The sequence below is a fragment of the Chamaea fasciata genome, unplaced genomic scaffold (assembly GCF_029207755.1).
Source record: "Chamaea fasciata isolate MVZ Bird 193981 ecotype frontalis unplaced genomic scaffold, bChaFas1.0.hap1 SCAF_2, whole genome shotgun sequence".
NCBI classification, from domain to species: Eukaryota; Metazoa; Chordata; class Aves; order Passeriformes; family Sylviidae; genus Chamaea; species Chamaea fasciata.
This window is the reverse complement of record NW_027094087.1, coordinates 86,831,770-86,975,948: the sequence shown is the minus strand read 5'-3', so window position 1 is coordinate 86,975,948 and position 144,179 is coordinate 86,831,770.

The following is a 144,179-nucleotide window of genomic DNA, read 5'->3' as shown; positions in this document are numbered from 1 at the left end:
AGATTCTGAGAAGGGTTTGTGCCCAGACCTTTCACCTTCATTAAAAAATGTTGTTGTTAAATTGACGAAGATTGAAAAAATAAATTATATGAGGTCTGGAAAACCTACCTTATTGTAAATAGGTAAATCTGTTTCCTTTACATAAAAAGGTTAAGAAGTAACATGACAACAGTTTGAAATTACCTGCATTACTTCTTGTAATGAAGTCTTTAATCTAGTAGATAAAGGCATAATAAGAAGGAACTGAAGCTACATAAATACAAACTGAAAATAATCTCTGATTTTTAAGAGTAAATGAAAATTACCTATTGAAACAGACGTGGTGGTTTCTCCAAAACCTTTTTAAATCAAATAAATATTGTGATTTTTATCTTAAATCTAGACAGATGTATAAATTAATAGGGTACATAAATAGTAGAATAATTAACTTTTATATATATATGTAAGTAAAGATATTGTATATTAGAAACATATGTTGATAAATGCAAAAAATCACTGAGAATTGCCACTTTTTCATTTGGGAGATACAAAATTCTACATTAATATCAGTGTTAGTGCTATCTGTTCAAATTGGAGCTCATTTTTATAGCAATTCAGAGTTGAACAAAGAGACTGTCTTCTGTGGTAAAGACAGAGTTGTTTCAATAACTGGGGGTTATGTGTTAAGCAAGACTCCTGTGTTTTGGCATGATGCAGCTCTATTGATCATTTATTTGCATGGATGTGTATGCTAGCACTTCATCAGTCCAGATTTTCCTTCTCTCAGCAGTTACACTTGATCAATGACCAAGTAGCTGGGAGGAAATTAAAATGCTCCATACATTTTTATCCATATGCGAAGGTGTGGTGTCTGACCCTTGCAGGTGCCTGAGATGCTACAGGGCTGTTCAGTGTATGGACTAGTTGTGTTCCTTTAGGTGCACTAAAATGCTCCTTCCTTAGCTTGGACTGGAAGCACATGTGAGGCCACCCAGTCAGAGCCTGACAGCTGAGCTTTCAGACTGCCGTCCTTGCTGATTTAACCTGTCAGTTTGTCTCCTCACAGCCACCTTCAACACAGACATTACTCAATTTTCAGTTGACCAAGCTACAATCTGAGCTCAACCAAACACCCTGGAAATCAAACAGATTTGATCAAACCTGGATGTTTGGCAAGTCTGAAATAAACAGACTGTTATATTGGTAGTAGAGAAGAAGAAAATATAGACTAAAAAAGATGAGACAGAACAATTCTCAGGAGTTGTAGTACTGGATTTTAAGCATTTGCTACATTTAAAAGAATGTGAAATGTCAGACAGCCCAAATCCCATTAAAAATACTGCTTCATCTGACCCATTTGGAGTGCTGAGACAGTGAATAGATCTCACTGCTTATTTAGAAGTATTACAGGCGTTGTATTGGAACAACTGATATAAAAACACGCTATCCCACGCTCCCACTTTTCCCGCTATTTGCCAATTCGTAATTACAGTATGTAAATACACAGCAGAATGGGTCTTTGGTTAATCAAATTGATTTAATTGCTGAATCCCCACAGATGAATGTGAACAGAGTCTTCTCTTTTCTCATTTTTTGTTGGCAAAACATAGCCACACAAACGATAAAAATTCCACCAGAAATGGGAATGGGATTTGAATAACTCTCTTACTGGAGCACTACTAGAACACCTGTAGTCAGATTCAAAAGACTTTAACAAGGTAATTCCTCATAATTTTAGACCTGTAAGTTATGACATACCCTAGAGATACTGAATTAATTAGGCCTTTGTAGATTATCAATGCGTGGATGTCTACTTTTTATGGAAATCTGGCATTGTTTTTCATTTTCTGAATTACATAATTAAAAGCGCAGTAACACAAAAAAATGTTGCAAAGGGTTCATTGGTTCATAGCCTGGGTATAAAGCTCTTGTCATAGTTACGAGTGTTATTGTAAATATCACATTTAGTACATGGCACATTTAGCCACAACATTATCCTGATTGTTTTTGGCAGGTAACTGATTCATATAATCTGAAGAAAGAAAGCCTGTATATGTCCTTGACAAAACAGTGGGTCATTAAAATCTGATGACTTCATGAGCTAGTGGAAAAACATGTAAATTTCAGAGTTTTGGACCTGCATTGGATATATTCATGCTACAGACCCAGGAATTTGAAATTTCCTCAGGCCAGGTTAAAAGCTCTCTCATGTCCAAGTTCTATAAAAAAGCCAGACACATTCCTGTGTAAGATTTGGTAAACCCTTCTTTCTATGTTAAGAAGTCATGAGTGCACACTATTGTAAGGTTGATAGCCTGAAGGATTTGGGTACCAAAATCGGGTACCTATTTCCTGCTATATATCAGAAGTGAAGCCTCAAACCTGATATTTGTGATAAGATAAACTAACCCCCATTTATATAGAAGCTTTGTCTCAATCCCAGTCCTTCCATACACTACACCCCGTGACCGTTCTTGTACATTATACAGAGGGAATGAGGAGGAGGAGTAGTAGTAGTAGTAGTAGTAGTAGTAGTAGTAGTAGTAGTAGTAGTGATAGTAGTGGTAGTAGTAGCAGCACATTTTTTTTCTTCAATTTTGCTTTGAACAAAGCCAGCTGTCACAGCATACTGGGTCCCATTCCACAGGCACCTGAGTGGGCCTGTGAGAGTTTTCTTACCAGAGAATTCTGAAAAAATATCATCTTGATAAGGTTTGGCACATGTAGAGTTTAGACTTTTCTGGCCTGCTAATTTACTAAGTTGTTTCTAAGAAAACATAAATTTTATAGATCTTCAAGGTCTGGTTTAGTTCCACATCCAGAGACCTGAATTTAGAGGTCTAAAAGTATCTGTATGTGAGGTGGAAGACTGGCTTCCCACCATAGTAATTCAAAGCCTCGTCAACACGGTCAGGTGAGTCTAGAGAGCTCTTTGGTTTACCAAATGAGATGTTTCCTTTACACTGAGTTAACTGAGCCTTTCTGACTAACAGCTCAGTTTATTTGCCTAGACAGATGCATTTGAGGTGCCCTGATAGCTTTCCTTGCCAGTTGCTATTAGTCCAGTAGACCTCAACTCTTCTGTTCCATCTGTCAAGCCTAGGCAGATATCTTAGGTATTCTAGCATGCCTAAACATCATTAGCTGAATATGGTTGAACATCTGAGCTGTACCCCAGGCTTATACTCTTTAAGAGGCTTAGCCATTAGCATATCGTAGACACTTGCATTTAGGTAAATTAACCTAGGTTTCTGAGTCTGAAGGTGAACCCTACTGGTAAAACTCAGGGATTTGTTCCCAGTTGATAGTGTTGTCAGAATCAGTTTTCTAGTTAGGCACTGATAAGTCTTATGCCAAGGCACCTATTGCCCTTATTCACCTCTGTCCATAAATGAGGAGTAATCTCAATCAATTCTCGACTACCTGAGCCTTGAAATGGATTCACAAAGGTCACTCATATTTCACAAATAATGCCACTGCTAACTTTTGATCTCAGCAGTTCATGGGTACACTGATTTAAATGCTTACTATACGTTTCTTTAAGACTTGGGATAAAACTGCTGCCAGATTTCAATTCTAAACAAAATAAAATCCTTTACACTGCTTTTGTATTTGCTTTGTGTGATAACTACCTTTTCAGCCTATTACTAAACTCAATTAGAAATTCCTACTTGTGCTGCAGTGCTTTGCTGAGACTAATGAACAAAGTTTCATAAAATCATCTTGTGACCATGTGATGACTATTAAAACTTATAAAACCCTTAACAATTATCATAAGGAAATCAGCATACTATGGCATTGTTAGAGGGTGCATCGTGAACCAAAGTGCTTCTAGCTCATCAGAGCTTTGCCTGTTCATGCTGGAGCACAGACCTGGTTTTAAGCAAACAGATGGAAATACAAGCCTCTGATATTCCTATTCGACTTTGTGCAACAAACATGTTTAGAAAGAGAAATTACATTGACCTTGAAAAACTATTGCACTGTACTCTGCACTCAAATTTCTTCCTTTCGTAACTCCCTTTTCTATCACTTCCTATCAGTGTTATGCAGGAAAGCAAGTTGTTCACATTTTAGATTTTTAAACTAATAAAAAAACTGCCACACAATGTTACGACAATTTTATTCCAGACAAATTAGCAGGTTTTAGAAGACTTTCATAATTTTCTTCCCTTCCACCCTACTAGTAACACTATACTATTTCTTGCTGCCAACCTGGATACTAATCCTTTTTGTTGGTGTTTTCTGCCCTAGTGTCTCTTCTGGCAACAACCAGAGTTGGCCCTTCATAATTGTCCTTCTCCTTCAGATTCTGGCTAGAAAACTGAGAGTGTTGTAGCCAGGCTGATAATTATTTCACAGTGGGACCTTCCAGTACTGTTCAGAGATGCTGAGAAACATTTGCTTTAGAGAACACCAGACATGCCTGGAGACTTACACATGCTATAATTTTTCAGCAGTCAAAAGCTATCCTAACATTCAAGTCTTTCTGCAATCCAGTTTTTCCTGCTAATGTCTAGTATTTTTTTTTTGTGTCTTATTCCCTTTGTATCTACATTCACAGCACGCCTGTTTTGTGTATCGTAGCAGACAGTGGGACCAGGATACTTCTTCATGTAGGTATCTACAGGTGAGCTGTTCAGACTAGACTTTTCTTAGAGGAAACAGATGCCTATTTCAGCTTGTGTTCCACAAAGTCCTCCAAGAAGGTCAGATGAATTCCAACTTTAAACTATGAATTAGTCTCCACTGGCCACAAATGGATTTATTTTAATTAACAGAAACATATATATATATATATATATATATATATATATATATACACATCTATATATATATATATATATATATATATATATATATATATATATATATATATACTTCAGATGCCTATATCTATACAGGAATTTGACCATAAAATGAGCAAAAACTGTCTAGCATAAACCATATGATCTTTAATAATAAATTTTACATATAAGTGGATAGCATAATAAAACATACAAATAAAAGCAGCAAATTTATTGTCTAGTCCTTTTCACTGCTTTGCTTTCTCCACCCTGCCACAAAACAAGCTATAACTTCCCTGTTGTTTACTTTTTTTTTTCATGTTGAACTTTCATTGTCCACTGAATACTTCAACACTGATAGTATTGTATTGTACTTAATCTAACAGCCGCTCAATGAAGTAATCCAACAGCATATTATAGGTGCCTACAGAAACAGAAACATCCTGGCCATAAAAAATAATGCCCTTGAAAAGCTATTTGGAGAAACATTTTGTTCTCTTTAGTCTTTCAGAATGAAGATGTATTGTATGAGGTATTTTATACATGCAAATGCTTCATTTTCTTTTTTAAGTCTTTATTGTACTATTTGTTTTCAAATGAGTTTTGTGGTTGTTTCATACAGGGAATATAAAACCCAGGGTACATGTCACTATTCTGTGGTTTGCCATATACTTTTCTTTAATAAATCATCATTGAAGATGTGAACAAGTTTAATTTCACAGTGTAAATATTTCCCTTTCCAATTTGTGTGTTTGTATGTGTGTGCCAAAACCAGATTTTTCTGAAAAGCAATAATCTAAAAACCCACAAATTCGGCACAGCATGAAGCTATACCAAATAATACTCCCATGGAAAAACTGCAAATGATACAGACCATTTATATTTATGAATACTGATCGTGAAGAAATACCTATGTTTTTATTTAACTTTGCTTGGAAGCCATGTTCGGTGATTTCTGGATTCTTGGGAACATAATGATGTATATGGATCATAAATGACCCTCCTGCTGTTTGTCTGCCCAGAACAGACCTTTGGGTAAATAAACAATCTCAAACATAACTAAAGTATTGGTGTACTCCAAACTTCAGGAAAACTTCGAAAACATGAATACTGGAAAGAGTATCAGTTACATAGAGTTATAGAATAAATTAGTTTGGAAAGGACCTTTAAAATCAAACAGTCCAACAATCATTGACCAAACACTGCCAACCCTGCCATTACTCTTCATTCTAAGGCAATAAATCTATGTGTCTTTTAAATACTGTAGAATAGTATTTAAAACAGATGGAGAAGAATAATTACTCAGTTCAAAACTGTTTTTCTCTATTTAGTCTACTTTCTCACTCATGACCATGACATAGAGATGGGAAAGTTGAAATGCTAGTGGAGCCCACTGCCATTCACCTTTAGAACAGCAGTGCCATGTTTTACAGGTTACAGCCATGTTAGCCAGCAAAAAAAAAAGGAGAAGGGCAGTTGTCAGACATGCTCCACAGGGACAGTTGGAAGAGACAGGCTCCAGTAACATGGGTATCTGCTGTGCCTCATCTTCAGTTCAGGTAAATTTAGAGGCGTCTCTGCATCGTGCTTATCTGTGAGAGTGGCAGGAAGCCACGCGATTTTGGAACTGCTTTCACTGCTTATTTGGTTAATTGGACCTTAAACAGAGCACTAAATGGAAGGACTCTATTCGTGCCCACTAATCCTGCATGGAATCACAGATTTCTGATTCAAGAAGATAGAGAATTCATCACTTGTGTGAGGAATTTTATTGTTAAGAGGTTATGATTACACATAAAAAAGACTTACCTTATTTTTATTGAGTTTCTTTCTGTTGTGTCTGAACCAGTTTCATCTGATATTAACTGGATTTATGTCTCAGTTACTTGCTAGAACAAAAATTCTGCAGCATAAATGGCCTTCCAACACTATAGAAAAAGTGGATTAGAAAATACAAATCTACTTTTTGGAAGGGTCAATGTAACAAAACATAAAATTCTTTAATCTTGCTTGCTTGTTTTATGTGCTAAAAACCAGTGAAGCTTAGACTGTACTAAGTTATACACCTCAGTCACAAGAGCAACTACACAGCCTAACACAGCTTTTGTGGGATCAGTACAGCTGCAGTTCCCATTCATCTACTGTCTGAAGTCACCTCCTTTATCACTAACTTAGTGTCTATGCACTACCCTGACATTGTATCTCTACTACTTCTGTGACAGCAATAAAGACATATTCTAGGGGGAACGCAGCTGACATGCTCTCATGTGTTCCAGTTAGTGTGTCCTTTCAGACAGTACAATGGAACAGCTAAATAAAGGCAGAGGTTCAACCATTTCCCAGTGTTGTGCATCCCAATTTCCTCAGGAGCAGAACTTATGGGTCAATCTGTGCTGTTGATTCTCAGTTCAGCTAGATCTGGGCAGGCCAGACCCTTTAATCTTCAGGACTCACTGTCATAAGCAAGACTTTAGTCACTTTTAACAAAAAGACCTCACACCCTTTGCCCCCAGATTCCAGGCAACACTGGTATCCAAAAAAATCTAAAAAAAAGAAAATACTTTTCCAGTTAGCCAATAAAAACTTGAAGCTTTAGAAGAATATATATCAGGGAGATTTCACATTTGCATTCTCTCAGTCATACTTCTTCACTCTCACTCCTCTCAATTTGTTATGTTTGGCCACATTGCTGGATCTGCTCTACTTCAGTTCTTTCGGACTCCAGGAAATCTATAATTATTATTTAAGAACCAGAATTTTTTCAAAGCAGTACAGCCCAATTAATCTTGTTTCTTGTAATAAATCTAATAAAACTGAGGTTTGGAAAGCATATTCATGTTGTGAACAGTAGAAACAAACCACTGAGGCAGACTTAAATGTCCTCTGAATGGTTAAAGCTTTTCAATGATCTAATATGCCCTAGAGTAAACAGTTACAATCATTTTGGACACTGTGATTTCCAGATGTAGTAGCCACAGAAAAGGAAAGTTCCAAGAACAACATGATTTCTGGGGACACTGATGTTTACATGATTGTTTTTCACTATCAGACTTGGTGATTATCTTCAGGACTTATACCACAGCTACTAACATTGTTTTAATTAAACAGAAGACTTCCAGAAGCAAGTTAATAGCTAGGTTTGGGGTTATTCTCTGTTCTTATAAGTAGTTTCATTATTAGATAATCAGCTAGCAAGCCCGCTTGCACTAACTCTACACATACACCCAGGTCTTCCTCTGACTGGCTCATGCACACTCCTCCCCAGAGATCAGGGGTACTCCTTGCAAGAACAACATTACTAATCAGAGCAAGGCACCACAGGCCATGTCTCAGGCATAAAGCTCTGAATTCCCATCTTGTGAAACAGTGTCAGACATGTTGTGTATGTATTTTACTGAACAGCATTCCACTAAAACCTGTACATCAGGGTGTGGCTTCTCTTGATAGAAATATAGCAAACAAATTAACTTCACTCATGTTCTAGCCAAATAAAAAGTGCAAGACTAGGGTGAATGTTCAACAGAAAAGGATAGTCCTACCTCCCCTTTGCCAGACAGAAATCTGCCTCTCAGAAATGCATTGTTATTAGAGGTAAGGAGAGAGCCTTGGCAAGTACAAATATGCTGCAACAGGAAGTCCTTTAGCCTCTTAGAAAATAAATTTCAGTACTGACACAACCAAGATCACAAGAGTGTCCACACAGATTCTTGAAATTAATCCTTCCTGATTTAAAGTGGAAGACAGCAAAATTTTTATTGAATCATCCTACTGCTCTCAAATTATAATGTGCTCTACTAGACTGCAGGTCAGTCACACCAATCTGGAAGATATTATTTTTTTTCCCTTCCCCCCCCCCACTTATTCTTTTTACTCCAACAGCACTATTGATGAAGACCTCAGGAAAAAAATACCAGCACCCAAGACACTTTGATGGCCTTTCCACTGTGTAATTATACTTACTCTTGATAACACTAAAGACATGCCTTATTGGTAGTGGCACAGGCTGCTTTCCTTTTCACAGAGAGATGGATTGTTTCTGCAGGCCTTGATGGCCTTCAAATTATCTGAGCACAGAAAAGAGAGCAGAGTGAATTTTATTTTAACTCATTTTATTTCTAAATTTATTTCCCAGTAGCTAGAAGGTGATGACTGCCCCAGCAGTCAAGTCAATTGTTATCTGTAGGACTTGATTATGTTTAGACCCAGTCTCTCATTTTGAGCAAGACACAGTTAATGAGGAGAGAAATGAAAAGTGCATTGAGTCACAGTGTGTTTGTGGTAATTTGTGACACATTCACTCTACTCAGTTCTTTGTTTATTCCTTCCCCCCTCCACACAGGTCCTGTAGAAAAAGGAACAGATAAGCGAATTCAGGGGTAGACAGTTAAGGGTGTTGAAAGTAATGAATCTATATCTCTCTATCTCTTTCTCCATTGTTGGCAGTAATTGGAGCAGTGTTCATCTATACAGTAAAATGCCAGTGAAGCCCATCTTAATGAAACATCTTTTTTTCCATTATTTTGCAACACATTTTTCATTGACACAGCTAGTTTTTATTTTCACTATATGCCCTTTTTTTTTTTTGCAAGCTCTTTGCCACTCTTCTAAATAATAGTCCATTAAACAGTTCACAGTGTGTGTTCTGTAGAAATGTAAAAAAGTGATTGGATGATACTAATTAAGGAGAGATTTTGTTTCCACTTACTGCAGATCAATGGTGGGTTACATTAAAGCTGCATTTTTGTGATGAGTTTAAACACAAAAGAACAGCTGTGCTAAATACATATTTCAAGGCTTACAGGTAGGTCGAATAAATCTTTCTTTCTTTGCTTGTCTATTTTAAAACTATAGCAAACTGTATGCAAAGAATAGTAGTAAAATAAAAAAGGCAAATTTCTCACTGCAAATATTTTTCACTTGTGGTAATAGAAACAGCTAATTCAGGAATGCCAATTGCAATGCATTGAGATCCTGTTGGCTTTTAATTTCATCTATAGAGTACTATGCATTAATTTTAATGAGACTTTTTTTTTCTTCTGTTTTCTACAGTTGCCACTCTAAGGCATTCCGTCTCTGATTTATGGCAGTGCTAGATTTAGGAATAAAATATATTAGTGAGAAAACTCTTCCTGTATTTGAACACACAATTCTTCCTTTAATCCTAAATTATTCTGAGCACAAAATGTAACCAAAATCTCCATACAGAGATATGTTTATATGCAAAGAAGAGTGGCAGCTCATTCCAGTCAGATCAATTAAAATAAAAATTCACTATTCGTTGGCATTCCTTGATCAGCACAAACAACAGTCAGAGGAAATTCACCTGGTTGCCTCCAAGTAACATAATGAATCCTGAACATATATGACAAGGAACTAAAAGAGAAAATGCTTTTCAGGCACTTGCTCTAAATATTAAATGCACAAAACTGTTTTAAAACTATAAGCACCCGGGTTTTATCCAGTTCATTTCAATATCAAAAGCACACAAGAATTTTTGTTCATACTTTCCTTGCATTTCAACAATCTAGATCCCAATTCAAAATCACTATTAGCAGACTAGAATAACATGAGTAGGCTTTGTATAGCATGGACTAAGGAAGGTGCCTGATACCTTTGATTTTGTAGAAACTGAGGTCACATGTAGATTTACTATTATACAACCAAAGTTTGTACGCAACAGATAGAAAAGGTCCATCTTTACTGTTTTAAGCTCCAACTATCAAGTCAGTACTGCATGCCTTTCATCAAATCAGCTTAAATCAACTGTTAGTTCAGAATTTACAATATCTTTGTTTCATGTTGAAACATGGGTGGTCTCAAACTCTTGAAAGGAATCATGTATGTTGGAAATTGACCAAACTCTGGATGTGCTCACTTCTCAAAGAGGTGCACTTGTGATAATTTTAAGAAAGTCTTATTTGTGTGTTCTGCGCTTGACACCATCTGCACAAAGACAAGAATATCCATGGCTAGTGTGAATGGCCTGCTTTGAGTCTGAAGACTACTTGTCTATAAACACATGGACAGTAGCACCTGAGCTCCATGCCTCACTCCACAGTGGGTCAGTTACTGCCTTTTCCACAGGTCACATAGAGCTGGTGTTTTCCTAACATCATTATTGAAATGCCTTTTTCTTTTACACACCTTGGAATACAAACAATGCCATTTTACAGCACATTTTTGGTCCAGAAGGACGCTCTATTTCGTCTGTGTATCAGTTGACTGATGCCACGAAAGAAAAGGCTATTCAGTCACAAAATGTGAAAGCTGGTAGGGTGAGTTATAGAACTTAAAAGCTATGCTGAGACAAGGCAATGTTCAGCAAAGGCCTGTTTTCAAGAGTGACATCCACTCTTGAAGTGAAAACAAAGACAGTGGGAAAGCGTTCTGCTAGTTACAGGGCACACTTCCATTGAATAAAATGGTCTTTAAAACCTGCACTACTGTGCACCCCACGCTGCTTTTACTGCTGCTATGAACTGGATAGACTAGGGTGAGTAGCACAATTTTTTGTTCAATTTTGCTCAGTGAGTCTGTAGTTGTAGAATTCACATGTATAGAAACTCTTTATTCAAGCATGGGTTATCACTGGTATTCTCACAGCAATTTATACAAGGAAGTTTCTCCTGGTATAATTCATTAAAAATTAATCAACCCATTTCTGTGCAAATCTCTGTGACATGTGTTCTTTGATGCAGTGAGTGCTGAATAGTCTTTTCTTTATTATGAAATGACACAAGTGGAACGTTCTAATTGGCTGTCAGTGATGTCATATCCAAGTAAATGCACAAGTTGGCTTACTTCTCTTATTATGAACATTCTCCATGACAGACTCCAAGTTTCTGGAGAGCTCCTGTCCCTCTTTGGTAGTTAACATCACTTTGCTGGAACAATTACAGTTATGTCTCTGTAATAGGATAGAAACCTGCCAGTGTGTTTTCCTATCTTTTTTGGCATACTGGGGATACTTCTCTTTCTTTTACTATGTTCCCCTAGTGCCCACAGGGGCAATGTGAAACTTACCAATTGAAACAGGTGAAAACTTTCTTAGGCATCCTTTCAGGGCTGTCTTTTTGGGTGGTTTCATGGATTGTGTCAAAATCAACAAGAAATGTAGTCATGCTCATAGTTAACAGACTTCATATAAGATGCAGCAGTTTCATCAGCACAACCACAAAAGGTACATAGCCAAGACACATATGGAAACAGTGAGATTTTGTTCTTGTGGTTTTCAGCTTATTTATGTATTTGGTTAACAGTGCCTTGTTAATGCAGAAGGATTGCCACATCTCCAGCCTTCTCAGGAGGGTCAGCTTTCACTGCAGGAGGATTTGCTCTCCAAAGAGTGTGCTTTGGCAGGAATGGTCCAGCTTACATTTGTTTTTCTCTGTTATGTACTTACAGAGCTTAGATAAAAGGCAAATGTTTTGCTTCTAGGAGTCACCTTTCAAAATCATGTGGCAAGGTGCCACACCCTCTTGCTATCCTCCATACAGCTCTATAAACCAAGATTACAAACCCATAACTTCTTTACCACCTCAGCTCCTAACTATGTTCATCCTTCATAAGCAGCTCCGCTTTCAAGTGCAACCTTCGGCTTATACCCAGCTTCAAGATCCCTGGTCCCCAGGCCTCTGCAATTTGACAGGACAAGCCAGGATCACCCTCATGAAGACCCTGGTCTCTCTTGATCTCGCTGATCTCACACAAATTCTCATCATCTCCTTCTGATCAGTCAGGAGAGCAAGGCACTGCAGAGCTATGCTGTTGCTGGGGAGAGTACAGAGGTTGGCATCCTCTGGGATGGTCTGCTGAAGGCAAGGCCACAATCTGATCTTCAGCTCTATGCCTAGACTCCCTCCTCATGTTACCTAGTGCTGTGTTTAAGTTATATGAAGTAACAGAAGATAAATTCACCTGGAGACTCCAGATCTTCAGTGATTTGTTTACTGGACTCTCAGATGCCCATGATTATTACTAATTACATGCACAATGACAATGCAGCTTTGGTAATTCTTATTCTCCAGGGCCTGAAAAAAAGTTATGGAATATAATGTGCAGAAATCCCAGCTGATAGAGCTAGCATGGTGCTACTCTAAATGAGGCTGGAGTTTAGCAATCAGAGTTACTTAATTAAAATATCAAAAAGGGTGAATGCAAAATATAGCTTGAGAGAGATATAAGTGGTTTTTGCCAGTATCAGGTTGTCCCATCTTCCAGTCTCTGAATACTCCTTGGTTTGTTTTGTCTTGTTTTAGGAAAAATAGAAGACATATTTCTTTCCCTTTTTTCTGTCCTTTTAATTCCTGTTCTTTTTTTTTTTTTTTTTTCCCTTATTTCTGGTAGACAATGGCTTAATATAAAGAATAAAGACACCATATGATTATATCATTTTCTAATCCAATTACAGATCTTTGATATGGCCCCTTATCTTTTTTCCTTCACGCAGTGATACAAAGATCACATGGTTCTTTAAACTTGAAAATATCTTTACTTTTCAGATCATGCCTTTACCTTTCCTTTGCATTTCACTAAAACACAAACGTGTAATATTTAATTATTAGATTCCTATCTTGTGAAAGGAAGATTAATAGAGACATTAATGAATACAGTAATGTAATCAACAGTTAACTTTCCTAGAATAATTTGATTGGGATTTCATTTTACAATACAGGTGAAAACCTGGCTCCAGTAAAATTACAGCATTCCCCTAAGATTTAATAGGACCAGAATCTCATTATCTACTTTCTGATGACCTGAAAATTTTCAGTATTTGGCACCATGGTCATTTGACACCACTGGAACTGCTTTGTTGCTTCAATTTGTGTTAAACTTCAGAGCAATACTCTCCCAGCAGCTCTGCCTTGGAAGGAGGAAAAGCCTTTTTCACAGCAAGGATCAACAGCCCAGTTAGGCAGCAGCTGCTACAATGGTGTATATAGAAGCAGTTATAGTCACCTTTAGGGCTGTTAAATGCACTCCCATAATTTCTTAAAACCTGCACATGCCCACTGGTGACAAGAGGAGTATTAATCACATGTGCATTTTTGTTAAAAGTCATCCACTTGTTCATCTACTCTGTCTCCCTATAGAAGTTTGAGATTTTCATGTAGGCTAAATTTAAAAGCTGAAATCTTAAATCTCATGCAGTACTTATGGAAGTAGCAGAGTTCTTTTACGAGATACAGAGGAGGCATAAAAAAAGTTTTGTGATCCTTGGTTTGATCATTATTTGATTCTGGAAACCCTACCTTGTTCACTGATCTTTGATGTTAGTAGTGTCTGAAAGTCTAATATAGACTTTTTTTTTTTTTTTTTTTTTTTTTTCCCCTAGCTGTTGTTTACATATTCTCCCCCATGGGTAAGCAGTGGACCTACAGTACTGGCCCTCCCAAAGCTGGTTGCTGAAGTTCTTGTTGGTTTCATAAAGCAAATAACAGTCCAGTCTAGTTCCTTTTCCTCTTGTCATAAAGATGACAAAAAATAAGGCTCATGATAGGGATCACAAAAGAGATTTCTTCCTTGCCCTTTTGCATGGAAGCTAGACTCCTGGAAGAGAAACAAAAACCCTAAAGCTGAACTTAAAGATATATTGTGAGGCATTAAAATTTTCGTCTTGTCATAAGACCTCATCAAAGGGACTGAATGGCCACAAAGGCTGTGAGCAGGAGCAGCCTGGAGAGGACAGACAGCAGGTCAGTAGTCATCAGTGACAAGATGATTCTGAACAGTTTGCTGTGCTGTGACTGTCTTTCTTCCCTTTCATGGTGTACTTCTTTTCTCAGCTTATCAGTGCTCAGTTAACTAGTACACACAGTGGCAGATTTCATGTGTTTTATCCAGGATAGTATCAGGTAAAAATTTATAGTAGAGTTGTGTGAACATGTGTATATAAGCGTAAAATAATGGAAGTTCAGAACAATATGAAATAAAACAAAAAACAGTAAAGTACTGAAGACAGTACAAAGATGAGAATGCTATGTTGTTACACATTGGAAATGCAAAAGCTATGGTCATTGTCCTGCAGGTTTTGAGTTTCTTCTGTGCCCCCCATTACATTCTCAGGTCAAGTGCTGTATGTTATCTCTGCAAGCTTGGGGGCAGAGAGTGAAAGCCCTATTGATGCTACTGCACGGGCAATTGAGTGAATAGGAACTGTGTAAGAGTTGATTATTAGTAAATTAGAAAATAAATCTCTTTAAGTACTAAAATATTTAAGAATCATTTTAGGTATTTCGATTTGTTGTTCCAGGGTGAGACTTATTATGTATTGGGAATTTCACTGAATATCTTCCCACTGTTCTTGGTTCATGTATTTTTCTTTTAAGCCTCTGCTTTTTATCCCTGATGCATGCCACTATTAAAACTGATCTACAAATAAAGAAGGTTTTAGTGAAGTTTATAAACTGTGTTGAAGATGGCCTCCCCTGACTCAAAGTGCTCCTGAGGATAAAATAATTTATAACATTATAATTGCTTTCTTTTTGCTTAGGAGGAGCCCTTACCTATAGGCCCCATGAGACAACATGGTCACGAGTTTTTGTGTACTCTCTCATCTCTGAGGTAAAGCCTTCTCCCAAGAAGAAAGATCTTGATGGAAGGCCCACTGCCTAGGGCATTATTGCCAGTGTTTGGGTAACAAAATGCAAGGTGCCCTGCGTGGGAAGCAGCTACAAACTCTCCTGTGATAGTCACAGACAGGTTCAGCCAGCTCTCAAACTGAGGTGTTCAAAACTGCTGCCCTTCAGGGGAGCACCCCACATCCCAGCTCTGACATGTTTATGAAAAAGCTGCAGTCATGAGAGGCGTGAAGGACATGGAGAGATGTCCCTGGGGACATGTGACTGGAGACATGCAGAGATAGAGGCTGCTGAGGACATGGCTGGAGATATATTCTCGGAAGGAGGCACTCCACAATGGAGGGCTATCTTCCAGGAACAACCCACAGCAGGCAAGGGGCATTCCTGAGTACTGCAACTGTGGGCAGGGACATCCTTGAGAACCTTTACTACTGGGTGCCTCCTATCAGGGTGAGGACACTTGTCAGAGAGAGGATACCCTTAGGGGTCATGGCCATTGCTGACCCATGCTGGGGCAGAGGAAAACCATCAACAAGTGAAGAGAAGGAGACAGAAACCATTAAGTACACAACCCAAAATCTTCTGGGGCACACATTTTGTCATCTAAGGAACTGGGGTTGTCTGAGTGCAACCCACGGCAAAAACGCAGGAAAAAGTGATCAGGAAGGCAGGGAGGAGAGATTTGACTTAACATGAGCCCTAATCAGGGAGGAATCCCTTTACTTTTTTGTAGGTGCTTACTTATAAGTTTCTCACTTGCTCATAGAGTTTTTTCTCAATATACAAATTACTGATTAGAAGTCTGCATGATGTGGCAATAACTTAAAGTTAAAAAGGGTAAAAAATTACTGAGTCTAGATTGTTTACCCACTACAGCCACTGTGATGCTGCTTGTCATAAAAAACATGCATCAGTTTTATGATTTTTTGCCCTTTTCCTTGGCTAATGTTCATTCCATATTTCAGATGATGTTTAAGCAAAACAGAGATTTTCTTGTTGAATAAACTGTGTTTGAGCTTCACTACTTCAAGTTCAGTTGAGTAACATTTTATCTTTCTCTGATAGTGGATTTACACCTATATGTAAATGGAACAAAAATAGTAAGTTCTACAGACTGCAATTTTCTCTCAACCAAAAAACACAGTAATTTTGTAGGAGGGTAGAAGAACCACACTAAACTGGGTTACCTTGCAGGAAAACTCATATGCTGTTGATGGAAGGATTTTATTGTATCTTGTATCTAGTATTTTTTAAGCTTCCATGGACATAAAATGCCTGAAATCTTAATATCATCATAGAAAAAATAGGCTTAGATTCATAAATCATGATCAGTTTCCCTTATCTGGCAAAATTAGGACCTAGCCTTAAAATTCCTCCATGGTCCACATTCAGGAAATCATCTCTACTTATGGTAGTAAGAGTCAAACAGCAGTTTATGGTTAAGCACCTGCTTAAGTGCTTTTTTGGGTTTTGTTCAAAAATGAAATGTGTTCATGTCCCTCATGTGTAGATAAGGGTCAGATATAAAATTAGAAGATAAATTTAGATTCCAGTCACCTTCTTTTAAATTAGTGGGTACTCAGATCAGAACTTCTATATGGGACCATCTGGGCAGTGCCATTTTTAATGCAGTCATTTATTTTTCTATTTCATCACTGGATCTCTTACATTACATGTCTGTGTTTTTAAACAGTATCAAAACAAAGACAACAACCTTATTCATTTACTGGCTCAAGTTAGAAAAATTATAACTGAGGAGGTGTTGAACGAAGTGCATTTACTATTTTGAGTATTTCTTGCACACAAAATTTTGATTCTCAAAAAATTATCATGAATTTTTTTTTCTGCTAAAAATTCTCTTACAAACTATTTACATAAAAAACCTGGGATTTTTTAAATTCTATTATTTTATTAGGGTATGTTCCTTCAGTGTAATACAAATTAACAAGACTATCTTATTCTCTCATTAAATTATGGTTTTCTAATGGCATGAGGCTCATTTTAAATATCATTGCTTCAGTTGTCAGGGAGATGGACAGAACACATGAACTTTAACAGAACATCTGCTTCAAAGTGCATATGCTGTAATTTATGGCCATTTCAGTATCACTGAATTGTTGCAAAATGTAACAGGATTCAGTACTTCCACAAAGATTTTAGCAAAAAAAAAAAAAAAAAAAAAGTGTTTAAGAATAAAATTACACGTGTAGTATTATTAATTTTAAGAGACTGAACAAAGATTCAGGTAAGGTGCCCTTGAGACAGCAAACATCATAAACTAAAAACAAAAGGATGGCATGTTTTGTGGAGAGGAGATGGTTATAAACAGGTAATTCTTCAACAGAAAATATTTCCTAATCATAGGAAAAATAAAAGGTGAACATTTAAACATATTCCTGCAAAATGAGAAAACACAGCCTCTTCTCTCTTGCCAGTTACTGGATGGTGAAATCTCTCACAAAGTTTTAGAACTGAACGACAGAATGTCACAACAGTATGGATTGACATCTGCCTCTGTCAGGTTTTTACTGCTTGCACAAAGGAGGATGAAGGCACACTATCACATAGGGAAACATACCATTTGACAGAAAAGAGCATTTTCTGACCTGACCAACAGTGCTGGGACTTAAGTGAAGGCTCCCCAGAGTGGATGGTCTAAAACATTGATTCATTAGTCTGTTTAATCTTTATGGCTGCTAAGGGAGAGATCCTCCTTGATTTACAATCTGACAGACTGTCATCTCAAGAGGTCCCTGATCACTGTCCCTCCACCAAACTGATAAAACAAAAATATAAACCCTACTGCCCATGATGCATAGAATTAGCATAAGGTTCAAGTGGAAAATGGAAATAAAAAATCACAAAGGACTGAATTCAGTATAGGGAGAAGTGGCTGTCAGGGAGCTACTCATAACTCCCCACTTTGGGAATACATGTGCTGTTTTCCAGGCTCTGTATGTAGTGCAGCCTCAAGTGACTGAGGGAGTGTACAAGCAGCATAGAAGAGCTCAGACCCTCTACATGCTGCCCACTCACCCTCATACCAGCTACACCATGCTACATTTTCTGTACTAGTGTAAACTGATGATATAGGCCAAATAAATGAAATATTGTCATCTATTGCCCTGAAGACAAAGGTAATCTGGAATGACATGGCAAGGTTGGAACAAGATGATCTTCAAGGTCCCTTCCAACCCAGGCCACTCCATGATCCTATGACTAACCAAGATGGAGACTTGTAGATGCAGAAGGTTAAAGAGGATGAATTTCTTTCTGTATGTATGCCAGTATTTGGCCATAAATTACTCCTGTACCATTTAGCACTGTGGTGATGCAATGTGTAAAAATGGAAAGATGTGAATAAAGAAAAAAGCAATGTGATTATATTCACTGGTGGTGAGAATGATCTCTTTCTGGGGGCAGCAAGGACCAGCTGGGAAACCAGGTGCTGAGGTAGATCCAAGGGTGAGGCCAAAGCATCAGCTCACAGTTGGTGATCTGGGGGTCAAGTTCAGACTTACTAAGGAAACCTCAGGTCAGACACAGCCCAGGATGGGCAGGCATGGCTCTGGGGTGAGGCCAGGACCTGGGGCTGTGACAGGACTTGGCTCAGCAGGGACCATGGCCAGGGCTGTGGGGAGCTGAAGACCAGTCCCACTGCAGTGACACTGACTGCCCTGGGGTGTAACATGGGGCCCTGGGCCCTGGGCTGGGTGCAAAGAGCTCAGGGGTGGTAGGCAGGACCAGGAAGGGCTGGTGATGCCCTCAGAGCCCTGGCAAGCTACGCAAGTACCATTATACCCTTTTGGTAGGCTCACTGGGTGGGTAAGGTAGGACAGGAGTCAGAATGAAAAGGTCTTAATGCATGGAGATGTCCACATGGAGAGTACAGGGTGAAGCCCACCAAGAGGCTAAAAGACCACTCAGCAGAAAAAATAGCAGCCAGGCTTACAGTGTCACCAGGCAGAGAAACCTTAGGGTGGCTTCTGAAACAGCCCAGGACTGACCCTTGCTGAGATTACCCCAGAATAAAGATATGTGAAAAAAGGCAGCAGTTTAAAGCCTCCCTTGTCCAAGGAGCTTCATAAGACGCTTTTCCACATGGTGGAAAACTACCTAGAAAAAGAACATAAATGCTCAGAAAAAGTCAACTCGCTCACATTTTTGCATAACATTTCCTGTCACTCTTAGTAAGTGTCTTCCGTACGGCCAGAGAATGAGGGACCCTGGTACCGGAATTTTTAACCATAAAAAAATTTAAACCATACAAAAACAATCTGAATATCCAGAGCGAATTAATATTCTTCATTTCCTGTTAAACCTCAGTGCTTTATTTGCATTTATCTCTCTGACTGTATTTCTGATTCTCAGGTACCGCAGCCTATATTAACAGTCACTTTGGGTTTAACATCATTAAACGTTCACTGTCAAGTCCCCACAAATCCCTCATTCCCCTTGTCTCTCAGGCTTAAAAAACTCATTTAACACTAAGGGCTAATTAATTAACTGGGTTTTTCTATATTTAATGGAGACTACCCTAAACCATAGAACCAAACCCCACTGAAATTTAGTTCACCAGGGCAACCTATAATTATACCCTACCAGATTTAACCACTGTTCTAATTCATATTTATTATTACAGTAGAAGTATATATTGTTGTTCTTATGAATATGCTCTTAAGGAAAATTGCACAATCTACAGTGTACAAGAATATAGTATCATGAATGTACAGGAAGCAGGTGCCATGGTCATTAGAACTGGTTTTCACTTTAAATGAATAAATATAAAAAATTCAGGGTGAAAAAGAAAGACAAATGCATTATTTAACAAACTAGTAAACTCAAGGAAAAAGATCTTGCTCAATTTTTATACCACATTCACAAAAGTTTTCGCACACCTCCAGATGGTCAATTAACTTTTTTTTAGTGTTGGCAAACTGGTTTTCATTATTTTCATTGCCCATATTGGCTTCTGTAAAATTAATTTTTTTCATTATCCTTTATTTATAGATGATTGCTAGATAAGCATACAAATTAAAAAAGACAACCAAAGAGGTATGTGGCTGTTAGTTGATGTAGGTGTGTTAGAAGACAAAGATGACTGTGGTGAATTAGCAATGAGGCCCAAACAGGGTGTATAGCACTGTATGGTTATGAACATCTGCTTCAGGTGGGTTGGTAGGACACAGAGGACTGGCACCTGCTCCCTCTATGCTCAGTGGGAGCTCTTCTACTGACATTAATAGAAACTAGTTTCTAGCTTCACACAGCTATAGAAGAAAACATCCAGAGAAAAACCTCACTCTTTTAGAGACTGATTTTTTTGGCTTTACAAAATCAGTGAAAAATTATTTGCAAGTTTTTCATTTTTTCCAAGGACAAAACACAAACAATCAAATTCTCACCCATCTTTACTCTGCAAAACTTTCTTTTAGAAGAGTGAGACATTTCAGTATGTTTTATGGTGCCCAGCATCTCTAGGTATTTCTATATGCTGAGATGATATGCCATGTAGAAATATGAACAATCTTGTCCCATGACCTTCTGCATCTTCATGAGTCTGCAAAGAATGAGGCAGAGATACTGATGTGGATCTTTACAGAAACCTAGCTGTATAGTTCGCAATGTATACCTCTGCATGATAGTTTTTCAGGTGTGGTGTTGTTTTAACTTTTTGTGCCTTTCAGTGTTTGCATTTTGTTCTCACGCAGCTTCAAAAAAACTATGTATATTTTTAGAATTTATCTTTTTGTTTACATATTGCTCCTCTGGGAGGAGAAAGGTAATTGATGGTGATATTCACCAATGAGGTCAAAAAAGTCGCAACCTATGTAGCCAATTTTTTGCCTTCTGAAAGAACTGTATATATAGATGGAGTCAGAAAATTAAAGATAGAACTTTCCTGCTGACCTTCCTGCTGCCAGCTTCATTCTTAGGTGTCCCAAAGTGCGACAGTGTGGAACCCACTTTCATATCCCTCCACAGTCCAGCCCTGTACCTTTAAAAAGTCACTCTCAATGGAGTAGTAAGCTAGTGTATCAGAGATACAAATGTACATTCAATTCCTAAAACTAATTGAGAAGTCCACCTCAACGAGGTGGACTCAAACACATCCATGGCAACATTCATCTGTTCATCTGAACAGATCACTGGACACAACACTCTACAAGAACCAGCTTTCCAACTGGTCTTATTGTTGTGAGACAGTGATCATTATATTCATTGGAATAATAATGCTGATCATTTTCCACTGGGGCTCTACAGTGAAGAAATTGGTAAATACTGCATGTATTTCTGCATATAACTTTGTGAGTGCATTTAGTTTTGCCCAAGGCAAGGAAAAATCTTTTGGAGCACAGGTTAATATTTGAGTCCATTAGGAAATACTGAGGTTGGGGCATTCAGACCCCATTGCTTGTAGGCAGGTACATGGAGTTAGTACTGTATGTCTGACAAAAACAAAGGAGCAGCAGTGTTTAGAATAGGCAATAAGTAAGGAAATACAGACTTAAATTCCAATATGGGGTACCCAAAGCTATGGAAATGTTAATGAGTTGTATTCAGCAGAGGTAAAGTCAGCAGGGAGGAAAACACCAGTACCTGGCTGTGACTTAATTGTTACTTTACAAGTGTTTATGTGCTCTGTGTTTAATGAGTGCATATTGGGAGTCCAGGACTCAATTAAAAATACTATAAACAAAATAGAAGAGTACAAGGGCAAGGAGAAAGCATGATAAGCCCACACTCTAGGGTATTGTGATTGGGAAAACATCATACCACATATAAGATGTCCCCAGATCTAAAGGAACAACAACAAATGTTCAAAGGGATCACTGAAATGATTCAGGAGTAGATTTGAGAGAGTCTATGACAGAAAAAGTAACAGCAGCTGAAGAGAAGATGAGAAGACCCTGAAGACCCATACACCGGACAGAAAATTGATATGGCTAGCAATATATATTTAGTGTTGAAAAGTATTTTCTTCAAAAGTGTAGTGTACTCCAGAGAATGTAAGGATTCCCTCAGAGCTGTCATTTTTCCTTTTTCAGTATTATAGGAGCATCAGTACTCAACTGAAGAGACGGTTCAAAGGGCATCATCTTCAAACAGGCATAAACCCTCTCTGTGCTTCAAATAACTCATGCATACATGCAAATCAAATCAAATTATCAGAAACATGAAGTGAGCAATAACGATTAATGACAGAAATAGGAATCAATGAATTACATGCCACTCTTTGAACTACCCAATTAGGATTTAGATCCTATGAAATCAGTGGCTGTAAATTCTGACGACAAGGCAATTTTGTTGTCTCTTTTAGGGCCCCACAACCACCACAACAGCAGTGTTTCAGGCAGTGTATTAGTCAAGTAGGATGAAATTAGCAACCACCTGCAAGTCACTACCCTTGGCAAACAAGTTATTGTCACTTTTGATTCTGTTAGCAGTATCACTGGTTTCATCTCACAAGACAGTTGGTGTCTGTTAATAAAGCCATTATAATTAAGATAATCAGTTGTTGCTTCTGTTTTGATTTAGCTGCCAGAAAACAATAGTTGGAGATGTCAACTTTCTAAAAAAGGTCAAAATTGAGATGCATATTCAGAAGCAGAACCTGGGACACCTGAGAAGACACCTGAGAAGCACTTGCCAGATTCAAGGTCTTTCAACTAAACACAGGGCTCCTAAATGTAGCTTTATGATAAGGACTGCATCAATTTTCAGGCACTTATGTCTTCACATTTATCTTTGTCTGCTTTTATGGATGATGATTTTGTTTCCAAGATATATTTTTACCTACAGGACTACCTTGTGACCACACTGTTGGTGTTTCCAAAGGAAGAAAACTTTAACTTCTCAAAACACTTGTGCATGGACTCAGGAGAACAGTTTTCTCACAACCAAACCTGTCTGAGCAATCTCTGTTGTGGGATCTCCTCCTGTGATGACCTCACATACCATTAACACCAAGGGGGCAAGATGACCCTCGTTAAGAAAGGCCATGCTGTCATCAGCCTCAGGGCAGATGAGAGCTGTAGGCAAACTGAGTTCAGAGAGTTTTCAGGCTGTCAGCAAGGACAGTATGGATGCTGGGTACTCGTGATGAGATATCTACTACGATAATAATTGTTTCATTCTTATGTTGTGTTTAAAACTATTCTCATTTCTCTTAATTAATGCTTGAGTTGCACATGTGGAAAACTCTATAAAAAGAAGCTGTCCATCATTATTTATTTCAGCCTGGATTTGTTACGATGGCTTGAGAAACTGTTCAGAGATGCTACATAGTGATACTAACGCATTATCCACAGACCACCACCCCTAAACCCCCCCCCCCACACTATTCTTGTATTTTTCAACCTGCAATTGCATAGAATCACTTATTGCCAAGTGGTCATTTTCTCACATTTGTTATGACAACAGGATAAATGCCAACGTTTGTCAACATCTTGTAAATGATGAGTCTTAATGAGGCAATCTAGTGTTTCACCCCTCTGAGGAATCTCATAATAGGATGAGCAAAATATCAGGTTAAAGGAAGTGGGAGGTAATCCCAGGGGACAGACCTTTTCTTGTACAATATATTCCTCAAGGTTTTGCTTGGAGTGGGTTCTAGGATGCAGGCCAATTTGGCGTAGCCCCTTGTACAAAATTTTAATTGTATTTTTATCAAATCCAGCAGAAATGCAGTCTGCATGTTGAATCTGTCAGTAAGCAGTGCCCTGGGAGAAAATAACAATATGAGCTTTGAGAACTTTCACCTAATACATGAACTTAAAGTTACTCTTCCTAAGCTGAAGAATATACCTAATGTGCATTCTCTTGATCTGTCCTGCTTTTTTGATTTGTTTGTTTTGTTTTGTTTTGTTTTTCACTTTGATTTTGTAAAATATATTTCTGCCTTTTGTGCTTGCTAATTTATTTCAGGAGGTTTCTGTATAAAAAATGCAAGGCACGTTTCAGTCCATCACTTTCTTTTTAGTTATAAGCCAAAGTGGAAGAGAATTCTTGCATCTCTTCTGAGCTTTTTAATGTGTTGCTTTTTTTAATATATATATGTATACCACTCTGCATTTCAGAATGCTATGCCTTAAAAACTTGAGTAAATAAAGTGTGTAAGAGGGCCCTACAAAGGTAATACTTAATTAGAACAAGACAGGTTTTTCAGAAACAAGTACTATCACTTCATCACTCTATAAATGATACTATGGATAATCAAGAGATATTGTGTTTTGATAACAAGAAACATATATGATTTAGGATCCAGCCAATTGTCTTGCAGAATTAGAGTTTAATAGAAATTTCTTGGTTTATTATCTTGCAGGTTTATTATTTATTTGGGTGAAACTGAAAACTCAAAGAATGTCAGATATTTCATTTTGGAGAATTCAAAACAAAGGAAGCATTAAGTTATAGAACTGTTTTGGCTTTAAAAAATCCATTGGAAAATTGCTTCTATTTTAGTAGAATATACTGAATATCATTGAAATCATTCATGCAAAATGATGGAAAATTTAGAGTTTAGAATTTTATTAAGGTCATGTAACTTCATTTCAATATCTTATGCATCATGTAGAAAAATAGTAAGGCTAATAATGAAGTGCTTCTGTAAACTTATATTCATGCGGTTTTTTAAAAAAGTATGTGCGGGGGTGCTGAAAAATTAATTTCTTAAAAGTCTCAGAAATTTCAGTTCTCTGTTTTTATTCTGGCTGAAAATAATTCTGAAATTTAAAAATTTCCTTTGGAACAGACATTTCAGTTGTTACTACACATGACTACAAGTGGTGAGGGCCCCATGTTAATTTTCTAAGATATTTGGCTTCAGAGCACACATTTCAGTCTATGGGGTTTTTTCTCACCATATATCCTTTCTTCCTCATAGTGCCCTCTGCATCTCTTGGGATCTCCTCTGCATCTATAGTGCCTTCTGATTTTCACTTTTGCTGTTCATCTGCATACTGGAGACATGGTTTAATTGGATTGGATTGGCCATGACTGTGCCTTCTCTTGCCAACAGAACTGATGTTGTAGTCTTTTCCTACTAATTGTTTGTATAACAACTGTTAATGTTAATCAGAAGAACTGCAACTGGCTCTGGTTTGCATCTGTTTTGTTTTAATCATCATTTAAGTGTTAACTTAGAGTCCAGGAAAGGAACGGAGACCTGCATTACACCTGTGCATTGCTAACAAGCCCCTAGAGCAGCATACTATTTTGAACTTTATTAGCCACTGAATTATAAGTAGACCAAATTGTCAGTGTTTGCATTTGTAGGTTCTTTCACTGAGACTGTTTGTAGAAATATAAGTGTGAAGGAAAGACAGGGAATGCACACAGGGAGAAGGACAGGCAGAGGTCAGTCCAACCATGAACCTAAGTGGAACAGTTTTCTGATTTAGACAAATCATCTGAGGAGAGACAGACTTTAGTACTCTCCTTGTCGCAGAACAGATTTTGTGACTTGCAAAACTTATCCACTGAAGTCACACTAAAAAAAGGCAGGTGAGTCAGGTATGTGGGGCTTTTGCAGATGCATGGTGAGGAGTGGCAACAGTGCTAGTATAGATGCTACAGAAAACATCCATGCAGTAGTCAAGGACCTAAAATAGCTTTCATAGGAAATAAAATAAGTTATTGGTTCCTTCCTTAATTCTGTGGGTTTCAGAGGTAAATACATAGGAAAAAATTCATTTCTTGAGGCAAAAATCTAAATTTCAGATGACAGTAAAGAGGTTTGATACAAATGAAAGCATGACACTGCATGATGTACTATATAAAGGCAGACCATACCCTTTAATCCCACTGTAGCACTTTCTCCATTTAATAGAAGTGGTAAGATCTCAGGAATAATTTAGAAAGGAAGCTATAGTAAGATTGTCCTTCCAACAGTCCTCCTCAATCTCTTCATAAGTAAAAAAGATAAAACTTTTTTAGAAGAGGACCTGTATGAACTACTAGTAACATTCCACCCAGCCTTTCTAGTACTCACACTTTCTTTTGCTGATATATCTCTTAATCTTCTATAATCTCATAAATGCAAAGTACTTTCACACATAAAATATGTATTTATAGTAAAGATTTAGGAGAAGGGAATAAAAGCAACTGGGATTTCAATTGAACCTATCTAAGTTCTACTTTCACTTTTGTAAAAGAAAATAATAAATAAATATTCATCCATTCTTACATGATATCATATTGTATTTTCTTTATTTAAACTAAGGCAGGATGGAAAATGAAGAGTCTCCAGATTATAGCAGACTACAACCACTTTCATTTATTCCTGAATAAATTGTTTCCTAATATTCCTGAGTCCTTTTCTCCCCTCCTTTTCCCTCCTGGCCCTTCATTTCTTCATTAGTAAGGACTGAAAATTAAACAATTCATATTTTTAAGGAAACTCCACATTTTATTTAACAAACATTCTCCTGAACTGTCAATATGTAAATTATTGACTGACTAGGGAGCAATTACTTGCAAAAAACACTAGATTGTGTTGAATTCAGTTAGCTATACAGCCAAAGGAGAGCTCATTTATGACCAATGCATGGCAATTTGAATGTACCTATCCAGAGGCAGGTAGTTTAGAGAGAGGACATGTGGGAAGAATCACCTGCCATGCTCTCATCTGATGTGAGCATATTCTTCCTCTCCAAATGGAGCTTCCTCTTCTTGCATCAGTTGTGGCTCTCCTGCCTTCATTAGGACACTTGGACGTTTCTGTAAAAGTACAATCTTCTTTTAAATGTGTAAATAATCAATAAATAAATGAAAAAGAAGCTCTGGAAATGCATTTTCATTGCTGTGTAATGGATACCAAGCTTTTATCATGATCTAAAACAGCTGAAGAAATTATAATGTTCAATGTCTCTATTCCTTAGTAGTGATCAGATATGTAATAGTTACCTATGACCATACCACTGTATATAAGTGAAGGGTTTCTTGCTGAGTGACTGAATGCAAGCCAATACTAATAAAGCCGTACCACAGAAACATTCTCCACAGTTCCTGCCTCATGTCCATGTTTCTGTTGCTCACCTCTAACCAGCATCGGCTCCTGTACGGCTGTTGTGGTTTAATCCCAGATGTCCACAAAGCCTCATAGAGCCACCCACTCCCTCACCAGTGGGACTGGAGGATCGAAAGGGTAAAAGCTGGAAATCTCATGAGTTGAGATAACAACAGTTTAATAGGGAAAGCAAAAGCCACACACACAAACAAAGAAAAACAAGCAATTAATTCACTGCTTCCCATGACCAGGCAGGTGTTAAGCCATCTCCAGGAGACCCAGGCCCCATCATGTGCAACAATTACTTGGGAAGACAAATGGCATCCAAACACACCCCTTTCTCTGTATACCTCTGTATATACTGAGCATGATGTCACAGGGTTTGGAACATCCCTTTGGTCAGTTGGAGTCACCTGTTCTCCTCCCAATTTCCCATGGACCCCCACTCTCCTCACCAACATGGCAGTGTGAAAAGCAGAATAGGGCTTGGCCCTGTGTGAGCATAACAAAAACACCTCTATATTATCAGTCCTGTGTTCAAAACACAGCCCCCATGCTAGCCACCGGGAAGAAAATTAACTCTACTTCAGACAAATCCAGCACAACTGACCAAAAGACCCTCAGTGCAGCAGTGTCATTAAACCATTGTTCAATAACCCTTACACATGACAACACCCCAGATCCTTAAAGAATATGGCCTCCAAGGGCCTCCTTTTCTCAATGGTGAGTGCACTCAGGTTCTCCGTGTGAGATGAGATGCTGCACGTTTCTTCACTTCTCCGTTGGAAATCTGGTCTCTTTGTGTTACAAAGTTCGACATTTCCAACTGGTAAGGGAACACTGTTAGGAACATTAGTTAAAGAAGTTATGTCTTTATATTTTTAAATTACAAAAGAAAGTCAGAGAAGGACTTTGACCCAGACCCTCACAGATCCACTTTCCACTGAGGCAAAAAATGGTTGGCATGACTTGCTCCTAACAAATAATTCGATCAGGCTCTATCACCCCATAGTGACAACAAAAGGTGACAGTGTTGAATGATTCCACTTTCATCTATTCCACATGATTAAAGGGTTTAGTCTAACAAATTCCACTTTATAAAAATAAGTATAAATGATGACAGGAAAGATGCAGCTTAGTCCCTGCATGAAGAGATTTGTTTGGGTTTTTTTCCCCTCACATAAATAGAGGTCTTTCTAGGAAGGTGAGTTTGTGTATACTTATCTTCAATTAAGCTCATGAAGCTTGCAGGGAGGCTGTAAAGCTCTGTAAGCTCTTAAGACTGGACGGCACTACCCCATGAGCACAGCATTTAAAATCAGTGGAGACAGAGAACCCCTAAACATAACTCCCTTTAAATAGTCAGACCTTGTTAATCCAAGCTTAGTTTAACCAAATGCCCAAGTATCTGAAATGCTTAAGTGGCAATCTGTCTCCAAGTCTGAATGTACCTTTGATTTGTTAATCTGATTGTAAGGGTGGGGGTATCCTGTATGAAATGAAGTTTGCAAACAGCTTTGGATTAATCAGTCTTACATGCTACAAAACAAAGTAGATTCCTGCCACTGTATTCATCATCAGGAAAGGCTGGCACCTTTTCTCACTGGCTGATTTATAGAATTGCACATTTGGCATGGCAGAATAATATTCAGATGGCAGAGTTTTCTAATAAGGTTGTGCAATGAATGTAAATAAATGGAATGTACCTGAAATTATGCAACTAACTTTTGAGTAGATTATGTCCTGGTAGCTTAAAAAAATAAATAAATCTTTATCAGAATGTGTTAAGTTTCTGGACAACCTGACTAATACATAGCAAATTTGTCACCTTTAAAAGATTCATTTGTGTTTATTTGGCCTCTTAGTCATGTGTTTCTTCTGTTATAACTCCAAGGAAATGCTACATATTAAATCTACTAGATTCTGATATAAGACTGCTTGTCATTTTGGTTCTATTCAAAGAATTTCTTACATTTGATATCTACAGGACATTAATGCTGGGGCATCTGTCCGTTTCCAAAAATGAGCTATCACACATCTGGTTGATGGTAACAATTGCTTTATCAATGACTCCTTCTCTGAGTCAATAACCTCATTTGGACTGTAGCAGGACAGGTTTGGTGTACAGCCTAACTTATATATCTAATTTTGTAGCTCTGTGTTTCTTTTAGTATGCATGAGACTGTCAGACAGACCCAGTGCCATGTAATTTGACTTCTTACCAGAAAAAAATACATTTCTGAAAATGCAGTCTCATGTTCTTTTTCCAGAGCAGGAAAATAATTCTTCTGTTTGTTTAATATTTTAACAAAATTTAAGGACTGGAATTAACAAAGGAAGGTTTGCTGGATTTCTTTCTTGCCTGGACTATACTCTGTATGTATATTTGCATACATATACAAATATTGTGTCTCCTTTTGGCAACATAGTTGCTGTCACCTGAGTTAAATGCAGTAACAATGCAAAAAGGCCTTGTGACATTGTCAGGGTATTAATTCAACAGATAGACTACTTACTAAAGAATTCTTCACCCAAATCATATTTTTCATGTATTTCTCTTCCATCACATTTATGAGGTTCAAATATTTCTCATTATGGAGCATTATTGCATTGAAACCATTGTCTTGACTACCATGGAGTCATTTGCTTCAGTAAAATAACACTACATAATTTAGATAGATGAAGCACTAGCCAGAAGTTTTATCTCATTTATGGTATTAGGGTATCCTGATTAACTTACCTGGGTTTTCAGAAGACTGAAAATAACACAGGTTATATGTGGTACCTACCATTTTTACTGCCAAATGCACCACAACCACACATGAAACTGCTTATGATGAAGCCAAATGTCAACATAAAGAGATCAAGACTCACCTGAGTGAAAATTTGGTTTTCCTGCTCTAGTATACATTCTGGACATAAAATATAAATATTTCAATCATAGCACTGTTTCTCTGAGGTCCTTTTTTTTTGGTTTTTTGGTTTTTTTGTTTTTGGTGTTTTGTTTTTTTTTTTTTCTCTTTTGTTTTGTTTTGTTATTATTGGTTTTGATATTGCCTAGCTCAAAATACTTAGCAAGTTCACTTGGAAGCCTGGAAGACACACACTAGAACAGTTTTATGCACTGAAACAGATTGTCTAGAGATTTGTTGAAGTTTCCCTCACTGGAGATACTCAAGAACCATGTGGAAGCTTTCCTGTGTCATGTGCTCTTAGGATGACCCTGCCTGAGCAGGTCGGACCAAATGACCCATAGTGGTTTGGGTTTCTTCCAACCTCACCTATTCTGTGATTCTATGAAGCCTGAGGGTATTCCATAGTGCAAAGATCCTCAGAGCATCACTGACTCAGGCTGATAAATAGAGCCAATTTAGAATACCAATATGTTGGTCAAACTCAGAAATCACACTCAGAATCTACTGTGCCCATTCCAAAAACTCTGCCTGTCTTTGGATTGGGCACATCACTTACAAAACCAATCGTGTGGTTTTGAATTGAGCTGACTTAAGATCACATGTAATGTTTAATAGTTGGTGTGTTTAAGGCCAGTGGTGATACCTAAGAATCATTTTTAACCAGCATTTATCTACTCCTTCCTGCTCTGGTTGCTTTCAATTCAGGAAATTGCTTGAACTTGTTTGGGTCTTTGCCCCTCATTGTGTTCATTTATGAGTCTGAAAAAAAAAAAATTAGAGAAATTAACATTTGTCTGTTCTGATAGTATTGCTGTCACAAAAGTAGTAAAGATGTGAAACAAATGACTATTGACATGACTGATCTTGTCTTCTTTGAAAACTTAACCTGCACTCATCCATTTTACTCCTCTTCATTCCTTTATCCACACTGCAGTCATTCATGTCTTTGAGAGCCACATACGAGGCTGACACCTAAAGTGTAAGGTATGCCCTAAAGTGGTCACAAGCTGTTTTCTCCAAGCCAGATACAGTAAATACCCACAGCTATGGTAAATTAATGCAATATAAAGTAACTGGTCCTCTGCTCCTCCCTGAATGTGGTTTGCATGAGCATCTAACCGCTTCATCCAGTTTTGCCCTCTGCTTTGCCTGGAAGTAAGCTATTGATATGATCCTGCTCACTCCGATTTGATGCACTACTCAGCATATTGTGCCTGCCATTTCTCTAGCATTACCCATCTGTGATATCGATGCATGGGAGCTAATTCCATTAACAAGCTTGCGGGCTGATGAAAATCTTACGCTGAAAACACATCTGCATTCTCCTTCCTCTTTCTCCATTGCATAAAACTCAAAGAATTGATCTTCAGGGCCTACCCTGCAACCTCATTGATATTAGCAGCTTGATGACACACCCAATGTGTCTGTTAGCACTGTTCTGTATCAGTGTCAAGCAAAACAGATAACTGATAATATCTGACACAACAAGGCAGGAATTCATAGTTGCACAAAAGACAGTACGCTGCTTTATCATCCTGCTGGTAGAGTGGCTAGGGAAAACTTGTCTTGGGATGTAAAAAGAAATATGCTTAAATCATGGAATTCTTTGCCTAAAACTTACTATGCAATAGGGTGCACCTATTTGTCTAAGATATCAAGCTTCTGTGTGGCTATTGCTGAAATACAGAATTAGCTTTTTTTTAGAACATGGTTCTTTCTCTGTTATGCTGCTTCACAGATGCCTCGAAAACCAGTGGAAAAATCAGAATCAGTTCTGAGGCCACAGAAAACAAAAACCCAACATCACTCTAGCAGTTCCAGAACTAAAGCATGAACTACTGGACAAGAGCAAAGTAGCTGCAGCCTGAATTTAAGCTGACAAATCATCCCATTGCCTATCACCTTCTGGAGCCAAGAATGCAAATTCACTTTAGAAGGCACCAATTGCACTGGAAATACAGCAGTAAGTACAGAATCATCTCATTAAACAAAAGTGCATGCATTAAGATATTAGAGGACTTTGTCCTGGCCATGGAGTTGCAACTTACCCATCTGAGAAATTCTATATGCTCTTTTTTGCTATTTGTTATCCAAAAGAAAGCTGCTACATGGGCAGTCACTTACCTAACAAGCAGAGAGGGGAAAACTAATTTTTGATGAAGTGGTCATTGAGGTTTGCGAAGAAATTAATTTTACTATATCCCTCAGGGCTATCAACATTGAAATAACTGCTGGAGTAACAATGAGGTTTGAAGAAAAGGGCTTCCTGAACTGTGCACGTCCAACTGATCAGACACATACCCTCATTCTGCGCCTGTGAATGTATTACCAAGATAGGATAATATGCCATTTACATTTATTGTGTAGACAAGGTAGAACACACATGGACACAAACACTGGATGCATAGCGTGCAATGCCAAGAAATTTTTTAAATGTGCCGTCTTTCAAATAACCAAATCATTTGGATTAAAGCATCCACACCACTGTACAGCTAGTTACTCTGGATTTTTCTGTTTGCTACACAGAGGTAGAGAAGGACTGCTTATTTGGACTGATTCCCTTTTTTCACTTTTACTGGAGATCAGAAGGCTTGAAAAAGAAAGCAGACATGTGGTATGCATAAATGTCACTGAAAATCATGCAAGCACTACTTGGAAAATATTTTCCCTCATCCACCTTATGAAATTGTTAATGAATTTCTCATGTCTCCTGCACTGCAGATCAGGTGGCTGCTGATAATTAGGGATCCTTTGGTTTGTCTCCAAGAAATGGAACAGTATATTGTACAATGCAGAGTAACTGAGAACAAGTTCTTGGCAGTTGAAACATGACCTTTCAACTCTAAAATAGTCTCTTAGAGCTGCATCATGTTCTGCTGTCTCCTCTCCCAGTGCTATGAAATTCCTCTGAAAGTAGTCAGTCATTAGTTGCCATTCTCTGATAGCCTTCAGTCTCATTCTCTCTGTTTAACCTTAAATTGACTACAATGTTCTGCTTCCATTTCTCTTCATTCTTGCATTCCTTTCTTGTTTCCTTCTTCTCAACTTTCTGCTCTTCTCACCACTATCAAATTACCCTATGAAATTCAGAATTCTATTACTCTGTTGGATGGTCTACATAACAGATTTATCTTTAGTTTTTCAGACACAGTTGTTTTTCCTGAAGAAAGGACAACAAGAAATTATAGAGCACTTGCTTTCTGTATATTCCTTGCATATGGTGCTGTACATGAAGTAAGTTTTATCTCTAAAGACTATTCTTTCTCTGAGTTTTCCATTTTTACCTACATGCAGATCCTTACATGTCAGATCTTCATTACAGAGGTGATGATACAATTTTATCTTTATAATTTACCAAAAAACTGAACCATGCAGAAAAGAGGAGGAAAAAGAATGAAAAGAAGCAACACAGCCAACAGATAGAACCAAAAGTGATTATCTTGAAAATTTTCCACACCCTTATTGCTTTAGGAGATTTCCACAGTTTCAGAAGTTTCAGCTTCCTCATGAGGAGAAGCAGAAGGGCAGGCATTTATCTCTCCTGTACAATGACCAGCAATAGACCTCAAGGGAACAGCACTGTTCTGTGTCACAGTCTCTCAACACAATCAGCTGACTGTGCACAGTCTATTGACTGTGTCAGGGAATCTTTAGGTTGGGTATTAGAAAAGGTTCTTCACCCAGAGGGTGGCTGGGCACTGGAACAGCTCCCCAGGGAAGTGGTCTTCCTGCACCAAGTCTGACAGAGTTCAAGAAGTGTTTGGACAATGTCCCCAGACACATGGACTGATTTTTAGGATTGTCCTGTCCATGACCAGGAGTTAGAAGATAATACTTGTGGGTCCTTTCCAACTCAGCATACTCTATGATTCTATGACTCTATGTCAAGATGGAAAAGAAAGCAATTAATCAAGCCTTCTATCATTCCAGATATACCATCTATGAAGAGGAAAATCTGTACATTATAGATCACCTTCTAGAAGGATAAGTGAAAAATATTAGGAAACTAAAATTGTCCTAATTTGTCCTGAATATGTTAGACTAAGAATTCTTTTCTTTAGAACCAGGCAAAAATTGTATTGTTTATACACTTTGAATCAACTTCAGATCAGGAAGTTTGGGAAAGCAGAAAGTCTCTTTATTAGAATTCATGACATCTACTATTTTGACTGTTACATTTACAACCCTCGTATAAACACAAATTCCTTTTCTAATATACTGAAGAGCTGGAGAGTATCGCTTGAAATTTGGGCTTCATTAATTTATATATTTATTAACTTAAAACCCTCCATAGTTTTAAGTTACTATTAGTAACTTAGAGAAGGGAAAAAAAATGTGTTTATGGATAAAAACACCAGAGGCAACTGCAGCCAAATCAACTAGAGAAAGCAGTTATGGAAGAACCCATTTAACTATTTTGCAATTGCCATTGTAATAAGACTGAATATGATCTACCCCATCCTAGGTTTCTGTCTTTTCTGTGCAAGAAACCTCTTCTGCACTCCCTGAACATGTGAATAGCTCCTAAGAGCTGTAGATAACTGTCTCTTTGGAGCTTTATCATATTTCTGAAGCTATTTTCTTACATTCACAGGCATTGTCTTCTGCTCACATTGCAGACCCATACTCTCAGCTGTTCCTGATACATTTCAGGTAGAGCTTCAAACAAAATGATTAAAATTAAGTTCTTTCTTGCCCTTTCAAGGTCATATCCTAGACATGGATCCAAAGCAGCACCTGCACGTGACATCGACATTTACCTACACTATCACTTTATTTTAAGCTGTAGTATTATTCAGTTAGCATAAATTTGACAATCATGTAAACCAGCATATTGCTTCCACATTGTACTGGGCTTACATGGCAAGGGTTTAGCATTGGGTGGTCTGCAGATGTTGTCTGTGAGAGGCCAAATGGCTCCAAAATAGATTCCCTGTTGTCCAAAGCTTAGACCATAAGCGATTCTGGTAAGTCCTCACATTTAAGAAAGGGTAAAAAATGCTGCACAACAGCTGTGGGGCAGAGGAGTGAGAAAAAAAAAGTGAAAGAAACAACACTGCATACAGCAAGGTTGCTGAAAAAGAGAGGGGGAGAAAGTGCTCCCTGTGTTGGAGTAAAGGTTTGCCTTCAGCCCATGACAAAGGCCATTACAAAGATGATTGTCCCCCTATGCAAAATGAAGTACCATGTCAGAGCAGACATCCACCCAGCAGCCCACAGAGGACTCCACACCAGAGCAGGAGCAGTTATCTTTATATAAAGCAAGCAGCTAAGCTAGGTAAGATCCAAGTGTCAATCTTAGCATGTTCTCCCAGGCAGTGGAAAGGTTAGACACAGACCTATGGCATAGCTGTAAGGATGAATTGCATTTTTCACATCTCCAGGGATTAAATGACAGGGAACCTAAGAACAAAACTTACAGAAATGGTAAACAATAATAGCAGAGAAATGTGACTCATAACTAAAATAAAACCAGTAAGAGCTCTGAAGCCAGTAGACCTTTAAAAAAGTTTTAAAAGTGAGACTGGACATAACTTAAACATAAATTGGACATAAATTAAATATTTTGTGTTTAAAGTACTGAGGGTGATCAGAATAATTTTAGGAATGTGATCTCTCTCCACTAGGGAATGGGCAGAAGGAACCACATTAAAGAAACAAGCCATTATAAAGTGACATTAATTGTGATCATCCCTATTTAGATAGCCTTATATGACATTTATAAGTAGATCAGTTGCAAAGAAGGCTGAAGGGTCACCTGACCTCATTCCTCTCTACAGCTTCCTGAGGAGAGGGAGGTGCTGATCTCCCTGCTGTCCAGTGTTAGAACACATGGGAATGGTTCTAAGCTGCACCAGAGGAGGTTTAGGCTTTGGAACCATCTCCTTACCAAGAGGGTGGTTAAAAAATGTCATAGGTTTCATAGAGAGGAGGTCAATGCCCAAAGTGTTTCAGCATTAATGACGCAATTGGACAATGAGCTTAATAACCATCTTTGACTTTTGATCAGTCCTGAAGTAGTCAGGCAGTAAAACTAGATGATCACTTTAGGCTCCTTTCAACTGAAATATTCTAAACTATTCTATTCTATTCTATTCTATTCTATTCTATTCTATTCTATTCTATTCTATTAAAACAGTACCTGGTATGAATACATTTTCCTTACAGTAAAGTAGTCCTACTTTCAAGTTCTTTGGAAATGGGGACTAAAATAATTCCCTTCTCCAGTATCTGACCAATAATCTCTGGTTTCCACAACTCTGATCCACCCTCAAGGTATGAGAGTGCTGTATTCTGTTGTGCTATACCTAGTAGGCTACATTTCTCTGTGACTTTATTTCTCTAGACATACAAGGCTCTTTTTGTTGCTTCCGCATTCACTATAGGGCTTTTATTTCTTTAATCCTACCATTTCCATACTCTAATATCATTGATTGCTTTCCATAGTTTCTTCAAGTTCTTTCTCTTCATGGTTAGATTAAAATCAGTGTAGTTTAGTGATGAATAGAAAAAAGTTACAGAGATGGTAAGTCCGTTCAGACTGCGTATGTTCCCATTTATGCTGCAAGTCAGGATTCAACTTCATATCAGAAAAAAACCCATAAAAATCTACTTTCTAAAGATACTTTTTTTTTATGGTGGCATGTGTTTTCAGATTGTCCTCTGAATGTGGCAGAGGTGTGGATGGGGAACACCAGTTCTGCCCCATTCCTAATCTACATTTAAGAGTATTTGCAAACAGATATTATTTCACAAGAGAAACAGATTAACAGATTGATTTATTTTCCCTTTTTCCAAGTGCTACTTTTAAACACAAAGAAGAAATAGGCATTTGGAAGTAGGAAAGCCGGAAAAGAATGATCAGATGCTTCTAGGCAGATTTGCCACTTGAATTTTCCATGTTGCACCCATTTCACAGCCATTCTTTGAAAACATTCACACTGTTTTGTGGGGCTGTGAACGGCCCAAAATTAAACAGAACTGAATACTTTAGTACAAAACAGGAGTTGGTCATTTCCTCCAATATCTGGTCTATCTGCCTCATGCCTGGAGTGAGGGAATGAAGGAAGAAGGGAGGAGTGTCATGGTGGAAGTTCCATGGTGCTGAAGTTCAGAATAAATCTGTCTCCTGGCAACTCTGCACATTTGCTTTCGCTTCCCTCTATCCACTGTTGTGGTACAGCAGAATACAAAGTCAGCAACAACTTTATATTTTCCTGCTGAAAAAAATATGACTGAATGCTAGACAAAGTAAACATAAAAGTGAATCAGAAATTGAAGCCTCTCTTACCCAGACATGTCCATCCTTCCATGTAAAAAGATGATGAAAATACTACTCCTGCATAATCATCTGGGTTTTAAATCTAGAGACGTGAGGAAGAGGAAAGGTTCCAGAGTTGATGCCTGAACAGCACTCCTGCTGTATTGCCCCATGTTCTAGTATCGATACCAACTGCTGAGGGCTAAAACTAGTCCTCTGCCTACACCTTGCTCTCTCCATCTTTTCCTAACTGTTTTCACTCTTGCCACTTCTAAATTTAAGTCAGATATCTTAAACTAGGACATGAATGTTTTAAGATTAACATTCAAAACTCAATTTTACATGAGCTTACCATTCTCTGAGCCAGTCTGGTTCTGGCCGCAGATGGAGTATGTTTCCCTTTATCATCTCTTTATTTCTTCTGTCTCAGAAAGAAGTGAAGCAACCAGGAAAGTGGTTTTAACTAACACATGATTGTTATCATAGCTGGGATTAGGGAGGTAATATCCAGCTCAGTGGTGGTAGCCTCTGAAGATGAACTAACTCCCTCTCTTGCAATTGTGGTATTGAGTTCAAATCTGCATATATGATGGACAGGCAAGCCCTGCTTTTCATAGGCACTGGCCTCAACTTACAGATGGACAAGGCCCCAAATGACACAAGAAAGCTCCCTGCCACACTCCATTTGTCTAAATCACATTCTGTCCCTGATGATAAAAGAAGAAAATCCATTTTAAGAACGAACCTGCTCATAATATCCACATTTCCTAGTGAGGATTTTTCAGGCAGGAAGTAGTCCAAAGGAAAAGATTTAAAATATTCTTAAATTTCTTTTATGAACCAGTCTGTTAGCTCCTAATTTCATAGACCTTTTGACACAATCAAAGGCAGCTTTCCCTCTTGTCTTACAGGTACTCTGTTCCAAGCTGGAGCCAGAAATAAGCCTGTATGCAATGTGACTCAGGTGACTGATCACATTAAAAAGAGTAAAAACCAGTGACAGAAAATTCACAAGGAATGAGTGGCCTCCTATGTTTTGCATGATTCATTGTTGGTCAGTGAATAAATTTATAAAATGACAACTCAGAAACCGGCAAAAAAGAGTGAGTGGCAAAGAATATAGTGTATTTCTATCACATCTCTCCATCTCTATTAACAGACTGGAGAGAAAGGGGGGTACCTGCTGCCCCAAAACTCAAGACAAATGCAGAATTTCCTTTGCTAAAGGTTACTTCAGCAACTTGCAGTGTGTGCTTGTTATTCCCCAAACTTTCTTTCTGCTCTGAAATCCTGTGCTACCCTCCTGTGACATTTTCTTGCATGCGCTCCACTGAAGTTTGTGTCTATTGTTTCACAACAAGGGAGCTGATCCTTCAGCAGTTATTTATTTATTGAGGTCACTCGAGGTCAGTGATGTGGGTTTTATGGGGTGCTTTCTTTGTAGAATATGGTCAGACTGGTGTGTTGGAATTCCTTTAATTTTGCAAAGAGAGAGGTATATGCTGGGGGAGTTTTGTTTTAAAATTAGGTACATATGAATAATCACATAGGTCTATACCTCCATTGTATGCATAACTGGAAATTTTCAGTGTCACCCTCCTGTCCTGATTCTGGTTGGATATTTATGGGCTTATATAGTTTTCCATGAGCAGGATCTTACTTCTTTATTTTTCACTGAGGGTTTTGTGTGTGTGTGTGTGTGTTATGCAGCAAGGAAGGGGTACTCTACCTTACCTCTCACATTTTCTCCTTGCCTGGGTGACAGGGGATTTGTTGACATTTGCTGCATGTCCTGTCACTATTATAAATCGGAAGCTACATTTCAAGCTTCAGCACACTCAGAGTTAAGCTGCACTGGAAAGTGACAATGAAAAATATAAATGGAAGAAATCTGAAGACGTAAAAAGGGAATTATTTGGGGGAGCCTTTTATTTCAAAGCATTTTAAAATGCAATGAGAAAAAAATCCTTGTAAGGATTTTTTAATGTAAAGTTTTTAAAGTTGGGTTGGGTTTTGGGGGGGTTTTTTGTTTGTTTGTTTGTTTGTTTGGGTTTTTTATTGTTTTGTTTTGTTTTGTTTTCCAAGCTGGATGCTTAAAGTTATGGGTCTAACTCTTTGTTTAGTCACCAGAGTTTGCCACTCTAAAATCTTCCCCTGGAACAATCCTCAGTCAAAAAAAAAAAAAAAATAAATATAGGTTTTGTGGTAAAAATTTTCCAGAATTCTAAAAGCACCCTTTTAAATAGTGCTTGTTGTCAGGATTTTAAGGAACTGAGAAATTTGATGAAAACCCCTCATATTTCTACTTATATAATAAACAATAAATGAAAACCAACTATTGCAAAAATTAACAAAGAAAACTCAAAGTAAAGTAAATTTTACAAATCATGCCAAATAAATTATTTCATCTGACCTGACATCAACATTTCTTTTATATTTTCACTTTATGGGAAATTTCTAGAAAAATGTTTGTTCTCTTCTGTTCTGTACCTAAAGGGGAGGGGTGTTTTTCATCAGGATATTTCTCCTAAAACTCCAATGGATTTTCTTTTTATTTATGAGTTTCATGTGACCTTAAAAGGAATGTGAGTACAAATCAGTTTATTTATCTGGGCTACTTACAGTGATGTCTGTTCAGTGAAGTGTAATTCAGAGGCTCGATTTTATAAAGGTGGCCACAATTCAAAACCACAATCCTTAATAAAGCAGAACAAATAGAAAGCATAAAATAATAGAAAACACGTAGTTCAGAAATATTTTTCTTGACCTATTTAAACTTGTTTCGTGATGTTTTCTTATTTTTCTTGGGATAACTTACTGCATAATTCAAACGTGCAGATAATTTCAACCTCTATTCCTTTATTATTAGCTATTACATTTTATTTAAGCTTGATCGTCTTTAAAGGGTGAAGCTTCTAATTTTGCATCCGGCTCTAATCTCCGATTTGAGAATGCTTTAGTCTGGGGTTTTACATAGTAATATACGGGCAGCAGATAGAGAGATGTGAAACATACCCACACCTTTGCATATCAGCCTCGAGAGGGGCCTGCATGTTTTGCTCTGGTGGCTGACCAAAACGCTCCCTTTTGGACTTCTAATCAGCTGATCGCCCTGTGAGGGAAGCTCATAAATTTTTAAGTTGGGACAGGCCTGGGGTTTTATTTTTTGGGTGGGGCGACGGGTTTTTATTCCTAAACGGCATTCCTCCTGCCCTTAAGTTTAAGGCTGTTTTCAGACTTGGCCAAACGTTTGATTTTTGTAATTATTGTTGGGATTTCCCTCCCCTCCCCCTTCCCCCTCCCGCCCCCACTAGACGAAAACTAAAATTGTGATTTAGATATTTGGTCCCAGCGGCCCTGCCTGTGCTCAGCAAATGGTTCCATGTCACTCGCTGCATCACAATATCGGAGTGGCGGCGCTCGGTGGCAGCTAATCCTCTGAGCCCGTTAATAAGCTTAGGAGCACGTTCATTGAAGACTGACGCGTTAGTCACAAACAGGGAGAAAATATCTACTGGGGGAAGCTGAATTGGTTTTAATCATCTGCTAATCACCAGTAATGAGACCTACTCTGGGGAAGAAAAGAAAAACAGATAGTCAGAGGGAGGTTTTGTTCTTCACAGCGGAGTAACAGGGAATGAGAGGGCAGCTGTTATTAGGAGAGAAAAGATGGAAAGAAAGGAGGGATTTGGCCAGACCAGATGAAACTTCTTCTGTGGCGCACTGTTTTGTTAGCTGAGTGTTTCTTTCATTCAGCCTCCAAAACTTCAGATCTGTCAGCCCCTCTGAAAGCCCCGGTCCACCTCTCCGAGCCGCCGGGGAGAAAAGGCGCCGCCACCCCGCCCCGCAGCCCCCGGCCCGGCCCGGCCCGGCCCGGCTCCCCTGCCCCGGCCCCTCCAGAGCCGGCAGCGCCGGGACACGGCCGGCGGGGTCGGGGCCCGCTGGGCAGCCGGGCCCCGAGGGCCGGAGGGGCTGCAGGTGGGTCTGGGAGGGATGGGGACCAAGGGGCATGCTCGTCCTTGAAGGTGCCTTCCTGCCCCTCTCCTCACCCGTTCGTCTCGGGAGGTTTGGCATCAAGGTGGCCGCTGGGAATAATCCAAAGAGAGGGACGCCTCTGCCGCTGCCCGTAGCAGAGCCTGGCTGGAGAGGCGGCTCTTCTTCCCACTGGTGACACCTGAGCAGCGCCTTTGCTTCGAGAAGCAGGCGTCACGTTCGGCAGGTGAAAGTGGAGCAATAATCAGAAAAGCAGTGATGCAGCTGCGCTCCATGCACTGTGCAGATCACCATGCTTAATTCCAAGGTGCTGGACCTTTGGAAGACACTGGATGTGGCAGGTCACTCAGTTCCTTAGGAGTAGTAGGCCCTGGGTATCTCCTTCGGCTAGATTGTGTTCACTTCTTTTTAAATTTTAATTGGGTTTAATTTTCGGCTTGTAATTGTGCATCTGGCTCAGAAAGAGGAAGAAAGCCTTTAGCTACATTTTTAAAAATCCAATCTTGGATGAGCTCTTTAAGTGATTATAAAGTTGACTAAGTGTAAAAGCTTTGCAAAGGCAGTAATTTCAGACACACTTCTGGCTGCTAAGACATGTCTGTGTTTCATTTTCTGTATATTTTTAGGGAGCTTAAGTGGGGTGGGTAGCTCACTCATTGGGAAAAAAAAGGGGGGTTTAAATGTCATGTTTCATTTGGCTATATGGAAAAGCTGCGTATCAGATGTCCTGTCAGGAAATAAGATACACTGATATACAATGTGCAAACATTTTATTTTGAAGAACTCCTTCACAGTCTCACTTCATGGAAGTGAGTTGCCCAACTTAGTCACACAGCAAAGAGAAGTCTACATCCTGATTTAGGTTTAATTTCTTGGTTTAGAGCTCATGGCAACAGGATATTTGAAAGGGAAAGTATGCCTAAGTTTTTTTCTGTGGTTCCAATAATGCTTCTCTTCACCATCAGGAAACAGGTCCCAGTACACCAGGATGTGGAGAGAACGTTAGCCCAGAGAAATTTTTTAACCTCTTCTTTATAACTTACTAAGAGTGGAAGTGAGAATGACTATCTTACTGAGGATCACCACAACATAATGTTTCTGATTTTGGAGAAGGGCTCTCTGGTGGTCTGGAGTAGCTGGTAGCAGTGAGAAGCAAAACACCATCAGACAGTTTTCAAAGTTTTTTGAACAGGAAGGCTTGAGAAGCTTTACATGTAGGGAAAGATGATGTTTCTCTAAATGCCTGTTGTTATGGCCTTATTCTAGTACCATCAAAAGTCCTTTGATTTATAGTGAGAAGACAGAACCAGTTACTTTGTAAAGGAAAAATAAAATCAGGAAAATTTAAACTCCTTTCCTGTGTCCTAAAAGAACTGACTCATTTATTCCTGTTGAGTTACTCCTTATTGTGCAGCTCACCTTGAATGAAGAATAGATTGGTTCTTAAAAGTGGCTATTTATTTTGGGGACCATCATCTTCATTGGCTTCGCACAGATAGCCTGAAAAATTAAAAAAATAAAAAAAAAACACACGCAAAAAAAAATCCCACCAACCTGCCATTGGAAACCAAGCCTCTTCAGAGGTGTCCAAGGCAGAAAGAAACCTCTTGCCTGCCTATTCAACAGCTCTAGGATTCTCAAGCCATAAAGTTATGGACTGTCACATACCCAGTAATCCCCAGCAGTAAGGCAATGTGTAGAAAGTGGTGTTTCAATATGTTAGATTAAAATTTGAGACTGAAAAATGAACTTAAAAGAATGTCTCTCTATTCAAAATAAAACAATCAGAGATGCCAGCTACAGTCTTAGTGATCTCATGTATACGCTCCCTCCAATTTGAAAGCAACTTTTCCCTCATAGTGAACATGTCATCAAAGCCTTGAGGTAATGTTTAATTGCACTCTTTTTCTTTTCTTTTTCCACAAGTATATTCAGCATTGTACTGATGTTTTCTCAGTTAGTTCATCTGTCTCTGTATTTTATCTTTCTGTCTGTCAGGCTTATTAGCATATTTTGACAGATTAAAAGGCTAAGGTCAAACAAGCAAATCCCCTAAGAAATACTGCTAATTATTGTCATATGTTTTTTAAATACTTTTGCTTCTTCAAAGAATTTCATAAGGAACTAAATTCAACTTTGCAGTCTGTTTCTTTCATGAGTCCCTCCTCTCTTTAACATCACTTTTCCTAGCCACCCTCCAGTGCCCCTAGCCTCACTCTAATTTCTTTAGGCAAACAATTGGCTTCTTACAAAAATGCCAGACTATAGTTCAGGTAAGTTACATTTTGTGGAAGTGTACCTGGAGTACATACTGACACACACCCAGTGAGTAGTGTTCAATGAACCAGCAAATATGGGTTTGGATGTTTTGAGATGTCTGAAGGAGTAAAAGACCCTTTTCATTGCTGAAAAGGCTACATAAATACCCTTCTTCCAGAATCCTGCTCAGGGATTAGTAGGTATTGTATGCACCTGTGCTCAACAAAGGGTTACTTCACACCATAATATTTTCCCTTTCTTTGTATGGTGAGGGAGATTGGTTAGGATCTGGAGCTGGAGTCAGAAGACCAATGAGCTGCACGCTAGTACTAGATGCAGTGCAAACTTTTCTGTATCTTCAGCTTCTTAGAAGAGAAACCAGAGCAAGCAGATGGTTGGAGAGTGAGTGTAAAAATTAAAAAAAAACAAAAAACAAATACAGAAGTCCAATATACATTCAGTAGGGAAGTATGGTTGCAACCACAATCAGCTGAATGCTCTCTGTATTAGTTGTTGGCCAAGGTAAATAGTAAGGTAGGAGCTGGTCAGATAAAAGATGATATTGGCTTCTTTTGAGGATGAGACAACAGGTGGCTAAAATAAATAGAGGGGGAGTGCTTTTGGAACACAATAAGCAACAAAACAATCCTAATTAACTTAATGATCAGACATGTATTTATCTTATGCCTCCAGTTTTCTGTTAATTTCCAGACACTTCTGTATTTCATGACAATGTATCTGGTTTTTTAAAGGAGTAATTTTTTGATAGGTATGTAAAGGTAGCATTGCCAAACCTTGTTCATGGCAGGTAAATCATTACATGGCCTAAGACAGTGTTCATTAGCAGCATTGTCAATCATGTAGGAGTCCTGCCAGAGAATTGCTGATGATACGACAGGGTCAGAGACAAAGATATTCAGTCTCTATTCATCCATCAGATTTTTTTTTTAAATCAATTTACAGCATGATAATTGAGTCAAGTTTATTGTGCTGCCCCTCAAACAGTGTAGGATTTGGTGATTATAAATCTCTTGGTACTGAGACCACACAAAAAAAAGAGAAAGAAAGGAAAAGAGATGGAAAGATAAGAAGGAAGAAGAGTTGGGATGGGGTGGAGAGATAAAAGCTAATTGCTAAGATAAATATTTTTAAAAGGGAAAGTTTCAAATGGAGAAGATGTCTCTTTAAGATCAGAATAGTAGTTGAGAGACGAAGTCCTCAGTTAAAGAAATTCTTCACTTAAGATGAAGGGCTAAATTGCCATTCATGTATCTGTATCATCTGAAATCGTTTCACTGATAAAACCAATGTGTCTTCATCCCAGGGGAACAATACTGCCTTAAAAAGTATTGTTTCTTTCTGCTGTGTTGGAGAGCCCTTTTGTAAAACATTTTCCCCTTCATACGTGCAACTGCGCATGCCTGCTTGCACATGTGTGCATATACAGCCTGTGTGCTGAATAGGTCTCTGTGTCACAAGATTTAAAAAAGAGGAAAAATAATAAGGAACAGGAAAGTGAAAAGTCTCTTTCTAAGGCAGAAACAGGACTGCTTTCTACAGGGAGGAAAGCCCACTTCTATCAAGCTGGGCATGGCTCTGATTTCCAGCACAAATGTTCAGTGCTGCATTTCCAGCCCAGGAAAAAGGGTTTTTAAGCTTCCCTCCCATGACCTGCACCCTCCTCACACTTACACCAAAGACTGAAAATGAGTGCCATGGCTAACATGCACAGGATTTCTGTAAACTGATGTTACTGGTAAATATGTGCTTGCACATCTACTTCTCTCAGTTTGCTGTTTGGTTGATTTCAGACACATGATAAGTAGATCATTCCTAAATTTTCATATAATTACGTTTAAATATAATTTTGAGCAATTAAAATGAGTGGGAGAGGAATTTATATGAAATCTGTCTCAAAATAAACCTATAAAAATGTCACATTCCAGGGTGATTTCTTAAGCTCCCTTTCATACAGAAACCATGCTCATGAGCTATCCTCTCAGACCCCCGACTCTTTTCTGGGACTCATCAGGCTGATGCTGAACGTATTTAAATCCTCCCCATAAAAGGTTTAGTCTAAGTTGCTTCTCCAGTACTTGTTTGAACATTAAATATGCAAATAATCATCATTACACTTCCAACAATTACACATGTTTGCGAGCACCATGTCAAGTACTGGCAGCAGTGCAATCATTTGTAAAGACAAATATTCCATTCCAAGAGATGTCATGCTGCTTAGAAGATTTCTTTTTGTATTAGTAGCCACACTGCTGCTTCATAAAGTGTGCAAATGAACGTGACAGTGCTGCCAATAGCTGCCAGTTCCTTCCTCTCGGCAGAGCAGATGTCAATCAACCATCCCAAACAGACAAGGCCTCGGTACTGCCGCAGACATTAAACATGTAGGATGGAGAAGGGAGGGCACAAACAACACAGGCAGTGCAGGGGCTCGGCATCCTCCTCACTCTCCCTCTCCCTCCTCCTTCTCTCCCTCTCAGCCTCTCTCCCTCTCTCTTTCTCTCTGAGGAGGCCCGAGGCCGTTGGAATATTTTAATTTCTGATTTCTGACTATATTATCATGTGTTTGTAACAGATGAATTGTAATTTGTAGCTCTGAGGTGATATGAAAAGCTGCCTGCGACCGTAGGACAGATGCAGGCGTGTGTGGCAGACTTCTCTCCTCCCTGCTCTTGCCTCCTTCTCTCTCTCTCCTACTCTTTATGTAGTAATGGATAATTGTCAGCATTCACTTTTATCACATCCAAAGTAGCAGCTTAGAGAAGATGCAACTTTAGTCAGGGCTAATCTTGCCTCCTCCTGAAGTGGGAAAATCCCAAGTATTTCAGGGTCCTATTGATAACCCTTGTGCTTTTTTTTTCCATAAAAGACGGATGACTCTGGCAAGCTTGGGAGACTGCAGATAATGGGATTGACTTGGTACTTAAATCTCAGTGAACCAAGACAGCATAAGTAATTAGTGAATTGGATCCATACTGGGGTGCTAATGATGGCTAATACTGCCCCACACCATTCTAAAACCCAAAAGATACACATCCATCTCGTTCAGATAAAACCAAGGGGACACTGTTTTGCAGGCATCATTTATTTCTTCCTTAGCAGAGAATTTATACCTCTTTAAAAAAATAAATCTAATTTTCATGGAGTGACATCCAGAAGAACAAGTGACCATTCTGTCAGAAGAGTTCATTATGATCACAAATACCTCTGGTGTTTTTAATTAAGAAAGGCTAATTAAGAGAAACTATGCATTTATCTTCTTATCTAGTTGTCAAGGGGAAAGTCACAAACACTATCTATATGCTGTTTGAATGGGAGAGGCAGTTCATATTTTTAATCTTCTTTTTTCTTTTTTGCTTTTTGTCTTCTAGCAGACTGAATCCTCACAAAGGAGAAAGTTCACTGAAAGAAAGTGTTTCTTTTTTGAAACCAATGCTTCAACTTTTGTTAAGTGTAGTTCGACTTCGCATCCTGATTTTCCTCCAGGTTAGTATAATTGGGTAGAAACTAGTATTCTGCCTCATTTTTCTTTTCCCACAGAGTGATAGCATTTTATCAGGATAATTTAGATAAATGCTTTTCCATAGGGTTTGCTTATCCTTCCAGGAGCTATGATCGACAAACAGCCACATAAGATGAATAGCATCGTGTTTTTATCAAATGTATTCTCATCAAAAAGTAGAGAGGGTTTCAAGGTGAGGGGAACGTCTGTTTTCCTCAGATGTGATAGTCAGAGGGTGGTCCTCCCCCTTTCCTCCCCCCTCCCTGTGCCCTCCAGTTTGTTACAGTGGCTGCGAGTTAGGACGTTTCTGTGTTTGAGCGTGCGCATTGCACGTATCAGGCACTAAAAGCACGGACAACTCAGGAGAAGATATCATGACTTAGTCCCACAGTCTTAGCATACACTTTTAAAGAGAGAGCTGACGACAGGAAGATTGGTTGTGAAGGGAGATTGACAAAGAAACTGGGAACTTAGGTACCCAGTTTTTGTGCCTGCCACCTAAATATTAAAGCTGGAAAACTCTTGCCTCTTTTCAGCTTCTTGTTTCCAATTTGGCCTGTTGTTAAGGGACACTGAAAAAGGTATGACTCAAGGCAAACTTGGGCTGTTGCTTATAAAGAGTTAAGTTGCAACATTACAGACTAAAAGAAAAAGAGTCGCCTGCCAAACACTATTTTTTTTATTTCCTTTTTTTTTTTTTTTCCTTATTAGGATTAAGATCAAATCTTTTTTTTCCCCTGACTATCAGAAGAGCCATAAATCTGTGCTGGATTATTTTGGCAAGTACCTCTGTAGGTGTATGTGTGACCACAGTAGGAAATGCTTTGTAAGAAGAACTTCAACATTTGAGGAGAAAAAGCTGTTTTAATACAGGGGTTCTTCGTAGTCCTTATAAATCTGTAACTGATTAGGAGGCATTCAGAGCTAATGTAGGATGAAAAGATGGGCAGATTGTCGGCTGAGAAGGCGGAAGCGGGGGTTGGTTGGGGTAAGGATCTGAACTGGATTATAACAAACCCAAGTTTTAGTTGGGATGGAGCTAAAGTGTTAGCCTGGAGGCAGGCGGGCTGCTCTTCATCAGTTGAAATACTCTCACCTCAGTGACTCTTTCTGCCTCTCAAAAAACAAAGGTTCCTCCTGAAAGCAGTGCTTTGCAAATTGAAGCTTTAGCCTTATCCTTTCTATCCAGCCCAAGGATCTTTCTCCCTTTCTTTCTTTTTTTTTTTGCACACAAGAATTTGTAGCTTGTGTTGATGTATTTATAAAATGACAGATATTTTTATAATACTAATAAATCACACAGTCCTTTAAGTTGAAAACTGAACTCTGCCACCTCCCCAATCCGGTTTCCTTTTACATTTCTGCTTAGCACTGATTTATCTGTCTTCCTCTATTTCTTAGGACTTGTTAAAAAATAAAACAATTAATAATCTTATTTTCACCAGGCAAGATCTGAAGTGCTTTATCCTGAAGAAGCCTGATTTTTTTTTAGTCCACATAAATAATGAGGATTCCCATTTTATTATTAGCAGCATTGTGAAGCACTGCAATGTGGAAGGGTAGGGTGAGAGTATGAGAAATAATTTTTTTAAGATGTAAGGATACACCTTCAGCAAAATTTGAATATCATTTGTTAAAGAAGCTCCCTTTTCTTATATTTCTTACTGTAATTGTTCCCCTTCTATGATTTTAGCTATTGGAAGAGCTTCATTGTTTTTCTTCCTAACAGCCTGCATTTTCCCTTGAATATGATGAATACAGCTGCAGGACCTTGCATTGCCAGTTCTGGGAGTTTGTCAGATGGTGGGAGTCTAAAGAGTTGTCTAGCAAAAAAAGAAGTGCCTCCCTTCTTTTGACCTAATTTAGTAGTTACTCCCATTTCTGCTGTCCTCCCTAGAAATAACCCTAGAAATTGCAGGCACTGACAGAAATAATGTCACTATACGATGTAATCTAAAACACTGCAGTTCTCAATTTTTACTTCTGAAGTATCATTCCCAATTTTTTTCTCACTAATCAAGAAGACTTTGACAGAAATCAGAAAGAAAAAAAAGCTAGAACTGATATATGATTTACCCATCACACCTAAGACTTTCACACACACTATTAGCAGAATTACAGGGCCAGTTGTGAACTGTATTAAATCTCAGACACTTGGTGAAAAGCAGGTCCATATACAAGATTAAAGAAAAGGAGGGGTCATTTTTATGAAGATACTGACCTTTCCAAACTAATATCTGCAACATATTTCTTTTTTGAATGTTTCAAAAGGATGTGAGTTCATTTCCACATCCTTTCTAACAGGATTTTGAAAGGATTTTGAAAGTTATAGTAACAAAAAGAAAAAAAAATAGAAAGAAAAATTTACAGAACCCTTACATGAATCTGAAGGCAGGATAGACTACATTAGTGAACTTCTTTTTGATGCTGAGGAGTGGAAGTCAAGATTGCACTTTTTTTTTCCATAAAAATTAACATGAGCTGCTTGAGTATTTTCAAATAACAGGAGAAATATGGAGGAATGAATTTTGAATCCTTCTTTCTTGCTGTAAAATGCCCAGATTCTTGTTGTCTGATGTGGGACACTTTGCAGTGCACATGGATAAGTAGTAGAATAAGAAAAGGTTTATGTAGAAGGAAAGTGGAAGCAGTACACACAAACTCTTTCATTCAACTTCTTATTTTCATTTTCCATTATTAACCATATATGGCAGAAAGAGAGAACGAAGCAGGTCTTATTTTAAAGGAAACAGCTCAGAATATCATACTTTTCTTTTTACGTCTTATAGCAGATATCAGGATGCTGCTGAAAAAGTGCCAGAATTAAAAGTAATTCCCTCAACTTGAGCAAACAGTCCTGAAATCTGCCAGATGCTGGCACATATCCACTGGTTTGAAAGTTTGAAAGCAGGCTAAAAAAATTTAGGGGTAGTTTTTGTTTGTTTGTTCCTGACCACTGATAGCATGAGCTAGCAGCTGGTAGAAGAATAAAGGAAAATGTGTGTGTATTGGCAGCAGACAATTTATAACATGAAGCAATTATTCTCTCAGTCTTAAACATCAGAACTTGTGTCTTAAAAAATAATAATTTGGTTGGACAATTTTACAACTGAGCATTTAGTTTTTTCCCATTTTTCCTCCTTCAAAGATGTGTTGGAATTTGTAACCAACAAGATACATAATTTATCAATCTGGTACTTTTTCTTTTTTTTCTAAAGAGGCTTTTTCAATCTTTTTCCTTTTAAAGCTTATTGCAATCCTAGCTTGGTAAACCTACATCTCCACCTAGTGGTTTCACGGAAAGCAGACGGAATCATTTTTCAAACTGTGAGCTTCCAGATAATTTGCAGTTCAACACCATTGAAAAGAAATTGCATTCTTTCTGAAGGAAATATTTTAAAACTTGTCAATTAATATACAGGGATACATAGACAGATAGATAGACAGATAGATAGATAGACAGATAGATAGATAGATAGATAGATAGATAGATAGATAGATAGATAATTAGATGTTGACATTTCTTTGCCATGTAAAATTATATAATGGCTCTTTTATTTCTTAGTGTAAATAAATTCTATCAACTACAAACAGAAAAACAAAATTTTAGCACATTTTTTTCTAACCCCATCCTAAGCCATGCTCGTGCAGTGCTGGAAGATTACCATCTTTCCTGCAGCCACATCTTTGCAGAATGCAACCAAAGGTACAAACTAGCAGAAAACAACTAGCAAGACTTTGAAAATACCCTGAGACCTCTCCTTTGCACAGTGATGTTTTTTATAACGTTCTGGTTCAGGATACTTTATATCTGCCTTGAGGAACCTACAGGAAAGCCATGCACAATACTTGTGACTTAGGTACCAGACCAAGAAAAATTTTTAAAGCTGTACTGCCCTTTCCCCAAAAGATTAATATTGTATTTTCTTGACTCTCCAAAAGATTATATTGCCAACTAAAAAGAATAATTATAAATTGTATCTTTGAAAGATTCATTTTCACAGTAGTGGAGGTAAAAGCTTCAGTTCCAATACAGTTTCTTACTGTCCCATACAATCACCTTAAACCTACCCTGAGAAAGACACCTCAGCATATTAAGAAGGCCTCTTCAGGTACACAAAATTATATCTTCCAGGACCAGCAAATCGATTCCTTTTAAAAAATAAAATATAAGCAGAAATGAAATTAATCTCCTGATCCTGTCTAAAATCTTATTTTTCTCAGCCACTGTTCTCATTCCTCTTTCATGTCTCTGCATTGCAGCCACTTCATGCAGCAGTGAAAGTCTAAGTGGTTTTTGGGGGGTTAGAATCTTATTGTTTTAACAAAACCATCAGTTTCATAGGACTATCCAGAGTGCACAAAATTAAGAATGTGCCTAAACCTGTGGAATACTGGATCCTTCACATGGACAGTAGATGTACTGTTAATTAAATGCTACTTGTAATAAAATATATTAAAGTGATTGAAGCTGCTGTAGCTGCAGTGGGCCTAGAAAGTACAATAATCCTTCACTGTAATGTAGAATCCTCATGTCAGAAACATGTACAGTGCTCAGAAAGAGTATAATTAATGCACATTAACATATATACTCAGAGACAGAATATATGAAGAGGGTGCTTTGGGACATGATTAAATTTTTTGTGACTTCAAATTAAGGAAATTTTGAAAACTTCCAGTTCAGCAATTTACAGTGATTAAATGGTATCATAACTTTTCTCTAAAACCAAACAAATGTGAAGTAATGAGAAAATATGGGTTTATTTCATTAATGAGCTATTCCAGCCTTAAATATTGTTTTCCACAAATACAATAAATATTGATTTTCTCAACTGATTAAGAATGGATGGCCACCCACAAATAATTAAACTAAATATTTAGTCTTGTATAGGTAAATGAAAAATTAGATGCTTATTTCAGAGCTGGGTAGCATGTGAAGATCTTTAGATAGTCCAAGGTCAGTATTGGATCAAAACTAAGATCTTCCGCAGAATAGCAAGGAGAATTTTTTTTTTTTCTTTTGAGAAGGGAGGACATTTAGGGTGGCTCAGGCTAAGAACTGTTTCTATCTGAGATGGTCACTGAAATTCAGAGGTGAAAATTGGAGGTGAAAACTAAAGCTCATTTTCCTGTAGAGAAAGTTCACCCTTCCCTTGAATAGTGAGACCTGCAGGGCACTGTCAGTCAGCACAATGAATTTACCAGCAAGAGACCCGGGCTGGGCTTGCCCTGAGCCCTGGTGGCTTGCTGGGCTCCTTCTGAGCAGTTAGAAACTGTGTCCTTTTATGCATGCTCTGTCTGACACATACATGTCACGGATGGAGACCAAGTACTCTTGACAGCACCCAGTTAGAAGCCATTTGGGCAGACAACACAAGTGCAGCAAAACTCTGTATTAGCTTTTAGGCAGAAAATTTGAGCTGGTTGAATAACAAGAATGAGGGATGGCAAAACCACCACACTTCATTTCTTTGTTACTTTAGCTGACTTCTGATTTCTTTACATTTTAGAATTAGATATAAAAAAGTAGGTTACATAACTTATCAGAACCCAAAAAAACCTGATAATGTTTTTGATTCTTTCTTCTGGTATGTCTGAAGCCTAAAAAGTGGAAATTCAGTCTCTTTAGGAAGAAGATAAGGTCAGAGTCTATCTGAACTTGCCCAGTCTTGCTTGCTCATTGTTGGTTGTGATCTGTCCAATTGTTTAAATCCATGCCAGGAATCAGAGTTTTTAAAGTAATCTAAGTAGTCAAAAACTTGATATGATTGAGCACTCTTCATTGGCTGTCACAGCATTGAAAGGGCCACAAGTGTTTAATGATATATGTAAGAGGATGAAGTATCTAGTGCTGCTACTCAAAAGATATTTTTGCTTTTTCTCACTGTAAAATTCATAGTCTTACAGTATGGGCAGCTCTAACAGAAATCTAGGAAATCACTTTCTCATGAAAAAAAAACAAAACTATTTGTGACATTTGAAAAAAGTTATATGATTCTTTAGGAAAACTGGAGGCCCCACTAGTATTCCAGAAAAATAAATAATCAAAATAGCAAATTTGCAGTCCAGAGGGTTGCAAATATTTGAACCACTATAGATTTCTTGTCAGTTAATGAGACTTCTCATGGACTGAATCTTCAAGAGAATTATCTGAAGCTCAGTGATCCTTATGGGTCCCTTCCAACATATTATATTCTATGAAACAAGAACAGTTTACAGATATAACCACCAAATGGGATTCTTCATATTACATTTTCTCAGACCTAAAAGAAAGAGTAATCTTGAACAGCTTGCTTCAAGAAAGCTTTTTATTTTCCAGGCCAATGAACAAAACTCTGCATAATTTTCTATACCCTTACAGATCAAGGAACCATGCAACACCCCCCAGCTGTTGCTTAACATAGCTGGAAAACTCCTGGTGATCTCACTGTGCGTTGTCTCTCGTGTGCTATGACTGGATTTCTCTATATTCAGAGTTTAATTTTCAGAGTTTGAAATAAGCACACACTCTAGATGAGTCATTATTTCTAAATTTTTTTGTCTCATAAGTAGAAAGACCATCACACAGAGTAAGTTTGTCATTTACAGGCACATATTTTATCAGAGTTTTACTACAGTAGGCTGATATATAAGCTCGTTACAACTAATATATAAATACCGTACAAATTTATAAGATGTAAACACATTTTGCACTTTTCTTCTTTTCATAATCCCACTGATTGTGTTTTTATCATGTTATTTCTCCTTTTTTTTTGGAGAGTGGCAGGGGAGATGATATGGAATGAAGCATTTTCAAATATAAGCCAAGATTTCTCTCATCCATGCTAATCTTAATGTAGTTTTACCTAACTGTTTTCAGAAGTCCATACAGCCTATGAAGCTTTTTCTTAAAAACATAAAATAAAAATATAGACTTTCTTCAGTCACAAGGGAAATGAACCTGCAGAGCATCCAAACACTTACATGAGCAGGACAACACTACAGAATGCTTTGTCCAAGCCACTGGTAGAAAAAGGCAGCTTTGCTTCAGCCTGTTCCTCCTACTTCTGGGGTTTTTTAAAATCATTCCAAACCTGCCAATAGATCAAGATATACTTCAGTTTTGTTCTTTAAACAAAACCAAAAAAACAACAAAAAACCCCCAAACATCACAAACCCCACACATATCACTTTCATCTGTTTGTAAATATTTCATTGGTCTGTATTCTGGGTACATCTAATATTACTGCACACTAAGACTTCTGCACGTAGTGAGAAGTGCAAACTGAAAAAAAAAATGCACTGGCGAGAAAGGGGTGTTTGTAATTTTAGTTGAAGTCCAGGGTGGCACTTATCTGCTGATTTCAACAGAGCAGGTATTTCATTTTAACTGATAACAAAACCGTTTTACCAATTTAATTGGTACAGGGATTTGGAATCATGTAAAATATTTTCCTTATTTCTAGTGTATACATATATATATGCATTTATCTGTATAGCTGAGTAACTTAGAAAAGGAGAGAATATAAATAAAATCACCTCAAGAACCATTAAATGATATTAACAAATACAAGTCATTGATGTGTCTCCCATGTGTACAATCAAAGTTGTATTGGAGAGAAAGGATAAGAGGATGCTAGGAATACATAAGGTACTCTCCATAGATGACACAGAGTAAATGTACAAAGATAAGACAAAAAAAAAAAAAAGTTTGTAACATTTTTAAGCATATACCCAGAAAAATATAACACATATATTCATATATTCAACTGACATATATGTTTAGCTTCAAATCTGCTAATAGTAACTGTATATTTAGTACAAATAAATTGGATTCAGAGCTGAAGTCATGCAACATAGTCCAGCCCAAATCTTTGCAGAGGCTACCTGATTTTGCTTCAGATTTAAAGGTATTGCTCAGATTTCAGTCCACAATTTGGCAAGGAGCTGATGAAACAGACTTTGAGATTCTCTTTCCTTTTGGCCTTAGTGATTTTCTGTGCCATTAATAGATAAACTTTCAATGGCTTTTTATTAGGAAACAGTTCCTCTGTTGCTGTACTCTGTGGTGTAGTTTAGTGTTAGTAAGGCCCTAGGGCAGCATCTACTGCAGCTGATTATATATGACTTCTTATGAGATTTTTAAACTTCAGCTGTGTATTACATTCACAGGCTGAGTTGTCTTCTTCAGCTGTTGCAATATCTCACAAAATCCTGTGGACAGCAAGACTGGTTCGCTCCAGGTCTGACAGCTGGATCAGTCCTGAAACCTTGGGAAAGCAAAGCTGGAAAGCTTAGCTGGAAAGACTTAAGTATCTTCAATAATACACTAGTAGGGTTTTTGAAAGCCTTGCGCTCCACATGATTTTGTGGCAAGGATTTTCTCTGAGTTTACAACGTTTGAAGTGTATGGTTTCCAGCAGTCACAACCTCCACAGACTCTGTCAAGCAGGCTTCTGGGAGGCTTCTTATGTGGCTCTACAGCATGTGTGGCTTGTGGGACTCCTGTCCCCAGACATGGTACAGAAAGGCCGAGCCCCTCACTACTATCCAACTGAGAAGGCTCTGTTCTGTTCACTACTCACCCCTGCTGACTGTGAGACCTGAGATCTTTGCTTAAGCAAAATTTGCTCAGGTTTTCCCTTTAGAAAGGGCAAAAGTGTGTCTTCTTCCTTCTTCAGTTTCCGTGTCTTGAAGTAAGGCTACTATGGGGACAATGCTGTAGGTTTTGATAACACGTCATTAGTGTCTAAGAAAGCAATAAGGTTGTTGGAAGCACCTGTTAACGTTCTCATACCAGAGACCCATATATTTTATGCAAATATACAATTGCTCTATAGCTACAGAAATGTAACAATAGGTTGCAATTTATAGCAAAAAAAATATTCAAAACACCCAGTAATGTTCTTGATTGCTAATTGGTCATTTGCTACAACTTCTTTCCTTACAGACATAAGCTCAGAGCACCTAAAAGTTAGAGATCTAAAAGAGATTCCACTCAAACTGAGCCCAGGTGGCTGAGGGGTACATGACTTCCAATACTACCATTTATCTGTGGAGGCCATGCTTGAAATACAGGTCAAATCGTGAATATAACATGCTGAAATATCTTTAGCTGTCAAGCTAAGCTGTAGTAGGTTGTTACATGGAATATAAAATTCATTTCAAAAATCATGAAATATTTTAGAATAGCCTGCCCCTGCAGGAGAAGGTGAAGAGTTGAAGTAAAACAGGAGTTTATTCTTACAAGCTCTTCTTAGGAAGTTTAACCTATAAACAGCTCTGGCCTGAATGCATCTGTGTAACTAGCTCAGTCGACTTAGGTTATACTTATTCCTTCCACTGCAATGGACTAAACAAAGGCAAGCTTGGGTGGGTCATTACTGCCTTGTTCCTAGTGCTTCTTCAAACATCTCTTCACTGTCTGGTGGACGCTAGCAGAGCAGGTAAATCTTGATTTGAGGTCTTCTTGCTCCATCTAGTTGTAGTAATTCACTAAATAACTTCCTCTCTAAGCATAAAGCTCTCGATAAACATTTGCCCTAGACATACACAGGATTTTTTTATTATTATTATTTTTCGTTTATATACAGTATACCAAATTTGGCTATGACTGATTTGCTCCTTCTCTACAACGTGACAGAAAAAATTTTTGCATGCTGACTTTCACCATGCTTGAAATGCCAGGGGAGCAATGTACAATCTGATAAAGTCATCTTCAAGAAAGTTGGGGATTTTCCATTTTTTTAAAAATTCAACTCATCTCAAGTCAGGGTTTCTTTTCAGAAGATATGCTCCAGCCTTAATTGGGGTGCTCAGTCTAGGGTAAATGGGTGAAATTTAAGGTCCAGCAATACATAAGCAGTTTTTCTCAGTAATCTCACAATCTCTTCAATTCTATGCATTTAAAATGAAGAATCTTGCAGTGTGCAGCCTGCAGTATGTTAAGTATTTTTGGAACATGGGCAAAGCATTTACACCCAGTAAGTAACTCTACATCACTTGCACAGTGAATTCTTCCCTGCTTTGCATAAAATACAGTATAACTGAGTACAAGTGTATGGATGGTCTCTCCAATATTGCTTCAAAGCCATTGTGCAATGGCGATGAAGCCCCTTCAGATCTCAGCCCATGTCACTGAGATCTGTGTTCTGTGAGCCTTAACACCTTCCTTTCTGCAGTCCAAAAATCAAACCCTGTGATGTCAGGGTGACCCTTCAGTTCCCCTTTTGAATGAGTCTTTGAAATGAGGAAAAACAAGACAGATCCTTAGAATCATGGTTTAAAGAAAAGCTTCACCATTAGAACTACTAGCCATGACTCTGCTTTGCCAAGGAGTTTGAAAACACAAATATTGAAAGGCTAAAAAATATGAAAGGAAGTGTGAGGCAGCAAAAGCACACGTTAAGAGAAGGTAGAACAATGAGTGTTTTGAGAGCAGTTAATGCCTCATTTGGCTTTCTACAAAGGTGTACATTACACAAGGGAAAATTACCAAATATTTTATTCTTTACCTTTACATCTGCATGTTGCCCAGAGGTATGGTGAACATCCCTCGTTTTGGTGGGAAACACATGGAGGCTGCATTGTGTCTGGCACAAAATGTCAAGTCAAATATATGAGCTGAAGAAGTGCCTTGCTTTTGCTCAATTAGTACTGTTTGCTTTGTGGACCTCCATTAGCAAGTATAAATTTGTACAGTGGTCACCATTTAAAAATCAATATTTACCAAGGGTTATCACATCATCAAGCCTAGGACACTAAGTAGTTCCGTAAACTTTGAGCAGAAAATAATACTACGATCTGGTAAATATTTAACACACGTATCATTTTATGGTAACCACTATTTTGATACAGGTGTTCATTACCTCTTCCTAGCTAAACCTTCCATTAAATTACGTTGCACTGAACTTAGGCTTCACTTCAGCCAGATTTCAGTTAAAGGAAGTGGGAGGAAAAATATAGTGAAACTGACTTTATAATGAATGTAATGAAAATAACTGTAATGAATAATCACTTTAATTTTTGTTGCCCTCTTATCCCAAAGCATATGATTCAGCAGGGATTCTCTGTGGAAATACTGAATATATTGCTAAAATGTATCTAGTTAAAAATAACTCGAATTCCTTTTTCCTCTGGGTGTAGTAGGGTATATTCTATTTGGCAGGGAAGGCTCCCCAGTAGCTAGCTACACTGTCCAGTTTCTTTCAATGTAACCACCCTTACTTTGATGTGTAAGTAACAGATGTTTAAGACATAAGAAATTAGATAGACTGTGATTACTGAGAAACAAGTTAATTTCAATTCATTACTTGATGTTCTCATTCACTTGTTCTGAAAATGACAGTAGTTAGTAGGGTTGTTGGTTTTTTTAATTGACATATTTTATGTTTAACAATCAACTTAAACTTAACCTATGCGCACCTCTAATTTTGAAACACATCATTTGCGAGCTAATACATCACTTTTTCATTGTAAATTGGAATTATTTCCAAAACGGCTTCACTTTAATTATATGTACGTGTACAACTTAGCCAGCTTGTTTTCTTTTAGACAATGGGAAGAGGTAAGGAGAAAGCAGGAAGCAACAGCTTTGTTTTTACCCCTTTCACAAAAAAGGATTCATTCCCTCACAGTTTTCTGAAAAACGAGGTATTTCAAATAAGCCAGAGGAAGGGCTTGGCAGGGGGAGGATTAAGTTGGGCTTTTTCTGCTAGAAAGGAATAGGCATGATTAAGAAACTGTCTTAGATAACTCATTAGCTTTCAAATATTGGATGTGTTTGGTTGATAAAGTTAATAATGTTCACACAAGCACTGTAAGGCATTTGACTCGGTACCTCACAAAGCTTTGATTAAGAAAGTAAAACAACAATAAACTCAACATGGTGTATCTTGAATAGCTTTAAAAGTATAATTTTTTCTTTAAATTGTAAACAGGGAATTCTCACAGAAATTATGTTTTCCTAATCAGGTCCTCAGGGATCAGTTTTTAATGCCATGCTGTGAAATATTTGTATTGGTTCTGAGGAAAAGACTAAGAATAGAAAAGAAAGAACTTTTTTCTTTTTGTTTGTAAGAACTTTCTCAAATATAGTACAGTAAACTGTCGCAAAGAGGATACCTAGAAAAGCCGAGGGTTTCTCAATAAAGACTTTTAAGAGTTGTTTAATTATGTTGGGTTTAATTATGTAAGTTCACTTTCATCTGATCTCTAGTAGAGATATGGTCTAGATGACCCATTGAGACCCCTCCAGTACTGCATGATTTGAAACCAAAGTGATCAGATTTTGAGGGTAGATAGAAAACTGTAGCAGTAAAAAATAAAAAGAGACTGATGAGACAATGCCAGCTGAATCAGTCTCCTGATAATTCATGTATGAGCAAAACAGTGTTGGGGCACAGCCCAGCGAGAGGACAGTGGGGAGAGAAGGGGACAAGAGGGAGAATAAAACTCACCCTCCTACATTAACCCTACATTAACAGTGTACATCACAGAATCTCTGTCACCCATTCTCCCTAGGCCAGAGAAAAGCCATCAGAAGGCAGTAGTGCTTTATAATTTGCTCTTGCAATAACTGATCCCAACAAATTATGCCTGTATGGTTCTTATGTCAGGCAACATTTTCAGGGACAAGTAGTATTTTTTATATCTAACTCATATCATTGATAAAAAACCGGTGAGCTCTTAGGTACAAAAGTGTTAAATCTACTCTTTTTTTCTCAACTGTATCAATCTGTCTTCTAAAAAGTACTATTGGGTCTTATGAAATCTGCTTTTTACACCCTCTGGTCATCATAACTGTAACTACTCTACAGTAGTTGTAAATTGAAGTAACAAGTTACAGTTTCTGTCAGTGACAGTAATTAAGTCCCAAACAAGGTGTTAACACATTTAATAGATTCCACATCAGAAAAAAAAATATTGAAACAAGTCTAGAAAATTTTAATAAATTGTGTAGCTCCATGAGAAGCTGAGATTTGGAGCTAGACCAAGGAGTTTAAAAGCCTTTTGGTCCTTGTTAAATGGGAGGTAAAAAAAAAAGAGGTTGAATATAGTTTTTCTCTTTAGTTTCATAATCTATGAATCTAGAGCTCTGTAATTGAATACCAAGAGGTGATTTTTTTTTTTAATGAGTAGAAAAGCCCTAAACACACTCTTATTTCTAGTTTATGATTCTAAATTTGAGGCTTCTCTATCTCTCAATTTTTATTCTATGTTCCCCTTGTAAAAAGAAACAGACTAAGGCTCCACAGGATGAGAGTCAGGCCAGTATAATGTAGACAAGCAATCTCCTCAAGCACCACAAATCTATGTTCAAACCTCACAGTTTATCATGTGTTAAGCCTATCCAGATGGTAGGTAATATTCTGGTATAGCAGTCCACATCCATTTCCACTTCCTTCTCTATAGCAAATTGCCAGCAAGTCTCCCTGGTGGTCTTTTAAAAGTAAAGGTACTCACATTTATATGAATGTACACCACATATATTACAGTATCTTGCTCTGAAAAACAAGCTCTTAGTAATTTATAATTTGAAATATGTAGAAGAACACAGCTTCAAATGGTATGAAATTGTGCTATTTTCAAGTACTTTCCCTAACTGCCTATGACAGTCCCAGGCTCCTGAAAACAGGACTTTGGAAAAGACAAGAATCCAAACTACAAGTGCTTTATCTGCCTTCCTGTGAGAGCTGGAGTGATGGGGCTTTGTGTGAATAAATGCAGGACTCTTCTCTCCATGTAGTACCACAGGCACTGCCACAGCTCCAGTCCATAGTGCTGTCAGCTGCATGCCCGGAATAAACTTATCAAATTTATGGACTGGGAAACCTGAAGATTTTTAGTATACATACCAAACATTTTAGTATACATACATACATACATACATACATACATACATTTTACATATATTTTAGTAGTCATACCAGGCAGCAGAAATAAGCATGGAGTTACAGAGCAGACTAAATTAAGGAGATATAGTCACAGTAATTGTCCAGTCGTTATAACAAAATGTGTAGCTAGAGAAATCCCAGTCTTGCTGGAACTAGGAAGTCTGTGGGTTTACACCTTTAAAAACTACTTGCAGATCATTATGCCTTTCAGTTTTTCCAGAGGCTGTCCAACTGTCAATAGGTCCCAGCAGAAAGTGCCTCAGCTCTGTGCTGCCCTGTTGCATTGTTCCCCTACAAACACCCTGCCCTGCCTCAGTAGGTAAAGCCTGTGACCACAGTCTCTACCTCAGGAGAGGAAGACCAAGATGTGAGCCAGATATTCAGGATGTACTGCTCAGCTCTGCAGTTTAGGTGGGGTGGAAATGAGAGTGCCTCGGAGCAGGAGCTAGCAGAACTGTGTGAAACTGAGGTTTCAGTAACAGAAGTCTCCAGTCTTTTTCTGCATCCTTCTTTGGCACTCTGCTGATGTGCATCACTTAACAACAAGAGAAATCCTGAAGCCAACCTCCTTTTTTGACCTTGGACACAGTACCAAAATCTTGCTAAACTCTTTCCTTATGAAAATAGGGTTTTGTTTTTGGGTTTTTGTTTGTGTTTGTTTGTTTGTTGTTTGGGGTTTTTTTTTCCTTTTCTGTGTTAATCACCTTATTTCACTTAGCAGTTTTCTCCTCTTCTTTGTTACACTGAGTAAACCACCTGGGACTTTAAAGTCCCCCAGATGTCCTACTCCACATGTTTTGTGGAACCTCGAAAATCTCTGGATTGTTTCATTACCTCTTCCTTGGATATATCTCCTCCTCTACAGCAGTAGCAGGCAACCCTCACAGGCATCATCTTGAGCATTCAGCAGGAGGGGACATCTGAGATGGTTTGAGTGGCAGCTTCAGGCAGCTCACTTAGATGTCTAACTTGAGAAGGGTAGGATAATTAGGTACCTGAATTAGGAGCATTCCCATCCTTTTCATTCAGCTGGAGACAGAAGTAGATCACCTAAACTCAGTTCCTTGCAGAACCTATTTCTCGTCACTGAAATATGGAAACTGAAGGAAATTTGCAATTCTGAATGTGTGTATTAAGTCCCTGCAGCTAAACAGTATGAATATCCTGCCTGCCTTCTCCCACAGTTTATGCATCCCAAACAAGCTCAGGCACTCATAAACATTGGTGGCTACAAGAAGACACTTTCTTGTGTAGCTACTGCCTCCACTGCTGCCTTTTTCTCTCTGAAGAGCTGAAACATGCCTCAGCATTCAGAGATCGTTACAGGGTGTAATGTGTTGTTATCCCAAGCTTCCAAAAGAGAGGTGCCTATTCCTGCAACGTGTCTCTTTTTTTTACACGCACTCATCCTGTGGGGAAAATTTTCATTACATCTGCTACCAGCAGTTTTGTGGTGTCTCTGTTACCCCTGCGAGGTGCAGAAAGTACATAAATGCTGTGAGTGGTCAGCAGCTTAATGGCACAGAAAGTTTTTCAGCCCCCTGTTACAGAGACTCATCAGCCCTCCCAGGGTTAACCCATAAGTGGGCTTCTGCCATGCCCTGACACAACTCGGAAGTTTGCCAAAGAGCATTAATTAAATTTCATGCTTTCTATCAGACTTATTAAATGTACTCATCTCTACCAGCTCCCATACTGACATGGGCTATTATTGTTGTTATTACTATTACTTTACAATTAGTGTGTTGTTCCCAAAACACCATTAAATATGGCTGGAAGGAGTTTCTGAGTTAATATTTTAAGACCAGACTAACTTATAAAAAGCACTGAGAATTATAGAAGAGAGCTTGATTTTAGGGGTCAAAGAACTTTCGCTATGTTAAATTTTTAAGGAAATGTGTCTTCTCAGCTGTGTCTTAACTTTTTTCAGGGCTTGCCTTGATCTGAGGTATACCTGCATTTTGGGAAGGTAAGGTATATTTTGGGGGAGAAGAAAGTAAGTATGTGGTAAAGTATTCAGAAATGTTTAGAGGAAAACAAACTGTTGAAAATATGCAAACTTAATCACTTCTTGCCTTATATGATTTCTTTTCTGTTATTATTTTTAAATTATGTCTTTAATTCAGTGCAGCTATGTGAACTTGTTAGGATTCTGCTGCCGTGGATTGTTTAGCTGGATCTCAGATAGTGAGGCTGTAAATAGGAGTGTACACTTGTTCAGCCATTTGCGCTCCAACCTGTGAGAGCATCCTCATGGTAGATCATTGAAGTTGCTGAGAGAGAGCACAACACTGCACTGAAACCAAGTAAACATCATTCAACTCCCAAGTCTTCATCACATGAATGTGTATTGGAGCAAATATACCAAAATGTCTGGTATTTATAAATTTTAGTAATATCGAGCCTGCATTGAAGACAGCCCGCTTTAGGACTTTTATCCTGTGGTACTTTCAAGCTCAGTCTGGAGAACTGTCCTACTTTTCTTTAGTTGGGTTGTGCAAAAATCAGCTTGCATTTTGCCTTGGGAAAGAGGCTCAATTTGTGTTTGCTTAGCCCAAAGACTTGTGCAGAGAAAGCAAGTTTGTCATGTATCTGTCATGACATTATCTAGATAATTCCTTTTGATAAGCAGTATTATTTTTCTGGAGCAGCATTGAAGAGGACTTTACCCTGAAGTGAATTGAGAGCAGCTGATATGGTTGGATAAATTCTGAAGTTCTGCCTGGTAGCAGGTAAATGCCCTCCATGTCAGAGGCAGTCTATGTTCTTTCCTTGTAAAAAATATCTCGGGTTACTGAAGAAATGATTCTCCAGACCTGATATCTTAAAGTCGTTTCTTTTCCAATTTTGGCCATTGATAATATCACAAAAGGAAGGTATTCATGGTAAAACACAGCATTGTACAGAGGGAGCTTGGAAACAAACTTGTTTCTTTCATGGCAGTTACACCACTGCTTCTGAGCTACGTGGCTGAATTGATGTTTGAAGCCCAGCATGGCAAACACAAGAGCATTGGTGGACTGTAAAAGCTGAAGAGAGAAACTATACTCCAGCAGGAAAAAAGTCTCAAGCTGTGGTTGCAACCCACAGTTCCTTTCCTAATGGAATATTCTGCCATTGTCAAAAAAATCCTACAAAACACAGGGCATTTAACCCCAGGATGTCTCCATACCAGTATTAAAATTGCGGCAACCTGCTTTAGCAACGGGAGGAGATTAACTTCCAAAAATACCAATAGGAGCAAACCAGTAGAAAGCACTTTTTGTTGCACTTGTTCACACAGCTCAAGGTGCCCCAAGAAAGACAAATGAATCTTTCTACTCTCCCTTCTGCTCTTGAATGATTGCTCCCTACCACAGCTTCTGCTGTGTCCTGCATGCCCACTCACAGCCCAGCACGTGCAGAACAGGTGGTACACCAGGGTGGAGGAGGGCACTGTTGATACCTTCAGTGAGTCAGGGTCTGGTGTCACACCAAGGTAAGGGAGCAACAGCTCCCACACCTATATCCATCAACTCTGACCCTTACGCAAAGGCCATAGCTATAGGAGCATTTGTCAAAGGACAGTGAGCAACTGAGGCAGCAGTCTTCCTAGCTCCCACAATTTTATTCCTTGTCTTGTATTTTTCTTAAACTGCAACTCCTGCAGGCAAACTAGACAACCTGAAGATTTTGTATGTCATTAAAATTGCATGCATACAGACTAACACATACACACTCTCTCAGGTATTATGTCAGTGGAGCAAAGCTTGAGAATACGGAAAAAAGAAAAACACAGCCCAACTCTATGGACAAAGGAAAAGAAAACAGTACTTTTTAATTATTTAAACACTGTGAGCCAGCCTCATAATTTCTCAACATTTGAAGCTGGCAATAATTTATATTGCCAGGTACATGCCTTAACACAGGTGGGACTTGTCTGCTTTAGCATCTGAAGGCAATATCTTTTATGGTCACAAAGCAGGCGGCCAAGTTTATTTTTTTCCTGCTCCCATTTCCTTACAGCTCCCCAAGACTTTTTCCCCTTGTCTTCTTCTGTCCTCAGTACCCCGCTACTCATCTACCCTCCATCTCACAAAGAAGAAAGAGGCTTGTGAATTTGTTATATTTGATGTTAGAGCACGGGCAAACTCTGGAGGGATCAGGCAAGCTTGTTTTCATCTTTTATAAGCAGCATCTCCCTCTCTGCGCTGCAGCCTGTGGTGACACTGACCTCTGGTGATCACACAAGTAACACTCACACTGATGTGACACAGCTGCAGTTTTGAACTACGGTGGGATTTTTTCCTAGAACAGTGTCTCCCCATTAATGAGACTGTATTTTTCAGTCTCTTTTCCACCATGGAGGACAGACACATGTACATCTCCTATGGGCTGGTTTTGCACTTGGGAATTATCACAGTCCTTCTGTTACTCAAATAAGTTTTATACATTTCCCAAAATACATATTGCACACGATAGAGAAGTTTATCGTCTGTCACACTATTTCTTGAAAACTGACTTACATATTATGTTTCACAGGAACCTTAATTACTAAAACATTCTGAATAAGCCTGTGGCCCATGCAAAACTGACACCGTGCAGCTTCTTGCAGCACGCCTCCACCTCCCTGATTTCTCCTTGCACTCGCCAAACACGGCATTAACTCCACTGAAGTGAACGGAAACCAGATCTCCACCCAGGCTATTTTTTGTCCATTTAGCCAAGAAAAGCAAATAAATCCAGGGCTAAGGGTGCAAGTTTTCAATTGCTCATTTTAAATGTGCTCTATTATGGTATTGGAATGATCTCAGCACACTGATGTTACAGAATCAAATATGTGCTGCAGACCTTGGCAGAAGTGAGCATTGAGTTAATGAAAAGAGTTTCAGCTTGACATTAGCTCTATTTTGTAACCTTAATTCCTCTCTAATTTATTCTTTGGAAATTTTAGAACTCAATCCCATGCAGATGAAGTGAGAGAAAACATTGTGTTGATATTAATCGTTAGGGTAATGACACAGGTATTGGAAAGCACACTTAGAATGAACTTTAATTAAAAATGTAAGAACTGGTGATACTCTCATTATATAAGCAGTGTTTTTTGAACATCATCCGGTTGTGCTGTAGCCCAGTAGGTATGAACAGTCCTTGATCTTTAGGATAGCTTAAAATGCAAGGAAAAGAGGGAAGGATTAATTAAAATCAGGCCATTTAAGTAAGCAAAAAATTGTTTTCCACAAAAAAACACATGAGAAGGTGTCAGATTAGTTGAATGATATAGACAGCTAGATAATAATCCCCTTGACTGTGCGTTTAACTTTTCTTCTATTGATAGGTTTGCTTGAGTAGTATTAAAACATTTCATGAATCTGTATAAAATACCATTTTATTGTAGCAGAATGAAAATGAATGCTTAATAGTCTACTGTATGCTTTTAACAAACAGATTTCATTTACTCCTTTGAGCCAAGCAAAATTAGAAGGACCTAGGGGTCTCTGATCATTAGCCCAAAATTAATGATCAGTTATTGAATAATTAACTGTCATTGATATCTCATTTCTAAACAAATCAATGGACCCATTTAAGTATTTGTGTAATGATAGTAATATAATCCTTCCTCATATGAACTGCAAGTGAACAGACCAAAGAGAAAAAGCACATTCTCCACCCAAAGTAATTATGAGACCTACTTAAAAACCATTTGCCTCAGCAGAAATGTAAAGTATTTTTCTGCATAATTTACCTCCAAAATGTGTGCATTTGGCTTCCACATTAAACACTGAAACCTATGTGAGTGGAGGTAGTGCTCCAATACCCTTGAAATGTGAGCATGTGGGTGTAGGAGATATTTCTTGGAGTGTGGTAAGGCACCCCAGTCATGGTGTCTGAAGGACCTGCGGAAGAGGGAACCCGTCGGTGATCCCCTGGCCAGGGACTCATGAGGGGCAGCACACGACTCCTGTGAATGGACCTGTGGAAGATGGAGCTAGGGAGGGAATAGGAGGGGCAGATCCCCAGGGTTCGTTAGTCTCTTCCTCCCGACTTCACATTGCTTTCCTTCCCACCACCCAGCACTGCTCTTCAAGGCAGTCAAACACAGTCCAGAATCTAGGATTTAAATCAACAGGACTATCTTTTTTTAAAATACTATAACACGTGTAATGCATGAACAAAATTGCTGTCACCAATGAAAATGGCTTTAAAGATGACTCCATCCCTCTATTTTTGAAAATACTCTCTAGTGTCAAATACTACACTTAACATTGATTGTCTTAATAAAAAGCAGTGGCATGCATGCACTTGAGGAGGGTTTGGATGGGGTGGGGCTGCTCTTTATTTCAAGGCACAAGTACAGAAAACTATAAAACTATTCAAACCAGAAATTATTTAAAAATGTAATTCACTTCACTCAGAACACTGGAGACTTACCACTGCTAACCCTTTGAGCTGGTAGGACAATGAATGCTTGAAGCAGAAACACTTATTAATGTTTTGAAGAGATGCCATTTTGAGCATTTAGTAAGAGGTCTGTGAACATAACAAATACCACAATTGGAAACAGAAATGTTTGCCTTATTATTTCAAAGAATGTTTAAACAATAGCAGCAACAATTACTCAAAGCAGCAAAAATCCAAACTATGGGTCTGAAAATCGTAATGTTCAGCTATATTTAATAAAACAGTAGTTATATGGGTATACTTGTCCCAATATCTAGTTATTTTTGCTGTAACTCATTTGCTCCCATCCTTTGGCAACAAGCACTTTTTCAGATTTGCCTTCAAGTTTCTATTAGCTATTTCTTTAGGAGTTCCACCCCAACTTTACTGAAACATCAATTTTTGAATATTTCCCAAGAATGGTGAGGTACATTCTCTGTCTTAGCTGTCTAGTTTGAAAAAGCCACCAAGTTTTGCCTCAGTTTGGTATTTGTGGGTTTTCAAAGAGAACAGGCAGAGTCCGTCAGGGATTAGAGGGAACACAGATTTCCCTCCAGTCCAAGCGCAGGGTTGTGTTTTGTTCTGGTTTTGAAGAAGGTTTGTGTTCTGGAACATGGCTGTCTCCATCCTATTCTGCTGAGTTTACCAGCTGCCATGTGACAGGAGTGTATTTTAAAATGTTTGTGAGCTTCTTTTACAGTGAAAAATCTGTAGGTCTTTCCCAGCCTTCCCAAATGTGAATATCTCTGAGACATATGCCAACATATTGGAAATTTTTTTCTGTTGCAGAAATTGCACTAAAAGCAATATGCACTTATGTCTTACTCCAATTCTGAGTGTGGAGTAAGCTGTGGGTGTGAGGGTGCTCCTTGTTAAAAACTGGGGAAAGGGAAGGCTGGTGTGATTTACTTTTTGCAGTATACCTGCTGCTACAGAGCTCCATTTGTGATCATTCCGTATTGGGAAAATTCAGAACCAAAGATATTCATGTCTGAGTAATACAGTAATTTAAAAAATCAGTATTTCACAGTATTTCATTGTATTTTGTAGCAATTTCTAAACACATACTACACCAAATTCGGTGTATTTATTTGTAGGAGTTCGTATGATAAACACAGAATAAATGTGTACTGCCCCAGAGAGGGAGAGGATGGAAGAGCTCAGCTTTAGCCAATCCCATTCACCATGGATGTGCAGGCATCACAGCAGGTTGCAGCAACCTCCCATCCCAACCACACAAATGCTCTCACGCATCAAGCCACTGTCTTTTTTCCTATTGTACCTGGAATGTTAGCAATTGAAAATGAGATGTCTGTTCAGTTGACATATTCACGATGTACAGAGCATTGAAAGAAATTAAAGATGCAAAAGCAATGTTGAAACAACCAATTTTTTTTCCCCTTTCAGCTGTTTGAATAGAAAGCTGCTTTTTTCTTTCCTATGAATCTACACTGATAATAAAAAGGAATTTTTAAAGAGAAGTGGTGAAGTTTCTTAGCTGAAAATGTTTATAAAATAACTACTTATCTCAAAATTATAATGATGAGAACAGCTAAGAAGCAATTACTATTTGCTTCAATATGTTGCCAGTGATCTTGCTTCATGATTTTATTTATTATTTTAGTTTCACAGTATTTGACAGAAATTGTATAATTTTTCTTTTTATTTTCTCTGCATCAAGATTTTTGTAGTTGGTAGTGACAGTCATCTTCCAGTTCTGCTTGGAGCTATACCAGGCAACATTTTCAATGCATTTTGAAATAAAAAAAAAATTATTTAGGTTTAGATTGTTATTTAATTGCAAAAGTGCCTGGTTTATAGCCATATTTATCAATCACCTGATAAAAGTGTTTATTTGTCAGGCTGGTGTCTCAAATAAATAAGGGTGACCTGCTCTTCTTTCACTTTAATAAATGTTTTGTGTGTGTGAGAAGTATCAGCCTAAATAAAGCCTATGATAAAGAATTTGTTTTCAAAGCCATGATCTAGTTCTTTAATTTGAATACAAACAAGTGTGATTTAGAATTAAATGAATCCTTTACACTGAGATTTTCTCCTTGCTTTGTTTTGCATCTAGTTTTTTTCCTTATTCTTCTGTTCTTATTGTGTGTTCTAAATTTTATAGCAATAAAAGCCAGAAAAAATGTTTCTCTGCCTCAGAGTCTGTACACACATTTTTTTGTACAAGTTTTATGTTCTTTTAAGTGAAAAAACTGTTTTCGAAGCAATTCCCCTCAGAATATCTACAGTTCTGTAGGAATATCAGAGAGATCATAGAGTGAAGCTCAGAAGAAACAAAAGGAAGCCAGGCAAAATTTCATAATTTAGGGAATTAGGAAGCTATAAACACCAGCAAGATTAATGAGAAATAAGTCTTCTTGGTTTTAATTCTAGATGATCCTATTAGTAACATGAATAAAGGAAAGCCAAATTTCCAGCATAATTTTTTTTTAATACGTTAACAATGTTCTGCTGCTGTCTCTTGACAATCCAGGTTTTCTTAAGCAAACCTGAAATAGATTTGTTTCAGTGTGCCTGAGTTCTGGCTTTGAAACATAAAAGTAACTTGGTTTTGATTGTCATCTGATACTATCCTTTATGGTAGGGTGAGTAAGAGATGCTGAATTAAAGTAAATGTATTTCAGAATTTGTTTGATTTAAGCTCTGAGCATATTCTTACCTGAAATAACAACTCAGAAAAAAAAATTGAGGAGGGAAAAGAGCTATTTTTTCTCCAGTTCAAGAATGATGAATGCTCTTATCCAGCTGACCAAGTTAAGAAGCAATTTCAAGTTTATCAGCTAAAGAAAGGATAAAGGCTTTTTTTCTTTCCACTCTTCTGGTACTACTTCAGCATATTTATATGAAATGCAACAGAGAATTAAATCAAAACACTGATTTAAAAATGCATAACATTAATGTCAGAGCAGTGTTTTTATCAGCTAATGATAAACTCAGAACACCTCCCTTCGTTTACAAGGCTGATTGCAGCTAAAGGCAGTGCTAGAATTCTACACATTTAGGGAACACATTATTATAGTTTTCAAAATCATTACTTTTTGCAAGCAAAATATATTTTGTTTACTCGGATCAGATAAATGTTACGGGTATTTTATTAATCATTTTTCTGCTTATGTATATTGACATTTTTCACCAGATTCTTCCAGTGCTCCAAGTTGGGATGTCAAAAACTGTGCTTGCAGAAATGAAAGTATCCTCATTATGCAAATTTAGGTTCCACTGATAGGCATGTTCTGTTTTATAAATTACATCCTCTTGTCAGAAGTCAAATTGTATTTGAATAACTTCATGGAAATTGTCACCAAGATTTTAAATTGTGTGCCTTGTATGCCATTGTTGATTTAGTCAGTAAGTAAAAAATGGACATATGTTGATTTTTAAATATGTGCATGATTTTTTTGTCATAAATGTTATTTAAATGAAACCTAGATGCATATGTAATTTTCATGTATATTTTTGTAAAGTTTTGCATTATATAAATAATCTTAATGTTTATATTTAATAAAATATGTTAAACAGTATTAGTTGCTGTATATTTTAGTCCTAACAAGTTTGTTTCCTATAAACATTCTTGAAAAAATTTCCTGTAGGGTAAAATAAATATACATGTTCGATAAAAATATTAAAACATAAAAGTTAAAATGAAAAGCAAACTTGAATTATGAAAATTGGTTTTGTTTGCTATAAAAAGAATGACTTTCTTATTTACATTTTTATGAAATTTACAAAAAACAAACACAAGTATGTTTCACTCATATTGTTGAGAGTATTTAGTAATATCAAAATATAAGTTCATTTCGTACTTTAAGCTAAAAAATTTAATTAAAAATACATTTAAACAAATTACAAAGAATGAACTGAGTTTAGAAAATAATATATTTAAATAATTTATAGAGCAGAGATTGTAATTTAAAAAAAAAAACTATTACACCCTTCTAAAAAATTATTCAATGAGATATATGTTACCAGCAAAAATACCGCCTTAACAGAAGCTCATAGTTCAGTTGATCTTAGTTTTCAGAGTGACCATTATTGCAGCTGGAATAATCTTTTGATGTTAAGAAAAGTGGAAAAATCAAAGTGAAGTGGTAAATCTGTTCATTTTTCAAACATATTAATCTTGTCAAGATAATACATAAAATCAATCTTCTCTTTTTTTTTTCAGAGCATTTTATTCCCTTTTATCCAAAATATGAAAGCACTTAGGAGGATAAAGAAATGTGGATGACTTTGGAAAAATGATCAGAAAATATATTTTGTCTGTTGGTATTAAACAGTGACACAAGTAATGTGAACTGTGCATGGTCAAAGCATGAATTACTTGTTCAACTATTGGAATTCATCGTATTTGTTCTGCTTATAATATGAATATACAGCAAATTTCTGGTACAGCTTTCTTAACAATTCAACTGAATTTCAAACCCTGACAGTAACAAATACAAATTGCACCAGCCCAAAAAAATTGTTGGGGCTAATTTTAATATTAATGAATTCTTTACAACCTCAGTTCAGCAGTTTCGATTAAGCTTTAATTAGTAGCCAGAGGGGAATCCAAAACAAAAATAAGGAGTTGAATTGCTAATTAAGTTAGTTTGATGAGGTAGAGTTTTAGTAAAAGACTGGTTGTTGTTGGCTGTGCGGGTTCTGACAGGCTAAAAATACTAAAGATTATCATTATTGTAACTAACATCCTACATTACCACCAGATTTCAGCAAGGAGCAGACAGTTCATTAGAGTACAACACTTTTGTGTGTCAGTACGAGAATTAAAGTCTTGTTAATAAGATAGCAGTGCATGGGAACCATAGACCAAGACAAGAAAACGTGATTTTAAATTTGACTGGTGATAAATTATCTAGTTATTTGATACTCCAGTATGCATCTGAATCTAATGTGCATTTATTTGTTAGGAACTGCTTTTCAGTCAATTCATTTCCCAAACGGAATTTTGTTTATTAGGCTATGCGCTTAGTGATTTTTTCTTTTGACATGTCCATCACAGTCACATATTTCTCAATTTACAAGCTTTAGATGATAAAATGTTCACAAAAAAAGTGTATTTAGTACTGAATGTGTAGATGTGAGTAGGTGTGGTGTTATTACTCTTCCTCCAGAATCTCCATCTCAAAGTAGGCAATTTAAGAGAAATCTATAAACATACTTAGCTGAAGAAGTGGCATGTAGTAAAATTATATAGCTATGTTTTTTTCCTAATGATCCATTTGTTAACAGGGTAAAATCTTGGCCAGATTAACTCATTATCAAATGAATTTTTGCACTGCCAAGTTAACTATTGCATTGAATTAAATATTTTTGACATTATAAGTGTGCTACCGTAGCTCCCAAAAGATTACTAATTATAACCATTAAAGCTCTGCAGTGATAGCAGTTCGACCAAACCGCACATAGGAAATGTGTTAGATATCTCTATAAGGATCGTAAGGAATGTCATTTGATTTCACTATACTTTGATGTTTTCTATAATTTATATTTTGTCCTTTTGCTTAAGGTTTCAAAGCCTACAAACCCAATAATGAAGGGATAAGGGAAGACAGAAAAATAAATTATATTGTTTCTATGGCATTAAATATAAGCCTGCTATCAGAGCTACATAGCAGTAGTGAATTGTAATCAGGTACTTTGACTTAACACTGTTTTGTTTTATAATAAGAGTGGTTGCCATATGTTGGAAGTCCTATCTGTCTGTGTCTTAGGGGTTTCATACCTCTGTAACAAATCCAAAAACTCATTTTATAATACCTTAAATCTACCCATTGTAATGTAGCTCCACTAGTGTAAATCCACATCAAACTTTCCTCATGAATGTTGCTAGAAGATTACTTATATTGTCACCGAAAGCAAGGGGAAGCATTGAATTAGGATGCAGAAGATAGAGGAAAAATAACTTTCACCAAACCTTCTTTTAATGCATAGTTTACAATTTTCTTTCATTCAGCACAAAACTGATTAAAAGCACATGGCTGTCCCTCATAAAGAATGCTTTGCACAAATAGATGCATTGTTTAATATATTTACATCCTTGAATGCTTGGAATTGGAACTTTAATGCAGCAATGTAGCGGTTGTTGGAAAGGAGCATATGGTATCCACTATACATTTATTTGAATATACAGTACCTTCCTCTGCTGTCTCACTCTCTCCCAGTGGCATCCAGGGATTCCCACTGGGAGAGCAGAGCTGGCTCCTGTATACACGGCTGGTGTAAGCTGTCAGGGGCACCACTCCTGCCGGGTGTCACACCAGCAGGCAAGCAGGGTCACACGCCCAGTGCTGAGAGCAGAGGTACAGGTGTGCACAAACTCCACGCTCACTGCTTTATTTAGATGAAAAATGAAGCACAAATAAAACCTTTTAAAGAAGGCATGATAAATATGATCTGTGTTATTTGGGTTATTTTCCTTGGTGCACATTTATCACAGATCAAGGCTATTTTTTAGCTTACTCTTTCTCAAATATCAGACTGACATTTTTCCATGTGCTCACTTACTGTGTCAAAATTTTAAAAAAAGATAAAATTAATAGGAAAAGTACAACTACCTGAGTGAAATTGGCATTCATTTAAAAGACCAAGAAGAGATTTTTAGATTAGTGAAATAAAATGCAAGATCATTAAAAATCTTCAAATTTTCCCAAAAGCAGCTAAGAAGTTTAACCAAATGCTATATTTAGAAGTTTTATCTTCCCAGTGTTTGTCTTCTTATGCCAGTTTCAATACTGGTCTCTCTGCCGATCTCAGTGTAATTACTACTGACTGACAAATGTGAAAATGACAGAAGAATCAGACTTTTTATATGATATAAAAAGTATGTGAAAATTATTTCATTGAAGGGCACTCAATTACTGCCTGTTAATAAATATTTTTCCTTTTCTGATTTTATTTTGATTTACTTTGCACTCAAATGCAGACTATTCTAGTACACAATGCTTGCAGAATGAGCATCTTTTCAAACACTGAAAACCAGAATCTTTACAGTCACATTGTGTTAACCAGATGTTCAGTTTTGTAAATTGAGTTAATGTAGAGCTACTAATCGTTTCAGCCTTTAAATACTCAGGATAATAAAAAGAGCAATACTATTAACAGAATAGATTATTTGTTTTGATATGAAATTTTAAAATAAATTTCTTGGGATAGGTTAAGTCAAAATGAAATGAGTTTTTGTTTTGGAGTCTTCATATAAGTACATATGTGTATGTGCATGCATGTGGATATGAATTTCTGTGCGTAGACATATAAAACTATAAATATATATGGATTTATAATCCCTCTGAAACAATCTCCTGTTTCTCCACTCTGCAAAATGGCAATTTTTTCAGCAGGCTCCCAATCCTAGCTAGACATGAGTTTATGTGCCTCTAAATGTGTGTCAATTCTCTGCAAGGGCACAGAGATGGGGGAGGGGGCTGCCTTTACATTGTTTTGTTTAGAAATTTATTCTTTAATCAGTTTGTACATACAAGCTTGGTTTATACTGATGACCTCAATTTAGGAATACTTGAAAAGCACATTAGAAAGAAAATTTAGGCTGAATATAAAGGAAAATATTCATATAACTTGTAATATTCCATTTGGCTGTTGCGTGTTATACAAAAATTAAGAGAAAATAAAAACTAGGCTATGTGTGACTTTGCAGGTACACAAGAGAATCATAAGGTGGACAGTAGTAAGGTTTCCTTGGATAGAACAGGTGTTGGTCACTCATTTTTAATGTAAATTTTACACAAATATATCACCCTCAGAACTGTATGAAATACATCTGAAGCTGTATTTTGGACAGAGGAGATACTTAAAGACTTAAAAGGAAGATATCTTTCAAAAACACATTGATAGTTCTCATAGACAATAAGCACTGTTCAGGAAGGAGAGAATTGTTTATGAGCAATCCAAGTGGCCATTACAATTACTTAATAAGACAATCCTGGAAGAAAATACATTTTTTACATGAAAACAAATAACTCCATTTCAATAAAATAGGTTATTTATGTTTTGAATAATCCATTGATTTTGACTGCATTCGTGTGTATCCTGAGGTATGTTACTATTTGAACTACAACACAAATGCCAGCCCTGTGTTCGGTGGAGACCGAAAAACTAGAGAAAAAACCCTAAATTCAAAGGCAATTAATTTTAAGAGCTCTGTTGCTTAGTGGAAGATGCCTTGTGATGGCCAAGTTTTGAAGACAGTACAAAAACTTCTACCATCTCTCAGCTGAGCAGAACCCTGCAGTCCTTTCACAAATTAGCTGCACACACTATTTTTGTTTCAGTGTTAGTTTCTTTTAACTCACAGTTTGGATGAATAACACTATTTCTACCTAGTGTGAATCTATTTCCGCAGGGCACCTCAAACACAAATCATCTTTTGTCTAACCTGGCTTTCAAAGCTCTTCCCTACAGCATCCGAATTGCTGCTAAACTTGCCATGAGATCTTGCCAAATGCGTACAAAAGAATCAGATTTCTGCTCAGATTCACATTCCCGGTGATTCGGCTAGAGTTTGGAATGTGTTTTAGCAGTGTCCACTACAAAATCGATGTCTCTTCCCATATCGTTAGACAGATGGACAGGCTGGCAGACAGGACCAGCCTGGTTTGGGGGCAGGGACAAAAATAACGCGATCATATTTCAACTCATTGTTCAAGTTTAATGAGTTCTGCCATAGCTCCAGCACTAGAAGGTTATTGTGAGGGAAAAACAAAGGGACCTTTCTTTTGTCTTTCTTCTCAAACTATCAGGCCCCATTACTGAAAATTAAGGTTCAATAAAATTCGTATTCAGAGATAATTAGCGGACAGCTTTGTGGTGTGGCGGATAATATGACCAAAGTGCTGGTTCACAGCAGTGTGTGCTGAAGTGTGAAAGAGCAAGTTCTCCGTTGCTGCTTCTGAGGTCATACCCCCTCATCCTGCATACAATGTGGCAGTCAAAATGCAGCATTCTTACCTGCTGTGATAAAAAATACACCAAAGCAAATAAATTATTTCAAACCCCCCCTCCCCCTCACAGTTTTTTTTTTAAACAAAGCTAGATCATTAGTAATAAACTATGACTTCATTAGAATGTTCCACATAACAGGATTACAGAGGAATGTGTCAATAACTGGCAAAGGTTTGTCTTTCATTAATTAACACTTTTGTATGAATACAAACTTGTTATCCTCACTTTTTTATAGGTGAAATATTATCATTAAAATTAGACCTTGGTTTTAAAAAAAATCTTGATGGTGTTAATTTGTACAAGTGAACATTTTCCAAATATTGTTTAGGTTGGAAAAGAAACAAAATTTGAAATCAGGAAGAGTTACAGGAAGACTGCTTTTCTCTGCATTAAAGGAAAAGAAAGTTTCAGAGTACTACTCCTTTATATGCATGTATATTGAAGTGTACATGTACACATTTTCTTCATATAGTAGAATATTTAAGGAAGTAACTAATTAAATTTTTGTTCTGGTTTTGTTGCTTAACAGAAATGCACATTAACTATTTCAGCTTTGCTTTTCCCATTTGTCACTAAGGCAGCAGCTCATAAGTTTAGGGACAGTCTATAATATTGCTTTGTTTATCCTGACACACAAAATTTCTATGTGGACAAAGAGCAAAAAAGGAAATTCTACCTAAAAAAAGTAAGTATTTTCCTGAGGTAGAAACACAGTCATTTCTATTTTTACTAGTTTCACCTGGTAGCTTATAAATGTAACTTTGGCACTACAGAGATAGTAACTGAAATATTCACATGTGTAATGGAATCCTGGCTACAACTAAGTTCTCAGATACTGATGTTGTTTTACTACTGTCATTTTTGTTTGATTTACAAGATAGATCCCATTAATTGAAGAATATGCAAGTGCTTTAATCTCAGCCTATCTGAAAAATCGATGGGGTGATCTAAAAAACATTCTCTTTCTGCCCAATATCTTTTGATTTGGACAGTTTGGATCAAAGTTCTGTGTGCTGTGAGACAAGCAATGTTCCTACATCATCAGTCCCAAAAGGTATGAAACACTTATGTGAAACAAAATATCAATAAACTGGCATTTTCCCAACTCTACCATGGGCGTTTCTGGAAAGGTGGATATAGTAATACTTAGTGTGAGCTGTTCTCCAGGAGTGAAGATGGGATTTTTGTTTTCTTAAATACCTCTTTATTTCACAATTCACCGAACAGTAAACATACTTTCAAAAAAACAACAGGAAGTATGAAATTCTGTCTTGTTCAGGAAAAGCCAGTGTGTGGTGTTACTCTAAAAGCCTGTCTGGAAATATCCAAAAGCAATGCTAGATTTTTCACCCATATTACAGAGACTTTCCATGAGCTTAAATCTGAAAAATGGCTTCAGATAATAATGAACTCAAGAAGGAAGGTAATTTTTTTTCCCACCCAAAAAAAAAAAAAAAAATTTTAAAAAAAATCGATATTATGTTTGGTGAGGAAAAGTTAGTCTCCATCTTTATTTTTTTAGGAGATGTCTCTGAAATTGAATGGAGTTCTGGATTTTTCAGACACTTGGGATTTTTTTTAAATAACATCTTGCTGAGGGAAAATCTCAACACCGTGCAATGGAAGTGGAAACCCTACTGATTGCAGTGAAACCGGGTTTATTAACATTACATAAGGAAGCACTTTCATCTGCATTTCAGTGTGCAGTGAACTTAGTATGTGATTAGAAAAGGAGGATTAAGGCTTTGTCTACATTAGCAAATAATTCAGTGTAAGAGTAAATCAGTAGATCAAAGCAGTCAATGCTGAAGCCCTACATCCTGTGGTTGAAAGTTTTCTCTTCAGTCCAGGTTTAGTATGATCTCCTGATCTCAATGTCTTCATTGCGCACATGGCTCAAAGTCACCTGCTCAACATCCAAATGCTTATGGCTGCATTAGGGAATGCACCACACCAAGTGCACCTCTGAAGCGGAGAACCTCATTTACTTTTCTCTGAAAACCACCTTGAGAGCATCTAGTTTGCAGGAACCAAACTACACTATGCAAGAAAACAGAGCACAGTAACATGAGGAAACCAAAGGACTATGAACCAAACTGAGTGGGATGCAGTCTAGAAGTGTCTTCTAGCTAGATGAATATAGGGTATAGAAATTCTTGGAATTTGTGTGACTTTCTGACCCCTGTGCAACCTCCTCAACAGTGTAATATGCAGCCACTAACTTTTTTTAAAGAAAGTCCTGCAGCTCCTTCTACTCCCGAGTAAGGAGTTAGACTGAAAACCCTCCTGCAGCATGCTGCAGACACTTCAGTAAGCCCAGCACTTTCCGTTCATCTCCTTTAGAAACATACTAAAGAAAATATATCATAATATACAGTGAAGTCTGCAGACATGCTGAATTTACCAGGGATTATTCTTGGGTATGTAAAAGTAAACTACAGAGATTAGCAATATTATGCCACTTTACAGTGGCATCTCAAGAGAGATTTCCCAGTGAGGAGCAGTGAAGACCTTTGCTCAGTCCATGCCGCACAAAACCACAAACCCTCGGTACAGTGTCATTCTGGAGACAGTCTCAGAGAGTTATCATAGCCCTGTGACAAGATGATAATCCCTGTCAGGGAGCTCATAAATCAGCAGTGATTTTTAGCTCAGCACTGGCACTCCTCAAACTTAGATATTCTGCTTGTGGACCTGAGCAACCTTGCCAGCACTCATCTTGGCTGTCCTTAACACCGTGGTGAAGATGTATCCACAGTCTCCTGTCAGTACTTGAACTGCACCTTCCCCAAATCCTTAGGCAAATGATATTCTTCTGTCCTCTGCTCTAGTTTTAGAGATTTCTTTCAAGCAATTTAAGCCAGGATATGGAATTGTTCCTTGTAACAGAGAGAAGCAGTTTTCTAACTACATGAGGACTGGTATTAACTGTGTTTGAACTGTACTTCAGCACTTAGAGGATTTTGGTGCTTTGATCAGGTTTTTTGATTTTTGTTTTTGCTTTGGCTTTTTGTTTTGCTTTTTTTGGTTTTGTGGGGTATTTTTGTTTGATTGGTTTTTTGTTGATTCCCATAAGACTTCCTAATGTCAATGTGATGGCTTTAAAATTTTCCAGTAGCTGGGAGAGTCAGACATAGTTTGATGTTTCAGTAATCCCAAAGTCTCACATCTATAACTCAGTATGGGCAACTAGTTTGTGTGATGAAAACAATCACAGTAAAGTGTGGGTAAATCAGAGCCATGCTCCTCCATGGAGTCATCTTTGGTTTATTTATTAATTATTTAAGAGTAAAAATTAGAAGCCAAGTCTCCCTGTGATAGAAGTATTGCCTTAAAAAAACATATCATTCTGCATGTCTTTTAAATATGAAATGGGAATGGCAGGTATTTTATTTAAGTGCTCTGCACAGTGTAGCACACTATTCCACAGTTTCTCAGTTACTCATTCTTTGATGCCAGACAATTTTCATATGCTGAAAACAGAATAAAAGGAAGAAAATCAGGGTTCAAACAAAAGTCCTAACATTCAAGGGTGTTTTCATAAAATTGGATGAAGTCTCAGTTTTAAAATTAAATAAATTGCGTTTAAAATAAATGCTGAAAAATACCTGGACTTTTAATTTATTTTCTTTAAAAGGATGAAGGGGAATATATATGTGTGTGTGTGTATATATATATGTGTGTATATATATATGTGTGTGTATATATATATATATATATATATATATATATATATATATATATATGTATATATATGCATCCATTTTAATTGTGGAACCAGGGTCTTCTTCCACAGTCCTGTCCCAAAGCTATACCCTGTAAGACAAGGTTTGCTCTGGATCTATTCCCACTAACCCCCTACCCACCCTCCTTCCATGGCTCTTTCTTGCTTGCTTCAGAAAGTTAACTGAAAGCATATAGACTGGACTGGAGCCAAAGCAAAGTTAAGCCTCTTATTGATAATCACAACAGGATATCAACCTAATCTAGGGCTTAACCTATTATTTCAGTAAAGATTCCCCCAAAAAATTTACAGGGTGTATTGGATTTGGCTGAGATGGAGCTAATTTTCCCCACAGCAGCTCTCATAGTGATGAGCTTTGTATTGGTAGTTAGAAAGGTGTTGGTAACACATCTATGTTTTGTCTACTCTTGAGCGGTGCTCCACAACATCAGAGCTCTCTCTCCAACATTCCCCCCTCACCAGTAGACCAGGGTGGACAAAGTCTTGGGAAGGGACACAGCCCGAACAGCAGACCCAAAGTGACCACAGGGAGAGTTCATTCCTTAGGATGTCTACTCAGCAGTATAAGCTAAGAGGGGGTAGGAAATGTAGGGGGAGTTAAGAGTGGGCATTTGTATTACATTTGTTTTCCAGAGCAAATGCTATGTATGCTGAAGCCCTGTTTTGTGGAAAGTGGATGGGAATCACCTCCTGATGGGAAGCAAAGAATAAAACATTTTCCTTTGGTTCTGTGAGCAGCCTTTGCTTTTTCTTTATTGAAGTGCTGTTATCTGACCCACAGGTTTTTTTCATTTTATTTTCCCCCTGCCCCATCCTGCTGAGGAGGGCAGAGATGGAGTGGCTGGTGGCCATCTATCCAAGGCCAACTCACCCCACAGCTGATCCCCCAGCAGACCAGACCAAAACTTCTTAAATGCTTAATGTGCTCTGAAGTAATGAGGGTACACTTCAGCCAAAACAGCTCTGAGTCACTTGTTCTGCTGGATACCTTCAGCTGAGAAAGGTACATATTTAATTGTCGGTCTTACACCAAGAGTTTGGAGACAAAACTGCAAATATGTCAGTGACTGGTTTGGCATTGACGACTCACCTGTGCTAGGATGCACAGCTCCCTGCATTTTGGGCTGCAGGGAGGCAACACTAAACATTCAGTGCTCTCTTTCTCATTAGGCAAGATACTACGTTGTCCCTGCATGCTATGGAGTAGCTCTCCACCAGAGGAGCACCTGACATATGGAGGATACATCCATCCTCTTGATACTGCACAAATGTGGGTATGCCCCCAAACTACTTCTGCTGAGTGCACACCTGGGTCCCAAATAAGTGGAAGGTTTTGCCATTGTCACTGATCAAGTTTTCCCTACAGATATGTGAAGATACAGTCCTAGAACTGAAATTTTCAAGTGGGAAATGCTCTTTTTCTCTTGACTTCTACTCATGAGTCTACCGGATGAACTGGCAAGACTCTCTGCAGCAGCAAAGTCTTCCCAGAACAGAAGGATATATGGAGTTTCCCTCATTTAGGAAGAGACCCTGGTACAAGAAGAATGAAACTTCATTCCCTTCAAGTTCTGACATTGCAGCTCCAAAGGGTACAAATAAACTCTGATGTTAACCACACTTTAAGTAGTGCATAAAATCAAATCCTATTGATTAATATTAATTTAATAATCCAGCAATCAGTTGCTATTAAAGCAAGAAGAAAGAAAATTCCCTGTTTCCAAGTAAATTATACACAGTAAACAGACCCAGAGAGATGCAAATATTGTATGGCTTCACTTTTCTTTAGCAAGAAGTCTGATTGATAAGTGTGTCAGCCTTGCAGTGTTAAAATTTTTAACTAGAAAGGCAGGTAGTAAAAGAATAATGTCTATCCCCTGTGATTACAGCCCACCCACCACCGCAGTGTGCAGATGGCAGGTATGTCTTGCTAGCCTGGCAGTTGCTTTCAGGCATTCAACTGCAGGGAGGCTAAAAGTAACTGCAGCCCTTGCAGCTACTTTTGCAGTTACTTGCAAACTTGCAAACTGCAGTTACTGCAGTTACCTTGCAGTTACTACAGAAGAGCCCTCCAGCTCTTCTGTAGCAGCTTTGGGAATGCGGTTTTGTGAAAATGTAACAAAATTACCCTGTGAAGTCCTGAAAAAAAGGTAAAGAAAAAATAGCTAGAGAAATGGCTTGAGTTACTAAAAAATTTAATTTACTATGCATTAATTATTGGTTAATTAAGTAGCTCTCTGAAAGTTTTACTGGCATTCAGATCTTTGGTGGTTCTAATTACTTTTGCTCACTATGGGATAAGGGTGTTTTGGAAAACAGAGGACAACACCATCTTTGTACCATAGAATCTTTGTAGATATAATATAAAAAATTATTCCATTATTCCCATTTGAATTTTTGTTTACTTAGAGGAAACCTAAAATTTTTAAAGAGATTTGTTTTTTGATTAATAATTAGTTCTTTAAATTCTTATTGGAAGATCTGTAAAGAGTTTATTTCTGCTTCTATTTTTTGTTTGTTTTACATTTATGTCTAGTGAGTATAAACAGCGCACCAAGGCCACAATCACACTCACCTAGTGCTGGAAAGCCTACTGACTTTCTGATTGCCTGATTGGATCTTATGGAATAACCTTTTCTCCTCATAATCAGAGATGAAGGAAATGAAGATAAAAGGTAACATTTATAGTTATAAAATAAAATTTGCTGGAGAAAAGGAATAGCAGATCACGGAACTGTGATTGTGTCCCACCTTGTCTGAGATGGCAGACACCATGAAGCTCTTAAGCTGGCATCAGGTCTCATGTCATGGGATCATTGATTTTATGAAGGCTGGCATTAATTTAAAACAAAAGAGTGGCAAGTATTCTGGCAGTGTTCTGACTGCTTTCCTGTAGATACAAAAGTATAAAAAACAATACTCAGTCTTGCAAGTTTTATCTAACTTCATCATATTTCAAAATCACAAATGGAACTGCAGGCAATCCCAGGCATGAAGACAGTTCTTCTGTGTATTTTCACAACTGCCCTGACAGCAGAAGTGGCCAATGAGTACTTCCCTTTTGTTACCATGTAAAAACAAGTAAGAAAAAGAGTTCTGTAGGTGGGTTTGGTACCCTTGATAATCTTCTTTCATCCATAGTAAAAATCCCCTCAAAAATACAGTAATTGAAAAGTCAGCAGTATAAGGTAAACTTATTATATTCACTTAGGAATAAAGGTATCAATTTTAAAAAAAGAGGGGAATGAGAATATTAAATTAGTATCTGATGCAGTGCAGAGTATAATTCAAGTTTGGAATACTCTATTTCTTATGCAGCAGTTACTTGAAGTAAACATCACAGTGCAGTTTCATTATGTGGAGCTCTCTACTACATGTTTACTGTTCCATAACATTAGGGTTCAAAAATCAGTACAAAATCTACTGTCTGAATTCTTCAACTTGTCTGCCTGCATTTTAAGTTTATCAGGAGTCAATAGGTGGTCCAAGTAACATTTTCTCTATCGGACTGTTCAGAACAGATTTGGAAAGCTAAATTTCTTTTGTGTGTGATGCTGCGTGGGTATGCAGCATTTTTAAGGTTGTTTGGGGTTTTTTATATTGTTAATAGGCCTGTGGGACTTCATGAAGAGTAATAGTGATACCTGAAAGTCCGAGCAATGTGGCCGTGACATCCTGTAATATTAAAAAGATGGTAACTTGTGAAAAACTCCACAAAACCAGAGACAATTGTTCAATAAGAAAGATGGAACTACAAAAAGTACTTACAACAGGTGCCTTCTTAAACCTAAGCTCATGGGCTTCCTTCAAGGTATGAATATAAAGTCCTATTTGCAGTTACAAAAACTCACTTCTAAATTATTTATTACTGAAAACAAGCAAACTTATCTTAAAATTTTTACCTTTCTAAAAAGCTTCTCACTTTTAGAGAGAAGGTGTCTGCATGATATAGACTTAGCATTTATCCTTTATCTTTTTTCATCTTCTCTTCAGTGGGCAAAACAAAATTTGCTGTTTCCACGTAAAGGTCATTAGTAGCCTGAAGGTCTATGCAAATCCTTCACACCAAACACTAATAACATTAGAATGGAGTGAGTGATAAAAGAACTAAAGAAATGAAGATTAGAAACTACTTTAAGTAAAAAAAAGGGGTGGGGGCTAGCAACTTGTCAATACAATTTTTTGACTGTGGATGGTCCTAACTTGCGTGCTTTTACAGCTAAGTGCAGATTTATCTTGAAGACCTGAAAATCCTTCCAGGTGAGCATCAGAGAGTTCACTTTGGATTCTACAATGTTCCTTTCCTGGTATGTTCCTGTGTCATTCTTTTCTGAAGACATTGACCATATGATGATATTCAAATGGCCAAGCGTTTACAATTTCCAGATCTGCCAAATAGCAAATCAACCTTTATAATTAAAGGTGACAAGCTGACAAGGAAAATGAATGTAAAATTGTATACGTATATGAATTTTTATGTCAGATTGCCGTCTGTGCACTTGTTTTTTCTTTGTCAATAGCCGAAGGCTCATTTCCCTGTGCTAGAAGTGCATTTTATATCGAGGCCTTCAGACAGCTCCCCTTCGCCCTAGTGAATTTGCTGATTAATTTTGGATGCTCCTCTTAATTAACACCCCAAAGGAAGTCTAGATTTTCTAGCCTACATTCCATGTAAAACAAGTGAATCTGAAGAACAATGACCTAAGGAGACAGGCGCGCTGTGTCCGAATGACATTACAAGAACATTGAATATCTCACAAGTCAGGACCTGGTCAGGCAATGCCTAGGGAAAATGTAGGCCTTTAATCAGGGCAGAAATGAGATTCATATTAGTCCAATTTCATTTTCTTTATTGCTGACAAAGAGAGGCTGGGATGGATGCCACCTGACAGTTGAAACATGGTGCTCCTATGCAGGAACGGGTGCCTCTGGCCTTGATTAATAATTGGTACCATTTTGACTTGCGGGCAGATAAGTTGATGATGGATGAGAGAAAAAGAGTGAAGTGATTTGTTATAAAATTAGGATAAAATAACGAACTGGCTAATTGCACACAAGCCTCATAAAATGTAGCTGTGGAGTCAGAAGTGCAATGCCAGGCAACAATAATTTCCACCTCACTTTTCACAATGAGATCTTAAAGCAAAAAAAGATAGAGACAACTCTTACTTATGGAGCTGCTATATGCAGAAAAAGCTTTGCCCATTCTTCTACTTCAAACAAATAAAACACTGAGACTTATAGTTCAGTTTTTATTATTACTATTGCACTAGAAAAGGAAACAGTAGAACTAAACAGGCTACATTAAACCAACTGTTGCTTCTTTGTTAAAGCTAATAAAACCTTATAATTCTGTAATTTCTTTGCATACTTTAGCAGGGTAAAAATATCTAAACTTACGAAACTGAGGTGCATATATGTTAAAATCAAAATTCAATCAAAAAATCAGCTTGCAAGGTTTATTGGAACATGTAGAAGTGTTCAATGGTCTTGGTAGGTATCATTTTTCTAGTTAATTTTTTGGTGGTCTGAACTTCCGAACCTATGCTCTGACAACTATTTTAGAAGCTGAGTCACCTATTGCTCACGATTTTATCATGCATATGTCCGGAGGAGTACAATTACAGATTAAAAAAGTATATGTTATAATAACCACTGGCTGTCTGATAAAAAGTATTTCTTTTGCTGTTATGAATCAATGTCATTATATTTTTTTCTTTACAAGACAGATGCTTGATCACTTTCCCTTGGAAATTTTTGAAGTCCAATCTGCTCTAATTCCTTGAAAGTTTTGCTACTAGCAGTTCTAATCAACATCCAAGAGATATTTTTTCTGCAAGCTCAACTATTAAACAAGCTGAAATTACTAAATTAAATACAATTGCCAACAGTATTGTCCCAATAAGATGAGTTCAGTTATAAAACTTAAAATTAATGTAGCATGGGGAGCTAAAACTTAATTTTCATGTAATTGATTTCTATTCTACTCCTAAGACAAAAATGTGGCAATTTCTCCTTATACTCCACAAAGTCTCCCATACTGAATTTGCCATACAGATTAGGAGGTGGGATTTTCAAATAATAATTTGAAAACACTTTCTTTTTGTTCAAAAGCCACAATCATGGCTTAAGAGCATTAAACCTTTTCCATATACCTAAAGAAAAATAAAAATTAAACATAATATCTTATCCCTTAAACAAGTATTACAAGGTTTCATATCTGATCTACTCTGGAATGCCTACCATGACTGGCAATTTATTTTTTTTCAAGATCTGAGAAAAGTTAACCTGAATTAATTTCTAAAGTGAGTTCTTAAACTACATCAATTCCACAGGAAACCATGTTTCAAAATTTTAAGTCGTCTTTAACATGACATAGCTTCATGAATTAGAGTAAACTGAATTAAGACTCTTTCCAAATAAGAATATCCACCATTTACTTAAATTGTTTTAAACTCATCTTCCTGTTTTGTCTTGACTAACCTCTTCAAGGTCTTCAACCTATTCAAAAATCTTTTCACACTGATTCAAATTGAGTTTATTTGGGGGAAAAAGCATATCAGGTTAAAGGTGATTTAACAGAAAAATTACAGAAGCACCATACTTTTTTGTCTGATTCCAAAATTATGAAGTTTATAATCATATCTGTCAAAAGCCAAAAGCTACATCCCATCCTGACCATCAGAACATGGACTTGAGAAAAATGCGTATTACTGTGAGAAAAGAGATAAGAGAGTAATACTGCCTGTGTTGTCCTTGCAAATTGCATTAATATCTTCTTACCATCAATACCTATGTTCTTTCAATATCTCAGAGGTTTGACAACTTAAGGTAAAAGGAAATCATCTTAATTAACTGTAGTGCTTTCAAGATCATGAGGTAAAATATGCTACAAGGACAGCCTTGTGTTCTGAGCTTCTGCTCTGTACTCGAGAAGGAGCAACATAGCTGGCCATGACAAGGACACTCCTCTGTAAGCCACATTGTGAGAGGAGCCAGGCCACCATGTTCTTTGTCTGTTTGAGGTTGGTGCCAGGCATGGATGAACTCCACATCTTTGCTACCTTGTCTCTGATATCTTTGCTTCCACTGGATGCCTAGCAGAGGTAAGGCTTGCCATTTCTCCACACTGTAAACATCACAGCATTGGGGTAGCATCACTAATGTCTGGGAGGCTTGTGGCTGAAACAATAACATTATATAAAAGGTTAGGACAGCTGAACAATTACTCACAGATTACTGAAAGATATCTGAAAGCAGCTCTAAGATCAGAAGGGAAATTGAAGTCTATCTTCTCTGCAGAAATAAAACTGGAAAGACAAAAAGCTGAACTAGTACTCAATCTGCAACCACCATTGCAAAAATGTTAGAAATGTTAGCAAAAATGTTTCTGCAAATACATTAATAAGAAAAATAAAAAAGAGCCAAAAAGAGTCTTCATCTTTTTTTGGATGCAGATGGGAATATCGCCACCAAGGATGAGGAAAGGCCTTATTTGTCTCAGTCTTCAAAAAAAGATCAGTTATACTCAGGGTACTCAGCCTCCAAGCTGGTATACAAGGATGGGGAGCAGAACAGACTCCCCACAATCCAAGAGAAAGTAGTCAGTGACCTGCTGTCACCTTGACAGTCACAAGTTTATGGGGCCACATGGGATCTAACTGAAAGTGTTGAGGGAGCTGGTGGAAGAGCTCACCAAACCACTCCCTTTCACTCATCCTCAGTCCTGATTAACAAGGGAGGTCCCAGACTACTAGAAGATAGCCAGTGTAATCCCCATCTACAAGAACAGTTGGAAGGAGAATCCAGGGAACTACAGGCTTTTGAGCCTTACCTCAATTCTAGGGAAGGTTATGGAACAGATTATCTTAGGTATTATCACACGGCATATGCAGGACAGCCCAAGGATCAGTTTCAGCCAGTATGGGTTTATGAAAGGCAGGTCCTACTTAACCAACTTCATCTCCTTTTAGAACCAGGTGACTTGTCTGGAGGATGAGGGAAAGGCTGTGGATACATTCTACCTAAACTGTAGTAGAGTCTTTGACACTGTTTCCCACAGCATTCTCTGGGAGAAACTGTCTGTTCACTGCTTGGACAGATATACTGGGTTTCCTGGGTGAAAACGTGGATGAATCCCTGAGCCCAGACAGTGATGGTGAATGGTGCTACATCCAACTGGTGGCCAGTCAAAAGTGATGCTCCTGAGGACCCAGTTTTGGGGTCAGTCCTGTTTAATATCTTTACCAATGATCTGGACAAGAAAGTCAAGTACACTCTCAGTCAGTTTGCAGGTGACACCAAGCTGGGCAAGTGCTTTGATCTGCTGAAGAGTGGGAAGGCTCTGCGGAGGGATCTGGAAAGACTGGATAGATGGACTGAGGCCAACAGTATGAGGTTCAACACAGTGAGGTGCCAGGTCCTGCCCTTGGGTCACAACAACACTGTGCTGTGATGTAGTCTGGGGCAGAGTGAGTGGCTGGGAAGCTGCTCATCAGAACAGAACCTGGAGATGCTGGTCAACAGTGGCTGAACATGAGCCAAGAACGCCAATGGCATCCTGGCTTGTATCAGCAATAGTGTGGCCAGCAGGAGCAGGGCAGGGATTGTCCCCATGTGCTCAGCCATGGGACAATCCTCATGGCCTCACCTCAAGGGCTGTGTTCAGTTTTGGGCCCCTCAATTCACCTCACATTGAGGTGCTGGATTGTGTCCAGAAAAGGACAACAGAGCTAGAAGAGGCTCTGTAACATTGGCCTTATGACTGAGGGAGCAGGGGCTGTTTAGCCTGGAGAAAAGGTGGCTCAGAGAAGACGTTATCAGTCTCTACCGCCACCTGAAAGGAGGTTGTGGTGAGGTGCAGGTTTGTCCCTTCTTCCAGGCAACAAGCAACATGACAAGAGGACATATTTTAAAGCAGCTCCAAGGGAGGTTCATGTTGGATATTGGGAAAAATTTCTTCAATGAAAAAGTGTTAAAGGATGAGAACAGACTGCTCAAGGAAATGATGGAGTCACCACCTCTGAAAGTATTCAAAAAACAAGCAGACATGACACTTTGTGATTTTAATTGACATGGTGGTATTCGGTCAAAGTTGGACTTGACGATCTTGGAGATACCTTTAAACCTTAATGATTCTGTGATTATATGAGTCTATTTAGCATTTCCTTAAGATTTGGTTTCAAGATTCAGAAACTGAGGAATGTCTGTCATGGAACTTGTGTCTGCCCACTAGCTTTGTCACAGGTACATAGAAGAACAAAAGGAGGTAAATCTCTTTGGTCTTGGAAGGAGGTGAAAAAAATTAAAGAAATATGATTTCTCCACACTACTACATCCAAGACCTGGCTATAAGAACTATAAGAACTATAAGTGATGGCCTTAAGTGTGAGCTGGACTCTGGGAAACCTGCTTAAAATAACAAGAAACTAAGTTGCGATTGAAGCAGCTTTTTTTTAATATACATGGAACTTTATTTAGAAAAGAGTGATTCCAAGGAGAGAAAATTAAATCCCTTGAATGTTACCCTTTCCTAAATAAATGAATTTATCCTTCTGAGAAGGCTCTCAGCTCTTCATGATAGTCCTGTTTCTGTCACGATATTGCAGCAGTTTTGGGATGTGAGCATTAGCCATCAGCATGGACTTTTAGATCAGTATATGATTAATCTTACTGCAAAAATCTTTGACTGGGTCAGGCCTGCATCTGTGTCTGGCTCTGTCTCTCTCAGAAGACTATAACTTACTCTTTTAGCAGTTGCATTTGAACTGTGTTTTGTGACAATGTGGGATAAAGAAACAAGAGGCCTGCATGTAATTTGGATTTTTCTAAGTATCTCATTTCAATCTAATGTACTGTTGTGTAATTAAGCCAGTAAGTCTATCTGACCAGCCCATTTCAGGACTTGGTCTGCTATCTTTAGTCAGTGACAAATTCTGGTTTCCATTGCTTGTTCAGAGATGATAACAGTGTGATTTACAGGTATAAGTAACAAATTAGATCAATTAAAAAGACTAAGAGTGGCACCTGTCTAAGTGTCGGGTTGCACTAAATGATTTCCACATCTTTGTTTCCTGTAGGACCCCGCATTTGCAACCTCTCCTCAGGAAGGTTAACAATGGGAGGGTTGTTTCTTAATGCTCATGAACCAAGAAAGCAGCCTTATCCTGCAGCCCAGGGATATGATTATAATCTCTGAGTGAAAACAACAGCCGTCTTTTTCAGCTCCATGTGTACAAATGATCCCTGTGTTTCATACAGTTCTTGACTGTGGCATCTTGGATTGCCCAATTTGTTATAAGCCTGTATTGTGAGCTGCCTTTGTATAGTAGAGTTGAACTCAAAGTCAGATACATGGCCCTTTCTCTTTGTGTACAATTCTCAGCATTTTGTATTCTTGTAGACCTTTATAAAATATTTCAAAGTTTTAACAGTCTTAAGAAATTTTCAAGTAATCTGATTTATTTTTTCTAACAGTGAAAGGGAACGTTTTCAATTTTAAAATTAACAAAACTAGATTTGTGATATTACTAACCCTTCTATCTCTATCCTTGTCTAATGAAACTTAATCATTTTATGATAGGCTATATTAATATATAAACTCCTTAAAGGTTGTGCTTAAAATGAGTGATGAAATCTCTGTTTTTATTATTGCAGTTAAAAGCTTAGAAGTACATCTGAAGTTTATTAGAGCATGGTCTTCTTTGGACATTGGAGACTTAATCCAGTTGACTAGTAAACATTTGACATTTAACACTCCTCCATGGCAAAATCATGGCTGGAAATCAAGAAAACAGGCTTTTTATAGCAGCTTCAAGAGGAGACATCAGGCCATCCAAGAAGCCCAGAAGGTGAAAAGGATGTGAACATACTCAGATTCCTTGCTTTCTATTGCTTTTATAGAAACAGATTCTCTTGTGTTGCATAGTGGGAAAATACACTTCATTAGCTGGCCCTGGAGTTCCAGGATAAGAATAATAATGTTCCTCCTCTCAGTATATGTAGTCAAGGTCTTGGGGACAAATGCTTCCTCTAAAGTCAGAAGTATTTGGTTCCAACACTTTCTCCTCTACCTCTCAGATACATCTGGCTCCTCTGAGGTGTGGTGAGAAGTTTATACTTCTGCAAGAACAGTCTTTCACACATTAATACAATGTCATTTCATTAGAATGGAAATTCCGAGAGGCAAGGAACCCAATACTAGATCTCACAAACCAGTCCCTAAACAGTCTCCTTTCTGAAGGAGAAAATTCAGGTTTTGTGCTGTTGGGTTAATATTAAGTTTCAAAGTGATAAATACAAGTTGTGCCCCTAGAGCACTTTAGTTTAGATCACAAGTCATATTTAGGCTGGATTGAGTACTGAAAAATATTTAAGCTAAAGATGTTTAGATTAGTATCTTAAAGGAAATGCAGTCTGAGTTAATGCAGGAAGATTAATATTCCTGTCATATTCCTCCTGAGAATCATCATCCAAAAAAAGAACTTGTCGCCCTCTTTTAACAGGTTGAATTAAATCCAAGAACTAAGTGATGTGAATTACCTTCATATTCCTAGAGGCATTCCCTGTAAGTAATGGTGATCACATACATTGGCAAAGCAGCCCAGGAGAAATGGCTATACTGATATCCATAGTGTACCTGTACAGGGAATAGGAAAGATTTTTATGTAAAGGTCCGTTAATCTATTCATGCTGAAGAGTTTTCATAACAATTTACTATTTGATGCATCAATCTGTATATGATATTTGCACTCCAGTTGTAATCTCATACTTATTTGCACTCTGCAGACTCATGTGTAAACCTGTGTACAGTATTACAGTTAAGCAGGCCTGGTCCATTAAAAACATTGCAAATATATAAAGACAAGCAAAATGGGAAAAAGCAGTTGGGTTCAATATAGTCAAATATATCATGTCTTCTGTTCTACTTCAGAGTGTTTATTATATAGTCACTCTTTCTCTGAGTGCTGGAAATATCCTGTCAGAGAATCAAATTCTGAAAGGGAGTGCAAAGAATCATCCATTGCTACCTCATTTTCCAAATTTCCAGAAATGTTTCCAATATGTCCCTGATTTTTTAATGATACAGACATTTCCTGGAAACTAGGTCTGAAGAGCATTAGGTCATTTGCCATCCTATGCTGAGGAACCATTTTGAATCATTTAGTTTGGATTGAATTTTAACCTGAATTTTAACCAGAAACCTCTAGGTGAAAGTCCCCAAACTCCATTAGTAATACTTAGTGTTGTCCTAGGAATTAGGTTTCAAACTTTTTATAAGTATCAAAAATTTGACATACTTTTTATGTTCCCTTCTATGGAATCCCTACATTTATATATTTCCCTTTTACTTAATGATGTGACAGAAGACATTCCTTGTTTTAGAGTTATAGATGCATTAATTAAAGTATTCAGTTAATTTTTTTCCCAAAAAAATGGAATTGCTGAATATGGCCATGTTTGACAATTACACATAAGTAGCTCCTCACAAAATTGATGTGAGTTATTCTGTATGGTATTCTTTAGCTATCATTTAATGAATGTTATTATTATCATTTGCTGAATTATTTAAAGCTATCTTCAGGCAAACTTAAATGACTGTATTTATTTTTTAAAAAGAAGCTATTTAGTACACTTTGCTCTTTCTGTAAGTTACCTGCTTTCCCCTGTCACATCAACATCCTTCCAAGAGATGCTTATTCTCTTCACCCCATTACAGCAGGTTTGGTTTCTGGGTTGGTTATTTTTTTTTTTTTAAGAAAATCTGCAGTTATAGAGGATATTTCTTGGCAGTACATGCTATAAATGCACAAACCTTTGAAAAAGGTTGAGAGGTGTAATAAACAGAGTAATGAAAATTTTTAAAAAGAGACCAGTAATATAAAAAAAACCCCAAGAAATGTCTGCTGCTAATGCAGTTGGGCTGGCTGGGTGGGTGTTTATTTGGAAAAGTGGATTTATTATGGGAGAAGGGCCACAGCAGGGAGATGATTGCTCCCTCTCTCTGGATTAGCACTTCATGGTGGTCCAGGAGTGGGGCTGCAGTTCCAGAACCTGCCCTGCCAACCCATCCTGTGCTTCATCCGGCCCTGACAGGCTGTGCAAACACATAAACTTCTCCCAGGGAGGCCACTGCCTAAACAAAGCAAAATTTCTTTACCTTGAAGCATAAAAGAGAACCCTTTCCAAGAGGGGTTATATTCTTGATTTCCACGGGGGTAACAATTAAAATCTCCTACAAGTTAGTGCTGATTACGAAAGGATGGAAAACACCTCTGCGGCAAGTGAGCACTGAACTTTGGCCACTTACTCTGTGAGCTAAAGCAACAGGGGCTGCCCCACCACTTCCCTTCGTGGCTCTATGTGAATTCACTTGATTAATGTTGTATGTGCAAGTCTATTGAGGCACTGCATTTAAAAGGATTGTTTACCATAGCCTTGTAATCAACCTGCCTTAGCAGCACCCTATTACCTGTGATAACAGGGCTGCTGCAATTTGGATCTGAAAGAAAACCACCTCAGATGGGCTCTCGGATGCCTTAAGTGCTAGTATGCTGCCCTGTTATCTTCATTTGTAATTTGTTTTCAAGAACAGTGATTTGCATTTCAGTTGGATTACACCTTTTAATGTATCACAAAATAAAGTGGCTTCAGTGAAAACTCACATCTCCACTAGTTTTCAAACGATGCATTTGAGGCTTCAGTGGAGAGGATTACAATTACAATTAAAATCAAAAGCTTGTTCATTCTTTTAATGACACATACTAACCCTTTCTATACTAAGCTTATCGTGGTGCTATACAATCATGATTTTCTTTTTATATGAAATAGCTGCATGTGCTCTGCCTTATCATCCACTACATACAAATGCTGTTTTTCTGAAAAGGAACACATCCTGCCCAGTGAATTCAAAGGACAATTTACCCTGACAAAATATAAAAAAACATAGAAAAAGAAATGGGGAGAAAAAAGGTCCACTGGTGGGGTTTGGGTTGGTTTGGGATTTTTTTGGGGGGGAGAGTGTTTTGAAGTGGGGTACATTTTAGTAACAGATTTCATTTTCCTAGTATCTACCAAGATACGTAGTTACAAAGACATCCATTGAAAGCATAATTTTATTGGATGTAGTGTAAAATATGGGTTATTTTTCTTTTAAGGAGCATTACATGAATAAAGGAAGGTTTGTTGGTCTTGTACTATTTTTTTTTCTTTTTTTAATTCTGTAGTTTTCCCACAGCAGTAAATTTTCACTACTATAAATTTACTTCTTTTGTAGTAATTCAGAATAATTTCCATCTAAATCTTCTTGTATCACTTTAGAAGGATTTGCAAACGGCAGACATTTATGTTCTTACTTGGGTCTTACTGTGTTATTCTTCACCTGCAAATTTTTGGTGAGACTGAAACTTATTCAGATCATGCATGGCAGAAATATTTAGCTGAGAACCTTTGCTGTGGTATTCAAAAGGTTCAGTTCCAAGCCGAACACTTGCCTGGGCTTAGGCAGCCTAATGGCTTACATGTACCCTAATTTTCTCTGCTCCTAATTGCCAGGCTAAGACCTCCCCTTCACCCCAAGCACATCTTCCTGTCTCCTTGACAGGTTAGCCTGTGTCCCAGGACAGAAGAGATTCAGACTCCACTGCAATGGGCTGAGGACTGTCTTAGGAGGTGCTGCTTACCCTCCACACAGGGTTACCAAATCCCAGCCATGAGGTGGTGGCATGGGCAGAGTCCACAGCACTGTCTCCAGTGAGGAGGTGAGGAATTGGGAAAGAGCAGTGTGATAAATAAATAAATCGTGTGATTTCAGTAAAACAAATGAACAGGTTATTTTTTTCCTGTTTTTCAAAGACAACTAAAGGTCCTAGGAGGTACCAGGCTCTGATACATGAATTTCCTGTCTCCTGCAACTCAGCAGAAGTCATGGTAATGCCTACTGTTTTGTGGCTAGAGATTTGAATGCCTTATAGACAAGGTGGCCAGGATCTCTCAATTACTTCTAAGCAATCTGAAAGAAATGGGAAAATTTCAGCCTATTCTCTCAAAATTTCCTCAGTTAATGAAAAATTACCATTTACTAAAGCTAGATAGCTATATCCATAATTAATATTTAAAACTGAATCAAATGTCTGAGTCAAGTCAAAGTGGTTTTTGTTTCAATCTGTTATACAAAGATAGATTAAAGCACCTTTCCAAAATGAAATATTGAAAATCAAGCCTTCTAGTTTAACGTTAACAGAGGAGTAGCTGGCATTCCCATCATTGAACTGAAATGCTTTGAAGTCAACTGTCTACCGAAAGTATGTCATTGAGGCTTTCTCTGTATTTAGCAAGAAGAATGGTAAAGTCATGCTGACCTGAAGATTTCTCATACCTAACCTGACCAACATTTGGTAAACAAAAGGTTCCTGCCTTAATGGTAGACCAAAATGGAATTTGCAAGTAGGTTGCACACAGCAGTCACATATATTTAGCATAAATTTCACATGTTTTTAGCAAAACATTATCTTGATGATTCTCTCCACCTACTCATTTAATATTCTGACTAAATTATATGTCATTTTATATTCTGACTAAATTCAGTATTATTTTCCTTCCAGCAAGCCTTTGTTCTCAGGTATTCAACAGTACAGAAAGGGCAAGCTTAAAACAGATTGAGAACATCTCACAGATTACCTAAGGATCATAGCACATTATTGAAAAAATGAGGGTTTTTTTGTTTTTTCAGGTAGATATTTTTAATACTTATTACAAACAGCATAAAGAAACCTTAAATCTGATGACCAAAGTGATGACAGAGGGATTTACAAATGTCATTGAGGTGTTCCAGGGGAACAGCCTTTCATTCACTTGTGTGAGATGATTTTCTGGTTGTTCTGCAAAAATGCATCATTGAACAGGTGGCTCAGCCTGACCCCCTGGCATCAATTCAGTGTTCAACAGCCAAACTGTGTTTTTAAAAGTAAATAGAGGTGGTTTCAAAATTAGTATGAGATTTAAATTATTATTCTTTTTCGGCTTTTGTTGGGGTTTTTTTGTTCTGTTTTTTAACTGAGCTTTCCTCTTTTTTCAATTGTCATACATTTGTACTGTGATTAGGTTTTACAGTGGTCACTTTCATGATTCTCATTCATTTTTAGTTTATGAAAATGCATGTACCATTTCATAAAGGGTCTTAACAAAATAAATTTGATAATCTGTACTAGATTAGCTAATTTTCTCCAAAGATCTCAGTGAAAGAAATTATGTGGAAACAACCCCAGACAATTCAGTGGGAAATGGGACCTTGTTTTCCCTGAAAGCTATTTTCACATGCCCAACTCATATGTCTTGAGTCATCTTCTCCAAGCTAAAACCTAAGAAGTTGTGAAGCAGCTCATTTGGATATCACTGCAGGGCTCTGCTCCCCATTACTCACTGTTCCTCAGATAAGGAATCTCTAGTCCTGCCCTTCTTCAAACTTGGACGGATCTTTCATAGTTTTGCCTGTGAGGGATGATCACCTGCATATAGGCCCTGTACTTCTGCTTCCTAGCCACCACCAATGCCTTGACAACCTGACCTGACTTGGGCCATGGTTTTCCCTATGAGCATTCTGCCCATTAGAGAAGAGAAGCTCCTGGAGGAGGTGAGATGAGTTGGTCAGAGCATGGGGTTATTAATGCCAAGGTCATGAGTTTAATTGCCATACAGGCCATTCACTTGGACACTGTGATCCTTGTGGATCCCTTCCAACTCAGAATATTCTATGATTCTATGACAAAAGAAAATGCAGTTATAGACTTCATGCATTCATGTCTAAGTCTGATGCCACTCTTGAAATTGACACCCAAGGAAATAAGAGATACTCAACACAATTTTGTGAAGGCATGTTTTTTGTTTATTCATCAAAGACAGAGAAAATTTTCATGGCTCATGTGATCTAAGAGGAAGGGGTTTTTGGACATCAAATAAAGCTTGCACTGGATATCACACTCTGAGTTAAAATAAAAATATTTGAATTCATTTCTTCATCATCAATTAGAGATACTTCAAAAGACAATCACTTTCAATTAAATAAACCTGTTTCATAAATATGATAATAATTGATTTATTTGATTTATTTAAAATCACTATGATTTTAACAGCAACGAAGATGACACAAAGACAATTCAACCTATCTGGCTCCATGTTTCATCAGTAGGCAAAAGTTTCACACAAGATTTTTTACACAAAATTTTGAACAATTTCAAATAGATTAAATTCACTAATTCCCTGACAGACTATTTCTAAAATTGCCATCAGTCATTGTCCCTTACAATTCAAAAGCTACTCTATTTCGATTGGCCCATTTCAGGTAAAAAAATATAGTACCCATGTTGCTGCAAATGAGCAGAAGTCATATTCCTAATGGAACTGAATATAAATCCGATATGATTTTCGTGTTACACATTACATCATTAGCTACAGATTTATAGGGAGAGAGCTAATATATTAAAGACTGTAGCATAGCTTTCTTTCTCAAAAGTACCTAATTTTTGAAGTTAGACTGCACTACATTTCTTCCTAGAAGAATATCCAAAGTATTTTTCTTTTATTGGCTCTTTCCTTTAAGTGAAGACTTCAGAGCTGATGAATATTTCATAGGTAGAAAAACACTACAATATGAGATTTTACCTACAAAATCTTTGGGGAAAGGGAGAAATGGCAGGAAGGCACTGTAAAGACAGTTCTTTTCAGAAGTCTTTGGAAAAGGGTCTCCTCATTTTCCACATCAATAACACTTCCTTCACCCCTTAATACTTACTTCCTTTCATTCCATTCCATAGTACTGTTCAGTCATTTTCATAGTTTTCTTTGAATTAAAGAGTGTCTTCTGAGCTAGCTAAACCATTTTAAAGCTAAAAATTTAAACAGAAAATTTCAACAATGGAAAAAATAAAAAGGATGTCCAACTGTAGTAGCTGTAAATTTGTACAAATCTGTGATATTGAAATAAGGATCAGAAAAACATTCAAAGGTACATTTTAAATTTATCCCTTGAATATTCTACTGTTCAATCCTAATTGACTCGTCACCTGGATTTCAAGAACACATTTGAATTCCTGAGTATCAAGGGTGAAAAAAGTTTGTATTTCACTAAAGACTGTCCCATTCCAGACATTAGATGAACTCGTGTGAACAAAAACATGTAGCACTGTCTTCTGACTGATGATTGCTATTAGGAAACAATGACACAGAAACAAAAGCCAAACCAAAACCAATCAAAAACAAAAACCCTCAAACAAACACACAAATCTAACCAAGCCCAAAAAAAAAAATTTAAAAAAAACCCAAACACCAAAACCACAAAACAACTCAAGAAAACCCCACCACAACCAAATCCAAAGACAATACAATCAATAAAATCTGTTCAACCTGTTCCAAAGAAAAGTAAGGATATTAATCACTTAGTAAAGTCCACTAACAGCTCTTGTTCTTATACAATGGTTTCTTTGGTAGTATGATGACTAGTGAAAGCATAAAACTAGAAAAATTGAGAAAGAAAAAGAAAAAATCCAAAACAAACTTAATCTCCCTCCCTGTCTACAAGTGGTTTCATCCTTTGAAACCTTTATTTGTCATTCTGTTCTCAGGTTTCAACGGCACATGGTAGAAAGTACTGTATTGTCAAACAAGAACAGAAATCCAATACGGAAAGGACAAATTTACACTTAAAACAAAAAAAATCTCTGAGCCATAAAAATGTTCCTTATCCATCTAAGCCTATAAATTTTATGTTTAAATACCCAAACATTGACTGTCTAAGCCAGGCCCCCTTTCTACTAAGCTTCTTAAGGCAACCTTCGTTTAGTAGATTTTCTAAACTGTCAGTCATTACTGTTGTTTCCTTTTCACCTATTTCTGAAGTGGAAACTATGTACTGGAGTAGGTGTTTTCGATATTTAATCTCCAAGCAAGAGAAATCTAGATTCTTCTGCTTTCACTTCCTTAGGTTATGTCAGTCTTGTAAGACTTCATAATTAGCAGGTTCTCCACCTTGCCAAGCATGTCTTTCTTCAATGCACTGATTTATGGTGGGGTTTCATTTAGGGGTTGGTTTTTTTTCCCTTTTTTTAGAAAAGACTCCCTGATCCTGAAAATGTGAACTACCTTTCAGTTTTCCCAAATCTTTCATTTAACTGAAAAGCATTAATGCTGTGTTAGTGAGCCTGAATATATAATACATATCTCTTGCTAGAATTTCTCTTTGTTGTTCAAAATGTCACAGAAGCTGAGCTTATCTGCAGATTTCACCAGCAAGCGCATTTTATTTATTTCCAGATAACTAGTAAAGATATTCAACAGGTCTCAGGTCAAGAATAATCCTGTTGCAGCTCCTTTCGGGATTTGAATAACCAAATTATTTATTCTCCATCTATAATAACTTTTTCTGATACCTCACTTGCTAAGTGTTTAATGAATTTACTTTGTATAGTGAATATAGGAAAATGTTTTAGAGGTCTGCTTCAAAAATTTCCTGATGTTGGTCAAACAAGATTGAAACCTCATCAGACAATTAGTACTAGACTTTTGTGACATGACTTTTTTATACAAAGCCACCTTGACCTTCTGTTAGGCTACTAACGTTTACGTCCTTCCTAAATACATCTCTGCCTATTCTATTCATGACCTAGGTTGTGGTCTGTCAAGCTAAATGAAATTTTTAGTGTATTATATTGTTCTTCTTAATTTTTTAAGGTACTCACAGAATGCTTGTGTTGCATCACATCTCTCTCAGTTTCCTCCGCCACTGAAAATTGTTTTCAATACCAATACAATGGCAGGGATTTTAGTATTTATCAATATAATTTATATGGTTGTGTAAAATTGGGTATGTGTTTTTCACCTGGTAGGGATTTTGTTTCTTAAAACTTTGATTTTCTGAAAATTAGTTTTCTAGCAGAATTACAAAAGCAGTATACTTACAGAAAGGCAATTGCTGTCTATATCTTCAGCAGAAGTGTTTGAAACTTGGGAAATGACTTTGTCTTTTACTTTCTTTTTCTTTTTTTTTTTTTTAATGGATATTAAGGACAAAAACTTTAGTCACACATTACGGTTAGCTTTTTAAGATTTTAAAAACTGGGATATGGAAAAGGTTACCTTTTTAGTGCAGTCTTTTATATTCCTGCTTTTCTTTGTAAGTAGATGTCTTCCCTTTAAGTGTGGCAAGATATAAGATATGTCATAAAATACATAGCATGGCTGAGATAATGTTACTACAGGAAATGGTATTTCCTGACTTTCGAGTACTTGAAATAGTCACCTTCCCAACATATTTTCTTTATATATGCACTTGCAGCCTCATCTGTTCATTTTTCCATGAACATGCTTGAACATGAACAGATATTAAAAAAAAATTGGACAGATGTTAGATTTTTTTTTTTTACTGAAAGACTGGTTAGGCATTGAAATAAGTTGCCAGGGGGTTGGTGGAGTCACCATTTCTGAAACTGTTACAGAAGCATCTGAATGGGGCAGTAGGGGATATGGTTTTCTGGGTGGTTATGATGGTGCTGGGATGATGGTTGAACTAGATGATCTTGAAGGTCTCTTCCAACCTTGATGATTCTGTGATACTGTGAACAAATGGGGGTATTTTTTAAGAGAAAAGTCAGGAATTTATTTCTACTTTTTGAGGTGCCAATTCCATACCAGGCTTTACTTGTACACTTCACCGTTCTCTCATAGAGGCTCCAGGATTCACAAGAAATAAAGATGACCCAGCCTTCTTTTACTTTCCTTTTGTGCAGCTATCTCTCTACTAAATGTCATGCATAATTTTGATGCAAGAATATTACTACATTTTCACTTTCACAGGTGGTCTTTTGTAAGGCTTTGTTCTCACATAGCCTTTTGCTGCAAGGAGTTAGGTAGATACACATGACTGTACTGAAATGAATTTACAATGAGTTAAAAAAGACTTGGGTATACCAGTGTGACTTCAACAATGGGGCTGGAACACTTGTATCACAGGGAATTATAAAACAGACCAGATTGGAAGGGACTTCCAAAGGTCATCCTGTCTAAAGTTTTGTGATAAAAAAGAGGCCGTGTGAACTGGGCTTGGCAGATCTGGAGGAGAGACAAGTTTGGAGACACTTCCTTACCATCTCCAACTCTCAAAATAGAGAAAAGGGATCCAAATGTTCCTTGCTGTTGCACAGCTAAAGGAAGAGGCAAAGATCACATGCTTCAAGAAGGGAGTTTCCCACTGAGTATAAGGAAAAATCTATTTGTAGGAGGGTAACAAGAAAGACACCATTACATCTACAAGTCTATCAATCTGCTCTACCTTTGAAATCATTACTGGCTTGAAGCAGGGTGCTCAATCAGATGACTCATAAAAGACCTTTTCATCTGTGTTATTCTGTGTTTCTAGAGTTCATAACCCATTGGAGATCTGAATGGTTAGAAAGATCAGTCTGTTTAGCTGACAGGAATTCACCCGTAGGGTAGGCCACACACAGGCCATGTTATATTTCATTTCAGGATTTGAGTGTATGGTAGGTAAGGAGAAGGCCAACTCTTTCTGAAAAAAACCTCTTAGGCCTCTACTCTTAGTTTCTTCCTCTTGCTTATAACCTTCAACTTGTCTTTTGGTCTATATTATACTTCAGTTCTACAGATATTTTCTCTTAATTCCTTTTGTTGATGAATCACCTCTTCAGTGTCTTCAGCACTACGCACACAAGTAAAATTTTTAGGACTTGAGTGAGTTTTTCCCCCAGGATTCCTTTTGGCCTAAACCCAAAATGTCTTTACATCAGTAATTAGGTTTTCATTTGTACCTATACCAAATAAATGGGACCCTCATCTTGAGAGAGATATTTCACTACATTCACCAAATAAATGACAGACATTAATAGTAATGATCCCATTGTCTCAAACACTTAGACTTTACATCTATGACACATTCACCTCACTTAATTTTCAAGATGACAACAATGTTGGCCCTTGATTTACTTCTAGCAGAATTTGATAATGCTCAATTAGCCTTTTGCTCTAATCAATTTTTGGTGCTCATTGGAATTGCCCTCTAATTTACCATGAGTATCTTATGAGAAAGTAGTAAGGAGTAGGCATACTCTCACAGCTTTTTTCATTCTGCAGCCCCTAGTTCATTTGACTCTAAAGGAAAAGTAATCCATCTGTAATTAAATTTGGCCAAGGATGCCACGGAAAACTTCTTGTCAAGGACAACTTCTTGAAATGCACCAATAACACAAGGAAAGTAAAGGATAATGTGGGTCTCTAACTAAACGAAGGGCAGACCCTGGTAACAGAGGACACAGAAGAGTCGGAGGTACTGAACGCCTTCTTTGTGTTGGTCTTCACTGACCAGTTCAGCCCTCAGGAATCTCTGACCCAGGAGACCAGGGTAAAGGAATGTTGGTGGGAAGACTTTCCCTTGGTCCAGGAAGATTGGGTTGGAGAACATCTAGGCAAGCTTGACAGACACAGATCCATGGGCCCTGATGGGGTGCATCCATGAGTGCTGAGAGAGCTGGAGGACACCATAGCAAGGTCACTCAGGATCATCTTTGAATGCTTGTGGTGACCAGGACAGATGCCTGGAGACTGGAAGAAAGCAAAAATCACCTGAGTCTTCAACAAGAGCAAGAAGGAGCACCCAGGGGACTACTGGCTCATCATTGCTACCTTGATCCCTAGAAATGTGATGGAATGCCTCATTCTGGAGGCCATTTCTATCCACACAGATGGCAAGAAAGTGATCAGGAGTAGTCAGCATGGCTCCACTAAAGGTAAATCATGCTTGACATCGTCTTCTGTGATGAAACAACTACCTGGACGGGTGGGGGAAGAGCAGTGGATGTTGTCTCCCTTGACTTCAGCCCAGCTTCTGACACTGTCTCTCACAACAGCCTCATAGGAAAACTCAGGCAGTGTGAACTGGGTGAGTAGACAGTGAGGCAGATTGGGAACTGGCTGAATGGCAGATCTCAAAGAGCTGTCATCACAGTGTCTAGTTGGGATGGCTATCACTAGTGCTGTCCTGCAAGGTTCAGTACTGGGCCTGGTGTTGTTTAACTTACTCATCAATGATTTGAAAAAAGGTGCAGATGCCTCCTCAGCAAATTCATTGGTGACACAAAGCTGGGAGGAGTGGCTGATACCCCAGAGTACTGTGCAGCCCTTCAGAAGGGCCTTGACCAGTTGGAGAGATGGGCAGAGAACCATCCAAAATTCAACAAAGACGATCATTAGAAAGAGCATTGCCAGCAGGTTGAGGGAGGTGATCCTGTCCTTCTACTCAGCCTTGTGAGGAACACCTGGAGTGCTGTGTCCAGTGGAGAGTAACGAAAATGATGAAGGGACTGCAGTATCTCTCACATAAGGAAAGCTGAAGGAACTGGGCCTCTTAATCCTTGAGATTGAGAGGAAGCCTTATCAAGTATAAGGTATATGAGTACCTGAAAAGGAGGGCTGTCACCGGATATCTCTCTTTTCCTCCATGCACATTTTGGAGGTGTCACAAAATCTCCAGACAACCTAATTAAATGCTCACATGTTTACAACTTGGCTTTGGAAAACAGCATGGAAGATGGTACCTGTCAGTCTGATGGACCTGTCTGGTTTGTGCTTAAAATTAGTCATTTGGTGAAATCAGTCCTTCTAAACTGACCACACTGTGTTACTCTCACAGACAACAGAAAGAGGCAGGTACATCAAGGCTTCTGAAGAAACTTTTGAGCAGCTCGTTTATGTGCCTGGACTAGACAGGCAGGATGAGCATTTAGAGGCCAATCCTCCTTCCCTACAGAGAGCAGAGGCAACCACAAGCAAAAGCAACAAAAAATGTTGAGCCACTCTGTGTCTGGTCATCACCAGAGCTAATAATTTCCCAGCCACTGCAAATGCCATCTTGCTCAATTAAGTAATTTTTTAGAAAGCCAGAACAATCCTCTCTTGTTTTATTCCTGTTTCCCTGCATATTTTAGGCTGACATAAAAACTACCATTTTTTTTTTCAGTTTCCCTCAAAAAATATGTGATAAAGTATATCTACTTATTTCTAAACCAAGCTCTAGGTGTGAGGGGTTTTTTCTGCTTTAGTGCTTTTTTTTGCAAATTGCCAGAGATGTAAGAAACATAATGGCTTAAACAACAGACTTAATACAGCCTTGTAGAAGATAGAAATAACCTTTCTTGATCAGTAAACTCAATAACATAGATTTCCTATATCTCAGAAATCATTCATTTAAAGTAATTTGTAGTGTCGCTTTTCTAACAGTAAAAAAAAGTAACATGTTTAAATCTTATTTAAAAATTGAATTTTATTAATTTCAACATACATTTTAATCTATTTTCATAACTCTAATTAAATACAATGCATCAGGGTACTGCTTTTATTTACCCATTTTAGTAGTTTTAATGTCAGGTCTCTTTATACCATTAATACACTTCTGAATTTTGTACTTAATAGAAACATAAACATTTTTATTTTTAACATTATCTTTTGAAATATTCATTATGAACCTGATAGCTAATTCAAATTCTTTTTATATTGACATAATCTGAAAGGTTCTGTTCCTTATATTTACAGTATCTGTTTATGATTAATAACTAAGACCCAATTTACTTTTCTTTTGAATTAATATTAATTATTTTTTGTTTATTATAGTGTTTTAAATATTTCTTTTACTTCGTATGTCTGGCATTCAATAAATACTTCCAAGCATTTTGGAAAGTAGCTTAGCAACTACATCTGCCAGTTCCTTCAGGATCCTGGGCTGCCTCTCATTGAGTTCCACGGTCAGGTGTCTCAGGTCACAAATCTGATTTTTCCCTGCGATGGGTGGGATTCCACTCCCCTAATCCCTGCCTTGAGATTCGTGGCCTTAAAAGATATAGGAAGGGCAATTGCCAGTGAAAACTAGGGAAAAAGGTTGTCAGCCTTCTCCATGTTAGCTCTCATCAGGTTTCCTATCTCATTTACCAGTGCAGTAGAATATTTTTGTACTCCTTTCACGACTAAGATACTTAAGAAGCCCTTGTTATCGTTCATCACAAAGCTCAAAAAATTATCTCCAGCTGTACCTTAGCTTTTCTGATCCCACCCCTGTACTCCTGAGCAGTATCCCTATATTCTTCCCAAGACATGTGTACCTCCTTCCATTGTGTATGCATTTCCCTTGTATTTTAGTTTGACCAGGAGGACCTTACTCAGGCATGCTGATGTCCTGCCTTCCTTGAGTGATTTCTTGCAAATGGGAGATGAGAACTCTTGTGCTCTAAGAAAAATATCTTTAAATCGAAGATAATTATCTTCTGCTTCTTCATTTCTGAGGGCAGTTTCCTGAAGGCTCTCAACTACTACTCCCTTAAAGAACAGAAAGTTTGCTCTTGGAAGTTTTAGGACCTTGACTTAACCATTTGTCTGTCTAATCCCTTCAGATCACGATTTTCACCAGGGCATGGTTACTGCAACTCAGGCTACCATGAGGATGGACTTCTCCTGTAAGCCCCTCTGAGCTGCTGAGCAAAACATCCAGCAAAACCTCTCCTCTCATTGGAGGAGGATTTTCTGGATTAGGTTATCCTTGATGCACTCCAAGAGACTCCTGCTGCTTGCAGCTTGCTGTGACACTTTTCCAGCAAGTGTCATGTTCTGGACCTAGTACAAAATCACAATGTTAAATTCTGTAGCAAGTCACGTAAGAGTTAAAGAAAATTTACACATTGTTCCCACCTAAACCCAAAGAGATGAGCACTTCTTAACCATATATTCTCAGCTATTCCAGCTCAGCATCTTATATTCAAACTGCAGTAACACTAAATATTTAAACTAGAGGGCAAAGATCAGGAGAGGAGAGATATATTCAAGAGTTGTTCAACTGCCCCTGTAAAAGGAGTCAAAAATAATTGCTAATACAGTCAACAACCCTTCCAGAATAGAGGAAATATATTGTCCTTCTGTGACCTTGGCAATATTCACCATGAGTCCAGAAAATCTTAATGTGTCTGTGACAACATCAGCTCCAGTGTGAATTAGGTCATTAGTCTCCTTAATTTGTATCATTACCAACTGTTTACAAAGCCTGTGTCTTTTAAGATGGTTGATTAAGAAATATTTTTAACATTTTGCAGCTGAATCACAGCAAATCCAACTGCTGTTGTCTTATTTCACATTTTTTAATGAAAAGTGATGCAATTCATCACTTCAATGATTTACACCTGAATCAGAGTACCGAATTATTCTACCTGAATGATATGCTTCATCTTCAGCATTCTTTTCTACAAATAATTAACATCACTGTGTCTGAAAGCATCCATAAAACATATTTACATCCCTGTGCATCTGTGCACATAACTCCAGAAACATGAACATCAGCTCTTTCCAACTGTCCCATCCATGTGTAAGCCCTTTCCTTTGGATTTAGAATAACATCAACCAGAGATGCCAAATGCTAGGATGTTTGACTCACTGAAATATAAACATTTCTTCTGGAAAAAAAAGCTAAAAGTAAAATATCATAATCATTTGCTTATTAAGGTTGCTCAAGACGTTATCAGGGAATGTTCTTGTTCCTAAAGGAAATGCTGTATTTGCATGTATATCCCTTGTCAAAGATGTCATAATCTCTAGAGAGAGAAGCTGAATGAGTAATAATGACTCAAACATAAACTTCTTCTGGGCCTTGAAGCATTTTTAATTTAATAAATATAAGGATTCCAATGTAAAATTTACTACTTAGAAAATCAGTTTAAAAGGAAGCTGCTGATGAGGCCTTGCAAACTTGTAGTGTTGGGTTTTGGGGTTTTTTTCTTTCAAATTCTTCTAGTTCTGGAGGAAAAGTATTGCCTTCTAGTAAGTCCTGCAGAGGTTAATATATTCAGCTTGAATAAAACAAAAAAAGCATAGTAACATTTGACACATAAAAGGATAGAGGAGCACATTAGGGAATGCAAAGAACTGGCAGCTGAAAGGCAACAGTTGCATAATATTACCAAAGTAATGAGAAGTGTGCTACATATTAATAAATATGTGACCTTTTTATCTTGATTATTTAAAAATCGTGTTATTTTAAAAATGAATACACAATGATGCCTTGTTTATCCTTACGTAAAGCCACAGTTATACTTGATGGACTATCTACAATAATTTCTGTATTGGTAAGGTGGAATGCAGTTGTACAGGTCATTGTAGCGTTTATCACATCAGTCTGTTCCTCTCATTTTTTTAGCAAATTGCACATCTGAACAATCACCTCTTAAGCTAAAGCCTTAGCTGAAATAAGGGTATGCAAGTGTATTCGTTTATACATAATGAAATTTTAAATTCCTAAAAGACAAATATGATTAAAATTAAAGAAGAAATAAAAGTTAAAATAAAAACCCTACAAGTAAGATTGCATTTAAGTTTGTTATATACTTTAATGAGACACAATTTCTTATTTAAAGTTGTAAAGATTTGATTAATTTTTTATTATCCCTATCATTCTATCATTAATAACCATAATTGCAACTTCAGAGGATTTTTATTTAAAAAAACAGAGGCAGCAGTTGAAATTGTGAAATGAAGAAAAGTGGTCTGTAACCTCTCATTTAATTTCTGTACTATTATTAATTATTTATTAGATGCTAAAACTTCTGGGTCAATTCAATGTAAGTAATTTATGTTATAAAATAAGTGCTGATCATCAGTTAACCTAATATAACCTAAATGACTCAGCTTATAATGAGATAATTTATCACCTTTACAGCAAGAGCTGAATTGTCCCAGGAAGCCACAGCTCAAACCCTGGAGTCCCTGTGTGTGTCACAGAGATGAAAGCCCAGGCTGCTGGGAGCCCCGTGTGCCTGCCAAGGGCAGTTTCTGCAAGCCACTTGTGCCAGGTACAGGGCAAAGGACACTGCACATGGTCTCTCTCCCTGCCAGGAACTCAGCTTCCAGAGGTAAAGGAAGAATGAGGCTGCTCAGGCAGGGGGAGCTAACTGCTAAGGGCATTCAGCACTCTAGACTGATGTGTTACCCAGAGAACTTTTCCAGCAAGTCTGGTAAATTCTGCTTATTGAGGAAACTGCAGATATGCCACCCAAATCCATTAAGAACCTGCCTTCTGCTTCCTTGTCCCCAGTTTCTCATTTTTCTCAAATTGAGAGACAAGACTATCTCCCCGTAGTTGCAATAACTGCCCTGTAAAGCATCAAAGTTATTTGTTTTCATAAAGGATATAATTTATACAGCCACAATGGCAAATACAAGAGTTAAAAGTGTGCCATATCATTAAACTTTCCAGAGTCCTAAATAGCTATCACAAGGAACCTAAACAAATGGATCTCTTTTCCTCCACAGATCTACAAGCTTGGTTAGTTGAATGGGAGAAGAGGAAAATCACCTTATACCAATTATTTGGCAAGATGAGGGGTTTTTTTGGAAGACTAGCAATCAGATACCTCAACTCAAAGTAAAACCATTATTGAAGGATGTAGATCTCAGGAAATATCATACTGTGATAGAGCAAATGGCATATGGGATGTGTGACAGCCAAGGATATAAGCTAATAACTATCTATGTATAAGTCATGCCAATAATCCTTCTTACCCATTTATTATTATTTCTATAGCTGCTGCTACTGTTTGTATTCCAGTGGCTTCTACCGGCTCCAGCTAAAGCCTCCATTGAAAGAGACACTCTGCAGATCCAACTACTCCCCTATTATCCTGAAACATTTTCAACTTCTAGAGAAGATAAGCAAAAACTGTGATAAAGGACTTATTAGTGTTCCTGGTCCACAAGTGAGCAGCCAAGGTGACGCTGAAAAATCAAGTGACTTACTGAACTGCACAAAGGAAGTGTGTGGTAGAGAGATCAAGTCACCACAGCCATCTCATATTGCACTTTGGTGGTCTGAAATCCAGGATCATGTTTGCCTGAATTGGGCACTTTTATCATCTACTCTCAAGGACAAAACTCACTCACAGATGAACTAAGTATCATACAGTGAACTGATACGGTATAAAGTCTAAGGATATGAAAAAACCCAAAACACTTATTTTAAAATATCCAATGAAAAAGCCATCAGGCTTTAGAATTGAGGTAGTTTCCTGGTAGTTTAGTAGGCACCATAAGTTCTTGAGTGGAGGACTAAGAAAGAAAATATGAAATACCTGCAGTAGTCTGAGGCAGGAATTTTAAAAAAATCTGGCCAGTTTGTAGAACGTTACTTTTTTGATTTGCTCTCTATTAATAGTGGCTTAAGCATAAAACCTCTTAATTTCACTGCTAAAAAAATTAACAAAACTTACATGCAAGATGCACAAGGAGATACTTGACTGAGCTTTTATCAGAAAGGACATCTTCCCTTACTGAAAAAATCACCTAGCTAATCTACCATCATAAATCATAGCATTTTCCTATTTCTTGGTCTTGGTTAGAGGTCATCTTTAAGTAACTTTGGCACTACATCATACGGTAGGCTCTTTAGTTTCTTTTGAATGAGTAAGCATGTATTAACATTTATATTTTGTTTATATCTTGAGCTCATATTTTTATTTGAGTCCATTCTCTTCAGCACATATTCAAATGAGAGAAAATGCATCATTATTACACCAATTCATTCACAACTACTGTATTAAGAAAGTATTGTGTACTCTGAAGGTTACTTGGTTGGTAGCTTCATCTAAGTTGGAGACTGTTGAAGGCAATATGCATGTTTTTTAAGCAGTGGCATTATACACGGAAGTATTTCATTCATTTTGGTGCCTCTCTTTCTCTTTTTCATTTCAGAATGTGATTGTATTTTGCTTTTATTTCCATGAGCTTCTGTAAGAATGTTGCTATTAACTTATTAGACTGGAAATAGGTTGGACTGCTTGCTAAATGCTGCCTGTTTTCTTCCTGCTGAATTCTCTGTGTGCAATTTAGACTTCTGTTTCTAATAAGATTATAAATGAAATAATGAAAACCAGTAGGATTATTCTGCTATCAAGTTTCCTTGGTGATTGATGAGCTAAATAATAATGTTTCTCTGTTCAAATTGTGTCTCCAGCTACACCGGTGAGAAACCAGAAGCGGCTCCCTCGATGCCAGTCATAGACTCATAGAATGGTTTGGAGCTATTCTAGATTCACTATGGTAGATTTAGTTACTGTGGTATAAATGATGAGAGAATTTGATTTCACATGTGCCAATAGTTTAAGGGTTGTTTGTGGTTTGTGGGTCCTTCTTCAGAAAATAATTTACTTGTATACCCCTTAAAATCACACAGCCAAGAACCTTCCTAGCAGGAGCCAGGAACCATACAGCACACAAAGAGAAGAGCAAGCCAAGAGAGACTGACTGTGAAGCAGGCTTACACATGTGAGAAATGATGAGTGATAATGGTTTCAATCTACCATCCTCCCTCTAGCTGCAGGGTTCCTTTCTGACTGATATATGTGCACACTGCAATGTTTTCCAACATAAAACTTTACAGCTTATACAGGGGCTGAAATGAGCATCTACTGAGCATCTACTGAGCAAGGTGGAAAGGAATGGAAATTGTAAACCATCCCTCAGACTCAGTAATACAGATTATTTTTTTGTCACTGGGTGCAAAGAAAAAACCTAGAACAAGTTTTGGATTACATGTGTTTCAACATGGCAGCTCTTTCCTACATACATCAAGCAATTAAGTGTGAATAATTACAGGCCATCTGCCTGAGGCTCTGTTTTAAGGTTGTCTATCAGGTCAGCTTGCCTAAGGTTCACCTTGTTCCACCAAAAAAGCTGAAGGAGGAATGCACCTGCACTATTCCACCTGCCCGTTCCGTAAGGCTTTGCAGTGTAGAGAGTGGGTTGGTGCTAAGATAGGTGGGTAGGAAGGGAAGTAGTTTCTAGTGCCCAAGAAAGAAGGGTGAAATCAAATAAACAGACTAAAGTGCTATAGACCGACCTCAAAGACCCCAAAAAGCACCCTGTGCAATTCTTCAGCTTTTTCTATAGTGAATATAGACATTCAATGATATTTCAACATCAATTTCTTTTAGAGGTAGATAGAAGCAAAAAAAAAAAGGTTGAACTCAACAGTCTCTTTAACCTTCTTCAGTCTTTCCATTACAATTTTGCTATAGAAATGCAGACTTTTATTTTCTTTTTTAGGGACAGAAAGAGCAGAGGCTACCTCTCCTCTCTAAACCTGGCATAGTTTTATACAATCAACCATGTAAGATCAAATTGTAGAAGTGGCTCTACTAGGTGATGAATTTTTTTTCTACGCATATCTTTTGTTGCCATGTGTGGAAACAGAGGATTGACAGCATGCTTTTCTTCTCTTAAGCATACACTTTCAGTCAAGGGCTTGATTAGCACCTTTTTGCCAATAAAATAGGCTGTAATTAGCTTTTAATAATCAGAGTGTTTTTGCTATATCAGCGTGTGATTTAGACACTTGAGGTATTTTAAAAGCTCTATTCAGGAGCCCAGTACCACCTATTACATTTGGGGCAAATAAAGCTTTTAGAATAATGTTTGGAAAAGCAGCACCCTGTAAATATAAGGTGGTGTTGCACCATATGGAGACTGGCTTTATGACATATGGTTTGAATTAACAAGTTTAAAACTGTTAGGATCAGTTTTTCTTTCACTAAAGGAAAGAAAAAAAACAACAAAACCACAAGATACATACAGTTAAATAAGCTTCAGTAGCGGATACAGACCCAGCTTGTGCCAACATGTGCTAATTCAGTTAAAATACTACTTAGGCTATACAAGTTGGGTTTGGTTTTTGTTGGTTTGGGGTTTTTCTGGTGGGTTTTTTTTAAGCAAACAGTACTGCCAGCTGTAAATGTGTTTTATTACTGTTAGTACAAGGACCATCGTCACCACCACCATCATTGTGACTGTGGTCCTCATTAAAATAAATGATTTGCCCTGGTTTTGTATTAAAGCTATTTGAAAAGATAGGGCTGAACAACAGATGAAAATAGAGGATAGAAGTGGGTCTTCTGATCTCACCTAATTGAATCTTTGTTGGCTGAATTGATCTGAAAAAAAGTTCAAAGATCTGGGATCCATATTATAAAAATATTGTTTCATTTAAACAAAACACTCTTTGAAGTGCCATGCTTGCAGACCACCTGTAGCTTTGAAATCTGAAGTACTGGGAAAGCTTCCCTGATGGTCCACAGATATGATTTATCTGAGAAAATAAAAACAGAAAAAGAACAGGTCCTTGTAAATCTATTTTATTTCCAGGTTTCTTTTAAGCACTTCTTTATCCCTGTCTATGCTAGGTCACCTGGAGGAGTAAGCAAAGCACTCAGCATAATAAAGTGCATATCTTTTTTGGTCTTTTTCCACAATTTTAATTGTTGCTGCATTTACAGAAAATCCCAAAGATAAATAGCCCTAAGATTGTCTTTGGTCTCAAATAAGTGTAGCAATACTGTAAGAACTTCCTTTCTCAAAACTCATCCTGCATCTGAGAAAGTTCAACTCTGATGTGAAACAAAAAAACAGCTACAGCATATATTAAAATACTGACAACGGAATAAGGAAAAAAAAATCAAAATGAAATGTTCAGGGCCGGAACCTGCTCCATGCACGCAGGTTATTGGCACAATGGAGCTGAAACATAGCAATCATGACTGTTATTTCCTTAGCCTCAAAAATGTAACATTTCAGAACTTCCTGTGCTGTGGGTCAAACTGGATGAGCATTCCTCAGTACTATTTTCCTAGGAGTTCCTATCTGAAAAACATAGCAGGGACACGACTGACATGCTCTACTTTTCAGCAATCATCAGGCATTATGTCTTCCCTCTGGAATCACAGTCATACAGTTTAATTTAGAGAAACTCAGAAGTTACGAAGGACTGGCAGAAACCATCACAAGAGTGCAGAATTACTCATGTTCACAGAGACCCGGGTTCAATTTTTTTCTTCTCCATGATTCAAATCTCAGGGAAAAAAAGCAAACACACTGAAAGTTACATGACAATAAGTTTTCTCAGCTGCAGATTAGATTTAATTTTGCTGGTATTGGAACTGTGGGAATACAGTCCTGTAAAACTATCTGAAAATTGATAATCTATTTCTATATTTCTTCAGATAAGTCCTAATAACATCCAGATTGTCCACCCCATCCCTTAAAATCAGTCGCTCAATTTCACACATCCAAGTCCAAAATCTCATGATTCAGTTAGAAAAAAAAGATATTTTCTTGGCTACACATTGCCATTTAAATGAATCCTCTCCTCACCTAGTTTAGAAAATCCTGTCCTAGTGCATCCTACAACTGTACTGCAGCTCCCAACTCCCTAGAACAAAAGGGACAAAAGCCCAGTATGTTAGTCTACCTGAGGTACTCACAGCACATGAATTCCTGGGCTGTTCAGAGCAAACAAAAATCTGCTCTCCTCCTTACTATGTAGATTATGCATTTCTTGCAATGTAAGTGGTCAAGTCTCACTGTATAAAACATCTCTCTCTGGAACTTCTTAAAACAGGGTGCCAATGGCAGAACACTCTTTTTAGAGTAATATGATCAAATAATAATTCTTTTCTCGATAAAAGAGAAGAAAACAAACTACTCTTTGGGTGCTGCTTTAATGAAAATGCATGGCAGAATTCTGTGTGAATGTAAAATGCTGAGAAACATCAGGCAACAATCCATACGTATGCCAACTGTAATGGGAACAGCATGTGGTCAACTGATTGTCTATCACAACACAGTTAGCAATTTTCAAATAAGCCATTGACACCTTATCTCATTTTACAAAAACAGTATTATATCACAGAAGAGACTAAGGTGTATAAGGTAGAATATGTGCATGTGCTGCCCTGTAATGAAACAAATATTGCCTACAGGCAATGTTAAAACCATTACTTATGTTTTCACAAGATCATTGGGATCTTTGCCTTTCATATTCTCTTCTACTTGTCCAATGAAGCCCAGTAGTTAAAATAAATCAAACAAAACAGTTCTACATGGAAACACATATTGGATACATACAACATGGTGACCCAAGCAAACAAGGATTTGTATTCTGCATCTACATAATCACATGTGAAAAAATTGAAGTGGTTTATATGTGTATATGTAAATATATACATATATATGTGTGCGTGTCTGTCTGTCTGGCATGTCCACAGTCAACATGTGCTTTTCAGAGTCATCAAGCAATGCTAAAAAGCGCACATGCTACAGACTTATGAAATACATAGAAATAATATATGAGTCTTTCTGTATGAATGCGTAGATAGCCACATAAATGGAAAATTTTGGCAAATTAAGTTGTCTTCTCTTGCTGATAACACATCTGCCAGTAAGTGTGCAGTGTGATAGACTTTTGCCCTTCTCTACATCAATATCTGATAGTTAGGCAGAAAAGAGGCAACGTCATTTAGCATATCTATTTCTCTCTCTTTCCTCTACAGGTGCTAAATAATTAGTAGCGGTAGAATTATTCACTGCAAATAATATTCATTGTGAATTTAGCCAGGGTTTGTTTTTTTTTATTTTGCTTACAAATCATTCAAGAGGCAATACTGAATTCTGCAAATATATTCGTTACTCATAAGTATTCAAAAAATAGTTGGACAGAGCTCCTTTGATCTAGAAAAAATACTGGTTCATAAATCAGTTTCTTCAGAAAATTGTAATGTATGTCTTGCCATCATCATCAGATGACATAGTTTCTCCGTTCTTGTTTGTAGACTTTAATTTTAATTTTTTTTTAATAAGCTAGTGAAAAGTGCTAAGTAGCAAATAATCCACACCTGTAGTAAGTTTTCTGGCTCATAACCATTTATGAGACTTTGGAGATAAGCAAATAGAAAATACAGAGAAGGAGGAAACTTGTGAATATGCTAGTGAGTGTATTCTTTTTGCAGTGCCAGTAGGTAACCAAGAAGATTTGGAGAATAGGAATTACATTGTGAGTGTATTTGTAGTAAATGAGTTCCAGTCTGGAAACCAGCTGTATCACAAGCAGTAAATACAATGATAATCTAATAGAACAGCATAGGCAAAGCTTCATAATAGTCCTGATTACAACTAACTGGGGTAAGGAGGGCTACTTAGAAAGGCACGTTCTCAACAGCATTCTGGATTGGAGTTCTATATTCAGCACCAAGGGTGAGAATTAAGAGTTTCTTCAAAAGCAGTGCAAGTTTCCCATGACTGTACGTGTACACAGATATACATGTCACCTATCATTTTAACCTAGACAGAAATCTCAGAAGTTTTAAGCTGAGATAAACTTTAGCAAAGTAAAAGAAACTAAAATGTGCTTATAAGACAATTTTAGAACAGAGATTAATTTTAGGCCTCTTACAAGTGAGGTAGCCTTAAAGTTTTCATTAAAAGGAAATTTTTCTCTGATCCAGAGTTCCTAAGCAGATAGAAATCAAGGGCTGTATACCAAGGAAGGCTATCTACAATATCTTCTAATTAAAAAAAAAAAAAAAAAAATGGAAGAAATGGATCTTAAAATATCAGCCAGTCACTCAGGACTATATTCATCCAGCACAGGAGGAAAAATTATGACAAAATCTATTGCACTCCAGCACTCTGTCCTTACGCATTTTTTGAAGACTTCACACTCTCTCTTACGTGTCAAAAGAAGGAAAGTCTGCTGATTTTTTATCACTACAGATGAAGAGAAATTCTGCTAAGTTATGGACATCCTGCAGGTTAACCCCTGTCGAGTCTATTTTCTGAGTCTTGAGAAGGTTACTGGAGCAGAAATATCACCTACTCTTCCATACAGAGTGACTACATGGCTTGAAAAACTTAGCATTTCAAGATTACACAACATTTAGTTCAATGTGCAACTTTCCAACTATGTAAATTCCCTGAATTTTATGAAATTAATGTAATCAGGTGGTCTAATGTCAGCCAGGTTCCAAAGATAATTGCTTTTCTGAAAGAAAAAAAAATTATTGTTATTTATCATTTTCAGCTAAATAAATAAAACTCAGTTTTATTTTGAGTCTCTTTATATTAATCTCAATTAGAAACATTGTTAGATTACCTTTTCTTTAAATTAACCTTAACTTTTGGTGAGTGCTTTGGTCCTTCTGATTATGAAGGGCAACAGGGCAACAGAAACACTGCAGATCCTTTAGGCACAGAGACATTATTATTTACCATACTGAGATATATATTATTACCCCAAAAAACAACATGGAATTAGCCTGACACCTATTTCCAGATCTAATGGAGATTGACACAAAAATCCCCATGAATGATGGAATGGATTTCATAAACAAAAGGGTCTGAACATCAAAGTATAAATGTAACCCTTCAGCCAACAACCTTATGGCAAAGCCAGGTTCAACAAGACAAGCCCTAATGATCCATGTAATTTCACTAAGACACCACCAAGAACTCAAGTGGTGAGAAGACAACACTTCAAAATTCTCCCTCTGAAATTCCTTTAGATAGGAAGCTTCCCTTACTATACATGGGAAAAGAATTAAATGAGACCAGTGTTTGCTTGTGGCCCTTGTTTGTCTTGGACAGCACAAATCCTGCACTGTTACTTAAGCTAGTAGCTAGTTCTTACTATGGGGTTGAAGATGGCTTCATCCTTGATGTGTGATAAAAAGAGCTTGCATAATTCTTCCCTTTTTAAAGAAAGCAGGTAAGTAATCAGGCTGCTGAATTGCACTCTATGTAATTTGACCTCACTTGGTCCAAGATGGTCTTTTCTACTTTTCTAATCTTCTTCTCTTTGGGCCAGGCATTTCCTCTATTTTCCACATGGTGATAATGAAAATGGCTAGATCAGCCAGTCTTATTTTGGACTTAGTTTTCCATGGTTTCAGGGAATGAAGGGAGGCTGTGAAGGTTGGGGCTGCCATTTTCAGCAGCAATTGCACTAGCTAAAACAGAATATAAGACTACACCCTTGGGTTTTGGGCACTTACAGATGCCAGAATAGCCTGAAAGACATATCAAGAATTTATTCAGTCCAGAAACTAGTTTCCAGGGGCTCAGGTTTTATAACTTCCAGCTCACTCCTAATGAAAGGATATAATTGTGTATAGGGAGACTGTTTTGGATAGAAATTAAGGAACCAGACATAGGCAGCTGCAGGTTGAGGTTTTCAGACAAGAAGCAAGTTGAGACCAGAAGCCCACGCCAGCAGCAGTGTGATGCTGGTTAATTAATTTCTCACTTTGGGACACTTCCATACACTTCATCCTGGCACACAGCATGTTGTCAGGCCTACAGGGTTGAACCTGTGTCTCTGGTTCTGGACATCTTGGTGGCGTTTCTTCTAAAGTAAGGAGCAGCAATGCCATCTCCAGCTGTGCTTAAGCTGTGTTAAGTTTAAGGACTGTCCAGCTCATAATTGGAGCTCATTCCTATGTATTCAATCTAGTTTTTTCTTTCCAGTTCCTTGATCTCACCAGGTCCCATCAAATGTTCAACCTCAGATGGCACATTATGCCACTAGTCTCCGAACCCTGGAATAACTTTTCTTTTAAAACCTACAAAAATTTCTGCCATAATTTTTTTTTTTTACTTTTGACTAGTTAATTACTGTGAAACTGGAGACAAGACTTATGTTTATTGCACTGAGACAGGTTTTTGAATCAATTTCTGTTGTGTTGAGACAGAATTTATTTTTTTATCTATCCCTTGTTATTGCTTGACACAGTGAAGCTATGTGTAGTCTTGATTTTATTTGCATGAGCTCAGCAATATTCTATTTTTCTGACTGCACAGTATAGTGTCGCGTTTAGTCCTGTCCTACACAGGGGGGCTTTCCCGAGTTCCAGTCCTGAGCCAGTAGCCTATTCTCTGCACAGAAGAGCATTTACTTGTTTGAAGTGTGAGAGTGTGACTGGAATTTGCTTTCTCCTTTAATAGATGTTTGTATCATTTAGTCAGTAAATAAATTCATGGTTGAATTATTGCTCAATTGTCCTCTATGCTTTTCTTTAATTTTTACTTGGTTATCCCTTACATACTTTCTATCTACATGTGAAATTACAGGGAAATATCCATTCAGTTACTCTACAGAATGGTCCAACCTAGGCCAGTAATATTTTATCATGACCAAAAACCTTCTGAAAATAGATCTACCTATTTATTTTAGACATTTTAAAAGTCAGATTATCCTATTTGGATTAAATTCATTGATTTCATTAAATTAATATATAAATTCTGAGATTGACACACCTCTAAACCTTCCTAAATGTCTAAAACATCCAACCATTTGTATATCTGAGAAACAATGAAAAAAAATAGGAGTGGGAGCTATTTGATATTTTATTTGGAGAAACACAAATATTATGTGTCTTCTATGACAGGAATACATATTTTAAAATGTCTACAAAATATTTACAAAAAATATTTCAGCTTGAATTTCTTTCCTACTTATTTGAATCATTTAAAACAACTCCAGGATCTTGGCTGTTGATATTGAAAACACAAACATAGTAGATTTTTAAATATACATTGTGGTCTACTCACTGACTTTTATTTGTGATTTCAAGTCCTGTAAAATAAACATGAAGAATATTCTTTAGTAGAAAGAAATGACCAACTATATTTTATTTCACACAAAACTACTGGAGACTCCACACATAGACTGCAGCAGTGTACAGTGACACGATGAGCTTATCAGAATCTTACACACAGGATATGTGTGCTTTCTTACACAATGAAAATACAGATGTGAAAGCCATGGCAGCAATTCATCATGCATTATTTCTTATGCTTTATCATATGTACAGGTAAATTTAATAAATAAAAAAGAGAAAATTATAGCAAAACCAACTGCCAATATCCAGATCCTGAAAATGTCACACACTTACTGCAATTTTTAATTAAGAAAAAGTAAAAAAAAAAAAAAGATTATATAATAAAAAGAAAATTAAATAAAAATAGCAAGTATGAGGAAAAAAAAACCACATTGATTCCCTCAGACAGATAAGAGCTGAAAAATATCTCTTACAATGAGAAGTCAAGCAGCTCAACCTACTCAATTTGTCAAAAAGGCTGATAAGAAAGAATTGAACACTGTTTATAGAAAGGCATAAACAATATTGGGGCTGGTGTGGGGCTTTTCAATCTAATTAACAGAGATATTAAAAGATGTGTTATGGAGAAGATGATATTAGCTTCAGCCTTGAAATAAGACTGGGAATTCTCCTGGAGAAGGTAAACACTGGAATGCCTTAGTGGATGTAAGTACGGCAGCCATTGCCTGGCATCTTTCAAATTAAATCTTTCGAAATGCTTGTGTTGAATAATGTTTCCAAATGAAAATCTGCCAGAGTTTTCTGACGCCATGGCTGTGTTTTCACTCTTCTCACCTTTGGCACCTGTCAACAGACACCTGTGAAGCTCTTTCTCATTCCCTTTTTATATAGAAGACTGGGAAGCTTTGCATTGCCATCAGGACATATTTGACTTCATCTTATGACACACTCTACAATGAAATCTGCTGGTAGGTGCAAATACTTATCCCCAAATGCTTGGAACGACTTGTCCATTGACCAGATATATTCCTATCCTTACATTTGCTAGAATGCTATACTTGGTGTGAGGAAAGTTTTTCTCTAAAAATGTGTATTAGCTCAGTTTATTTCTCTCTGCAGCACAGGATATGGAATTTCCAGGACACTTTCTTCAGATTGTTATGGGATTTAGGATTTTAAATATACGTCTATATGCAAGCTAGTAGTTTCCACTATGGTTTATGCCAATCCAGACAGGTCAGGAAGGCCAGGATGTAGCTGAGCTGACAAATGCTGGTAAATGCCTCTTTTAGAGAGAACTAAATTATTCCTTGGACACCTTTAACTGTATAGACTAAATCTGATTTGATGTAGAACACTTTGTTTAGCTTGCATGGAGAAAACAGCATTTAGTTGTGAAGATACTGGTTTGTCCCCACTTTTGGTAGGAATACACAAGCACAATGCATTTTATCATCTGAAATGGCAGGGCCCTGGACACTGTGAGTATCCTGTTATCACCTGTTCTCTTCTAGAGACACAACTTCAGTGAAACTCGAGCTATTTGCTTCAGTGAAGGCACAGCCACAGTTCCGTGAAACTTAATGGTGTGCAATACACAACAGAGAGGACTAAATGATCTCTTCCAGCTTTAGGTGTTAATATGTTTGTTCAACCCTGAAATGTAGGCTGGTGATACCCTCTTTTTGTCAGAGGATATTGTCCCTTAAAAAGGAAGTGGAATTAAAATTAACAAAGTGTTTATTTTTGCATTTGTTTGTTTAGAGATGTTGGCATTATGGTCCTGTCCAGACTATAGCTAGACACACCCTTTCCTCTTCTAGAAACAAAAAGTTCCTCTTCAGTATTGGTTTCTCTAGAGGATTTATCAGTTCTGAAGCTTAGATTCAGTTTTTCCTTTAAGAAAGCTGTTCTAAAAGGTGCTTGTTGAAAGTGTGTCCCAAGAAATTAATTGTTAACAACCCCAGGGAGAACAAATGTTTCCAAAAGTACTTGATGATACTTGCCATCTATATAAATTTGTATGTTTTCTAGCACAGCCCAAACACTCACAATTAGCATTAATTATATTACCACTTGTAAAATGACACCATTTCAGGGTGCAAAAGCTCATGCAACCTATTTTCCATTAAACTCTGAAGAATGAGATTTGCAAAACAATAATGGAAGTGGGTTTTTGATTCCCCAGGTAACATAGCCATGATCTCAAAATCTGTACATGAGTCAGCTCTCAACTTGAGTGTTTCTGTAGAGGCTGTTAGCTTGGTTGGCACCACATTTTCTCACTCACAAGAATAGTCTGACCAAAAGCTCCTGAACACATATGCACAGTTGTCATGCCAGAATCGCACTCCTGAGTGTTTACCACTAAACTCAGTGCCCTTTTCACCTGACCTATCTGATGACTAGGTATAAAATTAGTTCAAAAACACCTATTTCTTCAGTTGTTAATAACATGAAAAACATCAAATAATGACAGAATATCTTTAAAAGGAAGAAAAATACTATAGAAGTAAAAAAGAGAGGAAGTAGTGAGATGGGAGAAAGGAATGAAAGAAAAGGAAAGGGAGACCATGGTGTTGTATCTTTGGACGACTAATCAAGTGAAATTTTATTTGATATAAGACCATGGTGAGATATTCAGAGTGCCAGGCAAGGACAGCTGACATGATCAGCCAGCAATTTCAAATAAATAAATGTAAAATTTGACCAAAGCAAAATTAAGTCTTTTTTCTTCTTTTTTTTTTCTTTTTTTTTTTTTTCCCTCTAAGGTATTCAATAAATCAGTGATGTCAAACAACATTTTAGTGCTAAAAGTGGAATGAAGTCTGGAGCATGAATAAGAGTTTTGCTGTGACTTCAATCCCAATTTTTCAGATGTTAGTCAAGCCTCTTGATCTCAAGGAACTGAGAAGGGAATTTAAATATTAAAGTTTTATTACAGAGTTCTTGCAATACTATCTTTGTTCTGGATGAAACAAAGGTTATAAAAAAGATTAAATTGAACAATGTTTAAAAATTTAATCTGACAGATCTTTTGAGGTTTGGATTTGGTTTGAGGTAAAAGTTAGTTTGAATAATAACAGAAAATCATTTCAGGTAAGTCTATGTCTTCCCTGCTGTTTCTGTCAATGTGCTTCTGTATTATTTTTCAAAATAAGTCTGCTCTTGGTGATCGCTAAGCAAAAGACATATACCATCAAGGAAAAGGGTGACACTGTCCATATAGAAAGACCTATCAAATACACATGTTGAACAACCAAGAAAATTATCTGTGTCATTTGTGGTTATCGTAGGACAACTCGTCACAAAAGCAGGTAGAGCAGTTTCAAAGAGGAGTGCAGTTTCAGAGTTACACTGTCCCTTTTATTTCTGTAGGGGGTTCATTCAAAAAGACATATTCTGCAGGACCAAGTAGAAAGAGCTTCGATTAGGGCTGTACAGTATGTGACTAAAGGATTTGTTAACCTTAGCGCTTCAAAGCACACTTGAAAATAAGATTCAAATGGGCTCTTTCTTTTGTGGTTCTGTAGTGATAAACGAGTTCTCCATGCACCAATGCTCATGATTACTACTTCTCCAACATTGTGACTCTGGATGAACGTTAGATCAGTCTAAGTAATGTCCAGAACATTTCATCCATACTAAATAAGGTATGTCATAGCAGGTCTCTCCATTTTGCTTAGGAAAGAGCTGCAAGTGTAGTCATAGCTTTTCTGGGGTTATATCATCAATCTTCAGGGGCTCCACAGAACTTGCAGATTTTTTCCAGTAAAGAAAGGAATGGAAGGGGAAATCCAGTGGGTAACTGTGCTTCTTTGTTGAAAAATTTTTTTTATCCCTCTGTGCTTTCCTATGGGTTTTTGCCTTTTTTTTTTTTTAATCTAAAGTTAGAAAATTGTCTCCTTTAAGGTTCACTCATAAACTACATTTTAAAACCTGTGTGCTTGAATCTGTGAAAGAAACTTAATTCCTAATGGTCAGTGTATGAATTGGTGGAATAATTCATGACATGCCCTGTGGGTAACACCACTCACATGATTCATCCCAATATAGCAAGTAGAACTATTTAGATACTATAAGTTATCCTGGGTGTAACTGATTAAGAAACTCTTTACTGTTCACAGGAAAGTAAAATTTCCATTTTGCTCCTGGATCCCACTGACTACATGAAATTTAGGGTTCTTCTGTCTCTAACAATAGTGCATCATCAGCAACGTTAACTGTAGTTATTCTTGTCTCTATCTCAGTTTAAGAAAGGCCTCCTAAATATTATTCTTCCTCAATGGAGAACACATTCCAAAAAGGGTACCAGAAGATCTCCCTCTTTCAAGGTTTATATGAGCCATCACTTGTCTGTAACTGATATCTGTTAGTCCTGGTGATTTACTGCCTGATTCAGACCTTTCAATCCTGATGACTTGCCTTCTTCTTCTAGACCTGATTAAGTCTAATAATACAAAACCTAAAAAAATTAGAGCTCTGCCTTCACTACTTGTTAGTGATACTGCTTTATCTATATCCCTTCGATAGCTTAGTTTAGTCAGTCTGGCTGTCTGGCTGGCTGTCTACCTATTCTATTCTACTCTCTTCTACAGACAAAGCTTTGTTCATGTCTTTTAAGCCAGCCACAGCTCTACCAGTAATCTTCCCAGGAAAAGAATCTTTAACTTTGTAGTAAACATATTGGCAACATCTACGAAACATTTGCATTATTTTATATAAATATTAAATAAATCATGCATGCATCTGAATAACATGAATTTATTTCACTTTATGTAAATGACATCAGTCTTCCTGCATTTGCTGTAATATTCAGAGAAAGTTGTAAAACAGAAAATTACAGAGTTAAGATAACAGTGGCTGAGCCTTGAACAAGGCTCTAGCTAGACCAAAATAGTTTATTTAATTTTCCAAAAGCTACAGCCTATAAGAAAGGGATTGGAATTTCTACTGAAGTAATTCGGGTGAATAGGTTTGAGGACACTGGATTTTTACCTAGTCTTAATCAACACACATGAGAAAAAGAGCAGAAACAGACAGGGAAGAAGATAGATGTGATTAGAACACACTTCTCCCTTTCAGGATGGATGAATTGAGGAGATTTGGAACTATTTACAAAGGTATTACTAAGGCTCATAGTTCTGGGTCATTTGTGATTTTATCCTTATCAGCTTGGAAATCTGAAACAAATACTTTGTCCTGGGTTTTGCTTGTGAGTGGGTGGGTGTGTATAGGACACTCCTTCAGCCCAGCTACAAATTTATACTGTCCCAGAGGAAGCTGTGACAGGTAACAAAACTGAGGACGTCCTACTGTAACCAATGGTGCTGTTAAACAAAAGCCTGAAAATGAAAATAGAGATCCTAGGAGACGAACTGGATCTGCCAGTTTACAGTATAAGTCACATCATTTTGGGGGATAGAACCAGAGCCTTCTCGTAGCCACCTTGTACATTAAACTGTTCCATTCAGCAAAATGAAAAACTGTTATCCCTGTTGTCCCTGTTTCCCTCAGAACTTCACTTTGATTCTCTGGGATAGTGTTGTATGGGAATATAATATATAAGCTTCCTCACTCTTTAAGAGTGAAATAGTTTGTCCCTCACACTAAATCAGTTATGCCTACTGAAAGATAGCAAAAACACTCTAACTCCTCAGCAGGCAGAAAAATCCATGTTTTGATTCAGTTTTGCTTTCAGTGATCTTTGCTCCCACCTGGTGTCTCTAATTGACAGCTTCTTTGCAGAAGATGGGGACAGAAATATGATTCTAGGCTTTAGCTTTAAATTATATTTTTAAGACCTCATGAGGAGTGATTTACTCAGAGATTTCTGATAAACCCTTAGAGCAGAAGTGAGGGAAAGCATTGCAATAGAAACAACCCCAGTTAGGCCCAGTCAGAAGAGCAATGCAAATAGGAGATCACTCACAGGGCTCTGGCATGCAGCCACTGACAGGGTAAAGCACAGCAGGCTTGCTCTATCCTCCATGCTGCACAACCTATATTTAAAACACAGGAAATTTTTGCCCCTCAGAAACCCCTGGCAGGACAACTTTACTGTCAGAGCTGTAAAGCTCTGGGTCCAAGCAGTGGGAGCAGGTCTAGGTCAAGCTATTTGAACACTACTTATAAAGCAGCACTATCTTGGCTTTGAAATAGAGCTGGCTCACGAAACGCACAGACTGATGCTAAACCAGTCTCCATCCCCTCCAGGATTCTGAAAACTTTGTTTCACAGGAAATTATTCTCTTGCTACCATTTTCTATTTGGTTCTTATGTAAGTTGTGACTCCAGTGAGATTTTGTCTGAACAAAGAGGAAAACATATTGGCAAAATTCTAAGAGAGGGATCTGTGTGTGCAGGAGAGCAGGTCACCCAGGTCATTTATATGAGCAGAGAGCATGGGACAACCATCCTGGTCACACACATGGTGAATAAAGAGCAGAGAAGCAAGGACACACTCTGAGGTACTCATGAGGAATTGGAGAAATGATGCAAAATGTACAGAAATAGGTTCTTTTTCTGCCAATATTCGAAGGTAGCATGAATATCTATTTTTTTTATATCCACCCACTGCATCCTCTGTGGGTTCAGCAAGAAGATGGAGGTCGAGCCTTAAAAGAGGAGCAGTTAATCATATGTCTGTTCTCCAGTGTTTCATCCAAGGCTAAAAGCATTGCCTCACACCTGTTTTACTTTCCCTTCAATGCAACATTATAGAGGAGAATGATTAAGATTTAGCTGTTCCTACCAGGAATCTTTGGATAAAAATTACATTGTAAGGCTCCATTCCAAGCATGAATACATATTCCTTTTAAACAACAAGATCCTGATCTCAAAACATGATTTCCTAATAGGTTTGGTTTAGTTTGCTCTCTTCCACTGCATTCTTTTAAATTTGAATATTAAAGAACTGAGAACTCATTTTGCCTATGTAAGCATTAAAAACCACATATACTTTACATGAAATAGGGATTGATGAAGCATATTCACTAAGTTTTCCCTCCTTGCACTGCCTTGCTCCCATTGCTATCAAATCTGCAGGACTCTATGTATGGTTTTTATGAAGCATTTTGGGATACTTCAAAAGTAAATTCTTAATAAAAATGTAAATTATTATTATTGTAAAAACATGTTGGCACTCTGTGCCATGTAGCATTCTCAGGAGTGGCATTCTTTCTCACTGGGATTTGAAAAACAGCACGGAATTTAGCTTGAATCAAATGACATTATGTATTTAGTCATTTATCAAAGCCACTTGGTAGAAATTGGGGAAAACATTAGTTAATCTTATTCATGTGGGAGTTCCTGGTTATACAGCAACACTCTTACTTCCCCTTTCCTCTCAAAGGCCTGGAATGCTTCAGCCTATTGAGCTTGAAGCCAGACCATTTTAGTGCTACAATACCTGAACCAGCCAACAGAGAATGTTAAAGTTAGTGAAGGACATTCCAGGCACTGCAAGGAGCACCCAGGAAAAGTAAATGATAACTACAGCATAAGACATTTGCCTCAATGGGTCTAAATTTAGCTCCCCTCTGATTCAGGGAATTAGCAAGGCTTTGGCCCATTAATTCAGCTGTTGAGTGATTTTGGTTCAGTTTTTGAAAAGTATTTTTCACCTTTAAAGCAACAAAAACACTTGGACAGGTTGCTGAGGGAGTTTGGGCCAAAATTTTGGGAATATGTGCTGCACAGAAAGGTGACAATTTGTCAGCCTGCAAAAGAGGAGTTTTCTGTTGATTACCTAATGGCAGTGTGGGTTGTCCATCATTAGGATAACTTGAAATACACCACAACTGCCTAGCCTAGATCCCACAGCGGTCCATGGGACTTCTTTTTGCTTCAAGGCGACAAATTAGAGCAATGGTTCATCCTTTAAAAAAGTCTTTGTTTTATAGTGACCTGGCCTTCTAGTGACACAGATGCTTACTCCATTTTCCTTCAGCAGAATCTGGGTGAGACAGAATTTATCTGTCTGTTGAGAGAATCCCACTTAAAGTAGCTATCTTTTTTTTTCCTGTGGCAACTTTGCATTATTCCATCTTCACCAGTACCAAGGAAATTCCTTGCACCTGAAAATAGATTCATAATATTTTTCACTTCACTAGACACATGACACACTATACAGGGATTTATTGTAGCAATGACACATCTTATTAGAGAGGTTGACTCTTGAACCAGCTCTCTTCCCATTCGTGATCACATAGCATCTCACTGCAACTGCAGCAATTGTGATATTAAGCAAGTGTTTAGAGTTTTCATAGTGTTTTTAGTGACACTTGCCATCTGGAACAAGGTCAAGAGACAATATCATACAGTTCTTTGGCCCATTACAATAACTGAAGAATGATTTGTAGACAGAACTGGTCCATGTGCCACAGTTTTGAGTGTGCTCCCTTTTGAGAGTCCTGACTAAGAACAAACAAACAACAAACCAAACAAAACCAACAAAACCAGACAAATGACAATCATTATTAAGTTAAACAGAAAACAGAAAACACCAAAGAATTAAAAAGAAACAGCCAGGGTACCAGAAACATTCTAATGGGGTTGGTAGGTATGATAGAAAAAGGGGCACTGCACACTTCTTTACAGGAAACCAGAAGCCAAGCAAGATACTGCTGGCCTCTAAAATTACTCTAATAAATCACTAGGAATTGCATTGTATATGCAATTTTTCTACTGCTTACACCACTATGACAGAAAGACAATTTTCCCCTTTAAAGCAGTCACATTCCTCAGCAGAAAGAAGACATCTGCTACCTGAAAATACCATTACTTTGACATTATTTATTAGGATCACTAAGAGATGATATTTTCAAAGTGAAGATGGCCTGCAAATAAAGAACATGACTTGGGTACCTGTTGTTTCATGTGTTCGTGTGTGTTTAGCGATAAAGTTAGTTATAAAAACTACCAAGTGAACATGTTCTGCTTTCCCTGTCTCTTTTCCCCAGAGAACCCACCAAAGACATATAAACTTGGTATTAGGAATGTAACAACATCCATACCAGGTCAGAGCCAAGAATCCACAAATCCAATACCATGTCTCTCAGAAGTGGACACCATTATTCCAAAAGGAGCTCAAATTTTTATTTCAGTTCCTGGAGTTTCAGTGTAGGATTAAAGCTGGACTCTGGGCTCATTTTTGGCAGAGGAAGGTGCCATTCAATGTAGCAAATGTGCAGCAGCCCCTGCAAAGGACAATGGACAAGTATTTTTGGAAATGTAAGGAGAGGCCAGTGAGTTCACTAAGCAACTGGAGCAGAAGAGCATCACCATGCATACAGATTGTTTAAAGGATGCCTGGAGCATGCTTCAGAAGCCTAGCACTCCAGAAGGACATCAACAGGAGGCCAAATCCTAGCGTCTTCTGGGGATTCTGTCTCTTCGCCAGAGCGGCTTACACTAGAAATAAAAGGAAAGGGCTTCCTTGGATGGAAAGAGGTGACCTGTTTGAGTAGTTGGGAATGAAATTTGACTGAGGACATCTGCATGATTTTTCCAGACTCTGATCTAGTGGGTCACTGCAGCCTCGCGGAACCCTTACCAAGAAAAGGAGCAGACAATATCAGGTGCAGAGGGAAGAGTGCCAGAACAGGGTGAGCATCACAGCAGAGGTCCAAATATTCTAGACTGCAGCACTCAACTGTTTACCCATTTCCTAAGCTATAAGTGATATTCTTATATGTGCTAGTCTTTAGTGTATTTTTATTTTTGTCCATAAATTTAGGAACCTAGGCCTATAGAATGGAAGAAGTAGAAAGTTTTCGAAAGTAGAAATTTTACTCTGTTCTTGTAAAAAGTTAGAGTTAAATCGGGAGCTAACAAGAGAAAGAGAAAAAGCACAGATAATTTAGAACAGTCAAATACAGTTACATGGCACTTTTTTCTTAAAGATTTCAAAGGTCTGTTCAAAGGAAGCAGCTATTATTTTTCCCACTGTACACACAGGCAAAATTAAGTCCAGAAATAAAGATACTGACCAGAAGTCATGTAGCTATTTCATAATAGAACTGGACATTGATTTCAAAACTCAGCAACTGGGATTTTTTAGCTTAATAATAAAGCTGCTAAACAAAAATCCCAGTGTTTCAAAACTTATGGTGATAGTGGGGAAGCCAGGAATGCTTCCCAGATCTGTCTGGGTCTACTTCAATGCAAAATTCAAACAGACTCAATCATTGCTTCATGCTTTCCTTTACGTTTCACGCAAAGTAAATCCAGACACACAACATAGGAAGCAGCCACTGTGATCTCTAGCAGATCCCACCCTGGACTTGAGACCAAGGCTGAGAAGGTTTTACTGGTTTGCAGTTTACAATGAATAAATCTAGTTTCAAATTCTCAGAAGGAAATATTTAGGGCCAGAAAATAGGACAGGAGGATATTGAAATGGATTGCAAAGATTTGTCTTACATTTAAAGGGAATAGCTCTTTGAAAAGTGATAAAGTAGTTCAGAATAAAATCTTTAGCCTTCTCTGTTTAAAATATTTAATTTCCAGTGTTCCAAGAAAAAAAATCCAAATTCTTTTAAAAAAGACATCTTGAAGTAAAGCACTTCTTTAATTAAAATTTAGCTTTGTTTTGGTTTTAACTCCAAACTGCTTCTAAAGATCTGCTTGAGATTTTCCCCAATGCTCGGGTTTGATCACTGAATCAAAAAACCCCACCTTATTGTTTGTCTAGTTATGTTAATGAGTCCCAGCCCAATGAGCTAACCTTCAAATCACACAACCTCTTCATTAGTCTCTCAGAATGCTGCAAATACCTTTAATTCTTTTGCCTCTGAAAGTTTCTCTTAGCAGATCTTGAAAGAAAGACTTTTTATCTCAGATACGAACAAAATTTTAATTATTTTCTCAAGTAGGTGCCCGTGTCATATACATAACGGGAAATATCAGCAGGAAATCAATTTGACAGACACTAATGTTGCATGTTCACCAGTTCACCAAATTACACCAGCCATGTCATCACAACGGGCATGAATGGTTCTGGCCCCACAGTAAACCAAGGACACCTAATGTGGTCTAATTAGGACAGCAGTACACAAAAGTAATACAGTCTTAAACAAGGGTTAGAGTGTCTTTCAGCAAGTCAGTTAAGAATTTTCCTTTGTCAATGGGATTTCACATGCTTTTCTATTTATTTATGTATATTTCTATGTATTTTTAATATTTCTAAGAGCTGAGACATAAACATATCCCATTATCTAAAACAATTTCATGGATAAAAATCCTGTTGGTTTTTTTTTGGTTTTGTTTTGGGTTTTTTGGGTTGTGGTTTTGTTTTTTTTTTTTTTGTGGTTTTGTCTTTTTATCTAGACACTTGCAGGTGGCATTTTTAAGCACTACATTTAAATCTCATGTTTCACTTATGCCAAAAAATTTATTGAGACTTGGCAATACTGTTTGCTTTTTGTTGTGTAAGATGAAGGAAAATGTAAAATTTTTGTTTTGTCACCCCTCACCCTTGAAGTGTTCTTCTGGAGGTAATTTATAAAAAATTCCATCAATGAGGACCACAGTGCACAGTAGTTGGTATTGGTGAGAAAGATTGCATCTTTAAAATACAGAAGGTATAAGATACACCATTACTGCAAGAACTTTAGGAGCAAGGAAGCAGAAATGAGCTTTGAGAATAGGTGTTTCAGTGTGGGGGGTTTTTATTCCTGTTGAACAGTAATTGTCCATTTCCCTTTTCATCCTCTCACTCTCTTTATTTTTTAATACTGCTTTATAGACATGACTTTAGAAAGTATTCTCAACTTTTGATTACTTTAGTCTAACGTGCAGAAAACTGGCATCCCAGGCATTTCTGCAGTACTGAAATTCTTTCAGAATTCCATCCACACATATCCTTGGAACGATAAAACAGAAATTCTATAAAAGTATGAAGAAAGGGACAAAACTAAACCTTTAGTTTCATATGGGGTATTTTTTCTTGTTGTTTTTGCTACAAAGCTGTAATTGGCCTAGTGAGATCTGATAAATGTCTTATTATAAACTTGAACATCAACTGATGGTGAAAAAAAATATAATGGAACTTGTGACTGAGAGAAAAGTAAAAGGGTATAAATGACTGGCAGCTCCCATTTCTTTACAAGTGTTACATTTCAGTCCCCTGCCACTACCACATGTTTCCTGTTCACAGATAATTTGTACAACATATTTTATCATTCAGTTTTAGACATAGTTGAAAGGCTTTTGCCTAAGGCTTGGAACACTTTGAAAATTGTATACCATTTGCAAGGCTTTCTTCTGCTTCACTGTGCAATTAGGTGACTGCCTTTCTGCAGACACTGGATTTATCATATGTGGAATTGGGGTTTTTTTCACCAAGGTGAACTGGGAACAAAAATGCAAGAAGGTTTTCAGTAACCCACAGACAAGGGATTAGTGTGCTGGCACAAAGATTGTAGGCTGCCTGTCAGTCCCAAACTGGACGCCATTCCCTCACAGAAGGAGTATTGTAAGCCACAAAGTTTCATACAAAAAATACTCTCAGTTTCCCTGCTCTTACATACCATGTCTATACATGATTCAAACTTCCATGGTGCAACAGGGGCATCTAATAATAAAAAAAATCTCTAATTTTCAGATAAGACTATTTATGAAACTATTGATTTTTTATTCATTTGCCCCCCTCCTTCTCCTCTGTTCTCTCCCCCTCCCTTTCCCCAGCTCTGTCTTGACTAAACTTTGCTCTCGCCTAAAGTATGAAGATACTGATGTGCTAAGAGCTTCCCCTGCTGGAAGTTCCTAGCAAGAGGTGTTGTAGTCAAGTAGGGATGGATCTGGGACTAACTCCCAGTTCAGCTAATTTATGTGCTCAGTTCCTGTCGAGTGGAGAGTACATAATGTGACTTGAGATGCTGATTAAATTTCATGTGTATTTCTGTGTTCTAAATAAACCAAATTTTAAAGTCAGATTTGAGCAATGGTAGTTTAGAGCCCTCATTACAGCAGTTTGCTTTTTTCCAGTGAATTCTGCGAGGCAAAGGGAGACAAATTCAGCCCTTTTGTATAATGTATTTATGTGCTTTTACAAGGTCATCTTCCAGTAGGAGATCTGAAGAATTCCTTAAGAAGCAAACCATATCTATTAAAATCATGTCGTTTAATGGAAATGGAATTGTGAATTCATTCCTTGCTTTTGGTTGCAGGCATCCAGCCTGTGGGCACGGTGAGTGCATAAGTGCATAAGCGAGCTGCAAGGAACACCGGTATCCTGTGGCATGATCCCCTCGGAAGAAAGGCAGATTTCTTCAGACAGCACATCTCTCTAAGGCAGAAACCAAAACTTGCCTTTTTTGAAAGCTTTGGAAAAGCTGCATTTTTAAAACCAAAACTAAGAAACTTTGAATCTCAGTTTTTACATATCCTTCTCAGAAATACCTGGCTGTAAACTCCCCAGCTTTTTTTGAGTGTAAGGCAAAATACTGTTACTTAAATAGTGTAAGCACAGTAATGTGCTTCTGCTGGCCACTGTTTGCATACTGCAGCCAGGTGGGCAGGATTGTCTTGGCCACTTGTAAGGTCTCTCTGCCTCTGCACAGGCCAGTGATGGGACTGTGGAGTAAACAGCTTTGTTGTCACTCTCAGCTCTGCTGATTTTGTCTGGTTAGACTGCAGTAGTTTTCTGGGCTACAGTTTGACTCTCTGTGGTTTCTAAACTCAATGTTCTGAAACAGGTGGCACAATGGATGGTGTTGTGCCTCGCCTGTGATGCCTGCGATGGTATAACCCAACCTGCAAGGTTGCAGTGAGGTTGCAGAAGTCTGAGAGGTGACTTAGAAGTCTTCCCTGTGCCGAAGCACCTCTTCTCTCACCTGAATTATCTGGCTCACCTGGAGATGTATTTTGCACCCTACTGAATTGTAAGCATTTGGGGTAAGAAGAAAACCTTGCTCTCTCCAGCTGTAACCTCATGAGGGCTGAGTCACAGCAGAGCTGTCTGAGTGTGTGTGAACCAGCAAATATTTGGAGAGCTCCTGAGCTCCCATCACCTGTACATGTGCAGATACACAAGTAGATGGAAAGCTTCCAAGGTAAGTTCCCTTTCAATTCCCATAAAATTCCCTAGACCCAGCTAGCAATTTGAGCTTGGTGCAAGAGGAACCAAGGATTTCCTTCAAATTCTCTACTGGGTTTATTTGAATCTGCTGCTTGGTAGAAGACTCAAAGACGTTACCAAAAAAAAAAAAAAAATTAAAAAAAATATATATATATACATATATATATATATATTAAAATTAAAAGCACTGGGTCATGGGATTTCCCAATCTAAACGTAATGGTAAACCCAGACTGACTCCCTCCTCTCTGTGCTATCCATTGTGCTTTGTCCCAAGTGGGAAACACAGTTTGCCAACATAGAGGCAACATACACTGTAAGCAATGACAAGAATAAAGCTAAATATTCTGCATATTCATTGCATACAATCCTAACACAAACGTCCCTACTGAGTAAAACAGAAAAGATTTTTTTTTTTCAACGAAGGAGCTGCTAGGTCTTTTTAACCCTATATTTTCTCAGTTGTGCAATTTTCAATAACATGGAGCAACAGTATTTTACTTCATATGTTATAAGCAAGTACTTTTTAAGTGTTTTTTCTTTACTACAACTTAGCTGTATAATTTGACTAATTTCTCAGAGGAGTTCACTCATTTCAAGTTTCCAGAAAGCAATGGTACAATTGTTCACTATTTTCACTTTAGTTTTTCTCTAACTTCCAATTTTCTAATCAATTCATCTGATATGAGTTTCATTTTCTTTTATTTATGGATGGGGTAAGGATAAATTCATGTTCTACTTTAGAGTGCCAAGAATTCTGGTTTCTAACGTGAATCCTGAACAAACAGTGCAGGAGAAACACACTTTCTCCATGCAGAACACCTTACTTTATCCAGATTCTTAATGTAACATAGGACACATTTCCAAACTATTATGGTCTCATTTACATGCCTACTTGTGAATTGTAGTTAAGATATAAATTGTTTTCTTGTAAAAATCAGCTCTCCATCCTGAAGAGTAAAACAAAAATCTTCAAAGATTCCAACCTAATAGGGCTAATTTCGAGAAGGATAATAAACCCATAAACATAACCCTAAGGAAGTCAGCTCAACCTGATCCACACATTTCTTGGAACAGTTGCTTTCATGTTACATGGTACCAAAATAAGCCATGATACTTCCATAGCCAAAAAAGAAAAAAAAAATCCACTTACTTCTGAAGCAAAGACTTGGGCTGTGACTTATAATGAAGGCTACTCTGGGTTAGATTGCCTGATAATAAAACACAAGTCTATGGCATACCTTTTTTTTTTTTTTTCCCCATTATGCCCTGTTTTCTGCTCATTTGAAAAGCAAAATATGACAATTTTCATTTTTATAGAAGTATTGTTCTTGATTATTTTCTTTGTATGAAGCTTCTGTCTTCAACTGTGTGAATAGTACTAACATTCAGCAGCTAGCATCTGTTGTTCCTGCTCTTTTCTGGATACTAAGCAGCACAGAGTATATGAGGAAATCCTCATCAACTTATTTGTTAAAATTAGTGGGCATGCACACTCAAAATTCTGGTTATTTAAAATACTAAGTCTGTGAACAAAACAGGTTATATCCAAATTCTGCATGCACCACAGAGTACTCAGAGCTTTGCTGTTGTGTGCTTGCATGATTATTTACATTTGCTTGAAACATTCATACATTAATTATTAAATTATTTTCTATCTTGCTGATGCATGAATATTTACAGACAAAAACTGTAATTTCAGCTATGAGTTGATCATTAAGACATAGCTATTAACAATAGATTATAAGAAGAATACTCTTTTTTCACAATAGATCTGACACAGCAACAGATGGTAAGATAAGAAGTAAGAGTGCAAAGCCAAGGCAAAACCCTAAATACTTCATTTAGAGCAGGACTATAAATACTCTGACACGTAATTTCTTAATATGTGGATGGGTGATCTTCTAAGCCTGGGGCCTGCCTGCAGGTTAGAGAATAGCCAGGAACATATTAAATAGAAATGAAGGCCAAAACAGAAATTATATAAATAAGTGCTTTAGCAGAAGCAGGAAATGTTATTTGAACATGTGCTCTACCTGACCACAAATCATTAGCAGCAGCGAACAGGACATTTTTCAATGGATAAGGATCAAGCACGACAGGCCTGTCTCAGAGCTAGGAGCTTACATGTGATAGGTCCACTGCACCTCCAAAAAACAAGCTTGGAGCTTGTATTTTATCTAGGTTTTGTAGAGGCACGTATAAACCCAGGAAAATGTAACCCATCATTAACTGCGGACTTTTCTTTTATGTGCCTATTCTACCACAATTATTTGGATCCTGGCCTGTGCTGGTCATACTGAGAGGCATTAAGGGATTAAACATTACTTGAATTCCAGTTTTCATTTACAGAAACAACAGAGCTGGCGTGGGAACAGCCCCCTGCCCAGAATGCAACATTGGTTCAGCCCCACAAGCAGAAGTTCTGAAGGAGCCAAGCGCCCCGTGGCTATGAGTTGGACTGCAGGGAAGACTAGTTCTTTCTAACCAGACCTGCTGCTCTGCAACCTCCCAAGCTCAGAGCTGATCTCCTCTGACTTGTCAGGGGTGGACTTCATCCTAATGAAAAATATATAATGAAAAATCAACTAGATAGTCAGAGTCATGGTTTTCCATTAGACTCAATTGTTCCTTTTTAGCTAACCCCACTAGAGTATGTTGAAGTGCTTCTGTGTAGGCTGAAATTTTCCATTGCTTAGGTCAAAACAGGTTTTATGCTATTTTCCCATCCACATCTTCAACGTTCAAATGAGATGGCTTTAATTCACAACAATACTTTAGCTAATTACTCCAGGAGAAACTCTGGTATAAAGCTCTCAGGAGCAGCACCCATACTGTCTCCACTGACAAAAGCAACACCTGAGTGAGGTAAGAAATTACTGCAGCTGCAGCCACCAGGGTAAGTCTCAGCTGCTCCTGGGCTAACATACCTAAGGAAATTCAGATTAATCCATGTCAATCAGAAAATGACAGCAGCCTTCCTTTCTGCAGCTTCAATTGAGTCAGGTAGGCACAGTTTGGCATTTTAAACATCTTTCTAGTATATGTGTTTTGTGCCTTCTTTGAACATGAGAAAATCCAGTTTTCTCTCATATAAAACATTTTTTCCATCTTTAAAATAATCCTATACCTTAAATGTTTCAGATTTGACATAGAAATCTAGCATGAAAATAGCCTTTTTGGAGAAGCAGGACATAATCCTATTCTGGACAAATTGATTTTGTGTGAGCAAGTTGGAGACTGAGAACACACAGCAGATATTTTTTTCTGACTGATGCATACAGTGGTTCAGCAGTGTGCAGGTATGGAGTTGATTTGAGTGAAATGAAAAAGATCCTTAAGTGTTTCAGAAGTTTTTCATTCTTTAAGCACGTTTGCTTATTAGTATGTAGCCCGTAAAAATAATTTCTATTGAGACTGAGCAGTGATTTGTATTTAGAGTATTCTTCTTTCTATAGCTTCAATTTGCACTCTGTCTAAAAATTAATTTTACAGTTGTATACAGGACTTTTCAGAATAGCTGAAGTTAACATAACACATACTTGCATTGGAGGCATGCCCTGCCAAACATGCACAACAAGGCAGAACTTTAGAGCTGGTGGAATGAAAGATATGTTTCCTGAGAAACACATATCAAAATACATAATCTAAGATAAAGCCACTCATGTTGCCTTAATTAACATAATGAAATCATGTACCAGAAGTTGATATGTCCAACACAACCTGGTTGTCCCCTGAGAGACATCTCTGAAGCTTAGACTAGATGCTGTCTAAGACCAGTCAGGCCAATGAAATGGATTTTCCCGTAGATTTGTGTGTTTTGCTTCTTTAAAGCTCTGCCTTGAATAACCCAGTTTTCCCTCACAGTCTCTCCAACAGCAGACAAGACACAGCAAAGCTGTTAGACAGTATATCATTGCTGATCAGCTGCAAGCTGCTGCTGCCAAATGGGATGCATGAACTGAACTCTACCTGTCTTACTCTTACAGGAGGGTAAAGATGCTCTTTTACTCAGCTGCCAATATTTCTGAAAATATAAATTAAATGGCTGTGAGACATCATCATTTTTTGAATCTGTTTGATTAAAAATCCTCATTGATCTCAACAGATCCAAAAACAGGCAAGTGGATGGTAGGTAGATAAAAAAGAGGAAAAATAAAATGTGGGGGGGGAATAGAAAATATTTTATGGATATCTACGCACAAAAAATCAGTAGCCCAGGCTGCTTTCGACCCCCTGAGTGGAGTCTGAGTTATTGCTTAAAAATCTGCAATTGTTTTGGAATCCAAATAACAGAGAGACCTCCTTTTTCTACATATATCAATATCAAATATCATGCTGATCATGTTAGTATACTGGATCCTCAGGTTCCTAAAAGAAGGAAGTGGAAGTCAGAGTGATTCCACTTCCCTGGACAGGAGATGGTCCATACCTAAAGATAGTCAGCACGAGACAAATGATGCTGAATCATTCCTTGCTTTCATTTGCATTTGCTGTCATAATCCTGGGTTGTTGTTTTTTGTTTTGGTTTGGGGTTTTTTTGTTGTTGTTTTTAGTTGGCTCTTTTTTTTTTTACTGAGCCATGGTGAAGTGCCAGATATATGGAAGACAGGTCACAGCTTTGTGTCAGAGAGCACCAAGCCGCCTGTAAGCTGCCCATCACTCCACATGGCTCACAGCTGCTGCCTCTCTCCCACAAATCAGAGGTTGGGACGAGGCCTATGATCCACCATGCTAATATTGCTAATATGGTCCTCAGCACATTTGACACATGTCCATATTAGTCTTTCAGGTACTATTCATGGAACAGGCTGGAGCAAGGACAGTCTCCAGGTGACAGCAGGGGCAAGGCAGGGAGAAGAGAATTCAGCCATACAGGCACGAATGTCTCAGAAAACAGCCTCTGATTGTCTATTAATTAGTATGGACTTTGATCCTAGAGCCATGCCTGGTACTAACTCTGGTACTAAAAGCATGCTAACCACATTACGGTGGTCTTTATCCTTGGGCCAGGTATGAATATCTCCATCTCAGAAGACAGCCATTCACATATTGGTTGACTCGCCCACTGCTATCAGCCAAAGCAGAGCCCCAGTGGTGCCCATTTGTGCAGCCACACTGTCCATGCAGAGGGGTAGGGGCAGCTTTGAACAGTGTCTCTGATTTCCTCAAGACAAAGAAAATGTTCATCTGTCCGAATCTACCACAGTTGCGGTGACTTTGTTCCAGCAAATAGATACAAAGGCCAAAGAGTGAAAATGAATGTAAGACTTTCCTGTTAGGCAAGTACATAATGACATGAAATTAAGATTATATGTGCAGTCTTAGTTTTAGCATTCAGAAAGCTAAAAAAAAAAACAAACTATGAAGCTTATAATTTTAAATAAGTGGATTTCTAATACTTTATCTCTATATATATGGGTACATCTACTCTTGGGCTGCTGAAATTTTTTTCTCTGAAGATATTTTTAACAAGACAGATTTCCTACCAAATGTGCTGGTTATCGACAGGAAAACCAGAAACAGATAACAGGGGAAAAAAAAAAAAAAAAAAAAAAAAAAAAAAAAAAAAAAAAAAAGAGAGAGAGAGAGAAAGAAATTGTTTAGCTTTCATTAAAAATGCTTATATTTGCTTTATTCTTTTGCTAATTGTGGTGTGGGATTTTATTTTTCCCAAAAGAAGGAGCACCCATCTCCTTTCTATCCTTTTTTATTGGTCTTGTTGTAATTGAAATATATGGCTTTGCACTCTCTTATTCCATGAAAAAAAAATCAGCACAGGGAACTTTGAAATTAAAAAAACAATAACATTTTGGGGGTTTGTGGGTTTTTTTATTGTTGTTGGGGTTTTTTTGTATTTCCCATGTAAACTAAATTACTTCTTCACCCAGCCAAAATATGCACTCAGAAACATGCTGATGCTTTTCAAATTGTAGTAGATAGAGGCACTTAATCACCAGTTTAAGTAGAAAATGTGCACCAAGGGAATTTTCCATGGGGTGATTTAGCTGTATGCAAATCTGATGTGTACTGTAGTACTGAGGCGCTCAGGAGCTGAACACTGTAGAGCTTGTCAAGGGATTAGGTAACAATGAAGATTTAAGAGCCAGGACAAAGCTAGATGTAGGTTGGGAATAATATCCTGGTCAATATATCCTCTGGTGTAGACAGCTAGATAAACATGTAGATAAAACTTACTACAGCAATGTTCAAGGAAAATGCACCACAGGCAAAGAATAGAAGAAAAACTCCCACAAGGCTTTTTCCCTTTTTCTTTCTCTTTACTGAATATTATTGTATTGGATGGCAAAACCTCAGGACTGAGCCCATTGTGAACCCAAACCTTTGGGGGATGCAATTTGTAATATTTCTCATTCACTAAAGTGAATCCTGCTGATGGGTTGGGTGACTGTGGGTGCATGCTAGTTAGTAGATAATTTATATGTGTAGACTAAAAGCAGTACTGCTGTAAAGAATATGCACAAGGATTTTTATAAACAAACAAAAGTTGTAAATAAATTGGAGCTTCACATGTTCATAGAGCCAGTGTTCTGCATCACTGAAAGCTCTACATTAAGACATAGTCTGTCATCCTCCAAGTATACACATCAATTTCTATCATGTTCATTATGGCTCAGTTGCTACCTGCAAAGTAGCTACAGTAAAACTGCAACAAGCTTCCAGGCTACAAAGAAAAAATTCATGTTCCTACCATTGGACTTCCCTGCCATCACACCCTGGATGGGTGGCTTTAGGTGCAGGATGGTTCCCCTGAGCCACCCTAGATAGATAAGAACTCAGTACGGAGACAGGTCAGCCAACACAGGAATCAAAAAAGAGTAAAAGTGGATTATTAAAACACAATATTGCAGACATTTTGTTCAGTGGAAAGAGAGCTGTAAATACACTTTAGAAATATTTCAGCTGGTCTCACAGCTACCTCACAGCAAAGCTGAAACAGTGAGAACTTTACATAGGACAGAAAAATCATTCTTCAACTATCTGTATTGAACAGTGAGAAATGTTGATCCTTAAGTGCCCATGAAAACAAACCAAACAACGCTTAAGTTTTATACCACTTGTTGAGGTCTTTATGTATCACTGAGTGTGAAAACTGACTCTCCAAGTCAATGGCTCAAATACAAATGTTTCAGTCCTCTGCCTCGGTTTGTCACCTTAAAATGAATGACATTAGGCTTTTTTTGTTTCTTTCCTTTATCCTTCACATGTGTTTTGTGAATTGTGAGTCTCTGGCAGTGTCTTTACTATGAACGCTCTCTTAATTTATATATCTCTGTAAGACAGGAATGATGGCAATTAATATCAGTATTGCAATTCATTAGATTTCCTGAGTTCTGGCCCATTAGTTGAAAGAAAACAGGTTCTTTAAAAATGTAAAGTCAGAGTTATTTTAACTGTGGTTTTGGTTGTTTCATATGGAAATGCAGACTGAGAGATGGATTTTTCTGGTTCTTTCTCTGAAAGTGCCCATGACTGTGATGGGGTAGATTGGAGCCCAAGGTATAAGTATTAATGAGAATACCCTGATACAAGTACAGTGTACTATTTTAATGAGGCTGTGGCTTTTGGTAGTAGGAATTCTCAGTTTTCTGCCAGATACAAGGCCTGGCAATGAGGCTTTTCCTTTCCCAAAAGCCATCTTGTAAATTGTGGCTTTAGGTAAGCCTCAAAAAGACGTGGGTTAGCTGGAACAAAATCTGTCTCCACAAAATGAACTACACAACCATTCATGATGACAACTTTTAATGTAGGTGGCCAAAACTCAGGAAGGTCCACTTTGTCTCAGACAAGGTGCTGCTGAGGGAGAGTGGACTTCCAGGACAGAAAAGCAAAAGGCACAGCAGTGTTAGTGCCATGAAGTACAGGAGCACAAAAAATGGTACAGCACAGTTTGCACAGAGCAGAAAGCCAAAATTTGTGCTTGAGGAAGGATAAGTCCCTGAGGAGTGTGACACGGTTACACCTCTCACCTCATCTCATGGGCATGAAAGATCCAGGGACGTTGATCAGCTGTGGAGTGCTCTTTGTGACTGGAGGACACTTTTTATCTGCAAGATATTCTAATTATCCTGTAGGCACCCATTTCAGATTAAAGAATTATTATTGAAAACCATTTAATTTTCAGTGGTAGTCACTTGAGTGGACAAAGCAGAGTAGCACAAGAAAATTATTTAGCAGAGATACAGATCCTCCATGATTTCCATACACACATATAATTTTTATTTTCTCCTTATAAAGAATGGCAGTAAAATACTAATAGGTACTGAATGCAGTGTTGCTGGTATCAGACTCTTTAAAGTATGAAAATATAAATATCATTTTTAATTATGCCTGCATGAATTTTCTGGGTAAAATGAATAGCAAATTTTTACGTACAAGTGTGTGATATAGTATTGTTATACTGCACATACTGAACTTCTATGGGCAATACCCAAAGTATCCACAATTATTGTAGTAAAGAGAAGAAACACAAAAGAAAAAGATTCTAAGACTTTTAGGAAAGCATCTAAATTCATATGCTTCAAGGCATAAAACAATCTGTGGATTAAAAAATTTTCCCTGTGAACAAGCAGTCTCTGTGACAACCTACTGCAGAGTTTCTGGCATACTCATCTAAAGCTAGCCAATTTTATAAATGCTTTACTGAAGAAGGTGGACAACTTTTCTGATCCAGCATGTCCTCTGTGTACTCACATGAAAAATGAGAGCCTCTTATATTATGCCTACCATGAGCAGTTTTGTCTGCTCTAACTCTGTTCTTGATACTTCTCCAAATGTAAATGAAACCAACTGGTGGATAAGGTTTCCTTTCCTGTATACCTTTAACTCCTCCTATTCATATCCACACTGCAGAAGACTGTAAAATGCCATCTCCTTACACTACAGGCATATAGCATGTCTGGGAAATAACACCAGGAGCTCAGAGGGGCTCTGGCAGTACCACAGGAAGAGAAAAAGAGACCAGCTGCAAAGCCCTGCTGGGTTCCTGCCTTGCACTGGGTGATTCATATGAGGCTTCACTTCACCTGTTGCTTATTTGTGTTTGCAGTCCTTCTCCATGATAAGGTGACTTTAATTAAAATGGTAACTAAAACTCACTACATGGGCCCCATCAGAAAGAGACAACATCTCAGTGGGTTGAGGCAGAAGCCACAGGTACACTGACCCAGAAGAGGGCAAGCTGCCACTTTCTAGTGTCTGTGCAATTTAGGGCTTTTAGGGATGGGAGCTGTAGGCTATAGTCCTCAACAGTACTATCTGTGATGTGGTCCACTTAGGCTGTGACACACACCCTGCACTTCTTCCCTCCACGCAGGATCCAGGCAGGGAATTCAAAAGGAAGCCATACTCCAGATTTAAAGGAAGGGTGCCAGTTACAAAGTGTGAGTATCCAGTCTTCCTCCCCAGGGATCTCCACTGGGACAGCAGTTCTGCTCCTCAAAAGGGCTAAGGAAGTGCGAGGCCTGAGGAACCAGCATTACTACAGGCATTTAATGTTGTATTTATTGCTTTGATTTTGGTCATTTCAATGTAAAGTCAGTAAAAGCTCCAGGAATTCAGCATGTTGTAATATCAGACCCAGCTTGTCTTAAATTGACTAAGGGGGGCAGAAAGCTTCTCTGGAAAAATTTTACTCTCATTCTGTAGATGCAGTTGCATACCAACTTTTTTTTATTTAACAGTATAACACCCTTCATTCAGGTTGTTAAAGAGATATAAATCTTACAACTTTCCCTTCACAATGATTTTGGTATTTTTATAGTTTTCTGTGAAAATTAAATACTACATTTTGTATTGCTGGTGAGCAATCTTTGCTACATCTCAAATTTCTTTTATTTATTTATGGAGAGGTAGTATAGATCCTGAGATTTTCCCACTGTATTCCACAGAAGCACAGTCAGTAAGGCTGTGGTGAGGGTGAGACTTGTCATGAGGGCTGGTGTCTGGGCAGCTCATCTGGTCGTAAACACACAGGAACCTTCATTACAACCCATTTCTGGAGCCTACAGTAAACTATGGGCTCTGTCTCTATGATATCCAGCCAGCTGGAAGTACCTCTGGGTACAGGACCGTTTCCACAAGAGGATTAATTTTTGCAGCACTGACAGAAGTCTTCAGTGCTATTAGTTCAGTAAGTTTGGAAACTGCTGGATTATAGGACAACTCACAGTTTAGCAAGCTGTTGCCTGAGGATTTTTCAGAAAAAAAAATAGAAGAAAAAAGGAGAGCAAAGTAAAAGCATATGAGCTTATGCTAAAATGGTCCTCTGACTTGGGGCATTTCAGTTTTAACTCAGAGAGGAGATTGTGGGAACTCAGAATTTTCACAAAACAAATCCAAACCCAAGTGTCTTAAATTGACCACCCAAAATCAGAAAGCTCCTTCTGACAATTTTGCCTTTTTTTTTTTTTTTTTTTTTTTTGTCTATGAATTATTAAACTGCTATGAATTACACATTCATCTTCAGGCTTCTAAACTAAGTCTGAAATCCTGTACATTCTGTATAATACAGAAAATTAAGATTATGCAGATGGAAAATACTTCCCTGCTGCAGTTTTCTCCTAAGATATCTTACAAATACTGAGCACAGAGCCCCCGTGCAGAATGCAGCTGGGTGCCATTCAAGTAGTTCTTTCAGGGATGGTACAGGAAGATGTTCATGGAGAGAGGAGTATCTGAGACTTCCACCAAGAGGCAGTAATTCCAGGAAGCAATGCTCACAGGAAGGTGTGGTGCTCCTTTCAGCAGTGACATTAATGCTTGCTAATTTCCTTGAATGCTACTGCCTAAGCACTTTATGATTGCTTTCCCCATCCCTGAGAACTTCTGTGGAGACTAACATTTGTGCTAGGACTACTAATAGAGTTTTACAACATATCACCAAGATCTTGAGAGGCCTTCCTCCAGAATACTTGCAGGTATTCTGTTGATGACCAATGTTTGCTGAATCTGTTACTAAGTAATAGCCATTAATTCAATAATGCACCAGAAATTGGGACTCTAAGGTGCTTTCAGTATCGGCTTTTACGGATTTCTCTGAAATTTCATCACATGACAGTTTTCAATCTCAGCAAGCTCCTCCAGGTCAACAAGTAAAAGGCAGTAACAAAGCAAAGCAAAACATTTAACAAATTCAATGAGCATCTATTATCAGCCTGATTACACACTGTACCACATAGAGTCCTAATGATTTCAGTGAGGCTCCATGCAGCATAAGGAGTCTCCCATGCAGATTAGTTTAAAAGATCAGGGTCTCCATATGGAACATCTCCTCCATTCACC